The sequence below is a fragment of the Embiotoca jacksoni genome, unplaced genomic scaffold (assembly GCF_022577435.1).
Source record: "Embiotoca jacksoni isolate LCO1_2020_lvr unplaced genomic scaffold, fEmbJac1.0.p SCAF_32, whole genome shotgun sequence".
Classification (NCBI taxonomy): Eukaryota; Metazoa; Chordata; class Actinopteri; family Embiotocidae; genus Embiotoca; species Embiotoca jacksoni.
The window spans coordinates 2,346,426-2,489,997 of NW_027185384.1; the positions used below are offsets into that span (position 1 = coordinate 2,346,426).

The 143,572-nt window shown below is 42.2% G+C and overlaps 6 protein-coding genes and 1 long non-coding RNA gene across 15 annotated transcripts; 2 read left to right on the forward strand and 5 right to left on the reverse strand.

Annotated features, from left to right (window-relative positions):
- Window positions 1-11,689: 11,689 nt before the first annotated feature.
- Window positions 11,690-15,916, reverse strand: fam3c (FAM3 metabolism regulating signaling molecule C). 3 transcript variants are annotated; one of them, XM_069164906.1, is made up of 10 exons: window positions 15,814-15,916; window positions 15,276-15,325; window positions 15,058-15,162; window positions 14,715-14,741; window positions 14,197-14,320; window positions 13,911-13,969; window positions 13,677-13,727; window positions 13,138-13,222; window positions 12,885-13,011; window positions 11,690-12,546 (listed from the first exon to the last, which is right to left on the reverse strand). In XM_069164906.1, the coding sequence occupies exons 2-10, from the start codon at window positions 15,289-15,291 to the stop codon at window positions 12,457-12,459; spliced, it is 684 nt and encodes a 227-aa protein (XP_069021007.1). In that variant the 5' UTR covers window positions 15,292-15,325; window positions 15,814-15,916; the 3' UTR covers window positions 11,690-12,456. The 3 variants fall into 3 exon arrangements, with proteins under 3 accessions (XP_069021007.1, XP_069021008.1, XP_069021005.1); XM_069164907.1 differs by having other exon boundaries at window positions 15,846-15,864; XM_069164904.1 differs by lacking the exon at window positions 15,814-15,916 and having other exon boundaries at window positions 15,276-15,777.
- Window positions 15,917-16,809: 893 nt separating this feature from the next.
- LOC138207604 (sortilin) lies at window positions 16,810-27,111 on the reverse strand. Its single transcript, XM_069164955.1, has 21 exons — window positions 26,854-27,111; window positions 26,314-26,376; window positions 26,111-26,187; window positions 25,939-26,035; window positions 25,078-25,245; window positions 24,793-24,866; window positions 24,536-24,582; window positions 23,476-23,612; window positions 23,149-23,232; window positions 21,683-21,743; window positions 20,381-20,533; window positions 19,964-20,061; window positions 19,761-19,860; window positions 19,443-19,617; window positions 19,144-19,337; window positions 18,136-18,325; window positions 17,903-18,019; window positions 17,673-17,814; window positions 17,474-17,580; window positions 17,269-17,386; window positions 16,810-17,180 (listed from the first exon to the last, which is right to left on the reverse strand). Exons 1-21 carry the CDS (start codon window positions 27,109-27,111, stop codon window positions 17,166-17,168), a joined length of 2,475 nt encoding a protein of 824 aa, XP_069021056.1. The 3' UTR covers window positions 16,810-17,165.
- Window positions 27,112-30,298: 3,187 nt separating this feature from the next.
- Window positions 30,299-31,836, reverse strand: LOC138207548 (uncharacterized). Its single transcript, XR_011179030.1, has 2 exons — window positions 31,581-31,836; window positions 30,299-30,980 (listed from the first exon to the last, which is right to left on the reverse strand). It is a non-coding gene; the product is annotated as an uncharacterized lncRNA (long non-coding RNA).
- A 6,669-nt stretch (window positions 31,837-38,505) lies between these two features.
- Window positions 38,506-57,025, forward strand: impdh1b (IMP (inosine 5'-monophosphate) dehydrogenase 1b). Of its 7 annotated transcripts, none has more exons than XM_069164698.1 (16): window positions 38,506-38,999; window positions 45,032-45,130; window positions 45,301-45,381; window positions 48,629-48,677; window positions 50,181-50,282; window positions 50,390-50,464; window positions 50,927-51,133; window positions 51,228-51,315; window positions 51,414-51,613; window positions 52,067-52,157; window positions 52,374-52,469; window positions 53,017-53,160; window positions 53,365-53,509; window positions 53,602-53,745; window positions 53,861-53,944; window positions 54,641-57,025. In XM_069164698.1, the coding sequence occupies exons 1-16, from the start codon at window positions 38,779-38,781 to the stop codon at window positions 54,660-54,662; spliced, it is 1,848 nt and encodes a 615-aa protein (XP_069020799.1). In that variant the 5' UTR covers window positions 38,506-38,778; the 3' UTR covers window positions 54,663-57,025. The 7 variants fall into 7 exon arrangements, with proteins under 7 accessions (XP_069020799.1, XP_069020800.1, XP_069020801.1 ...); XM_069164699.1 differs by having other exon boundaries at window positions 45,304-45,381; XM_069164705.1 differs by lacking the exon at window positions 38,506-38,999 and adding an exon at window positions 42,639-42,762.
- Window positions 57,026-57,115: 90 nt separating this feature from the next.
- On the reverse strand, window positions 57,116-81,875 carry prrt4b (proline rich transmembrane protein 4b). The gene is made up of 4 exons (XM_069164697.1): window positions 81,782-81,875; window positions 74,872-76,010; window positions 69,150-69,287; window positions 57,116-59,905 (listed from the first exon to the last, which is right to left on the reverse strand). Exons 1-4 carry the CDS (start codon window positions 81,847-81,849, stop codon window positions 57,849-57,851), a joined length of 3,402 nt encoding a protein of 1,133 aa, XP_069020798.1. The 5' UTR covers window positions 81,850-81,875; the 3' UTR covers window positions 57,116-57,848.
- A 10,893-nt stretch (window positions 81,876-92,768) lies between these two features.
- Window positions 92,769-96,061, forward strand: LOC138207610 (transmembrane protein 53-like). The gene is made up of 3 exons (XM_069164963.1): window positions 92,769-92,946; window positions 93,859-94,481; window positions 95,382-96,061. The coding sequence occupies exons 1-3, from the start codon at window positions 92,921-92,923 to the stop codon at window positions 95,741-95,743; spliced, it is 1,011 nt and encodes a 336-aa protein (XP_069021064.1). The 5' UTR covers window positions 92,769-92,920; the 3' UTR covers window positions 95,744-96,061.
- A 1,568-nt stretch (window positions 96,062-97,629) lies between these two features.
- On the reverse strand, window positions 97,630-98,344 carry lepb (leptin b). The gene is made up of 2 exons (XM_069164939.1): window positions 98,189-98,344; window positions 97,630-97,947 (listed from the first exon to the last, which is right to left on the reverse strand). The coding sequence occupies exons 1-2, from the start codon at window positions 98,342-98,344 to the stop codon at window positions 97,630-97,632; spliced, it is 474 nt and encodes a 157-aa protein (XP_069021040.1).
- Window positions 98,345-143,572: the final 45,228 nt, after the last annotated feature.

The following is a 143,572-nucleotide window of genomic DNA, read 5'->3' on the forward strand; positions in this document are numbered from 1 at the left end:
CTAACAATACAGGTCAGAGGTCAGTCTGCTGTCACAGTGGTAAACAACAATTATACTGGACACGTTTGGTAGCGAATCCTACAGGTAAGACCACTGTGTTTTTCTATTTATGAGCGAGAAAGTGGATGATTGTATCTGCAGAGATCAACATTTCCCCAAAATTGCCAAAGAGCAAGAAACTGGACCACAAAATACTCAAAAGAGACACTTTTCGAAGGCTTGAATCCCATCTTTTTCTATTAATTCTACTCTCTAAAGTCACAAGATCCAAATGTTTGCAATGAAGCAATCAAGGATTAAGTGTCTTGTTCAAGTAGATTTTAAGATTATTTACCAAAGAACAAAACACAGTGCTCTGCTTTCTGCCCGTACTTCTTCCCAGCCCATCCTGGGACACCAGCCAGTATTTTTTTCAGCCATAATCTCCCTCATTAAAACCTCGAGGCTACCGCTGCACCCTTATGACAGAAGAACACTCTACATGAGTATTCTCAGTCTTGTGCAAATGAACAACAACAATGTACTTTTCTTCTTCTCTGGCAAGGGAGCTGAAAGTTATAAATAGGAGTATAAGGGGAAGTATGTAAAACTGCAACCAGAGAAACAAACTGCGCAAGACACTCCGAGGAGCACTTATTTTAATCCTTTTATATCCTTCACATCCTCTGCCTTTCCCCCTTATGGTTGAAGTGGATTTTGTGGTAGAAAATAATTAGAGATCATACTTGTCTAATGTAGTTTGAAAGGGAAAAGAAGTGGCTCTTAATAATTGTAAAATCAGCAATATGGCATCTGTTGAACATCAGTGGAGATACCGTATGTATAAAATCCACATGCCAATTGTTTTAAGTTGACAACATGTTCTTCTAAGATGAAGAGGAGGAGGTCAGGAAGATGTGAAGAGGGGAAAAAAAGGGGGTATTTTAAACTGCCAGAGCTTGTTAGGTGAAAGACACGTTATCTCTGTGATTAAATGGCCATCTTCGCAACAGCCCCTTGTCATGGAGCTGTGTCCCTTTGTTGCTTCATACAATTTATGTGCATATACACTGTGCAAGCATATGACATTCCCCTGCGCGAGTTGGTGTGTGCGTCTCATCCTTCCTTGTGTCACTCATCCGTCCCTGGTGAACTCTGTATGCCATTAAAGGAGGGGAAGACTGCAGCCATTAGTGTAACAGGATCAGACCACTGAGAGCTTTAGAAACCGACTGCACACATGCACATATGTGCTGCAAACATTCGCTCAGTATCAAGAGGGCAGACGCACGCTCTCCGAGACACACTAGAAACCATTACCACAGCTCCCCTTCACTGCACTTAAGTGGGCAGTTAGTTATTTTGTGCACGTGTGTGTGTGTGTGTGTGTGTGTGTGTGCGTTTGAGAGAGCGTTTGAGTTCTTGACTGTTTTAAGTAAGAAGGAAAAAAAAGGGGATAAAAAAAAATAAATCATGACAACAAGCGGGCATCCGCCCCTGCACCTCAGTGTTGGCAAGAAGTAAAACGGAGACGAGAAGCAGAGAAGAGTAGCAACAATCCTGTTTATCCCCCTTCGACCCCCTCCTCAATGTCACCCGCACAGCCCTGCGTTCTGTCTCCCATAGGAGAATGGAAAATGGAAGTCTCCTTGTTTTTCCTGCTCTTTTCCAACCCAGGAGGCAGCGCTCGCAGCCTGCCACATCTCTTCCAGTAAGCTATAATTATCAGCGAACTGGCGCAGATTACCAGAGGAGGGCGAGAGTGGGAGAAACAGCAGCGAGGATTTCAAACAATGGCGGAGAAAATGATAGGCTTGATATTGAGGTCACATAATAGAGGCAAATGGAGCCTAAATGAGTTGATTCTGTGGCTCGCAAAACATTCCCCGTGCCTGGCCAATAGAGACGGAGGGGGTTTTGTCCTTGGCTGCGATAAACATTTTGCACAAGATGTGCTGTTGGTAATCGCCATTGAAAAGCACGTGAATAGTTTGAACAGACAGTGCAGAGAAAACGAGAAGCGTCTTCATCCGTCTCTGTTGTGCTGTAGTAATGAAATTGCTGTTGATTGAATTAGGTGCATGATGAACGGTTTCTTGTGCTGGCCTTGGCCAAAGGCGTGGGCAGGCGTGACTAAATGGGCTGCGGGCCATATTTGGACAGCTTTGGGCCAAATGGTGTTGTGTTTCCGCACGGCTCGTGTGACATGGGAGGCCCTTTGCTGCGAAGGTCAGAGATCAGAGATGTTGTGAAAAGCGATCTGAGGAGGATTGCGTCGGTTCTGAAATGAAACACACGTGGTTCTGCGGTGGTGGATGTGCACGGGCGATCGTGCAGATAATGAAACCCAAACAGAGACTTACAGATTCAGGTCAAAAAACATAAACACACACACATGTGTGTGGCTCATGCGAAAACATTTGGAACCGGTCTGACGCGACAACACCCCCTTGTCTGTCCAATCGGCCTTTTAGTGTGTTTTTCTCAATCACCTTATCCATCCTGTTAAACACGTCAACCCCATCGACCCACTGTTCTTCCACACCCTTTGGCATTCTGTCACACACACACACACACACACACACACACACATCAACAAAAAGTTGTTATGCTGGAGAAAGCGTTGTGGCCACTCCCCTCACCTCCTATCCCCGGTCAGCTCTGGTTTCTGATTGGTCACCTGAGGGCAGCGATTGCAACACCTCCTGAGAGTTCAGCGACCTCTGCTCGCTGTGACACTATGAAAAATCAACATCTGATGGATGACTCAGAGAGAAGTCAGTTGCAGTGACTAACCATGTTTGTCTAAAAGATCGTTTTTAGTCAAACGTCAGCTGCAAATTACGTGCATAAATATCCACATATCTCGTCTTGTTGCGATGTAGTCAGCATGCAAAGTATTGTGCATGATCTGCACAACTTTCAGTTCTGTCTCAAACAATTATTCAGAATTAGAATTTGCATGAAGGAGACTCTATTCTATCTAGACCTACTTCATGAAAACATAAACTGTGGATGTGTGACACTCTGTTGACACTTTGGGTTGAGAACAGCCAGAAGTTATTTTTACCAAGATTCACCTGCAACACATAGGATCTGTGTGTGTGTGTGTGTGTGTATGTGTGTGTGTGTGTGTGTGTGTGTGTGTGTGTGTGTGTGTGTGTGTGTGTGTGTGTGTGTGTGTGTGTGTGTGTTGTGGCATGCCATGAGGTGAAGGTGTAGGTTAAGCCTACACACCTGCTTCTTTTTTTTTTTACCAACGCAAAAACACACAGCAGACAGCCGTGCGTTTGTACGGCAGAGGAAACCGTGAAATACCGTCACCTACAGCGTATACATTTGGCTTGGGCAGGATCTTAAAGTACACATGCACAAATGGTAAAGCAACATGGCTGCCATTAGCAGACTCTGTTTGCCCAGTCTGCTCCCAACTCAGAGGTCCTTCCTATCAAAACAGCCGTTGTATGGAAACCATTTCATTTTTCTGTTAGAAAACTGTTTTTCACACAGTAAAACTACCGTGGAAGTGATGCCGCATTAAAACATATACTGTAACTGTGTATAACACACACACACACACACACACAGACAATATACTTTAGTGTGTCTTTTAACATCTGAGTACATTTAGGGAACAAAAGAGAGTGTCAGAGATTCTTCAGAGCGATCTCAAATACCCGCGTGGTTTTACGTTTTACTCCCTGTATGTTCATGCGATGTCGTACATCCACCCAGAAAACAAACAATAGCAACATGTGTGTCGCTCTAAAAGAGGCAGGCGGTCGTACAATAAGAGGAAATCCTCAGGACATAGTGATCAGCTTGAAGTTGGGATGGTCACAAGGAGCAACTACACTTTGTTCCACTGTGGACAAAACATGTCCAAAGCATTGCAGTATGATTTTACAAGCTCTTGTATTAGTGCAGCGAGGAGAGTTTCTCATGATACACTTTACTATACAGAGGAGAACAGAAATTCAATTTCTGACAGATTTTTACTTTTTTACTTGAAAGAGAAAACCAGAGGTCAGATAGCTGGAGGGTTTTTTTTTTTTTTTTTGCGTTGTTAAACTGTTAAAGAAGACTCAATGAAGAGTTTGTTTTTTTTCTGCGGTATTTATTTAAGTGAACTGTCATGCGAGACTGATAATCTATGATGCTTTAAAGCGACCGCCGACAATACAATAAACCCGGGGAAACGGCCGCTGTGTTGATGTACGCACATGGACATCAGGCGACACAATATATTTTAATAACACTCTCACAGAGTCAGATAATTATAGAGTCGTAAATTGTCGCAGTGACTTGGCCAGGGCACGTGACAGATTACAAGTTGGCTCCTGATCATTTGTAGTTTTCCATCTTTCATAACCTGTGTGAAAGCAGGAATCCAAACAAAGGATGCGAAGCAGTGTTTCCGAAGGCTGAAAAAGAAAGAAGAAACAAGTGCAGGCCTGTGTATGCGTGCGGATGTTGAGTCGTTTTATTTATATAGCTAGATATCAGAAATCTAAAGGGCTTTTACAATCTGTTTAACATACATCTCCCTCCGTCGTTACTCTTTCGATTTGGATAAAGAAAAACTCCCCCCGGGATGATGGGAAAAAACGTTGAAATGGGTGTGTAGTCTGTATCTGACGTATCACATCAATTATAGGAAAACCGCAAAGCGCAGGCAGGGCCGACCCAGGGGGTGGTGGTGGCGGTGGTGGGGGTGGTGGTGGTGGCGGCGGTTGGTGTGTTGTTGTTGTGTTGTTGTTGTTGTTTTGTAGCTGCCACGGTTATGTCTCTGAAGTCGTTTGCAAGGCTGCTGATGCAGAAACTGGAAGAGAGTTGAACAATATCCAGCTCTGCCCGCCTGTTCCAGTAAGATTTCAACTTTTTACAGGACGGAGGCTTGTTCTGACAACTGCCTGTGATCTAGAGTTGAAATTCTGGTTATTTAGTATGACTACAGTAAACACATACACATGGTAGGCCTTTTAAGGTCATTCTGAAATATTAAGTAAAGTTTTGGAAAAAAAAAAAAAAAAAAAGGAGTGCCAACTAAAGCCTGCTGCAGTTGAAAGGCAATAAAATAATCTAAAATATCTGGAAAAATGTATTCCAATGGGAAAAAATGTGAAGTAAATTATAAACTCTTTAGCTTGCTTGTACCTGGGCTTTATCAAATCAACTTATAAGGACTGTTTGGCCTATGTACAACCTTTATCTTACCCACATTCATGTATTGATCATGTATAGTGATTTTGCTGTATTTGACTGTTTACTGTTGTTGTTCTGTCTACTTTTTCTTATTGAGTTGGTGTAATTTTAAAGGCCCATATAAGGAGGACTGGCAAGTCTCACCTCGTATCGGACCCTAAAAAGCTCGTGTTCGGCCCTGCTGCTCAGCAAGACAAATGCTTTTTCTTGGCTCCAAACACATCAAGGGGACACTGTGATGACACAAACTCGTTGATATGAACTCAGGTTTTATGGTATGTTGAACTCTCTCTAAGTATACGTTGTGAAGCGAAGGGCATGCAAGATGCAAAGTGATGCAGTCTATTTTATGAGGTGGCTATATTTATGAGAAAAGGCTGCATTAGCTTGCCAGGAGAATATAGTGTGATTTTCTGCTCTCATTGCTGTCTTAGTACCAGCTGGCATAGTTATGGCTCTGTTACGACTAAGCCTGTAATCATTCTCATACTTGGTATCTCACACATATATATATAGAGCAGTTAAAGTCATTGATTTGGCCGGCTACATATATCGACTTAAATGAGGTCAATAACATGCCAAAGGAACGTCCAGCTTTCAGAAAGCTCATCTCTCACCTGCCTTTTTAAAAAAAAAAAAAAATTGTATAGCTTTTAAAACAGGCAGCCCAAAAGAAATGTATACAATGAGTTCAGCCACTTAATACTCGCGATGCAAACAGCATAGTAAATGGAAAGGCGAGCAAACTGAATCCCTGAAGTAGCACGCATTACTTTTGGAAAGGCGTCCGAGCTTTAGGAGTGATAGTGCTCGATCTGGGAGAGTGGAGGGCAGTGTTGTCTAGACTGATGCATAATGAATGAGGTGGACTTTGTGGTCACGGGAGTGGAAGTCCACTTTAACAATATTCTTTCAAACGGCCTGCGTGAACTTGAAAACAGAGGGAGATGAAAACAAAAGGTGGGAAATTGCGACTGTGAATTTAGTTTGACCGCAGCAGGAGGCGCGAAGGCAAAAAAATCTGCAATCCAAACTTAACAAGCAGCGTAAAAAACACAAAACTGAATGTTGCTGTTACTTTCAGACAAAGTAAGACCAGCGAATAATTAAATATACAGTAAATAAGTCATATTTTCAGATGCTTTTTAAAGTTTTGTTGACATCTTTCATTTTTATAAACACAGGACTAAGACAGGACAGTTATAAATTGATGAGGGCCTGCTCTCTCCCACAGTACCCTCAATTACAATCCCACTTTGAACACTATGGACTGAGGGGTGAAAATATATTTGTAGAAATACTGTAAATCATGACATTAATGCGAATGCACACCTGTGTTTATGCATTGAGTCGATCTGTATGCTGAGTCATCAACAGATGCAGCATTAGAGGACAAACAAAAATCCCCTTGTGCAATAAATAACAACCGTGTCCAATTATTATCCATTTAAGAAAACTAAAGTGAATTTAGTGAATCAGAACTCAAACCATTTGTATTTATTTGTGTGAAGTCAGTCAAGTTATACAGCAACTTTTGTTGTTGTTGTTGTTGTTGTTGTTTGTTTGTTTATCTGATTCATTTCCTGGACTAAAATTCAAAAGGCTTTATTTTATTCCTCTGCCTGAACACCGACAGCATTTCTTTATCACTGCTAAAAACATGAATTATTAATGTCTGTATGCGCTTGTGTTCACATTGTAGTTACAACGTTGTGCAGCGTAAAGCCTCAGTAGAGCGTCATGTATCGTACACAGCTGCTCAGAAAGATGGTGTTTCCATACTTAGCGCCGGCTTCGACACAATCTGACAACACCACAAACAATCTTCTGAATACGTTCAACGAAACCTGCTAAACACAATGTTCACCTTTTAAAAATAAAATACCAGTTTCAGTGAGTCGGGGGCGACGCAGTCTTCTCGTACTAGTTTGTGGTTTGCGTTGGTGAAGCGCATCAAAAGTAGGATGTGTCTTTTTTTTTTTTTTTTGTTCACCGGCGTCGACTTCCCGACGCTGAGCTTCAAGTAGCGGAAAGTCAAAGCGACGGCCGTGAAAGACACCTTTGTTTCACAGGCATGACCAAAGAGACCATGTGTGAGCCGTGTGTGAGGGTGAAAAGGTGAACGCTGTTTCAGCGCTCGCCGTGTTTTTTCGCGTCAAGACTTGATTAACTTTCTGGGTTTCTCCGAAATTGTTGTGGCGTGATGAAACGAATGCATGAGAAGAGAACTCCCTTCCCACAATAACGACGCAAAAGTAGACTAGCACGCTTTTGACAAGCCCGGCCATGCAAAATCATTTTCTGTCTGTTGTGTAACTCGCATGCGTCTGGTGATCTGTGCGCATTTGACCCGTGTCAGTTCAGAACGTACAGATTGTGAGAAAAGATCCATATGATGAACTATCGATAGAGCCGGGTGTCTGCGGGCTGGCGTGGTGTTTGTCTGTCAGTGCTGAGGTCAGCAGGAAGTTCCCACAGACCGGCTGAGTGTAAACACAGCTGTCTGAATCAGTGTGCTTGCGTGCGTGTGCATACGCACATGCGTGTGTTGGAGAGGCAATTATAGGATTGGAGGTCAGGTTGAAGAAAGAGGGCAGTGAGGTCACTGCAGAGATGGGGGGGGGGGGGGGGGGGGGTGTTGAAGATCCTGAAAGAAATAATTGTGGAAAAAGAAGTTTGATGGCCGGGCTCTGTTTGGGGTTCGGTGTCAGATAAGATGTCTGGGAAACTATCAAAGGGAACCCGAACACTCTGATAAAACTCATAGGAAAGAAAACATTTGATGGAAAGGGAAGAATTTCTATTAAGTACTTCAGTTATACTGAAGGTTAGATTCATACAAAACTCAGGGCAGCGACATTTGCTGACTTTTTAGTGAGTGCAAGGAAGTTGCTCGGGCTCCTACCTTTTAAATATATCAAGACGCAGTGCAGCTGTCAGGCCACAAGAGGGCAGGAGGCTTTAACTATCAGTATTTAGTAGAAGCTGCAGAGTTTAGTAGATGCAGAAGTTGAGTGCACAGATTTGTAGCAGCGAGTTCATCGGTCACTCAACAGACAGCTTCAAACTTTGCAACACTGGTTGGCCAATAATAACAGGGGTTGGTGGTTCAATACCAGTTCTTCCTGTCCACATGTTGAGGTGTCTTTGAGCAAAACACTGAACTCCAAATTGCTCCTGTCCAGTGTACGAGAGAGAAAAATGTGGAAGGCACTTTGTTGTAATCCTGTTTAAGGTTGTAATGTTCCTATTTCAATCGCTGACAGTTAGTTTGGCACCATATGAAAGCAGCGTTAGAGGGCTGTTTACAGTGTCCAACTCTGGGTATGAGGCCGAGGCTATATAGCAGCGTGTCTGTTTTTTTTCAGCACTGCTTATAGTCAAAAAAACATAAATCCTAAAATGTCCACAATGCAACTTGACGGGATCTTTTGTTAACGCCATTACATATTCTTTCTATCTCCACACCATCCCGTGTGTGTCGCAGGATTTCTTTTGTAAATTTCTCATCTCCAAGCCCGACCTGACCCAAATGATCCCCGCGTGGGTATTTGCATTTGGTCAACTGCGGCTCAAGTGGCAGAGCAGATCGTCCATTAGTCATTAGCGGCTGGAGGTTGTGTTTTTTTTTTTTAATCACCAGCTCCTCCTGCCCACAAGTGAAAATGTCCTTCAGTAAAGCACTGAACCCGAATTGCTGAAAAGTGGAACGTACAGTAAAATGCTGTTTCCATAGACGTTACGTAGTCTCATCCACGGCCGCGGAAGGCAACAAGCATAGCCCGACGCCGCGTAGCAAAAATATTTACGCGGAAGCGTTGACTTCACCGATGGCGATTCTTTCCTCAAGCGGCCGCAATATATTTAACTTCTGACTGTGACTTTCAGAAAGCCGGGGCTTTTCCATTGAGGGATGTTTGGTCAGGAGACCCGCAGGGCAGAGATCAGAGGACGGTGCAGTACAGGAGGAAGAGGCGGGTGTAGATGGGAATACGGGCGGGTGCGTTTTGGTCGGTGGTCACATGTGGTCAGCAGGCGAGGGCGGAAGGGCTCCGCAGTCACTGTTGTTGTGATCGAGGCCATGAGTGTGTTTAAGTCACAGAAGGTGGACTGGAAAGGCATTTTTCATCACGAGGTTCGCGGTAAATAGAGGAATTTTTTTTTTTTTTTATAAAAACAGAATTATGAGAGTCACGGGGGGGTCAAAGGGCAAAGGTCAGGGGTCACAATGTGAAAGTTGAGCTGTTCAGAGTTTCTTGGAGAGGCGAGAACCTTTGTTCAGTGGACAGATTTATTCTGGGAAGCGTACAGAGGGGACGAAAGAAAGAAATTAGAGACTGTTAGAGTTGTTCTGTACGAGGACAATAATAATAACACACACCGTCCAGAAGAGTTTGTTGTCCTCGTAGTCCTTCTTTGCTCATGAAGCCCTGAGTCTCCCCGGGGAGGTCTCGCCATTAGAGGCTTACGCCACACGAGAGATGTTCATCCATAATGCATCATATAGCGCGTTTTATATAAGACGAGCTGCAGATGATTCACTCCTACACCTCATCTCTCGGAGCAGAAACGTGGAGCTCAGAGGAGGCTCAGCCCACGCCAACAGTTTTAAAGGCATCACGCACACACACATCTCTAACAGCACGAAGAAGACAAAACAATAACTTATTGATGTGCCCACGTAACAACATACTGTAGGCGCCCCAACAGCTGCCAAGCAAATGCCGTCCTGTATACCCTCATAAAAACAAATCGCGGTGTGGAGGGGGGGGGGGGATAAAATGTCAGAGGGTCGCTGGGTGCTGAGCTCAGATGAGATCAGTGGAAAAGCTCCACAGTGTGTTTTTCAATCAGTGGGGATAAGGATGAGCTCTGTGTGGAGGTCACTTCACCGGCGGGGGTTGGAAATGTGAAATTGTTTACAAGTGACGGAAAGAAGAAATGAAAGGGAACGTAGTGTGAGAGCGTGCACATAAGAGGGAGATGACAAGATGCTTTGAGTGGGTAGAATAGAAATTTTCCGACAACACTGCGTGAGGCTGATATGTACCGCAGGTCGAGTCGGTCCGATTGGACCAATGAAAAACTGCAAACACAAACACACCAGAGGGACATTTAGCGCACAAGGGACTCAGCGGGGCTCGGAAATCTCACATATCCCCACTCTGTCATGATGCACACAGTATGTACACTACTTTAGATAATTTCCCCCACGTCTGGCATGTCAGCTATTTAATGAGAGGAAAGCAAATGTTTGCTTTCTCCAAAGTGGTCCACAATTATGCTGAATTTGCATTAATGAGATGGTATTTACAGTAATTCTCATGAAATCTCCCACGGAGGAGATTATTGTTTAAAAAAAATAAATAAATAAAAAAAAAAGTTTTTATCCTTAATTAGAAGCTACTGATTGACATCTCTACTTTACTGTTCCACTGAAGCACAACAACAAACAAATACTGTGAAGGAAAGATGAAACACAGGATATGCAAGATGAATAAAATAAGGCAATGGCGCCTCCTGCAGGTCATTGTAAAGAGCAATTCTTGAACAGCACTTGTCACTAATTATTAAATGTTTGCACATTATAACAGTTTTTGGATTATGAGATGTGGAACACAGAGAATTATTTTAAAGCATTTTAAAGGTCCCTTTAAATGTGGACAATTTTTTATCAGAAAATACTCAAGGAATTTCAAACAACAATATTTCAAAGCTAAAATCGCACTTATAAAACAGAAAGGAAACTTAACCATTACTTTACGAACTCTCTCAGTCCATATCGGATTCACTGATCAAACATAAATTATCCAACAAAACAAAACAGCAACCATAATTTGTTCTTAGTAAAATACGGTCCTTCAGCGTTTGAGATCAAAGAGGCCGAGATCGGTGTTTCGCACTTGTTAAGGAGTTGAGTGAAATAAAAAGGGAAGTTGAAAAGTGTGATAATCACTATCACCTAAAATTAATAGAAAAGGGGATATACTAAAGTGTTGTACATATCCCGCTTCTTGCATTTCCGTTGCTTCACCGAGGGCTTGTTTCTGTTTCTTATCTTATGTCTTCAAAGACGAAGCTGAAGTTTGTATTCAAGTCACTTACAGGAACAAGTTGCACACGTTCATCGTTTTTCACCGTCCGTCTTCACATTTTGCAACGATAATGGCCTTATTACCAGTTAAGTTTTGTTTTTAGCCTCATTAAACTGCTTCTTTAATGCAATATACCGTAGTTAATGCGTACACAGGGTAATCATAGCAACTGTAAATACTGTGCGCGTTTGTCATTTCCTTTCAGTCAACCAGATGAAGACGCTAACAGGCTTCACTCACTCAGTAATAATTAAAACCTCGGTTGATACTGAAATTAATCTGCAGCTATCTGCTTAGAGAACGAGGTCTTGTGTAAGGACGGGGGAAAAAAAACACAAACCGTAAGCACAATGAAATCACTACCTATCACAGCTAGGCGTAAGAAAACACCTTTAATCCACACAAACACACAAGGCTGACAAAATCATTTATTTTAGGAAATTATATTATTATTACAACGTTCATTAAATTAGGATCTTTCCAATGTCAACCCTCCTCCAAACGGATATTTACAAATTTCACAGTGAATTTGGTACATTTGGTTACAATGAGAGGAAGCACCTTCCCATCCTGTTAATCCCCACAAATCAACAACTTTGAAAGAAACAAATGGTCTCTTGAAGGCTTGTTGATAGAAAATATGAGTAGGATAATTAAGGCAGGTTACAGGTAATGGAGAATGTAGCTCCCTCCCCCCCAATGTTTTTTTTTTTTTATTTTATTTTTTTAAATAAACCTGGGCTATGACGTCCATTTCCATCAACAACAGTGCAACTCTCTGTCACAACTCGGGGCCTTAAAGATAGAAAGTGGGATAGTAAGCCACAAAAAAAAAGACCCTTTAAATCAGTGCACTCTACTTACTGGCCGCTAATACAAGCATCTATGTAAAAGTACCCAAACACAGGGAGAAGAGCACGAAGGTCCGAGCTTCACTTTCCTGCTCCGACTGAAGTATGACGGCAGCACCTCTTTCCTGGTAACGGTTGTTCTGGTAAGCAAATAATTAAAAAAAGAAAAGAAAAAGAAAAAAAAAGAACAACCGGCGGAGTGAAACGTGTAAAACGACCTTCCTCGGCCCGGAGGAGTGCACAAAGTCTCACGAGAACAAAAAAATGCCGAGGCGGGCGAGGTGGACGGGCGAGATAAGAAACGGCCGCTCCGACGCGAGCTCGGGTCAGTCCTCCCTCCGCGGTATGCAGCCCTCCATCTCCAACACCTCAGGCCAGCCCTCGAATTTGTTGGTGTCCGCGCTGTTCTTTATATGCTGCCGAGACAAAAGCACAAAAGCTCACAGTGTGTTAAACAAGAAACCGGGGCAGAGGTCACGCTCCCAGCGGGGTTTTACTTTTTCCGGACCAAAGCAAAAAAAAATAAATAAATAAATACAAAATTAAAAAAAAAAAAAAAAGAGTCAGTCGTATTTATTTATAAGACGTATTTAATCACGAATAGCAAACTAAAATGCAGCTGAACATGTATATCACGACCGACAGTTAGAAACGTCGTCTTGACGAGGCTCCTGTGTCGCTCCCCTTAAGTTTGAGTATTTAGAAGGACGCTGCTGTTAAAAAGGAAGCGGGTGTACCAACAAAGTCGTCTTACCTGCTCAAATGGACTCTTGGTCTTGATGCCTTTCCCTCCTACAAAGATCCAGTTGTCCCGGAAGCCCAAATTACCGACTGCTGTGCTGCCAAGATCGGCGATTAACTTCCTGGCTTCGTCGTTGAGTCTGTAGAACAAAGCAGAGATCCGTGATTTAATATCCACCCCTGCAGCAACGCAGTCGGTATTACAGATCATTTAAATTGATCACGCGGATCTAAATTGTGAGAGATATTGCGGAAAAAGCTCTTACTTTGTTGCGGGATCGTCGTACGAGGCCATCATTACGATTGTCCCGTCTTCAATTTCCTTCAGGAATTTAATGAAGGGAGCCACATCTGTGCAGAGTTACACGTCGTTTACACAATGTCCTTGTGGGTTTTTTTGAATGTCCAAAACAAAGCGCAGGGTTTTTTTCCCCTGACATTATAAGATTAAGATGCGGCACCGAGCGGTATTTTGGGCACTACTACCCCAAAGCCGAACGGTTGTGAAGAACATCGAATCGACTGAATGCCTTTTCTCAGCTGTGAAGGTCGTATTTGTTCCCCGGCAGACTCCTGGAGGAAGTTTTGTCTTCAAGCTTTGAGGTTTTTGTTTTATTTATCTGCTCCAGATTTTCCAAATTTTTTTTTGGACGATTTTACAGACGTACGACAATACCCGAATAGTAGTTCAAAACATTTTTTTTAAACAGCATGTTGTCAGTTTAAAAATGTAAAATTCACACCGGGTAGGAGCGAACGAGTCTTCCACAAACCTGAACACTGATATAATTCTGAAAACACTCACCTCCTGCCCACATGTCATAAAAGTCTGTCTTCGTAAGTTCCCCCGTTCTCCCTGTGAGGGGGAGGAGGGGCTCAAAGTGAATCTGAAGGTCCGTCGGCGGCAGCATTTACAGTTTTTCTGCATTACAAACTTGGGTCGTGGCTTCTAGTTATTTACAAAATGATATTCAGGAACAGACACGGACGCCGGTTCATTTCTATTTGACTTGGAGGTGCGGAAACAAGATAACGCTACCATTAACCAGGGCGAGGTTGAGCCCTCTCCCCACGTTGTTCTTCACGCCGCTCATCAGCCTGCAACCAACAACAGGGAGACGGTGACGTGGACAGGACACTTTCACGGGTTAACAACCGCCCTTATCTATCATTAACAAACACATCTGCGACGCGGGAAAGATGTCGAGACACCGCAACCGCGTGTTGAATTTGCAACGAGAGAAAACAGAGGAAAGCAATAATTCCCCGCTTAAACACTCGCAATCGGGTTGTGGTGAAAATGAATTGTGACGGGGTCCACTTACAGCTTGTCCTCCAGGCAGATTTTGGGCCCCACCACGCTGGCCGCGCCACTCGCCATCTTAAAGGCGAAGTGTCCGCTCGGACACTCTTTGGACAGACCGCACTTGTGCCTGACCGGCTTTGTTGCTGCAAAACACAAACCTCCTTTTACACACCGAGTAAAGAGGCAGCGCCATATCGGGTGACGGGGGCATAAAGCCTCTTCACAAAACAGGTGCTGACACAGAAGAAAAAGCAGCGATTCAAACTTTGAACTCGAGGAATGTAGTTACACTCGAAATGCTTGGAAAAAAAAAAAAAAGGGGCCCGAGCTTAACGCAATTAGAAATTTCCAGTATCTACATGCAAACGACAGGATCTGCTACTGCAAGCTCATCTTTGCCGTTATCGTGTTGACTGGTATAAAGAGATTTATTAAAGAAATAATACCAAAAAAAAGAAGAAGGGGACGTACAACAAAACACATTAGTAACTGAGGAACAAATCAAAAGACATGCAATGATAGTTTGGGGATACTTACAGGCTTCGATCCCCGGCATAGATCTCGCTGTAAAGCAAAAACAAAAACAAATAAATATATACATATCTATTGGGGGAAATTCCCAGGGATCAACTGAATGTCATCACTTCCTTAAGCAAAGCGTGATTTGCATATTTGTTTTCAAAATCTACAGAGAAAAAAAAGGAAAGACTTAACATAATGTAATACCACACAACAACTGAACAAGTAGTTGTCAAAGGTTTTCTGTGCGGTTGATTCTCTCCCTTGTTGTGCTTTGCTTTGCTGTTCAGACTAATACCTCAGGATGATTTGTGTCTTACAACAACAACAACAACAACAACAAAAAGGAAAAGTTACTCACATATTACACTGCTAAATTTAAAGTCCGTGTTGATCTCCAGCAGTTGAAAAGTCAGAAAGACAGCCAGGAGGAAGGCGAAGACGACAGCTGCGAGCTTCAAAACACCTGAGACGGGAAGACACGTGGAATATATATTATATATATTATATATATATATATTATAGCTGACTATGTGTGATGTATTTTATAATATCGCATGAAGAAAACAGCTGACTTACCGCCGGCCCGGACCATCTTCGCGAGTCTCCAGACACCTTTTCTTGACAACCTGTAGCAACCCATTGAGTCAGTTTCACTTCCGTATTTATTTATTTTATTTTATTTTATTTCGGTGTATATTTATGATCCGTGTGAAAGTAGAGACGGCGTTAAATGTAGTCGGTTGCTAGGAGTCGAATTTATGCAGAAAGTTTGTTGTTTTGTTGTTATTGTTTTGCCGTAAATGACTTTAGTCTTTTCTGAATGAGCTCCGTCTTACGAGGCTGAGCACTCAGCTGGTTGACTTTTCTGACGCTGAACACAATTATCAATCCGCATTTTTTTGGACGCGCTGACTGGCGTCAACCGACCGCAGCAGCATTTTTTTTTTTTTTTTAAACCGACGCTAACCGACGTGCGCTTGGCGGACTTCCTTCTCTCCCGCCTCGTTTCTGGTATCTGGCACCGAAAAAAAAAAAAACAACCGCGGCAAGGAAGCTCGGCGGACCGGGGACGAGTTGAAGTTGACCCTTGGACGAATGTACGCGCACCGCTTACCTGTTGAAGGTCCACCGTGACCGCGCTTTTACCTGCAGAGCTGCTCGCGATACTCTCCGTTGACCGACGGTGACTCTTCTTGTCGTGACAGCTCAGATATGGATAAAGGACCACGGTGAGAGGAGTCACTCTGTCGTAAAAATCAAAGACTTTGACGTTGGTTAATTTTTCCTTTTTAGATATATATATATATTTTTTTTTTTTTATGCCGAGTCCAATAGATAAAGCTTAAAAAAAAAAAGTTAAACAATATTTTACTTTAAATTATATAAAAGTGATTAAAAAAATATATAATCTTAACATAAAATATAGCATCTATAAGGAGTAGGGTATTAATAAAGTAAGGAATAAAGTTAAAAAGTAATAACCCATTTTGTGTTAATATCAAATTAAAACACAATGATAAAATCAATAAATAAATCGGGACAATTTTATATTGCATTTAGTTAGTAAAGTAAACAACTTCCTCAGCATGGACATTATTGATGCTTGTCAAACCTTAATTAATTCATAATTATTCTGACCAAGAAAGGAGATTCGGTAAAACTGTGTGCATAAAATACATCCCTCACTTATGCCTTTGAAATGATGTCAACATTGTTAAAAACCTGTTTCTACGTTAGACTAACGTAAATCAGCCTCAATATAAATTACATCTGAGGATAAAGTATTTCTTCCAGGAATATTTGTTATTTTATTTCTTTACAATCAGGCACTATAAAAAAAAAATTAAAAAAATGTGTTTGTGATGAGTAAATCCCAATTTTCTATCAGGGGTACTTGTGTACTGAATCGTTGTGAAAGTTTTTTTTTTTAACGAGTGAGATATCTGTCATGCAAAATCTTTGTTCATGTCAGACCAACTTCCCGTCCTTTCTTCTTCTCTACTCATGAAGCAGAACAGATACGTTGCAGCGGCACCAGTGCCACCTGGTGGACAGGTTTAAAATCTTGGCACGTTTTAACTGTAACATACTCAGCAGAATGGACACACAATAAAATTAATAATTTAGTTTTGTCCCAAATGCACATTTTCAGGATTGTTTTGGGTTTCTTTTCACATCTAACAGAAGGTGGTGCAAAACAAAGTAAAATCAAACAAATAAAATACTGTACAAAACAAACAGAAAGCAAAGTAAAACAATAAAATGAAGTGAGCTCAATAAATTAAGACATTTAACAATTTCATACTTGTCATTCAAAACCACAAAACCTGGCACGAGGGGTGCTCCCATTAAAAAAAAAAAAAAAAAAGAACATCAAGGACAAGTCCAACAAATTGTAGCTGGCAGTCTTTTTCAGCAGCCGGTCTCCATCATGAATATCCATCATATTCATAAAAATGTGTCGTGTCATTCAATAAGATCCTGGCAAAATGAGAACACAAAAACTTTAATAAATGTGAGAAAATCACACCAGAGAAGACTTTATAAGATCTTTTTAAATAAGTCTTACATCGTCTGACTCCTGCTGGCAAGCCGTGCCATTGCTGCTGGTGCCACTTTCATGATCGACTGTGATGCAGTTATCATCATCCTGGATCCGCAGGTTGGAGAAACGATACACCGGTGCCCTGCAGAGGGCAACGGGAAGCCACGATAGTCAGCACCTCCCGGGTTCACGAAGGTGTACGTGCAGCAGAGGTGTGTGTCTAACTCACCTGTCTCTATAAACCACTCTCCTGGCAGCGAGGACTGCAGAGATGACAGCTACCAGGACGATGAGTCCCGCTCCCGCGCACACCAGGGTCAACACCAGCCTTTCTCGCTGGAAAATACATGCAACAGATGTGTTATTCCAAGAAACCGAACATGAAGAACTGAAGAGCAAGCACGGAGTAGAACGGCAAACCCACTGACCGGCGTGTCGAAGTATGTGACTGAAGATGTGGAATTGGCAGGCGGGGAAGGGTTTGGTTTGACACCACAGGGACTGACTGTCTGCACTGCGAGCAGAGGACTGAATCCCCCCTCACACCTGTCACTCGGGACCCTGCGGTACCTTCAAACATGCCAAGAGTACAGTCAGGCGTGTGCGAACGTGCGGAGGTGTCTTCTTTAGTTTAAAAAAAAAAGGGAGTGATCATTACCCTGCTGTCAGAAGCTCGTCCTCCTCTCCGTTCAGACAGGCCTCCAAGGTTTTATTGGAAGCACTGGGTTGCCTCACGCACTCTGAGGTGTTCACATGACGATAGTAACCGTAGTCACTGTTGTCAAGGAAAGAGAGTAGTTTTAAAACAAGACCAGAACATGAACATTTTCTCTTTGCAGCGATGCTTCGTTCTGAATTTAAGCTTTCTGAGTATCTTTACAGTGCCATTACCATAAGTAATCTTCTCTGGTGCACAAGCAGGGGCTTTGCTTCTTGCTCACCACGAAGCCTCGGCCATTTCTGCACACAGACTGCTTCTTTAACCTCCTGTAAGTCTCCTTGACACCCAGGACGCAGCCGTTTCTCTCCGAGTCCTCTTCTATAGAATGAGCCAACCACTCTTTGTAGTCCTGGTCATGACCTGATGAATTCAATGACAACGAATCACTATGTAACTGCCACCGAAAATAATTTCAAACGTGGCAGGTTAAATGAAAGAAAATGGTTTAATTAAGAATAAAGAAGTTTAATTTCACAAAATTAAATCGAATTTTTATTTAAGCAGTTTCCGGCAATGATAGCGGTGTTGTCAATTGAATTGACCAAGTAAATGTGTTGTCACCACACAGCAGATTACTGCTGCAAACACAGAACAGTAACTCCCATACAACAAAGCAAAACAGCACAGAGAAAATATTAAAGTTCTGGATAACTTGGCTTTAAAAAGTATTTCACAACCCCTTTAAACCACTAAAAAAGATTTAAGAGAAGAAGAAAAACTGCTTCAACCTTTAAATTAATAGTGTGTCTTCATGTAGGATCACATAGTAAGAAAAACATTTCAGGGCCTCTTTTAAAAACGAAAGAAGATCAGAGAGAAATCAAGAACCGAAATACAAACAGAAGAGGAAACAGCAAAATGGAGAGTGATTTGACACAGTGGAACTGTGTTTAGTCAGCTGTCTTGTTCTCAAAACCTGATGGGTTGAAAAATGTAAGAGAAATTAAAAAAAAAAAATAATAATAAATAAAAAATAAGAACACAGTGTCACATGTTCTCAGGTTATGGAAAGTCTCATGTCTGGAGTTTCAAGAGTTTCTGCAACAGGAAACTGATGTCATGCTCCCACTCACTGGAGAAACCTAGACGTACCTACCACCAGGGGGCAACATGCAGTCTGGGGAGGAGTATACAGTACATTTAATGTGGAAGGCAGTCATTATAGTATCTGGGCTTACACTCTCTGGTAATGAGGCTCTGGAAATCGATGGTGACGGCCACCCACATGGGCTGACCGTCCTCCTCGGGCCGGAAGCCCCACACGCTGACGTTCATGGCCTTAGTGCCGGGCTCAGACGACAGGCCCGCGAAGAAGAAGGGCTGCTCGGTGAAGTTATACGACTTCCAGCACTGGCCCTCGTCTGTGGAGAACCTGTTCACGAGAAACAGGAGCAAACATGTTATATTGATATCACTTTTCACTGCCAAATATTCCAATGTTTAATTGTGCATAAGGTAAAAGAGATGTCTCCAATACTTGATAGTTTTGACTTGTCCTTCCCGCCGGGCCTCCACAGCAACAATGAGACCCCCAGAGTTGAGTATACTGTAGTGGTGAGGACCCCTCAGTGTGCCCCTCCAGTTATAACCCCCGTTTGAGGAGACAAACACATCTGGGTGCTGCGATGACGACAGAGAATCACCAACAGCACCTGGTGGAGAGAAAATACATCTTTATTTATCATGACACTAGATTTAGGTAACTTAATAACAGAGGTGTGTATAGTATAGATAAACTTTAACATTATTTATTCTTGTATTGAAAATTAATATGGGTAAATTGCTGTTTAATTACCGTGGGCAATAACCAGACCAATAGCAGTGGGCTCAGACAGAGCCACCATGGGTACTACTTTGTTAATGCGGCTGTGTTCTCCGTGAATATGCAGGTTGCACTGGTGGAGAAAAAAACACATACAGTATATGTAAAAATTGACTCAAAGGACTAAAAGTGATAAAAAAAAATAAAAAAAAATTTAAATTCTGTATGTAACATACGCTTTTGACTTGGTCTCCACAATCCACATTTTCAGGTTTGTTAAGTTGTCTCCACGAACCTCCTCTGTTAAAGGAAATGACAGATCTGATACGCCCATCTGCAACAAAACAAAGGGTTCGGGTTACAATTCCGTTTTATATCAAGATGAAAATACATATTTTTATGTACATATTTTAAGATTTTAAGACCTTTGAAGATATTCAAATGAAAATGAGAAGAAAACAACAGTCTTTACAACTCCCATTCTGAAGTAGGTATTACTACATTGTGTGGAGTCACGCTTTACAAAAATAAAACCCAATTTATAATGAACCACAAAAATCCTTTAAGATTTAACCAAAAACTTCCAGGTCTGCAGAGTGGATGTATGACTACAGATGGATAAAAAGCTGAACAACACATATGGAGCAGCGTACCAACATCCAGTTTATTAGTGAGGTAGACTCCTCTCAGTGAAGTAATGTTGGTGAAGTCGCTCTTCCTCTGCCCATCAAACAAGTGGCGCTCCAGGGATTTGGAGAACAAGATCCCGCGGTCGTCTGAGGTGTACATGGTGCCAAAGAAGGTGTCTGGGATGAAGGAGGAAGAAACAAAGGAGCATTTCAGCCTCTCACAACAGCAAGATACTTTATAACTCCTTTAATGGCCTCTAATGGGGTTACATTTTGTTTTTGATATAATCTGGCTTGTCTCAGCGGAGTACACAACAGAATGTTTGACAGAGGTCCTTTAAAACTGGAGGTGTTCAGTTTGAAGCAATTAGTTTACTGAAAGACATAAACCGGTTGCATTGTTGGAAATTTAGGATCTCCTGTTCTCAGCACGTGGGAACAGGAGATGCCACAGCAGCACAAACCGTTCATATTTTATCTGTGTGAAGCTCACGCACGTGTTAGCTACAGGCATGAAGGGAGAGAAAGGAAAACATCTTTTTAAATTGTATTTTTCATATTGTGATCTGCATGAAGTAAAGGAATGGAAAGAGTGAGCAGTGGAGTACAAGAAGCATGAAGCCCAGTTGAGGGAGGGATTGGACGTCGTTGAGGGTTTGAGTGTGTGTGTGTGTGTGTGTGTGTGTGTGTGTGTGTGTGTGTGTGTGTGTGTGTGTGTGTGTGTGTGTGTGTGTACTTGTACTTATGTTACACCCTGATCCCAATATATGTTTGTCAGCTTTTGCAGTGTAACCTAAATCTCCCTCCCTTCAGCCAGCCAACAAAAGATAAAGCCCTTTTACCCCATATCTCCCCTATTTATCTCTGCAGCACAAAAGTCCCATCATCCAACTCATACAGTGCTAAGTGGAGCAGCTGCCAGAGGAAAAATAACATATATGATGATAATAATAATAATAATAATAATAATAATAATAATAATATGAGAGAAAACGGAGATAGAGGGGGAATGAACGAGAGCATGGGAGAGAAAGAGAAGTCAAGAACAAACCTGGAACTAAATGCATAAATACACACTAAGTATGATGAAGTGATTTGTCAGCAGCGCCGAGAACTTGTGGAACCGGTCGGGCCTATAACGTCCAAATTTTCCATTACAACAAAAAGAGGCTGCGGGCAGTATAAATTCTGTCATGTTGTGTATTTGCGAATGTGTGTCAGGTGTGTTGTTGAGTTTTTGTAGGTGTGGATAATATGGACAAAAAGATTAACTGTGCCTGTGTGTGTGCGTGTGTGTGTGTGTGTTGTGTTGTGTTTGTCTGATACCTCCCGGGTTATCCACGTGCATGAAGAGCATATCCTCATCCCCGTCCAGAATGGAGTAAAACTGCAAACACAAACACACACACACACACACACACACATGGAGGGAGGGAGGGAGAGAGCACATGTGGGTGAGAAAATATGGAATTGCAGTTTTAAAAAAATAATATTTTGATGAGTAATTTAATCTTTGCAAGAAGCCCTGTCTAATCGTCGTGAGAGAGAGTGTGTGTTTGTGCTGTCAACAAGATGTGTGGGTGGGTGTTTCACCAGAAAAGGTTGGTGGTCAGTCGCTGTTGAAAAAGGAAATGTTGCCACTGATGTTTTTAGTTCAAATGCACTAACATCTGTGATGTCGTAATCACTGAAAACATGTGTTTCTAAGTAACTGAGGCACTAACTGTGGGAATCTGCAAGTTTCCTACCGCATTACCCGATTCAGCTTTATCAAAGGAAGAACTAGTCTTTTGATTTTGCATGTGATGGAAGCAGTTGCCACGAAAATAAGTAAGAAAAAAAAAACATCCACCAAGTAGAAACAAATGAGATATCATAGAAAAAAATTTACCCTCAGGGATTAATAAAGTAAATACCTACCTACCTACCTACCTAGAAAAGAAAAATACATTCAATTGGGGTTGCAACTCAAAATGCTCCCGTTAAAATCCAGAATTTTGTTTTTTGGTGCTTTTTTTAAATAATGCAGCCCACTTGATCCGAGGAGGAGAATGATGGTGTAAAATGGTCTCTAGGTGTTTGAGGTAACTAACGTGCTCTACTTCCTGCCCATTGACTGTAATCAACTTTAATCGGGTGCTTGATGAGTGTTTTTTGTTGCCTTCAAGGCAAATGTCATTCATTAAAGCACTTTGTGAGTTCTGTAGCACAGTCAGTGACTCTGTATTGGTAATGTGTGCCACTGAGGCCGTGTCATTTGGATATACAATTTTTTGATACTGAGAAAATAGAATCATTAATACAATGCAACCCTATATGGACCACCTGTGTTAATAACAAGACTGTCAGACATAAAATAATTGACCTTGACTCTCTGAGGTCAGTTACATTTACTTGGACATATCCAGGCTGCAGTCTGAGAGGATGTTTAAACAAGATGTTAACAGTATTAAACGCAGAGGAAACGTGCGTGGATAAAAATCATGTAAAGGCTCTTGGATTGACCTGTAAGTGTGTCACTTAGTCTGGATCCAAAAGAAGCCAAACATATTTAAATACTGTCAAAACCCAAACAACTGAACAAAAAGTTTGGTTTTGTAAGTGTGCATCTAAGTGATCAGTAAACAAATTATATATTGATGGCCTGCTGCTACCGACACATTTTAAACCACCAGTTTAATACTCAGCCCCATTCTCGGGTGTAACAGACTTTAATATTAGATTTACTGCAATTTAAAGGCTTATTGTTGCTATAGTAACCAACACAAACGAGCCAAAAAAAATGTCCTCACCTGCTCAGTGGATGCCGAGGGAAGCAGAGCTCGACTGAAGGTCTCTCCTTGGTCTGATGAGAAGTACATGACCCGAGGGGATCTCTGGGAGCAAAACAGTGTCTCACTACATAGATATCATACTTATTCATGAATGAGCAGAAGGGGATGTAGGCTGTGATTATTAAATATGATCTAAAGAAGCAGATATTAAGACATTTCTATGCTGCTGCTGCTGCTGTGTGTGTGTGTGTGTGTGTGTGTGTGTGTGTGTGTGTGTGTGTGTGTGTGTGTGTGTGTGTGTGTGTGTGTGTGTGTGTGTGTGTGTGTGTGTGAAGAGCATCGTACCGGATCTTCCATCACAGAGAAGAAGAGAAAAGCTCCGATGTAGCCAAAGCTGTAGATGTCCTCATGGATGGTGGTGAAGGTCTTCCCCAGATCCTTCGTCCTCTTCAGCACTAGATCTCCTCTCTCGTCTGTCTCAACTATGATTGGTGAGAAAAATCGCCTTGATAGAAATCTGAACTTTTCTTGATCATATCTTAATTCACTATTGGACAATACATTTTGCTCATCTATATGTATCGAGCAGAAACCTTGACTTCCTTCAATATTCTGTCTGACAAAGTGCTACTATTGGAAATCTTGGTGCTTATTCTGAGATTGCTTTTGAGAAATCAAGCTTTGCTGTGCAAACTAAGGCAAAGCTCATGGAGATTTTACACAGAGCTGTCTCTGTCTTGGCCTTCTGACCTATGTGTTGGTATGGAAATGAGCAATATAGAAATGAACTGGATAACATTGTGAACATGGGCAGTGGAAACAACCCATTTTAGTAAATCTGCTACCAAAAGTAGTTTAGAGACGATAAAATCCTCTAATCTGGTCATAGTTACAGGTTTTATGACAATATTCTTACTTGTACATTTGTATTGTTTATGACTTAATTCACATTGTGTGTTCAGTGTCTCAATTTCTTCTGTTGTTTCATAGAGTTTTGTAGTTTTTATAGCCACTTTGTCATAAAAAGAATTTCCACTTATCAGACAATAAAGCTCTAAACTAAATTCTAGCCAAACCATAAAGATGAAAGATTAGACTTTGAAGCTACTTTTTTACTGAAATGTAACTCGCATCACAAAGTGGACGCTGCTTCACACGAAGTAAAAACATTCAACCAGACAATTGAACAACATTTCAATCTAATATATTTCAGAATTACAAATTGTCTCTGATATTTAAAAAGCAAACAGTGTGAGACGTCTGGATCACAGCAACTGACAAAATATAACCACATGTATAGATTATATTTAGACCTTTTTAATGTATTTTAATGGTGTCTGGGTAACACTGTAAAAACTTTTTGTTACTTTTAAATTGAGTATTTTAGAGTTGTTGTTTTTTTTACCTGTGTCTACTCGACTGCAACTGAAGAACAAATTGATGCCGGCCCCCCTAATGGAAAGAGGAAGTTACAAACATTTCATAAGCACCAAAAAAATGTTACAACAGAATTAATATGAACTGTTTTCAAAGATTGCTTTCTTTTCTCAACAATGGAATATACTGCATATCATACTGTGTATTTGAGTGCCGTGATGTGTTTTCCAATACTGTTACATTTGTGCCATATGGTGAGCAACTCCATTTCCTGTTTATCCTTACCATGAGAAAGAATACACGCCATCATAAACTTTTGTCCACTTGGCACCAAAGTCCAGAGAGAGCCAGAGACCGCCCTGAGAATCAGAAAACAGGAATGTTTATCTTTAGTTTAAGGTGTGTTCTGGATGTGTGCGCACATGCAGGACTGTGGGTCAACAAAGAGTATCAAGCAAAGCAGACCACGAAATCAACGAGAAACGTAGGAGACGATAATTAGGTTAGGCTAGGTTAGGTAGTTACTTTATTAATCCCCGAGGGGAAATTTTTTTAAATTAGCAGACTCACGTCAATGCTGACGGCCACGAGGTAGTCGGGGTTGAGAAAGTGGTACGTGATTGGCTGAGCCAGGTGAAAGGGCAGCTGGGTAAACTGGAAGGTCGCACCGGCATCCGTGGAGGTGAAGATAATCCCACCTGGATGGTCGACCACCGCTGTGTCTGCTGTCAGTATCACCTGTCGGTCAAAGTGAAATGAAAACAGACATGAGATGGAAAGTTGTTACGGCTGATGACAGGATGTTGAATTCAAGTACATAAACAGCACACGAATACCAAAATCTAATTCTTTCCTGCTGCAGATTTTAGCTTTACTAAAATCTTTTCGAAGATTGCTGCAGAAATGTTGGGTTAAAATTTGATGCATATCATAGAAAATGTCTTACATTTTTTTCTATTACGAGTCTTATTTATAATGTTTGCACCTAAAAACTCCCTGAGCGAGAATAAATTATGAAGAAAAAGCTAATGATATGAGACAAAGAGGAAAACTTATCTGCCACTCTTTTCATTCTATGCTGAATTTATCATCTTAAATATAAAACACTGAAGACCTTGATATTCCAGTGCTGCTTAACTCTTGCTGGACTTTTATATTCTGCTGGTTTTGGTGTTGAAGTGTCAACATGTCGACACATTTCTTTGAAAGTATTTTTGAACAACCACAACATTGTGAGGACAATGGTGGTTTGAAAGCTTAGATGTGGCTCGAGTTCATTGGAAGCCATATTAAGATGGGAGATATCTTCACACTTTTTGTGAGGCAACATCACGCACTCCTCAACCAAATGTGCAACACACTTCACCAACTGAAACTCTGAATAACTGAAATACGGGGCACCAAGAGCCCTGATAGTAGCTGATAACTTACAGAGCTCCCTGGTCCAACGCTGACTCCAAACTCCTCCCTGATGAAAGTGTGGTTGATGCGGTGGGAGATGTCGTGGAAGGACTTGCCATAATCCGTACTAATAACAGAGGGAGGATAGTTACGTTCTGAGAGGACAGAGTGGGATGGATGTGCTGATCTGACGCTAACTCACCTTCGGTAAAGTCGCGAGGAGCCTCCTTCTAGGAAAGATTTGAGAGGAGCGCTGATTGTTGACAGCACCAGGATCACCTTGGAAACGTAGCATTTGAGTTATCATTTCAGTTTGAGCTGGAAGTTATGAAACGGCATAGTACTGTAGTACAGAGTCTGAATATTTTCATGACTGTGCCTAGAGGGAGGACTAGAGATACTCACTCCTGTACCATCGCCCACCCATGTGAGGATCACATAGGAGCCATCATCGCCATTAAACCCTGTCTAGGAGGAAGCGAGAGGAGAAGGGCTCACACATGTGACCATAGTACGTCTAGAATAACAAAAAAAACTAACTAACTAAACCAAACTTATTCATGCAATCTCCACTTCCTGCCATGGTCAAATAACAATGTTTACTAAATGGGTGTTATGGTCTGATAAACATGATATGAGAAAATATATTCAGTGATAACTAGATCATCACTCGAAATGTCCGTTTTGGTGTCACCATTAGAGACTATTTCTCCTAAAACATGCTTAAGGAATCTTGAAAAACCTGAAAAAAAAAAAAAAAGCAAAAACTCAACTATCAACTTAAGAAAAATATAAATTTCTATCCTCAGACACGTGAAGTTTGTTGGGAAATTGTTTTTTTTTTCACGTTTCATAAAAGATCAGATTAATCGTTCGATGGACCTTCATATTCACCAAACCTTTTCCAGCTTCAGAACAATGTCCCATAACTCGAATCCACCTCACCTCGTGTGTGTTGTCATCCAGCACCTCGTGCTGGGCCGGGGTGAGGGGCAGCCGACATGGCGTGAAGGGGGGACCGTGAGAAGGGCTGGAGATGCCCGAGGAGCCGCTGGTATCCCTCCTGGGGCGTGCGCGCTCTCGCTCCTGGCTCTCATCCTGCTGACTCCGGCGGAAAGTCACCGTCCCCCTCCCGCGGCTTCTGCCCTCAGCACCCAGAAGAAGGACGCACACCCCACCGAGGACCACAAGTGTCCAGGTCATAGCGACAGTGACCCCGATGAAAAAACTAGCAGGAGTACGAGTGACCTGGATGTCTGTCAGTACTGCTTCGATGCATGGTGTTGCACTGTAAAAGCAGGCGGGGGTGGGACGTGCTTGGACGGGTCATTAACATAAAAAGTGCTGCGTTAAGTGGCGCTTCCACCGTCAGCAGGTGCTTCTGCCCGCATCCAGGTGACCTAGCTGCAGGGAGGATTTACATTTCAAGAGCATGTCGATGGACATACATCTTAGGGCCACTTGCAACAAACACAGAAAGGAAAACGTGCTACTAATTGCGACAGAATGATTGTTTGAGGCGTTCGTGTGACGTTAAAATAGTGGGATTGCGAACGACTGAGAAAAAATGTAGAAGTTCTGGTGAGCGTTGAAAGTATGAGTAGGCGTGAATGCAGTATTCGGAGTAGTAGTAGTAGTACGGACAACTCAACGCAAGAGGTCGACCTGTGTTCACCTCAGGTTTGCAGCTGCGAAGGTGAACTATGGTGCCAAATGTGCCTCAGGAGGGTTGGCACTTTTACGCACGCGAAACTGCGGCGATTATTCACACGAAGGAGCTGCTGCAGGTGAAGACCTGCACAAGCGAGTGTTTTCAGCCACTTGTCAACAGCAATATGAGCGGTATGAAGCTGCTTTTCCGCGTGTTGATATCCAGCTACGACAAGTTTTCTTCCATGAAAAATAATTAAACTTAATGTCGAGTTTATGCATTGACGTGGCGTGGATTTTAATGAGCTTTCCTTCCGTTGTGCCTTGACTGTTCTTCGGATGTGTGCGGGTGATAACATACAAGATAGTGCAAGAGATAGGAGCTCATTAAAATGTTTTATAGAGCAGGAGGATGACGACAAATCAGCAGGAAAGCCTCACCTCAGATTTATGTTTCACCCGTTGATGCGATAGCTGTAATTATAAATCCGCGCCAATAAGAGTTACAGTGAGTAATTATTGCCAATTATGGGTTTATGTGTGTTTATGGGAAACCACGTAAAGTGAGACACGGCCAAATCAGATCAAGTGGAAAATTAATCATTATGAGGAGGGACATCATGTCAAAACATGGGTGGTGGAAATAACCAAGTACATTTACTCCAGTACTGTACTTTAGAACAATTCTGAAGTACTTGTTTCTTATCGAGTCTTACCATTTGATGCTAAGTTAAACTTCCACTCCACTACATTTCAGAGGGAAATATTGTACAATATTGAAATATATTGAAACAATAGATAAAACAGGCTTTTAAAACACTGTCTAACATTAAACTAGTGATTTCCAACATTTTGGCTTCTGACATCTTAAAAATCTGTGTGTAATTGGGGACACATTTCAGATGTCTCTGAGTTTAACAGCTCCACTAAATAGGGATTTGTTTTTCCTCTAACCTTTTTACATGGTTTCATTTCAATAAAGGTTCAAATGATCCAATATCTCATCTAAAATCAAAGATAAGAGAAAAAGACCAAAAACTAAGAACAGATTTGCAGGTCAGAGCTTTGTTTTTTCTTCTTTCCTCTACTCATTTGACCACCCCTCACATTTATCTGCTGTCTCTGGATATAAAACTAGCTTCACCTGCAGCAGCTACAACAGTAACATGCAATACAATAATATTCTAGCCAGAGAGATCAAATCTGCACTTTTAATTTAATAATTGAACGACTGTGTGATGTATTTTTACTTTTACTGAAGAACTTGAAAAAATTATCATCAACATAAGGGCTTTGTAGTGACTCCTCTGATGACTAGTGATGAGTCACACTGTAGCCATCTGTTTAAACCCTGATCAGGAACACACTTTGAGGAAAAGTTGTACACCTCGCCCTCAGGGCAGAGGAAGGACTGAGAACTGAGGACAGAGTAATACACCTACTAATCCTACTGTGGAGTGAAACTGTCGAAGCTCCAGTGATCGTTTTTTTCCATTTGAGAGCACAAGAGCTCCTCAAGTTGTAAACCCAGAGCTCGACATATTGCCCTTTGAAACTTCCCATGATGTTGTGGTAAATTAAGTCGGTTGCAGGTTCAGATTATGTTGAATGTTACAAACCTGTGCCACCAAAAATTATTGTTTCCAAAATTAGTAGCCCAACATCCACCTCGTTGCAACATGATGACTGCGTTGGTGATTTTACAGCCTTTCAAGAGGTTTCTGAATCCATCACTGACTCACTGTGAGATCTGTAAGGGCCTGTTCCACTGAACACCTTCTGATGAAAGCACTCTGATATCGCCTTCTATTTCTGTTATTATCTCCTGGAGCTCGTGAGAAAATATCTGTGATACGATCTGTGACATAAAAAACAAAACAATCAGATTAAACAAGTTGCAAATGCAACCAGATAGAGCCAAATTCCCATGTGGCTTCATCTTTTTAAGTGAATGCTTTCATGCTAATCATAATGAAACTGTCTGTACCTAGAGGGCTACTGTTGCTCAACTACTCAGAAGGTTTTTTTTTTTTTCTGTGTCTGTTTTTCCTTTATCTTCTGCAGAACTCTGACATAGTCAGGATGTCTTGATTTTGTGCGCTGAGACATTGTGGTTTTGTTTGTACTGGGTCCTAATTCTGGTTAAATCGATTTAGGCAACTCGAAACAGACTCTTTGCTGTGGGCTATAAATGTTTGTTTCAAGGATTTCTATTTTTCTAGTTTTTGCAGCCCAGTCTGAGTGTGTAACAGCTTATTTGGACATGTTTTAAAGGAATGTTAATCTCATCAAAACATGATATTGCATGTTATTACTGGTGTTTTATCGGCTGCCCCTTTAATTTTTTTACACACTCCTTTATGCAAGATGGATATTTATGTGTGTATGTATACATTCTGGTAAACGCATTAGACATTCTGGTAAAACACTGACATCATTTGGACCAGTAATCCTCATGAGACAGTCGAAGCCCAGTCCTAATGAGGTAAAACATCATTTCTGAATTCCGGGTTATCGTTACAATCATGTTTATCATGAAATAAACATACTATTTTTATATTTTGTTGTAAAAGTATAAAGTGAGATAGGAGAACGAGACAGGAAATGGCACCGTGTTGTGCAATATTCAACCTAGCAATAAAGTTAATAACATTCGTTTGGGTGGGATCAAAAGAACAACCTGGCATTCAGGGTTTAATGATGAAACCGAGCACTTGAGGTCAAACCAATCCAGTGAGTGTTCTGCTCCAGCAGTTTTTTTTTTTTTTTTTTTTTTTTTTAAGTTATTTGAATGTGTGCTTCAGTCCGTTTCTGTAATTATTTATTGTGTATTCAGCAGATTTGAAACTTGGTCAGCCTGACCTGAAAAAATAATCATCTTTCCTTTGAGCATATGACTCATGTTCCTCAGGAGAGGCTGCAATAAGCATCTACTCACTGCTGCATGGTTTAGCTCATTTTATTTACAAAAAAACCCCAAAAGAGAATCCTTTCTATTTCCAGTGAAATTTAGTGTTCAGTAGTGTTAATACATCCGTTGTTGCTTTGACAGAGATTGGCTGCTACAACTTTCGACATCAGATGGAACGAAACACAAGAAACAGAAACATCCTGCAGGATCATGCGTCCATATCAAGAAACCGTCTTTAAAGTGCACAACGTGTCCAACAGGTTGATCCCTACGATTCCCTTAGGAGCCAATGTTTTTAGTCACAGACAGTCCTCTCCGGTGGTTGCTTGGGGAGAGCTGCCTCTGTGTCTGTTGGTCCAACTCCAGTACGTAGTGACGGTCCTGGACGTACATGAGGCCACCAAAGGAGTCCGCTATTCCGTAAAGCAGTGCCAGGACAGTGAGCGCCGTTCCAATTAAATAGAGCTTCAGGAGTGCTGCCACCATGGCTGCTGGTTAAAAGGACACGTACCTGCAAGAAATTAATAATCAGTTAGTTTCCAATTCAAGATGGAGAATTTATGTTTATTAGATAGATAGATAGATAAATAAAAAAGATAGATATTCACAATTTTAAAACTTGTTTTGGCCAATATTTTTGTCTATAACATTTATACCTCAAAATTAATTATTGCAGCACACAATGTTGTGAAAGGGCTTGTTTTTTAAGAAAGATGATCGAAAAGGAAGCTCGAGTCAGCAACAGGAAGAAATAGGGGTGCGTTTACAGATTACTGGAAATACCCCATTTACTAGGAAGAACAATCAGAAACGGACCGACTGGGGCTGTAAAGTTGAACCACCGCCGGTGTTACTGATGAACGCTACTGACATATACCGACGTGCTAATTTTGCATCGTTTTTTAATTACGTAGGGTAGACTGACTACACGAAACGTGAGCGTTTAAGAGACGACCGTGAAGGCAACGGCGACAAGAGCACATGGCTGACATAAGGAAACACGCAACACTACACAGTGAGAATAAGCCCTGCTTTTCAGTCTTTTATCAACAGGCGATAAAAAAAAAAAAAAAAAAACTAGAAGAAGAGTTTCGGTGGCACAATAACATACCAGAGGCTGAACTGGTCTGCAGCGTCTTTGCTTCCTTTTTCTTTCTTTCCTTCTCGTAGCCGTGCGCTGAAGCAACAAACCCGGCAGCCTCAAAGAAAAGACAACCTCAGGTATATTTATCGATCAGTAATCACAGACCCCTTTCTGTTTCTTTGGGCGCAGATAAACTCCTCATCCCACCGGAGCTGGAACCGTGAAGATGCTGTCTGCTTTTGTCTGCTCCGCTGTGCCCGGCGATGCTGCCATATGATCCTGAACTGGTGACGTAAAGTCAGCAGAGGCAGGCAGTTTCCGGTATCTTGAAAAGAGATGACGGCAGGAGACTTCTGGGGTTTCCAGACACCTGGCATTTTATTTTCGATGACACGTTTCAGATTTAAACAGCATTTCAATAAGTGGCGTTGTTTTAATATCTGTACACACAGTTCACGAGTCCGAGATGAATCTGACCAGATAATAAACTGCTTGAAGGCAACTAAAAGTAATATTGCCTACATAATGTATCAATTATACTCAGTGTACACGTTATTTCCCAAAGCCTATTTCCAAGCATATCATGCATAAAATAAAGGGTAATGGTGGGTCAGAAGTTAGTTTTTGTCAGCATTGTCCAGAGCAGATATAGATTTACAAGTGCATATAGAAGCATAGTATTCTTGGTAGACTGCCACCTGTTGGTAAAACACACTGACTTTATTGTTACCAACAGTAGATTTATGAGACATTATAATGTAAAAGTTGTGATCTACACTATAAAAATACAAACTGTCATTTTAGGGCCTGATATTTTTGATGGAGGGATAGATTTAGAGAGATTTAAGCATATTCTGTAGGCTGCTCCTTAATAATAATAATAATAATAATAATAATAATAATAATAATAATAATAATAATAATAATAATAACAATAATAATGAAAAAAGATGTCTGTGGTTCTGCTGCATCTATTTTGATACCTGATAAAAATAAAATTAAAAAAAAAAAAAAAACCTCTGTCCAGATGACAAACATTTTACTTGGAACCAAGCCGACCGATACGATGAAGAGTGGGATGATTTTACAGGAAATACATGTTTCCACTTCTTTATTTGTGATCTTGTCATTATACGCTACAGTTTCAACTGTTGGATCAACATGTGGAGACAAAAGGAAAGCGTGAAGCAACATATTTGCTGTATGTCCTCGCCTACTCACAACAAAAGAGAGAGCAAGATTCATGGACAGTATTCATACTGCCTTTTCATCTGACGCACATGCACACGCACACGCCTATTTTCAGTGAGCTCGCTCAGAGCTGTTTAAAATGTTGGGATTTCCACTTTATTCACATGGCAGATGGAGTCATGACTTTTACTCAAAAATTCCCCATTCAAGAGAATAAGCAGAGAAAAATGATATACTTTGTTCTTATATTATTATGTAACAGCTATGACATCCCTCCTCCTGAGGCACAATCTAATCAATTAAACAAGGGCTGGTTTATATTCCCTACTTCAAAGTTAACATCTTCTTGGATCCAAATTTTGTGCAATTTAAAGTTTTATGAGACAACTTTAAATTATGAGTCAAATAAAATGTAAAGTAAATAATAAAAACAAATCTCAGACTCAGACAAAAGACAATGTAAATCCTTTCCTTTGTGAGTTGGTACTTTGTAATGTTGCCTCAGTTGAGTTTCGAGTCTTATGATTTCCTGTGGTTAAAAAAAAGATGAGTTGCGTTTTACGGAGTCTGCACTGTAAAAATCACTGGATCAAAATGTGACCCGTTTGACCTTAAAATGGCCACATATTTATCTTTAGTTGTACAAGACAATGTGACATTTAAAACTGTAAAGGATTCCCACGTTACAGACAGGAGGAAATAGGAACATGTCCAATTAAATTGGATATAATATATATAGATATATACTCTACTGTATACACTGTGCATTTTATATTTTATATTTATATTTTATAATTGTACTGCTATTTTATTGCTTTCTATTGTTCTATTATTATCTTGTTGCTTCTGTATGCTGCTGTAGCTGAAAAAAAAACTTCCCCTCGGGGCTTAATAAAGTAACTACCTAACCTAACCTAACCTAACCTAAAAGGAGCTGCAGTTAATTATAAAAGATCACAAACATATTGTTAGAAAAATTACTCAGAGGCTTGGTTCAAAATCAAACATACCGGACATTTATTCTTACAAGAAGGAGCAAATACATGTACACCCTCAAAGAGAGGTGTCCAGCAGTGCTCCACGTCACTCCTCCAGTTGATCCTCTGTACTCTACCAAACTACCCGAATTTTGTTTGTCCTCAGCAGCAACTGAAAGTCAACCAATAGTTCAGATTACTCATCTAAATACACACAATAAATCTTTTTGGTTCTCGTTTCAGTGCCCAGATGTAAAACAGCTGGCTCACAAGGAGAGGGAATCATCCAGTATATTTCTTCCAATTTGGCATAAAGACAGAAAGGTTGGTGGAGCCTGTCAAAACAGTGCAGAGAGATAAGCAGACTGTGAATCAGTGGGAAGTCCTGAGTTATATGACACAGCAGCTGTCTAGTCATTGTGATGATTAAAACTGAAGAATTTACTACCCTATGGGGATTCATAGGAAATTCTAACATGTCTGATGCAACAAAATGTTACACTCACTAGATGGCAGTGCCTCACAGTTAGGAGCAAAGACAACAATCCTACACGACTTCTGGTTTGAAGGGCTTCTCACGTTACAACATTTTAATAAGAGGTAGAAGTCAACAGATTATCTTGAACACTTACTGTAGATTAGACTTTATCATATTTAGTCGGACATTATTATTCTTTATCACGGTTTGCCTTTCACAGCAGATTTTTGTGGAAAGAAAAGTAAAGGGGTCACTGATAGCATCAAAGACCTGAAACTGAAACAACTGAAGTGAATCCAGCCATCATTCATATTTACACTTGTGTTTTTATGCTTACATTTAAAAACAGAAAAGAAAAGGCCAACTGTCCAGACAGTCATGACTAACCAGGACACTTTAACAAACAGCAACCCTTCACAATAGAAGCTCTGCTCTGTAAAAACATCTATTAGAAAGGTTTAATTCTTGGTAAAGACTGTTGCACCTCACCCACAGCAACATGAGCAGTCTAAAATATTTCTTTCATTTAGTCTTTTCACTCATTTAGGCTCGCATTTACTGACAGGCAAGTTGTATGGTTGATTTTTGCTTTCATGTTAGGGTTCTGGCTTTTTGGGAGCTTTTTATACTTTTATGTTTTGGGGTTGTTCGTCCCATTGTCGCCAACGTGATGTCTCCAAAACGTTTTGAGGGAATTATCTTCAAACTTGGTATAAATGTTCGCTTCGTCCCAAAGATGAACTTATTAGGTGTTGTTGGTCAAAGGTTGAAGGTCACTGTGACCTCATCAAGAGACCGGGATGCCTTATTTGAGGACCGGAATAGGGAGATTGTTACTGTATTTGGTCAGATATTGAATAGGTGACACTAATCCTGGGCAGCCTCCTTGAAACTGTGGTGACTGTATAGATCCGTGCGGTCTAGTTATAGATGTGTGTGAAGCATCCGCATTGTAGAGTATACAGCTTACTTGCAGCAAAATCCATCCTTGAAACATTTGTCTACTTTCATGGCTACGACTCTGTGTTCTATCAGAATCATGAGTTTATTGGTCAAGCATGTGAACACATGAGTATTCATTCAACGTCTGCACTACAATACGAGTGTGGACAGACAGACTGTGTAGGAAAGGGAAAAGAAAATATTTTATAATTTTTTTATTTTTCTTAAGATGTGAGCTGTTGGACTTGGGCTCCTGCTAGTACAAAGCCAATATGTGTCAGCCCCCAGTCCTGCGTGTTCTTTAATGAGGCAATAGGAGAATATGTCAGGCTTCAAGATATTTATTTAACAGCAACAGAATAATCAGTTTACAGAGCTCTGGGTCCAGACTATGTTTCCCTGACCGCAACAGAGTATGTGTCAGTTCACGAAGTCTGACCTCCTGACTTTCCCTGACCCAGTCTTCTTATAGTCCAGACACCAAAAAGTCATGTGCATTGATGTATCCTTTGTTGGTTGGTGGAGGTGGTGGTTGTCTTCCTTCACACCCTGGAGTCCTCCAGACAGCCGTCTGTTCCTGTTTATGCCTCAAAGAACAACAGTATGTGACCCCACAGGTTGCAGACCTCCCCCTGTGACCTTTTGGTTTGGCACAGTACTTTCACTCTCATTCACACATTCACAACCACACCCTGTTGTCTACACCTTCATTCACAACCACACCCTGTTGTCTACACCTTCATTCACAACCTTTCTTCTACACCTTCATTCACAACCACACCCTGTTGTCTACACCTTCATTCACAAACACAGCCTTTCGTCTACCCCTTAGGATTAATAGTTGATAATACGACCTATATATAATTAATATGATATGGCATATATATATGTTGTATTATTGTAAACATAACCTAGCACAGAATCGCACAGAGCAGAAAAGAGGTAGAGTGGAGTTGATGAAAGGGAATTTGTAATTAAGTATCGTACAGAATATAACATTTGTTATATAAAGCCATTAAAGGATGGAAGAGAAGTAACATTTAATTAACTCTTCAGCTGTAGTTGTTTAAAAAAAAAAAAAAAAAAAAAAGGGCCTGTGCTCCATTTAAAGTTGTCGGATGTGAAATTAATTCGGATCATTTGAGAGATGATGTCCTCAGTGGCCACTCGCACGCACACACACACACACACACACACACACACACACACACACACACACACACACACACACACACACACACACACACACACACACACGTGCAGCACTCTTCTGTTGAGAATAGTTACTCGTGTGTTAAATCTTATGACTCTGATTTGTCTCAGCCTGTCAATGACTGTCCACGCTGCGCACATGACGTTCATTATGCTAAATGTAATTGAATGAGGAAGCACCACCTGAGGACATGCACATGTGAAATTAAGAGTGGGGTCTTCCAGTTCTTTTGCATGTGACTCGAACCCTTTAATGCCATATATTACATGATTTTAAGGCACTGCAGCAGCTAAGGTCCACACTCAAAGAGGCTTCCTTTCATATTTAAATCAATCTGTTTTAATAATACTTCCTTCTTGCTAAAGGTCAGCTTCCTGATTTGTTGTGTGCGTTTTGTGAGTGCGGGGTTCCTGCCAACATGTGTTAGAGATGTGTGTGAGTTGTAAGTAGGGAACTTACTAGAGCCTCCGACAGCAGGCTAAGAGGATTTTCCATCTTACCGTCACACAAACTGTCACAAACAGTCAGTCACCTGGAGGTGATCCTTTTGAGGAGAGTGAGTGCCTGGATGTATGTGTGTGTGTGAGAGAGTGTGTGTGTGTGAGTGTGAGTGTGAGTGTGTGTGTGTGTGTGTGTGTGTGTGTGTGTGTGTGTGTGTGTGTGTGTGGAGGGGAATCCTTTCAATTGTACAAGAAAGAGCACAACAACTAAAACAACATGTCCAATTTCATACATTTTATGTCCACATCCCACCACATGTATCGCAGACACCCTTGCAGCCATGTGAGATATTCTTTTGGGAACAAAATGCTTGAAATTATTTAGAGCGATTATGTAACTCTCACACTTTGGTGCAATCTTTACTCAGCAGTGCCAAAGTACAAATATGTGTTGTGTTAGACTGTACGTCTGGCCTCGGTCTCTGACTTTGACATCTTTTATTTTCCTAAAGTGGAAGGAAAAATAGGGAAACTATAAATAACTTCCTAAATTAAGAAAATCCTGGGGACCTTTTTTTTTTTTTTACATAAATTGAGGGATTGGTGTTTGCTGTTATTGAGTAATAGCTTTAATTACATGAAAGTACCTTAGGTGGGTTTGAAATAGAATTTTTTTTTTTATCCCTGTTCTAGATTATGTGAATTTATTTGTAATTTTCATATGATGACAAACATGTACGTTTTGTATTAGTTTTTGTTTTCTATTGCTGTTAGCTATGTCCTTTTATATTACACCATTTAAGTAATTATTCTGCGTTGAACATAATGGCTTTTTCTCTATGAATATAATACCTAACAATGTAGGAGTAATTTTTTTTTTTTTTTTTACATAAGTGTGTTGTCAAAAAAAACTTAATGAACGAAGTTGAGAAGAAGAGTGATTACACCAGAGCTGTTTACTAAATAGCAATACAAATCAAACCCACTGATCCTCATGTGAGGAGCTAAATTTAAGTCCGGATTGTGAAATAAAAAAACCAACAACACTGCTCTGTGTCACATACTTTCAGAAATGTGATGTTTTCTGGATGTATTTGGTGTTGGTCGAGCCCTCTGAGACAAATAACACACCGCAGAGATGATGTTGATGTTTGAGCTGTAGAAATGTGTTGCTCTCTTTGCAGAGCTCGTCCCCTCTAGTGCTGCTCACTCTAATTCTGAAATCCTCTTTGTGGAAATGTTGCGGTTCCCCTGATAGAAAGCAGGATTAACCCATACATCGAGAAACGTAAAGAGAGCCTCATGGAGCACTCAGCAGGACAGTACCACTCACTCCATTCAACTTGCATTCACCGGCTCAAGGCAATGACTGCTTTATCCCACACAGAGGCACAGTACGGTGGCTGTCCTGTGCTCTTCCACCCTTCTCGTTGCCCTCTGCCTTCACGACAGACAATTTCGAAGACATCAGCACAACAGCCTCTCCACAACAACGCTCTGCTGCTGGCATTATTTCCACGGTGACACCCTCTCAGTGGGAGAATCTCCTAGGTGACGCCCTCTACTGACACGCCTCGAGGTGGCTGGTGCCTTTTTGTAGGCAGGTGCATCCTGTGCTCGGGCAGACGGAGTAGACTGACAGACGTTTGGCTGTTTTTCTCTCTGTGGGAACACCTTTCATTGGAGTGCAGCAGCAGAGTAAACAGAGCAGACACTGGAATTCAGATAAGAGTGTTTGGAAACAAATGGAGGATTTGCATGTTTTGCAAATTGTAACTCCTCAGCTTTAAGTAAACTTGGGTGATGATGTTCATATAAATTCAGGGTTTTAAGAAATCAAGTCTTCCCTGTTTTGGCTCAAATGCGACCTTCAGCTGCTGGATATCTTCTCTGAAATTCAGTTTTATAAGCAAGAAAGTGTTGCTGATACTGGCTGCACCACGAGGCTAAAGGGCCACCGGATTCAGAGTCTGACCTTGGACAGATGATGGAGGGATTTGGGTATGAGCACTTTGGAGAGGGAGTGAGAGAGAGCCAGCAGGTGGACTGTCGGAGACTCCTAGGGGACACTCAGCCCTCACGTACCAGTGTTTCATCCTGGGAAGGGGAGCATTACGTCCGGCAAAGCTCACACGGCCATGGACATGAAACTGCAGCCCAGCGGTACAGCGCCACACGGATCCAGGCCGGTCTGGGCCCAGAGAGGTGAGTCACTGGAAAATGAAACACCTTCAATCAAACAGTATTTTGGTTGATATACATCTGTTTTTACTTTAAAGTGCCAGAATATGTCACAAAAGGTTTTTGTAGTCTGCTGCAGAATTACTTTCTTCACTGCAAGTGTGAGAATTCAGCAAAAAAATAAAGTGTAAATAGTCAAATGTTTGGACTTTTCACCAACAGTGCCACTTTAAACTAAAATGATGACGTGGGCTCAGTCCCCATTTCACTAAGTGTAAATGAACTTCATGGTATTGGATCCGTTTACATGTCCTCACACACTTGCATCAGATCAGTTTGCAAATGCCCTTGAGGTCAAATGCCTTGCTTTGAATGACAGACTTCATTTTTTTGAGGGGGGCGTTTGAAGGCCATGAACAGCCACGAACGGAACAAAAACAAAAAAGGCTTATCTTGAATCGTCAGGTGCTATTTTTAACCCGGCCCTTCTGCCCTTCGTACAAAATTCTGTGATGCACCATCAAGGCAGGAGTGAACGGCGTGCTGCAGGGAGCATAAACAAGGCTGAATCAAGCGCTCAGAATAGCTACAGTGCATAAAGGAACCACTGACCCACATCTGCCATGACCCACATTTAATTTGACATAGAGAGAGAGTGAGATACAGATCATCCTGAGTCATCTTGGCAGACATATTTAGCACCCTTCACCTAAGATTAATTTAGAACAAGCGCAGACTGTGAATCCAATTGGGTTCTCTATTTTTATTTAATATCTGAGATGCATCTCTCCAAGAATAATACACAAAAAGAGTTACATATTCTGTGGATCTGTTTAAAGTGATCACAGCTCAGTCTTCTGGACTTCTGGTTGTCTGGAATACATTTAATAATACATGTTGTTAAAATCATGAACATGTAACAAATTACTGACCATGTGATGAAACGTTTATTGGTAGTAAAACAATCCCTTCTGCCCTTTCTGAGCCATGAAGCTGAGGCAATAATAGATACTGACAGTCTACATTTATATTTAGTTGTGCGAAAGCGACAGGGATTTTTGTTGTTGTTGTCAGCAACTCACGCCAGACAATCAGGCTGCCAGCAGCTTGACGATGAGATCGACATGCTGACCCACCGTGAAGTGATGTGAATGTGCACATCCTGCATGCCGCAGACGGACAGTACGTAGCTGTATGTGCACTTCAGTGTTCGACTCTCTCTGTCCTGTCTCCTGCAGCCATAAAAGAGACGTGTCTATTTTTGAGTAGATTTCTTCCAACCACTAATTAAATCAGCATGAAAAAATATAACTCTTTTCCTCTTCTACTGGTTGAAATTGCTTTTATTTCCTTAACAGATTTTTGTCTTTGCAACTACGAATTAGAACAAAGAAGGAAAGTGAATTTGATCCACATTTGCGTTCCTTGATATGAGAAAAGGGAAGTGTTCGATCTCAAGTAAGTCGCAGACATCACTTCCTTATGTCATCTTAGCCAGCCTGAGCTACAGTCTGTTGTAGGACAGGATATGTGTTTATCATATGAATAAAATATGGCAGTCATTCGATTTTCAGTGGACTTAATTCAGTTTACATCATTAACATGTTACTACAATTGAAACTGTTAAAAGTCATGCACAGACACTATCTCGGTTCACCAACTAGGCCTCTATGTCTACCTAACTCTGCCAAGCACTGTATCTGCACCATCATGTTAAGCAAAAAACATGTGAGGGCAGATTACAATAAACACTGCTGATGAGAAAAAAAAAAGAAGAACTGAACCTATTCTTGTTTCAACATATATTTGTTACAGCATTAAAGGTCAAATTCATCACTTTTTCTGTAAATGACCAAGTTGTTGATGGTAAATGAGGTCAATTTAAGTGACAAATTCCCGAGTAAATGTCTGTGTGAAGCAGCTGGGAAATCTGTGGTTCTTTCGGCACCTGCTTCGTTATTTAACGTGCACAGTGACGTAGTCGATGGCCGGAGAAACCACAGATATTACGTCAGGGAGTGCTGTGGATGTTGCACCAAAACCAAACCTTGTTGTCGTCGCTACGTTTCCAACAGTGAAAATAATTTCCCAAAGGAGGGTGTTAAAACACAATTTTGAGTGTTTTGGCTGACTCAAATATTCAGCCGTTTGGATTCTGACTGCGGGAGTGGGGACAATGCAGAAAATGGACCTGCTGAGAGCAAACAGCGGCCTGTGGTACCTTTGCTCAAACTGTCCACCAATACCAACAGAAACAGCATTTTTTTTTTTTTTTGCTGCAATGACATTAAAGCAGGGGTGTCAAACATGCGGCCCGCGGGCCGGATGCGGCCCCCCAGGGGGACAAGCTCGGCCCGCCGGATGACTTTGCTAAGTGTGAAAATTACAGAAAGACATGAAATTGCATTTCTATGAGAATATGGAGGTTTATGAGTACAAACGTTTTGTAATTATTATTATTTTTTTTTAAATCGATCCAGTAATTGCTTCAAAAACAGCGTAAATGCGACGTCTGCTCCGGAGGCAGCAGCGCTCGCTGCTCGCTTTGTGATGCGTTTCACGTGAAACGCGTCACAAAGAGATCCCAGGCAGATAAACAGTGGGCTGATGTCTTGAGTTTTTGCTCTTCAGGTTTCTAGTTTATTGTAGAAAGTACCTTAAAATAGGGTTTATCATCCAAAAACCTTCACCAATGATTTAAACATAGAGAAAAATTGTCGTTATGTATGCGTTATTGTGAAGAGAAATTACTCATGAGGCTTGGTTCAAAATCAAAACACATCGGACATCTTATTCTTGCAAGAAGGAGCAACTACATGCACCCTCAAAGAGAGGTGTGCAGCAACGCTCCCAGATCTCCTCCGTAGGGCAGCTTTCATACAGTGTGACAAAACAGTTGACAGTCACCCCCTTATTCCCTTTGTATCTGCTTTCGTATGGTAATTCACAAGATAAGGACACAGGGGAGTCAATTAGATGCGGAAAGTAAAACAAAAAGGAATCACTTGCAAATAAGAGAGAAAACAGAAGAGACTTTCCGGAGCCACAATGCAAACGAGAGGAAGAGACAAATCTTTTTTTTTTTTCTCCATCAGTTATTATGCTATGATTTTACTGGTCTGGCCCACTTGAGATCAAAGTGGGCCTTAACTAAAATGAGTTTGACACCCCTGCCTTAAAGTGTGGCCCGAGAGAGCCTCGCTTGCTTTACCATGCTTGAAAGTTTTAGTCGTCCCACCTTATGCAAACAATATTGCCTGGCTTCTTCTTATTTTATTTTTTTGTGGTTGTGGAGTGGGTGCAATTTAAGGACCGGATCTTTTGAGGCTTGCAATGCAATGCATCCTGGTACATGCAGGCGCTTACTGCTTCAACTCACATTTACCATCAACAACTAAGTGGACATCCACACCAAAAAAAAAAAAAAAAAAAAAAAAAAAAAAAGTGGTGAATCTTCCCTTTAAAAGTCCATATCATCATCATCATCATCATTGGCATCTTTACCTACGGGCCTGTTTTCTGAGAGCCCACCGGTCCGGCAGCATTTTTTTTTTTTTTTTTTATATGCACGTAAACGTCATTGTGAGCCACACGTGGCTGCACACGTCATCACCCTGCCGGGTCCCTGATTTCACGCCAAGCAGGATGCAGCGGGTTAAATCTCGCCTCGAGGTCGTGAGGGGATGTGACGCCGCCGCCGCCGCTCGCACATAACACCAAACACGCACCGTCTGCAGACAGCGACAAGGGCGATCACTTCTCCTGAGTCACTTCACTGCCGAGACCGGTACTTTTTTTTTTTTTTTTTTTTTTTAATTTTTTTAAATTTATTTTTTTTAAAAACAAAAAACAAAAAAAAGAGCCTTGGAGCCGAGGACGACCGGCGTGTTTCCGTCTCGAGGTAAACGGCGACGTCGCTTTCGGACCCGATTTGTTTTTGCGCCGCAGCTGGAAAGTTGCTTCCTTTCGGCCAACGTGGGCACAAAGCTAACGAACCCAGGAAAAGATGTTTGGGGAGGGGAGGGAGGGGGAGAGAGCAGCCACGCAGCCTAAAAACGCTTGCTTGCTCGCTCGTAGACGGATTTTTTTTAATTTATTTTAAACGCCTTCAAATCTTAAAGAGCCTTTTTGTTTGTTTGTTTCGGTGACGCCGGACAATTGTGAAACTGCTAATGCTAAATGCTAACGGTTGCGCCCACATGTCTGCAAGTAACGTAAGTGTGGTCGCAGCTCGTGTCTGCGATTCGGTTGCATGTGCATTTATTATTCTTATTATTCATAATTATATTTACGCACCAGCTGGAATTATTTGCGGCCATTATTATACGACACGTATAATAACAAGAGGGACGAGGTCTGAGTGAATGTAGAGTTTTAATGCATCACTGGATGTTGGTTGGTTTAGTGCTCGTCGTCAGCTGTTTGTGAAAACACTATCTTGTGTTATTACTTCAAGCTGATGGTGATCCTGATTGAACAACCTAAGTTATTGTGGTGGCTATGTAAACGGATGTTTATTTAACGTGTCGTCTGCTGAAATAACTGCAGTCGATTGCTTTTGTCTTGAACTGCGCTGTTGGGTTATTAACTTTTAATTATTAATTTAAGATGGAGTAAACCACCTTTCTTATTGTGTGTGGGTGGAGATGATAAGATATGGTCTCTATTAATCTGCATGCACTCGTGTGCTTCTGGTAGGAAGCCCGACCTGTGAACGCAACACCATTAAACTAGCTTTAAAACGATGCCAAAAAAAAAAAAATTAAAAATTAAAAAAAAAAAAAGCATTGCCTCTGCTTCCAGAAAGGTGTAATATGGGATAGAGCATTTTTCTAGATGATTTATTATTATTAAAAAAAAAAAAGCACCGCACCTTTAAATCGGCACGGTTTTAAGCACTGACAACACGTGGTAAGATAACAGGTTTTTTGTTTTTTTTACTGCTGCTTCGCCTGTTATTCCCACATTAATCCTCTAAACATACTATTTGGCAAATGGGTGGTGACTTTAACACAAATAGTGCCGACGTGCGTAGGTGTTGAGATGACGGTATAAACGCAGTTAACCGGGGATTTCGGTATTTTTTTTTTAATTATTTAATTATTTTTTTTTGGGGGGGGGGGGGGAGGGAGGAGGAGGAGGCGGCTAACATGGATGGAGCTATCGCGGATATTATTACACCACGGATGAGCGGCAGCGCGGATGCTGCGTCGCCGCATCTCTCCAGAAACAACAAAGACGGGTCTGAAACATTACGTCATGATTTATATTCTGTTAAGTGCAGCGCGAGCAGCTAAATGTTTTGCCAGCTGCTCATAACGTAATGTAGGTCACCGGGCCAGTCGACGTGGACGAGGAGAGACTTTCATTTGAGCGTTACGGTGTTCTCGGGGCAATTTAATGCGCTTTTAATGGCATCCATCCATTTATTTAAAACAAATAATAATAATAAATAAAGTAGGATTTTTCTGGAGAGGTTCAGTTTGATGTTAGTGGGTCAGCCGGCCATGTTTTTGTTCCTCACGCGGTCGTGTGTGGGCCGTTTCATGTTGTCATCTGCCGCCCGTCATATCCTGATGCAAATTTCGGCAATAAATAATTCAAATGCAGCGATTTATCCGTCTCCGCGTTATAAATAATATCTCTCGCAAAAATCGTGCACGAAATCACGGTCGGATTTCTACCGTGGCGTGTTTGTGGTTCGTGATTGTGACGTTGTGTTGATCTTTTATTATAACAGTGGTCGATTTCGTCGTGATTAGTGTGCGGTTGTTGCTTAAAAAAAAAAAAAAAAATGGACAGAAAGTTTATTGCAGGATTATTTATGGCGGAAACGGATGCATTTTGCACCTGACACGCAGGCGCACTGGCCTGAAGGCTGGCGGGGGATGTTGATGTTGCTATGGTTATGTCTTCCTGTGAGAAGGTCACCAAAGCCCTGCCTGCAAAGTGGATGTCTAGTGCTCTTGCAGAGCATCATTATGCCATCTGTCGATAAGCATCTTTATGTTGAGTGCTGGGTTGATTGCAGCTGCCTCTCTCTTATCATTTTGCAGCATGGCGGATTACTTAATCAGCGGTGGCACGGGCTACGTCCCTGAAGATGGACTCTCTGCTCAGCAGCTCTTCTCCATTGGAGATGGCCTCACGTACAAGTAAGTTTCCCTCCAACACAAACTTAGATTTCTCTTTTCTTTTTGTTGCTTTAAAGTAATGAAGTAATTTCAAAGTAAGGTTTCCTTATTTTTAAAACCTCACCTGTGCGAAATGGTGAGTGAAGTGTTACGCACCAGTGCTTTGTAATGGCCAACGCATTTTGAACCAGCAGATCTGACCAACAGTGTGTTGTCTCCGATGGTCAAACGGCTGAAGAGCTGTGCTCTAAAGGAGATGGGTTGACTTACAAGTGAGTAAAACAGTCGTTTTCAAATTGTTAAAAATCCTCTGTCTCTCCAAATAGTGAATTCATACGGGGGAAGCAAATGATTGTCCTTCTAAAGCAGCCTTACTTGAACTTGAACAACCGACAAAATCTCAATCTGTTGTCATGAACTAAAGCGCATGAGTGCAAAGAGCTTGTTTGAACACTTAACTTGATCTCGTTCATGGGGGATGAAATTTGCTTCCAGTGGACATAACTTGCATTATAAACTTCCACTAATCATAAAAGTGCACGACCTGTCCTGTAAATGCAGGAGGCATGACGGAACAGCTCGTGCCCTTTTCTCACAAATACTTTGCTTTGATAAAAGCACTAATTAATCACAAATTTCTCACCTCCTCCATAACCTCACTCTCCTCTGCTGAGCACTCTGACACCCACTTTTATAGATCAACTCACCGTGCATTATGAGCGAAAGGATTTAAAAAAAATTTTTTTTTTTATTAACGCCCGTAATCACCCTCTTATTTCCATAACCAGAAGTTGAAGGATTGTGGTTGTTTAGCTCCGAGAAGCGTGCAGTTTCTTGCTATTTATTTACTCTTCAAAAAAATGTCTCCTAAATCCCTCGCAAGACTCTACCTCTTAAATACATCTACCACAGGTCCTAACAACCACTACAATCGATGCTTAAAATGCCTTCTCAGCATTCCCCAAAGAACCATTAGTTAATGTATTAGCGTGTGGTTGGAAGGTTTCATCAGCTGAAAGTCCTTACGTTTCCTTTTTTTTTTTTCTTTCTTTCTTTTCTAACTCCTGCTTTGCAGAGACTAATTTAGCAGAGCACACCAAGATGTTTGTGTGCATTGTAATCAAGTGCATCACGTCTGAAGGAAAGGTCGCACACATGATCGCCTAAACTGACATCATGTGAATTTCAGGAGGATATAGCGGGAACAGGGGGCGGACGGGGCTGGTCTGAGGATGAAGAACTCTCCTTCAGCCCTCAGTTTCAACTTCCTTTTACCTTAAGTGTGACAAATGCAGCAGCAGAAGAGTTTATCGTGACATTTGATTGAGGTAGATTGAAGTTATCTTTGCCAGTTTTCTCTCGGTAGCGGAAAAAGAACGCGAGACACAAACACAGGCAGACAGCAACAGCCCTGAGAGAAACAACTTCCTCCACTATTGTGACCTACAAGCAGGCACAGAAATGTTTTGATCAAATCTACTGTCGCACTCCGTATCTGTCTACTTCCCTGAAATGACCTTGAAAGTGCAGGTGTACAAGGGCTGTTTTCCTGAATATAGACTGTCTATCGATGGCACTTTCAACAGGTCATCATAAGACTTGTGTGTGGACACTATAAAAATAATCTAGAGAAGATCCCTGTAATCCAATGCCACTTTCTCACACAAACCCTAGGGTGTTGGCAAATATGGGTAATGTGGGTAAATATGAGGTCGCTGCCATTCACAACAAGACTGAGGGCCTGAACTGAACAGTATGATTTAAAGCTATGCGGTCTTATCACACAACTGTACAGTTAGCCTGTGGGGTTTGTGCGAGTCCACACTGTCTGAAGCTGTAACGCCCCTCATGAATTGTAATCGTGCCTTTTAATTACCACAAAATCCAATCACGCTTATTTTAAAAGCCTTACGGGTAAATTACTTCACGTTGCAGTAGATTATGACCTCAGGTGAAGGGTTGGCATGTTACAAAACATGACTTCATGATTTGTTATACGTACGACAGAGAGGCAAGCAGTGGCAAATGCATTCCTGCTGCGAAGTGTAGTGAAATAAGGTGTTACCCACAGAGATTCACCTTGGTAAACTTGATGCTGCATTTCTAACGCTCCGGGTGCCCCGCTCTCCGATGGGTTTGATGTTCGTCAGGTGTGGGCACACAATGCTGTGGAGTCTCTTTTCATGTCGAGGACATGAAGCGGCAGGTGAAGGCCAGTTGGTTTTTACTTTGAAACACTCCCACTTAGCATCGTGCATTTGTCTACATTTAACATTCAAATGAAAACCATAATGAGGGTACGACCAAGCCGGTGTTTTCTTTAGTATTCAAAACCATCGCAGCGAGCTCCGGCTCACTGCTGACCCTGAGTCAGTAGGTGCAGTCTTGTGTGCTGCAGCTGAGGTTTGCGGCTCCGGCTAAATGCTGGCAGATGTGCGTCCCTGCTTGATGTTTTTTGGGTGTTTGCGCTCCAAAGCGAGGGGATACAAACGGGACTCCTCCCTTTCGGTGTCCCGTCTCTATTTCAGACCTTTCTCAGCCCCCCCCCCCCCCCCCCCCCCCCTCTCTCTCTCTCTCTCTCTCTCACACCGAAACAGAGGAGATGAGTGTGATCGGTCAGCAGATCGGACCTTCACCTCCTCCCTCCTCCCCCATTCACATTTTAACACGTTATGTCCACCAGTGGTGCTCACCGTTTACCTGTTTTCACTTATTCCTTCTCCACAGTTTCCTCCGAATTCTTATTTGCCACATAAAGCTTCTCTGTTTTTCTCCCCCCCCCCTCCCTGTTTTCACACCCATCTGCAAAAACCCACAAAATACATACAGTCTGGCTGGAAACAAAACACACCATTCCTGTGTGGAGCTCTGGCTGAGCCACACATCTCCTCCTACCTCTTATTGGTTTTTTTTTTTTACAGCCCAAGAGCTTAAAAAACCCCAAAAGACGTCAACTGAAGCTTTTTACCAAGTACAAGATTGACCCAGCTGCACTTAGTGCACTTTTTACTGAGCCACTGTCCCACTTTGTAGTTTTCTGGGAACCATAAAGACACACAGAAGAGCATCCAACAATAGGATTTAAAGTTTAAACTATGGTATTGTCCTTGATAAAAATGTTACACAAAAGAAAGTAATCCTGATTCATCAACTAAAAAACGGACAAATATTTAACTAAGCTTTGATCCTGGCTCATGAGTCCAATCAGAAGTTCATTCACACCCTTGAATAATTTAAGCTCAGACATTTTTACATTCACATCTGTGTTGTTTGCCCATCTTTTCCAATAGTACTCTCGTGTTCACTTTTCAGTTCACCCTGTTTTCTTTGAGCCAATCAAACACCTGTGAAATATCTTCAGTCCTGTGCTTTTTCTTGATTTTTTTTTTTTTTTTTTCTATGTTGGTTTAAACATAATGAACTCTACATCCTGAAGTGTGGTGATGATTTAGACCTCACAGGGTCACTAAGTTGCAGCCGTTCCCGGCCCTCACTTTGCATTTTGTTTATGTCTTTCAGTGACTTCCTGATCTTACCTGGCTTCATTGACTTTACCTCGGATGAAGTGGTGAGTACTCGCACACACACCCGGGCGTGTTTGAGAGTACAAAAGGGTACGCAGGGTCTGTTGTTTCAGAAGCCCGTCACGATTAAGTGTGATATTTGCATTGGGCGAGCCAATCATTTCTCCAGTCTCTTCTCCACCCATTGTGATGATAAACATACAAGTGACACCGTCAGCAGAAGGACCATTTTAGGCAGAGCCATTTCCTACACCATCAACTTTATTACAGTGGAGTCTCTCTTTTTTTTTTTTTTTCTTTAAATAAACCTCTCCACTCCAGACCTCAGCTCTGTTTTTGTAATTGCAGCTCTTACATAAATAGTGTTGTTTTTGCCCATTTGAAAGCCTCTGCATGATTTCTTCTCCCTTGCCCGCCTGCTATTTTTGGTTGCCCACTGGCCGCCGCCTCACCCTCGTGTTTACATTTGTGTCTGCTTGGTTGCCTATCCGTCTCTCTCGGCAGATGATGGCGGATTTAATCTCGGGGCTTTAGATGAAATCCCTCACCTCTGCTTTGTCCGTCTCGAGGGTTTTAATTTAATGTATCTATAATCGTGCTCTGTTTCGTTTGGAATTAAAGCGGGTGTGTCACTCTCGCCTTCCTGCCATGTTGTTATGAGTTAGTTGTCTCCGCAGACTCTCCGTCTGCCCTACTTTTTTCACCGGATAGTGGGCCTATTCAAGCTTGAATAACACAAACGCTTACTCATCTGGCCCTCGTCACAAATCTGAATCCTTGTTGATTTGCCTGCGCTGAGTGAGGTTTTGGAAAGCCGACGAGGGGGCAGCATCTGTTGTGGGACATGTCTGGGGTCGTGATGTTCCCGACACGCTCCTTTAACTCCCATTTGAATTTAGCAGGTTAGTGCAGTTGTTCTCTCCAAATGGAGAAGCAGTGTTAGGTAAATTTTCTTTTGCCTTTGCCATGAACCCCTGAGAAATCCCAGCAGGCAGCCGCCGTAGTTTACGTCTGTCTTAGATAAAGAGCGATGCTTGGACACCGTTTGTTGGTTTCCCATGTGCGAGGAATGTCATTATTTTCACTCTCCCAAGTGGAGGAAAACAAAATGTGCAAGCTGTTGTGAGGATCAGTGATAAGTGAAAGTAAATTTGGCTGTTAGAGATACTGTAGTGTGTGTCATTACCATTTTTCCAGACGGTGTCAGGTTTCTGGGCCTGAGTGAGAGGAAGGACAGCTTTGTCGATGAACCGTGTATTTAATTTAATTTCACAGATGAACTCTTGGTGACACACCCAAAGCTAAAATTGTGTACTGTTTTCGCTTAAAAGGAGCTCTTGTAACGTACACCAATCATACAAAAGTCTCCTTAAATTGACCCCATTGGCTTCCCGAAAGTTGAGCTTGTTTGGTGTCAGATTTAAAAGCATTGGCAGCATGCAGAAAGAACAGTGGAGTGCTTGGCAGTACAACCCCCGAGTTCACTCTGCCCCCCGGTGGATCGTGTGCAAAATGTCAACACTTCGTCTCTTAATTTTGTCTCTCAGGACCTGACATCAGCACTGACCAGGAAGATCACATTGAAAACCCCTCTCATCTCCTCCCCCATGGACACGGTCACAGAGTCGGCCATGGCTATTGCAATGGCGGTAAGAAGCTCCAGAAATTTAAAGGAAAAGCACAGGTTTCTTTGAATTACTTAATTGTAAAGTCTAATTGTCATTTTTTTTTTTTTTTTTTTTTTTTTATATGGCAGCTAATGGGAGGCATTGGCATCATTCACCACAACTGCACACCAGAATTTCAGGCCAACGAGGTCCGCAAGGTTAAGGTAAATTATGATTAATGTTTACTAAATGTTCAGTGTATTTTACGTTAAACAAAATCAGTGTTTTGTGTTATATTTAGCAGCAGTAGGGTTGCCATTGTTGTTGTCTTGTTGCTGTCATCATCATCCCTCTCTCATGCCTGTACAAATCTAAGGGACTGAAGTAACTAACCTTAACCAGGTTCATTTAACTCTCACTTGAATCAAACCTGTGACTTTTCTTGTTATTTTGTCCCTGTATAGGATATGGTAACTGTCTCGCTTCTGCGTGTGTTGTTGTTTTTTTTATGTCACTTTTATTGATGATTTGTCGTGTTTTGTGTATTGCTGTTCATTTGCTGTTGTATTTCATGTGTGCATGTGGTGTTTTGAGTTTTTTGCTGCTTTACACAGATACAGTAATAATTAAAAAAAAATTACAATGATAATAATTGTGATTTTTGTTCTTGTTGTTTGGTTTTCCAGAGATTTGAACAGGGTTTTATCACGGACCCAGTTGTTATGAGTCCACGCCACACAGTCGGGGATGTGTTTGAGGCCAAAGTAAGACACGGTTTCTCTGGTATTCCCGTCACAGAGACGGGAAAAATGGGCAGCAAACTGGTGGGCATTGTCACCTCCAGAGACATTGACTTCCTTTCCGAGAAAGACCATGACAAACCTCTGGAGGAGGTGTGTATGTTTTTTTTTTTTTTTTTTTTAAATCCATCAGTTTAAAAGTGTCTGCACTGCCATCAGTCACTGAAATCATGCTGTGATCTCTCAGGCTATGACTAAGAGGGAGGAGCTGGTTGTGGCTCCAGCAGGTGTCACTCTGAAAGAAGCCAATGATATTCTGCAGCGCAGCAAAAAAGGTAAATAAAAAGTGCGCATGTGACAGCAGTGGTTTCTATATCGAGTCTAATCTGTCGTTGCAATTGAATAACCTGACTTTCACTCTCTTCGTAACCAGGCAAGCTGCCCATTGTAAATGATAATGACGAGCTGGTGGCCATCATCGCCAGGACGGATCTGAAGAAGAACAGGGACTACCCCCTCGCCTCCAAAGACTCGCGCAAACAGCTGCTGTGCGGCGCCGCCATCGGCACCAGGGACGACGACAAATACAGACTGGACCTGCTGGTGCAGGCTGGAGTGGATGTCGTCGTTCTGGTGGGTGGTTTTAATGTTCTGAAAAAGATGAAACTTTGGGGAAAGTGTCAAATATTTGAATATGACAAGACGTTCAAGAACATACTTTTACTTTGTGCTTTTACGTTCCACCACTATGGTCGATAGTTTTGCATGACATTGTCATAAAGCTACTGTGTGTTAGTTTGTGACTCGGAGACATGTTGTTTTATAACCGTAACTTCTTACTTACACCACAGGACCCTACATATGACAATCAAAGTGCTTCTTGTTGATTATATAAGTTTAAATATACTTCAATCCTAAAATGAGGGTGTTTCAAATTTAAATTGTCTCAAATAAACTTCCTAGAAATACAACTTTTTTTTCTTCCTATATGTACTCTGCATGAGATTGTGTTAGTTTTTTGAGATGACTGTACTTTATGCTTCATTATGATTGTAATTATAACAGTAATGTTTTTTGTATTTCTAGGACTCTTCACAAGGAAACTCTGTGTATCAGATCAACATGATAAACTACATTAAACAGAAGTATCAAGACTTACAAGTGGCGGGAGGAAATGGTGAGTTTGTAGAAAAAGGAAACGCTTTGGTAAACTGATGTTGTGGTTCATTAATGAGTATGTGTCAGGAAATATAAAAGATCAAAGGATATTCATTACACAGAACTCTCCGTGCTGTTTTTTTGGGAAGCTTTTGTGTTAACAGAGTGTAATTAAAATTTGCATAGAACTGACCTTTTTTATTCTTATTCCTCCCCCCCTCCTCCCTTCCTACAGTGGTGACGGCAGCACAGGCCAAGAACCTGATCGATGCTGGTGTGGATGCTCTGAGGGTTGGCATGGGCTGCGGCTCCATCTGCATCACACAGGAAGGTACAGGACCCCCCCCTTCTTACTCACAACCGTATCCTGAACGCACAGTGCCAGAAATACTGAATTTAAATGTTGAATTCATACCTGTGGGTTGAAAAAAAAAAAAAAATAGTATTACAATCATGTATCTCCAATTCGAGAACTTCAATTTAAGTAAAAGAATAAATCTTCATCAGTGCTTGCTGTATCTGTTCTTTACTTGGCTACGAACTACAGTCTCGTCAAATATCGGTGGCTAGCGAGAACACGTACCCCGAGACCACTCCTTGTTGTCATGGTGATTTGCCAAGGCCTCCGTCCTGTGTTGCCATGGGGACCCGTCTCTCGTGTTCAGACTGGGTCCCATTTACCAAAAAGGAATAGAAGAGACGTTTTGCAGTGTAAAAAACACAAAGTAGCTCTGTCGGTGAATCGTTTTGGCCGATCACTTCTGTCACACGGTCTGCTCTGCATCACCTGCATTTTTTTTTAATATATTTTTTTTAATTTATTTAAATTTTTTTCCCCCCCACGGCAGTCGTGTCACATATTTGTTCTCACCTTCTAGTCATGGCATGTGGGCGGCCCCAGGGGACCTCCGTGTACAAGGTAGCAGAGTACGCCAGGCGCTTCGGGGTGCCAGTCATCGCTGACGGTGGCATTCAGACTGTGGGCCATGTGGTGAAGGCTCTGTCCCTCGGAGCATCGACTGGTGAGATTGGAGCGATTGTGACACCGAATGTTGTAGCATTGTGATGGGGAGGGGTGCTTATCTTCTTCTTAGGGTTTCATACGGCTTGTTACCCTCAGAGATATCCAAACATCACAACAAAAGCTCCTTATCACAGCAGTGCGGAGGTCAGGTTGGGAAATACAAGAACACAAGAGTTTAATTCACTCCCATCTCCCTCTCCAGTTATGATGGGCTCGTTGCTAGCGGCAACCACCGAAGCTCCCGGAGAGTACTTCTTCTCAGACGGCGTGCGGCTGAAGAAATACCGTGGCATGGGCTCCCTGGACGCCATGGAGAAAAGCACGAGCAGCCAGAAGCGCTATTTTAGGTACGTGGGAGTCCGTGAAAAGCCGCATGCAGCTATTACAATGCTGTGATCGAGTTTGGTTGAATATTAACGGGGCGATGTCTTATCCGCAGTGAGGGCGACAAGGTGAAGGTAGCCCAGGGAGTGTCGGGCTCGGTCCAGGACAAAGGCTCCATCCACAAGTTTGTACCTTACCTGATAGCAGGTATCCAACATGGCTGCCAGGACATCGGGGCAAAGAGTCTCTCTGTCCTCCGGTGAGTGGTGTGCGTGTGTGTGTGCGTGTGTGTGTGTGTGTGTGTATCACTGATTATAATCCAGATGTTAACTTTTACGCGCACCGTATTTTGACAGCGTGTCTGTGATTCTCAGATCCATGATGTACTCCGGAGAGCTCAAGTTTGAGAAGCGGACCATGTCCGCACAGGTGGAGGGAGGCGTTCATGGACTCCACTCGTACGTACACTCGTCACACAGCAGCAGTTTGCTTCCTTTTGTTGACTCGCAGATGTTTTGTTTTTGTTAATCGTCACGCTGCGAGAATCAGCTCGGCTCCAGTGTATTACTGCACTCCCCGTTTATGTGCCGACATTAGCAAGCCAGACCGTGCAGTGAAAATGCTTCCAGCTTTAGAGCCGCAACACAGAAGAGGACAACGCAGCAATAAATACCGGCTCATTCAATTTCCACCCGCGTTAGCCCAGCTCGCAGCGAGAGTGGAATATCTGTCAAGTTTTATTAAAAAAAAAAAAGTCGAACTGTTATTTTGCCGTCTACAGAATCTCTGCCGCTACCTGAGGCAGCACCGATGCAGTAGCTGTTTGCTGCCAGCGTTGTCATGACAATAACGTCCAAAACTTGTGGAGCACCTGTAAATGGGTTTAGGATTAGATAAGTCTACTTAATAAGTCTATTTAATTCAAGATAAGTCTCCTTTTCTTGTTTCATACTTCGGGCTCATTTTAGATTCTTAACATTTGATGAGACCTGCCGGTTGGTTTCAGCTGGGTGACGAGTGGAAACGTTGAGACCAGTTGAGAAACGTCCTCATTTAAAACTGAATTAGTGACGTTTTAGCATCAAGCTTGCGTCATATTCGACCAACTGGTGATTTCGCTTTTCATATATTTTTTTTTTTTTTTGCCTCCACAGTTACGAGAAGCGGCTTTACTGAAAAGGTGGGTGGAGTTCGGCAGACCGGCGGTGCCCGCGACATTACCCAATCTAACAGTGACCAAATGTTCAATCGACACTTCTGCTAAAGCACGCACCACCCTCTACACCCTCTCTGCCCTCCCCCCTGTGTCGTATCCACGGTTTGCTCTCGCTCTGATTTTGTGGAGGACGGGGGGCATCGTAGCGAAGTGAGAACCTTCAAACTTGACACCCGACTCTCTGAACACCTTGGATTTTTTTTGCACTCAAGATGTGGCGCATCAGGGTTTTTGGAATGACATACACACCTGTATCTTTAGTATGCAGCCCAATCCCGCCTGTGTGTGTGTGTGTGCGCGCGCGTTGATAGTAGTGTGTGTGTGTGTGTGTGCGCGCGCGCAAGTTGATAGTAGTGAGAGTGTGTGTGCGCGCTGATAGTAGTGAGAGTGTGCACGTGTTGGTAATAGTGAGTGAGTGTGTGTGCGTGTTGATAGTAGTGAGTGTGTGCACGTGTTGGTAGTAGTGAGTGTGTGAATGTGTGTGCGTGTTGATAGTCGTGAGTGAGTGTGTGTGCGTGTCCAAGTGTGTGACGTAGGTTAATATGTGCATTGGGACAAAGTGAAGGTGCGCTGTGTTTATTTGCCCTGTTAATATTAGAGAGTCCAAATCAGCCAGGGTCCAGATCCCATCAGTATCTTTTTGTTTTTTTTGTTGGGGGAGGGGGGGAATCCACGCTTACCAGCAAGATCGCTGTCGGAAGTCTCACACAACCCAGTTGTTACACACACTAGTACAAACATGAACTTGTTTCTCTATGTGCAGTGTGCCAGTCAATCACAGCAACCCCTTTTTTTTTTTTAATTTAATGTCTTTTATTTCTTATTTCTTTTTTTGTTTGTTTGCATTACCTACTCAACACCGATATATGCTACTTGGAAGAGTAGCTGCTTCCGTTATAGTACATCACGTTTACTCGGTGTATCGTGGAATCTGACGTACGAGTTATTGGCCACGGCAGTTATCCCGTCAGCTTCGGATCCTCCAGTGTCGCCTGCAATCAGTGCACATTCATTTACCCCCTCGAAGACATACTGAGCCAAATATCCAGAGTCCCATCGTGGCGCGTATTGATCCGATGTTGATGGTGAGCATGCAAGGGACCAAACGATGAAGATCAGGTATGTTTCGAAGAGAAACCAACTCAAATGTCTCAAATGAAAAAGAATTCCTAATTATGAGAATGACCTTTTATTTGCCCGTAATTTGAATAGTTTTAGATAAAACAAACTTTATAATAATAAACCTGTATAGTCTTGGGTGCTTTAAATGGAGCATGAAGGTTTTTTTTTTTTATATGCATGTTTGTTTTTTCACTAAGCCAGACACGGCTGTATTTATATTCTGCTTTAATTGCATACATACTGCCAGGTGTATTTACACTTCCTTTTGACTCTCTTCTTTTGTAACTTACAAACCAAAATTGGTGCAACAGGTTGCTTGTTACTTTTTCACTTGTTCCTTCCTGCGCTTTCTTATTGTGGCATAGGTTCTCTGTAATGAGTTTATTTTGTTTCGGACTTCTTTTTTTTTTTTTTTTATGGTTCACCAGAGGTATGCCTTGAAACAGGGATAGATGAAGGCTGCACATGACAGCTCAGTGAAAATACATTCAAATACTGCTACACACCTCCTCGCCTCCTTTTTCTTACTTTGTATCACTGTGTTTGTTATCATTCAGCTTATGTAGGAGTAGGTTTTTCCAACATTTTCATACTGGATGTCCTTTTTGCCAGATGTTTTTTTTTTTTCCTTTATTTTTTAAATAAAATGTCCCAGATTGTAAGAGTTCGGTTGCTTTCTCTAACACGCTATCATACATTACCCGGCACAGGGTTCACTTGACTGATGAATATTTTTGCAACTTGACTGAAATTGCAAGAAAAAAATGTACATGAAATTATATGGAGAAATATATACCTATATTCAGTTGGAAGTGATTGATGCTTGCCGTCAGTTTTCCACCTTTAAAGGTAATTCAGGTTTTTAAAATGTCTTGCTTGTCAAGTACTGAGTCCTGTTAGTCCATCTAAGAAGCACAAATATATTGATACATGACTTTTATTTTTTTTAAGTGTTGCTCTTTTGTATAATTTCAGCTTCACTGCAGTTGCCATAACGCAGCGGTAACTTCTGCAACCCAACAACCAAAACGGTGAGAAAGGCCTTTTTAGATGGACAGAAAAGACTCAGTATTTAGTGAATCCATGAGGGGATTTTGAGGAATATCACTTCAGAACATGTTTACAGTTAAACACTCAACAGAGGAACATTGCTTTTGCTGTTCAATATGGTAAAGAAGAAGAATAAATAAATAAAACTGTACGGACTACTGTTTGTTTGTTTTTTTGACCACGAGTTGCAGAGTCATATCGTCGCACGTCACTTTGAACCTCAAGAAAAAGAAGCCAAATATTATAAAACAAACTTTATTAAACATTTTGTTGATCAAAGTTATATTTAACCATAAATAAATTAGTAAGCGGGTCATAGAAGATGCTGTCTGGATCTTGTGTATATATATATATATATATATATAGAAGCACGTGATAAATGTAGTGTGCTTTTTCACCAGAGGAGGGCACTGCTGCACCATAATTGCAAGTAAAGACGTGTGGCATATTGACATGGAGAGTTTATAGTTTGACAAACTGCATTTGAATCCCAGTCAGTCAATGTGAGATTTAATAATGATATTCAGCATTTAAAAGGGTACGACTTCAGTAGTGTTTAATAAGTGCTTAAGTAGGTCACAGTACTAGCTATTGGAATGTTGGAATGCAATAAAAAAAACAAAAACATTTGTACAAATCAGTTTTTGTTAAGTCACCACTCAGTAAAATGTTACTATTAATCTGACTGTATCAAACCTCACCAGCCGTTATCAAACATGTAAAAGTTACAAATTACCTTTTGGCTTTTGACATTCTTGGCACTTAGACCTCACCGACATTCACTAATGACCACATAAGAAAGCTCATGAAACTTCCAAAAACTTGACATTGGCAGCTATTAGTCCTGTATGGTGTATGCAAAGCTACCATGCACTATCAAATAGTCCGTAAAAATCCTCGACGGTCAACTCGCCGCGTGAAGCGGACGACCTTCTCAAGTCCTCAGCATACCGCTCGTCTGACCAGACTCCCCTTTATAGATCAATAGTCTCGCTGCAGATGCTCAAAGCATCGATTTGTCTGCAAACACTGATGAATTCGTCCTGCACGGATCGGTCTGTCTCGGTTGACATGTCCAGGCTCTCCTGTGAGGCCGCCCCCAGTGTTTGATAGTGCCTGTGTGGGTCGCTGTGGCCAGAAGACGCCGCGTAGCCCGCGCTCCCTTGGAGCTGCCTCGCGTGTCTCTCTGGGCTCGGGCAGAGGACCAACGACGAGCTTCCGAGAGAGGTTCGGTAGAGGGAGCAGGAGGAAGAGCTTTCTCGCCACTGTTCGGGTGACGAACAGCTGGAGGAAGAGCACGGGGAGGGAGATCGCGGCGCACCTTCAGCAACGTCTCCTTGAGGCTGGGCGCACGGCGGCTGGGGTTGGGAGGCCATCTCCACGCAGGAAGAGGTTCGATAAAGGCCGGGGTCAGCTGAGAGAGGATCACAGTGGCCGGTGATGGGAAGAGTCCAGTGGTTGTTTACGGATATGTCACTGCAGCGAACAAGCCTGGCGGGGCTGAAGAGGCTCATGGGAAAGAGGGCGTCGCTGAAGAGCGCCTCGTCGATGCTGCGACGCAGGTTAATGGGCGACGGCGGTCGTAGGTCTGCGGTGGAGTCGCTGGTAAACGAGGATCCACCCGACTGCTCTCTGTCTCCTGCATCCTCGGGTTTTTCGGAACCCCGTAAGTCCAAATCTAAGTCCAGGTCTCGGTACGCCAGGGCCCGGTTGCTGTGGTAGAGGAGGTCCAGGCCGTTCAGGCTGCTGCCGAGCCTCTCGTCCATCAGGGTGTAGAGAGGGAGGCTCTCTGTCTCTCCGAGCCCGACGGTGTCAACGATGGCGAGCTTCTCGTGCTGGCTCAGCGTCCACTGGTAGCTCCCCGGCAGGATGGGCGACTTGGACGCCAACAGCTCAGTCCAGCAGCTTCCAGCGGCTGGAAGGTGGTCAGAACAGTAGACTGGTTGTGCAACCACCAAGGCCAAGGTGAGACAAACCCCGAGCTCACAAAGCCTGCAGCTAAACTGAAAAATCCACCACGGCCACGGGTGGAACACCTCCTCTCCACCTGCGACACCCAGAGCATTCAGCATTGCATACAACTGAAGTCCTGCGCACGCTAAACAAAACAGTGCTGAAACACAAACGGTGACGGCTGCGCGGTCCCAGTCCCGGCTCTCGGCAAAAGGGCAGCGGTTGTAGCGCTCAGCAGGTGTTGGAGACGTGTTGTTCAGGTGGTAGATGTGCTTTGAGTCTGCCCGCACGTAGATGTAGAACACAAAGTAGGCAGAGGAGAGAAAGGTTGCCAGGGCGACAAAGGCTCCGCGGGAGATCAGCGAAAGAGAGAGGCACAGGGGAGGCTTTCGCTGATAGGACTTCAGTAATGTCACCGGACCGAACGCGGCAGCAAAGTGCAGGACAACCAGGCAGGCCAGGAAACACGGTCTCTGGAAGGCCGAGTAGGACAGCTGCATCCGGGAGCGCATGGAGAGGAGAAGGAAGACCAGACCGAACGCTGCGGTGAGGCACGGAAAAGGTGCTTCGTAGAGCATCAGCGAGGCCTCCGTGGAGGGTAGGAGGTCCTGGTGGCCGTAGGCATCGTACAGGAGTGAGAAGGATCTGGTACCACCAGCGGCAAGAAGAAACAGGCTGACCAGAGCGAAGTAGCCACAACCAGACGGGCATCGCAGGGGCAAGCAGAGCAGGTTGAGCGCCGAGGCTATTGTCAGCATGGCGAAGACGCAGCCAGCGCCGTAAACATGCGCCTCCCAGGCCAGGCCCCAGGCTGCCATGGCACTGTTCCAGTCCGTGTACAGGGGCACCAGCATGGGTGGAGCCGGGTTCAGGAAGAGGTCGTTTGACTGGTTCGCGACAGTGGTGTTTTGCGTGGTCTTGACGACCGAGGACATCGGGGAGTCCCAGGTGTCGGAGAGGTTGCAGATCCCGGTGCGTTCTTTGTTGCAGTCTGGCAGGAAGGTGCCCTCGCTGTCCTCCGGGTTGGACATCCAGTCCTCGGTGTACGGAGGAATGTGTGAAGTTTCTGGGGGGACGTCTGGAAAGAAAGTAGAACATAATTTTTGATCAAATTGGCTTTGAATAGCTGGTGGGATAAACAAGATTAATAATGAATGAGTCATTGTAAAGGAATAGAACAAGAACAGCCTGGAGATGGCAACAGATTTACTTTTATATTACTTAAGAGCATGCTCATCTTCCACTCATGAGAATAGACAGAAGAATTAAATCAATGTTCAAACTATCCGAGCTGGAAAACACATTTTCTCTGATCCAGGATGGGGAGAGAGTGCTGTTCTCTCTCTAATGGGCAAATCCTTATTTAAAAAACTTGTAAGAAGGCAACTTCAAACTGAGCTAGGACTAAAAGAGGCTTTTGTGTGTGTGTGTGTGTGTGTGTGGTGTGTGTGTGTGTGTGGTGTGTGATGTGTGTGTGTGCGTGTGCGTGGGTGAGATCAGCCCACTCACAACCACAGAGTTTCTCTTGCATTACGTAAGCCATCTGGAGTTTCCATGCAAGTGTAGTTAATTATGATTGTGTCAGACATGTTTTAGCACTACAAAGGAAGTGAGTTCAGCTTCGGATATTAAGGAGTAACCGTGTGTATATGCGTCTGTGTGAAATTCACAGACACGCCTGCAAAGCCCATCAACGCCGTGCGTGTTCATGTGGTTAAGTTACTGGAGAACGACTTGAATGAGACGTTCGCAGTTCACTGAAAATAGCGTAACGCCTCACAGATGGGCAAGAAGACAAAACACTTTTCAATCTCCCGGTCTCCGCATCTCGAAACTTCTCGTCCTGGAGCGTCTGTCTTTTTGAATAAAACGTCAACGTCACCTCGTGCACGCTGGCTTTTCACCGCAGAAAACACCAGAGCGAGACCTTCACTGACAACGGCAGCTTAAGCGGCCTTACAAAGAAAAGGTATTCCAGTGCAACAGAGGAGACGCAGCTTCTCACTGCATCTCAGTGATTTACATACACACAGGCTCATCAGTCACTTCGCTGCAGGCTTATCAGAGACAATAACTCGTCCATAAAGAGCCAGGTGCTATAAAGGACCGCAGGGACCGGGACAGACAAGCGGGATGAACTGACAGCGCACTAAATCACATGGCAGGCAGGTTTAGTGAAGTGTACACGTGGAAATACATTTTACAATCATTTTAATGACACCTTTATTGATTGGAAATTTGTTTTTGTGCAGACGCAAAGCGCTGCCGTAACTTTTGTCTTAAAACAGTGAAGCACGGAGGTTAAAATGCACCCAGCGATACCCGGACAATACTTTATATCTGGTGGTCATGTTATGTGCCAGTTTAAAAACATAAACGTGCACACATCAGCGCCACAAAACCCCTAAATCTTCTACATTAAAGACGTCGAGTTTGTGTCCGAAATAAAACTAAAAGCGGAGTTTGTGTGGTTTAGCGTTTTTTGTTTCAAGACGTTCCCGCGTGTCTTTTGTAGGTTGTGTTCTTGTGTTTCCCATCCCACCCTGTCCTGGTCCCCTAATTCGCTCTTTTGTTTATGATGTCCCTCCAACAGCTGCCTTCAAAAACGATGGAAACTCCCATAGGTGGGTTTGTTATTTTTAAACTGGGACAGTTTTCTTGAGCGGACGCTGCTGTTCTCTTTGGCTGCCCTGAATTTTACAAGTCTCTTCCCGTGTCTTAAGGTTCCTGCTTTTGCTGGTCTTTTTCAACTTCATGTTTCCAGCTGATATTTCTATCACATTTAATACCGTATGTCCAGTTTTTTTTTGGGGGGGGGGAGAATGATTTTACAGCTCCGATATTATTGTAATGACGCCGAGATGTCTAAACCCTCTCACTCAGATCGGTTTGATTGTGTTTCTCGTACAGTCGGTGTCTGTGTGCCCATTTTGGAGCGCGTATTTGTGCGTTTACTCGCGTTTTTAAAGTTTCCCTCGTGAAGAAAGCCACGCTCTCTTTCTGCCCCAGATCCTCACCAGCTGGAAAAGGTTTCCACGAGTGCTTTAACATCAGCTTCAGCTCCTCTCTGCCTTCAACTTGCTGTTGGTCTTCATCATTTCGCTCACTTGTCCTCTGACCTCAGAGCTGAATCACAGTCCCAGGTTGTAATGAAAACGTCGAGCTCGAGGAAATACGGCCTCCGCCTGCCGCCCGTGCATTTGTCGGCGTGATGCAGCGGTTTTACACGAAGCTTAATCATTTCCTCAACAGGACTAAAAAAAAAAACAAACGAGAATCGATATTTTGTCAGGCTTTGTTTTTGCGCTGATGCACTGTTTTTTAATTCAGGCCCGATGACTCTCAAATAGCAAATGCTGCCGAGACGGCTCCCTTGTGCCTCTTTCCTCATAATGAACCTGTCAGCTTTTTATTGTACTGTATTGTTACGTGCAGATGTGGCATAGAAGAGAAGTTAGATAGACGTGTGAGCATCAGATAGGTGCCACGCGCTCATCCAACCATTCTGCTCTGCCAGGAAAGAACACGCTGTGCAGCCATTTAGTCAGTTAAGCAAATGGACTAAACATCCTGTTCCACGCTGACATTTAATTTGCCAGAAAGGAGAGACCGAACTGCAGCGTCCAGTATATTGTTTTTAATTGAAATACTCCCCAAACAATATTAAACAAGTGGATAAACGAGAGAAAATGAACCGCTTAAGTCACGAGTGAAAGAAAAATGATTACGTATTTATTAGCTCCACAGTTTCTACCGTGACAATTTAACACTTGTCTTTATTTTATACTTCATTTTATATGATTGTAAATTTAGGACCTGTGACTTGTGGTCTGACAAAACAAAGCAACTTCAAGATAGTGAAGCTCGAGCTTGTGACAGATATTTGTCATTTTGACCTGTTATGAACTAACTAATAAATCAGTTGATCTAACTGTTGTTAATTAATATAAAATAATAGTCCACAGCGACATCACAGACTCTTCGAGGCAGTAGCTAAATGCTAACACCACGTGGCAAACACCAAGCAGGGGCAACGTGCTCACAGCGACCATTGCTAACATGCTGACGTTCAGCAGTGAACTTTGAGCGTGGTCAGCGTTTTATTTACATTTAAGCATCGTAGCACGTTATTTAGCGTCAAACAGGAAGGAAAACTGAGGCTGATGGGGGATTTTGCATATTTGGTCATAAACCAAAGACATTTACTCAGGGCTCATTCAGATTCACTGCCTGAGAGCCTTTGATGTCTAACACAGAGGTGCCAAAAATAAATGTTTCTTTTACGTAAAATTACTTTTAATTTAAATGCAGCCCCAATATATTTTACAGAAAATTATCTTTCTCAATCAAAAAAAAAAAAACATTGCATAATAATTACAACAATAATTGTATTATTTTGCAGAAATTATTGTCAAAAACAGTCATCTTGCCAATTTGTTTATCGTAAGTTGCCTCTTGTCGGTGTGCCGCTGCGTTTATCTCTCATCTTGACCGGCAGCGCAGCAGATGAACATAAGCAGGAGAGAGAGAGCGAGAACACCCTTAATGAGGCCAAAGTAATTTAATAGGGAAGCTTAACAGCACTATGCTTCACATTTATCGTAAAACTCATAGGATGTACTTTTTAGCTGCACGGAGTTAGCGCTTCGTGGTCATTACCTTTATGATTTTACAGCACTTCAAGGAGAGTGAGCACGAGCTTGTTGAAAGTCACGGTGGGCCAGAACAAAGAAGGTGCAAGCCAACAGGCCCCGAATAGGGCTGCCACAACACATTTCATGGAAATCCATCCAAGAGTCATTTCAGTCTGGGCCAAAGTGGTAGACGGACCTCCTGACCTTCGTTACAATCCCTCGCTACACGGCGAAAAAAAATGTACAGATAAATCAATGACAACAATAATCATTACTTGCAGCACTGTACTGATAATGATGGAGCCTTTGTTTGTTCAAACTTCAAACTGAATCAGTACAAAATGCGTGAAATCCTCTTATCATAACAGACAGCAGCTGCATGGGAAATGTGGCTCGAGTGTAAAACAAACACACAGCAGCAGGCATTTTAAATGTGGGGGCCACTGATAAAGTAGGTGGGGTTCAGGATGGCGTTACGTTGATGACTTGTCTGTCCATTTGCGGACTTTCCAGGGCGATGGACTTGGATGCCAAAGAGTCAGTGGCGAGTGGAAAACGTGACCTGTGTTGGATTAGTGCCATATGTATTGTGGCCTCGCTCATGTCAATAAGCGTCACATTTGAGCTGCCGGGCCCGCTGAGCGGCCTGCACGGGGTTCGGTATGTGGTGGCGGCTGCAGTGCAAGGAAGGATCAGAGCGTTACGTTCCACTGCGTGCTGCTCGGTCATCTGACGCATTCCCGTGGGAAGGAGTCTCTCGTGTTAGGGACAGTTGACACATCTGCTGCAGACCGACACAGACTGAGAAAGATATTCTGTGGACACCAACGGAGAGGTCATAACTAACAAAGACTACAAAATATTATCTTTAAAATAAATTTCGGTTTGAATTTAACATTGAACAAAGATGAGAACGGTTGCTGTCTGTTGAAATGACATGTTGAAACAAGCCAGTAGCTCTGAGACTGTACTAACTGGAGCTGGAGGGGGCTGGGAGGGGGGGGGGGGGTGACGCGATGTGAGCTGAATGCTACACTACAATGTGGTGGCGCTAGATTGGATCATCTGAAGGGACTATAATTTTGCTCTGATTGCTTGATCTGCAGCTAAGTGGAAAACGTCATGAGATCAAGGAAAGATGAGAGGGAGAATTCATAAAGGATTTAGGAGAAGAGAACCGCCGTGCTCAGACAATCCGACTCCATTTACACTAGGCTACCTAATTATGCCACGGCGGATGTTAATGACCGGTGAAACTACAACTTTCAGAAGATGAATTGCAAAAAGCGCATCTTGGACACTTTGTCCAGTGTGTATCACCGTGTTGTTTCAAACATGGACATCTTCACTCATAAAGTCACGGAGCACAATATCACAATAACATGTTTTTTATTGTTGCTGTGATACTTATTTCCACATTTTGGGTGGTTAGTCTACCTCATTGATCAGATAGGTCACGTTAGTTACGGGAGCGCATCTATACGCACAATAATACTGCAAATCTCCCGCTGTGAGACTGAAACCGGAATCTCTACGTAATAAAACATTTGACGTGACTGGAAAATATGTCGGAGTTTAGTAAACAGATCCGACTTTTACAAACGGTAACAAAAATATTCCCGACAGCTGTTATTAATACTCAGCCTCGCTGAGGATCAATAATTTACCTGCAGCTGATAAACTGAGTCTGCGAGACAGCTCACCTGTCCGACGTGAAGAAAGTTGGTTCATATTGTCATTAAGCCTCCTTTTAGATCCGTCTGCTCTCCGTGTCGGGCAGATTCATGAATACAATTACATTAGACAAGAACGACCTAAAACTGCATAGCTTCAGCAGCAGGATCCATACAAGCGAGTCCGCAGCCAGAGTTGTGCGCATTTACGCACGGGGCACAACAGCGGATCTCAGAGGAAAGACTCCTACCAATGGCTGGACGCAACAAATTAAACTTCGTAAAGTTTTGTTTTTATGGAGATTTCTGTTAGTAAAAATGTAAAATTGTAGAGCAACAAAGCGCCAAGAGAGCGACGTGAAACAGGCTAAACTATACATGAAATGTGTTCCGTGATTTCAGGATGATCTGCGTGAACCTTCCACAACTGAAGGAAGCAAACTGATATATATATATATATTTTTTGCTCTTGGTCAGCTTTATGAACCAAGCTGGTGCTGAAATGTGTGAATATCCTGATGTTCAGTCCTGGAATCGTGGGACCCCGCGGTCTCCTATCCTTTCATGTAGGACGGCCCGGTATATCCTACGTCAAAAGGAGATAGGAAAGGAAGCGTTGGAGCTCCTTTCCTAAGCACTTCGAGAATTCAAACAGCTCTTATAATAATATGGCTGCCACTTATTTACTTCCGGGTCACGTCACTCACTTTAGGAACCTTCCTGAGCAAATTGGACTATTCAGACGGGCCAATTGTTGGCTTGCTCCAGTAGGTGCCGGTGAGGCGTTTTGACTGCAGTCGGCTGGATGGTTTGACACCTCATTAGCATGCAAGGCTCCACGCGTTCACTGAAAGATGACCGGCCAACGTGGATAACAAACATCACGGGTAAGATGCTGTTTACACGCGTGGTCCCGACTGTGCTGCCTGTTTTTGTGCACTTAAGTTGTTTGCTGCTGTTTGCGCAGCTTTCTGCAGGTGCGTGGTTTCTTCAGGCTGTTTTTACGACTTTGCCTTGTTGCTTGTGAATCGTTTTTCACGGTGGATATATATATATATATATATATATATATTTAAATTGTGACAGTAGGAAAAGCGAAGGTTTGGAAAGGTGCTCCAAGTTGACCGAGAGAACACGAGACTTGTGCGCTTCCTCTTTTGCTCCGTGTTAAGAAAATCTAGCCCGTGATGGAGATTTTTTTTTTTATAGGATTCATTCTCTGTGGACTCCGGATGTATTTGTCAGATGTCATCCTGTAGTTTTTGGGGATATTTAAGTCTGAACTAAAGTGGTGGGATATCCCACACACGACTGACTCTGTAGCCAAATCACACCTGCACAGCTGGAAAAAGAAAAAGCGCATCAGGGCTTCATTTGATCGACACATTAAAACTCTCCCGTAATGGGTTTTAAATGTCCTTTTCTTTTGCCTGATGTTTTGACGCTTTTAGTGGTTTTATGTGAAGCACTTTGAATGGCCTTGTTGTTGAAATGTGCTATAAAAAAAAAAAAACTTGCCTGGCCTGGCCTTGCGTGGCGGCAGATAATATGTAAGCCTAATTATTAACATTACTTTAAGAGAAATCAAGATCTCAGAGCTGCCTTAAGACATTACAGTCAGGTGATAAGTGCCGACAGCCAAAAAGAAATCGGTAAGCAAACGCTGTTAATGCACATATATGTCCTCATTTCTGTCAGTCATGCAAGTAAATCTTGAAAGGTCTCACCTAGAGACACCTAACGTGGTGAACCGGCCGAGGTGATGAGGCTGAATGATTTGTCTGATGTTACGTTGACTAAAACAACCTCGCCCTCGTCTTTAATTGGCTGCAGGTTGTTTCTGCATCGCGAAACCGAGGAGCTCCGTGTCGTTTTCATCTGATTGCCTTCATTTTCTGTTTGGCTCAGCTCAGAAAAAGCAATTTAGTGAGCGCCCTTGGAGAAGTGAGATTGCGCAAACTGATGAGGAGGAGCCCGTTGTGTGTGTGTGTGTGTGTGTGTGTGTGTGTGTGTGTGTGTTGGGAGGTTTTTACCTACTTCTTGAACAGTTTGATAGGACACCTGCTCTGGATCCATTAAAGCAACTGCTATAGTTTGTATGATATCTGTAAATGTGTTTATGTGCAGCCTTTATGTTCAGCGACAGATTTTTGCTTTTGGGAGATCACACACACACACACACACACGCACGCGCACACACACACACGCACACACACACACGCACACACACACGCACACACATGCGCGCTAGTAACATTATTGTTTGACTTACTTACTCGTGACACGCCAAACTAAACTGCCCCGTAGCGTCCCACCATCAGCGCGTGGCACATTTTGACGGGTCTATTTTTGAAAACCACTTGAAAACATCTGCTATTCTGGGCGAGGCAATGTGGGTTACATCTGCCCCTGTGAACTGGGCCGAGCGTGGATCTGTTAAAACGCGTTTGACCAGATTCAGCTTCTTCATGATGGACTCGTACACATCGTAGAGGATTTTATATTTATTTTTCGTACCATATTTATCCGTTGGATTATGAGAGTCTTTAGTGATTTAATCAAAACGTAAGACCTGTGATATCGTGTATATATATATATATATTTTTAATCTTGTCAACAGTTGCCATAAAACGATCAACAGTAAATAGATGCCACTAACGTGTATTCTTCTCCTTTTCTTCTGTGCCGTAAAGTACTTCAAAGACCAACACTGTTGCCTTGGGTGACATGTTCTTTCCTCGCAGGGATGATGAGCACTAAAATAAATTTTGAGCCTGTTCCACATACTCCTTCCTGTTGCCGTGAACGATCACTAGACCATAATCCAGTGCTGAAAATAGCCCCCCCCCACAGACAGGATGGGTTTGAAGTTAGGCGGTGTTGTCGTCTCATCGGATTTGACAGAAGGTTTCCAAACGTAGCAAAATATAATGACTGAATTCCCGCAAAAGAAAATGGAAGTTAAAGCGTATTTTTATGTACCATAAGGTGTTGATTCGTCAGGATAAACAGCTGGTGGTATACATTTTCCAGCACGGTGCCAATAAACCGCTGCAGAAGACGAGGCACGTAATTTAAAGAGCAACTTAAAACGATGTAACGGTTTAATTTTTCATCTGCTGCATTTTCTTTTTCTTTTTTTCTTTTTTTTTTTTTTTATCCCGTATTAAAGCAGAAGCCTCAGTGAACGTTTCATCACACGCTTCTACATCATGATTTATTCGCAGAGTCTGATTGAATTGACATCGATGACGCCAACCTTTCTATCTCATCAAGCCTAAGCACGTATACAAGGTCTTTATTTAATTTTCACTGTTTCCACAAACTGAAAAAGTGCATTAAAAAAAAAACAACAACTGGTGGATGGGACGAAAAAATATAAAATATTGCTGGTCTTGATTACTTTTCATTTTACTATCTACATTCTTTTTTACTCGATGCGTTTGTTTGTTTCATTTCTAACTAGGAAATAAGTCCCATGGATAATAAGACCCGTATGACACCCAGGCGTGAATAGATGGCTAAACAGAATAAATAAAGATACTCTTTAGTTACTAAAGCAGCAGCATCTCTTCATGTTTGAGTGCTCTGCAGTCACTGGCAACCAGAATCAGTGCTTCTGTGTGTTTTCAGTTTTGTTTGGTGAGAGCTGTTGTTATTATATCTGTGATTATTTGTCTGAGAGTCAGCACAGAGAAATATTTGTTTAATGTGTGGGCATTGTTCCCCGTCTTCTGTTCTCAGGAGTTCTCTAAAATCACAGCTTTGAAAGAGCAGTTTTTCTCCTCCCATTGGAAGCAATTAGCAGCTTCAGGCAAAGGATGCAGGGTAATTGTTTCTCTGACAGATTTACAGATATTGAAACGGCTACAGGACGGCTTATGAAACAAACAGCACGTAGTCTTTTTTTTCGTTATCACTAGCAGCGTGGCAGTGCAAACGGATGCTTAAAAGGGATTGGATTTTGAAGTAAGTTGCGGCGTTTGCTTACACCTGGAGGGATGTGTTTGCTCACCTGTGCTATGTGGCAGGGGTGTTGTTAGCAGCTCGGCGGGTGGCGTGGAAATGTCTGCCGGACTCGTGTCGGAGTCCCCGTCTGCAGACGAAGGGGCCGCACCTTCCTCATCTTCGCGATCCTCTATTCCTGGCAGCTCTGAAAAGACGCACGCAGTTTAACCTCCGAGTGATCTCAAAGCGTTCAGGATAACAATTTAATTTTGCGCAACGCCGTAGCTCCGCAGTGGTCCGAGGAAAAAAAACAGATTAGGAAATCTGGAACTGGCCAAAAGAAAGTTTGACCCTGGCTGTTCTCTGTTCACAGCTCACGGCGCATCTGGGGCTCAACAGTGTCGTAAACGGAAGGACTATATTTCTTAACCCAGTTCTGTCATTGAGTGTCCCATCATCCACTTAGTTGTAGCCAGTCATCCATAGAACAGTAGACCGGACCTCTGTGGTCTAATTACATTGGCATCCTTATGTGTATGTGCATGGGTGTGGACATCCTGCTCCATCGCATATACAGATGACTTCTTAGTGGAGTTAAAAAAAAGAAAAAAAAAAGAAAACATTTCATAAAGAGCTCAAAGAGAGAAAAAAGCGATGCAACACAGATGGCAAGAGATGGAGAGAATAATGAATTAATAGCTACATGACAGGAGCGTCTCATTCTCTTTTCCCTTCGGCTTAGTTCACTCACAAAATATGTTTTCACTGTCAGCCACCACACAGGAATTCTGTTTACAACACAGTACAGAAGTCGTTAATGACAGGGTTGTCTAAATGAATCTGTTGGAGGGGGGGGGGGCACTGATGAGTTGAGTCTGTGATGGAGCGAGAGACACCAGGTACTGCTTGAGATTGTGACTTCAGAATTAATATTAATAAAGATACCAAGACGTAAGAATAGTGAGGAGGGTAGTAATGAGTGGGGTAAAAAAAATTCATAAAGGCCACGAGGCAATGTTAGCTACTATCTCAGAAAATAATCTAGGTCATGTTCACAGCACTTGAGTCAATTGTAGGTTTTAACAGCCTCCAAAGACAAGTCTGCTCTCTTCACTTTGTTGAACTGTTGACTTGCGCACAGCGAGAGCGCTCTTAGCCAAAGGAGACGGAGAGTAATGAGGAGCGGGGATTAACGTACCTGCACATCCAGTGTGACGCGCCGCAAATGTTATTTGGAGCACGTCTTGAGTCCATTCAAAGTCGAGTCAAGTCTTCCACTTGAACGTCAGATCTCTTGGTAAATCAAAAATGAAGTCCGCTGTTTTGGGGAGTAATATTTTGCTTTCAATTGTTTCTGATGGCATGAACACGAGAATGCACATCTGCAGTGACTGACTGTTGATACTCTGCTGTCCATCTGTATCGGAACAATTTCATTTAAAATATTGACGTGTGACTAAACTTTCTTCCGTGTGTTACTTCAGCCATTGCCATAATGGAAACGACAGCATTACTTGATTGCTGGAGGGTGTTAAAACGACCTGTATTTATGTTTATTGTGACGTCTTGTGTTTGTAGTAATAATGACGGTAGCAATGGATGAAGTCAGGTGACGGGAGTATGAAGCGTGAAAAACTCCAGGCAGGGCACTTAAAATAAAATATAAAAACAACTGAGTTTACAGCACTGATATATTTGACCTTCATGAGCTTCTATCTTAACGTGTTCTTCTTAGTACCCCTCTTTCCAGCGTGGGTTCTTTCAATGGTGCAATATCCCAATGTATCCCAATGCTGATCTGACTAGGTGTAATTTTTGCTTATTATTCCTTTTATCCTGGAACTTTCTATAGTTTAGTTAAAAATGTGGCTTAAGGTCAGCTGTTTATAAGGAGAAACTTTCAGCCTGTTTGTACACAGATCACTGCACACAGCACTGAAGGTGCCTGGAGCAAAAGATCAAATTACAACACTTAATATGATCTTCTGCAAATGAGATAAGGAGGGAAAACGCTCACTCGCTCGCTCGCTCACTCACTCACTCGCTCACTCACTCACTCACTCATTGGAACTCATCACTTCAGCAAAATTACTGATGACGAGTTACTTACAGAGACCGCTGAAAGAGCAAAATACACACGAAAGGATGAGAGAGAGGAAGGCGAGCGATAAATAGACTCCATCCACGTTTGCAGCTCGGCCTTCTACATTAATGCTGAATTATTATTTTAGCATCTACCTAATTAGTACATGTATAATTTACTTTGGTGTTCGTGACCTTCAAGTCTGATCAATCGTTCCAAAGCCGGAGAAAAGACAAGAACTTGTCTTCTTAACCACAAGCTGTGAATTGATCGTTATCTTTACGTGCACCCGGATCATAGAACTTAGATTTCACCCAGAGATGAATTGCCGCCCCCCTACTGATGTGGCTTTTATCACGCAGTGTATGGTTTTTCAGAAGCCTCCCATTATCTTCAGCTTCCAGAAATGATAAACAAAAGATGACGTTGGGTTTCATGACACCGCTAATCTGTGTCAGTCCTTAGTGAGTTTATGAAAAGAATATCCGCGTGGGGTTTGTAACAAATACACTGAGCTGAGCGTGATAGCGAGAATGGGGTTGGGACGGAGTTGCAGTGCAGAGGCGCATCAGATACTCATAATTAGATGTGTAGGAATATCATGACTGAAATCCAGTCGCTCATATTTCATTTTGCCTCTACTTGCAGAAAATTGCATCATGTTGTTGCCAATTTGGTCCATGTTCGAGATCGTTACTAAGGACGTCAGAGCTTTTATTTTATTTGACAGACCTACTTTTAAAGTCAGTCTGAATTACGGTATGAAATAATCCTCATTGTTGTATGATATTTCCATATATCAGTTTATTTTTCTGCAAACAAACCAGTCTGGTAAAAGGACTTATGATGAGAAGTTTAGCATAATATTAAAGCAACAGCAGTGTCCTCTATTTGCATTAAAGCCCATTTTCCATGTAAAATCGATAAAGAGGCATCAGATATTCACGTCACATGCTCTGTGTGTGTGTGTGTGTGTGTGTAAATCCATTTCCATAATCGATTAATCTGTCGCTGGCCACGCTTTAGCTGTTTGGCACAGTGCTCGGGTCACAGAGACAATATATCCTTGCAGGTATTAATGGAGTGTGCTCAGGGTCTCGTCTCGCCGCTGCCTATTAGTGCTGCATACAGTAATGGAGGCGGTGGGAGGAGGGGAAGGAATGAGAAGGATAAAGGAAAGCTTTTTGGAAGAAAATGTACAGCTGGTTGAAGAAAAGCTACGTTTCCTCTCCCTTTTTTTTCTACTCCCTCTTTCCATAACTGCCCTTGCAGTCGCGTGTTGGCGTGTCTCTCGGTAGAAGATTCGACGCGGATGCAAAGCATCGCTGCGTCATTTATTTTTTATTTTTTTTACACCTGACAGTTTCCTCAAGGGCAATGCTACGTAGCAAATGCTGTTTCGATCAATGAAGACCCACCCACTTTTCTTTTTTTTTGTTCCTCTCGGTGGTGATGTTCCACACCTCCAGCAGTGAAATGATTCACGCCGTGTGGCTTTAAAATAAAATCACGGCACACGGATAGAGTGTTCACATCGGGATAATGCATGATAATGCTGGGGTGCCGCGCTTTTCATTTTCATGTCGTGCTCCACCTGTGTCCTTTGGCAAGGTGTGACCGATCAAACACGGCAAGACTCCAGTTCGACACGACACCAAGCGGACTACTAGGGGGCATAAACGCAACGTTTCTATTGGTTTCCATTCCTCCACCAGTGACCAGAAGCTCCTCTCATCCCTGTCGGGACACTTTCAGGCTTCATGGCAGCCGTAGTTGAGGTGTCTGTCAATGGGAACAAAGTGACAGGGATTTGTGTTTGGACATAGACGAAAAGATTGCAAAAGGGGGAGGGAGGGAGGGAGGAGGCTAAATGGCAAGAAGCATGTTCAGCATCCACGAGCAGCAGCGGCTGGCGAGCGGCCGGTCCCACAGGAGAGGCGGTGTTTCGCTGAGTGTGCGCTCAGAATACTGATACATGAACACTCCCCCCACCCCCTCCATATCTCTCTCCCCCTCCCTCCCCCCCGCCGCCTCCTCCACTCAGCAGAAACCCCCCCCTTTCTTTTCTGTATGCCAGCACACAGTGCACAGCTGAAAACAAGTGCAGACACAATACTGATCGCTGCAGACAAAACATAACAACCACCGGTTTCGGAGATACGAGATTCAAGAGTAAGAACGGTTGCCTTCCAACGTGAAAAAAATAAACTGTCAAACTCGCGAAATAACTGTAATTTCAACATATTGTCAGAATATATTGCTCCTATATAGCTTCTGAACGTGGACGAAGAGTCCTTGAATTTCGCAGTTACACATGGTCACAATTCTGTGACAACCCGGCGAATGTCTGCAGCAGAATATTGTGCTATATGTTCAGAAAGCTGCAGAAAGGATACTGCAGAAGGCCTCGACATGTGATTGAAAAAAAAAAAAAAATTCAATAAGAATATCAATTAACAGGGTTTTGTTTTGATTATTTGCTTTAATATCCCTTTGCCTTATTGTCGGTGTATCATTTACGGCCTAAAATACATTTTCATTTCTTGGTTAAAAACTGTCATCAATATGCTCCAGCAGAATATTATTATGACCGATACATGCTTGCACACCAGTGCGTGCATACGTCCACCGAACGGTGATGGTTTTAGCAGATGGATGCTGAATCTCCCTGGTCGAGAGTAATCGACCCATCATTTGCCGGGCAAACCTTTGACCCGAGATGATGAATGTGTCTGTACATGGAGGAGGAGCTCCCCCTGAACACTCATCAAGCATACAGACACCAAACCGCCACCAGTGTTGGGGGAAGGGTTCGGGATGTGAAGGTATCGCCTCAATGTCGTATCGGGGTCTTTTGAAACTTACTGGCTACCAGTAGCTGCTTTAGCTCTTCTTTATCTTGTCGGGCTGACGGAGAACAAAACGCCCGTCGAGTAGATTTCAATGAAATACTCTTTCCTTCCATTCTCTGAGGTAATGACTAAAGTTGAAGTGGAACTGCTGATTGGAAACTCATCATAGATGGTTAAAGGCAAAGCTGGTGGGATATAAAGATTTCTTTTAAATAGGGTGGTACAAATTGCTTATTAGTAGCAACTGTGAAACTCATAATTAACTTATGGTATGAATCGGACCAGTAAATAACAACACTGGAAAACTCATTTTAACCACCCACAACATCTTGCTCAACAGATGCTTGTGATTTATTCTCCTTTCTTTGAAGCCACCTTAGAAATACAATAAAGATTTGTCATTCTGTTGTAGATGGTTCCATTTTTTTTATTTTTTCCTGACAGCGGCCGAGTTGCTCGATTTATGTGTCTATGGATTCATCTTCCTGAGGCACTTAGACTCCTGAATAATGCCATGTAAGTTTAGAAAATATCAACTGCACCTTTAACATCTTCACTCCAAGCTCGGTAAACTAAATTTTGATCGTAAAACCCATCAGTGTAATTATTTTAATGTTGATTCCAGACTTGTACTTTGTGACTGTTTGACAGGGTTTAGACAGGATGAGGATTTTATGCAAATCATCGACCTTTGACTGCTTACCGTGTCAGAAATGTCATTGATCAAGCCAGACTGTCTGCACCCCTTTGACAACCGTCTATTGAGCACTAAAGACCTGCCTACACATGATTGATCACATCTATTGATCTATTGATTGAACTCAGGCATTATTGATTTGTTTAACTTTGCTTACCTCCTGCTATTGGGAAGTTAACCCTTTGGCGCTGAGTTGTGCTCGTTATGGATTCCAGGACTAGTTTATGATCGATCCCTTGGGCAGTGGAGTGCACCCACGGCTGCTCCTCCACGGCCGCCGACCTGGCCTCCGAGAAGCCCAGGTCAGCCTCGCTCTGAGTGGGATGAGCTTCTGACGTTGTGGCCTCTCCAGCATGGAGGGTAGTGCTAACAAAGTCTTGTGGTCCTCTAACAAATGTGGTTTCAAAGGAGGTAGGATTAGGAACAGGCCCTGGGGGAAGCCCGCCGGTCATTGTGGTCTCTACTAGTCCTGGGTTTGTTGTCGTGGTTTGGGCTGATGCCCATGTCAAGGCAGTGGGAACTGTAGTTTCTGGTGCTATCGTAGAGGAGATCATTTCTGAAAAAGCTTCAGCCTCCTGATAAACGCTGTGTTCCTCTGGGAGGTGTCGTGCGGTGGCACCCGTCGTGGATTCATCCGCTCGCGTGGTGCCCCGTGGTGGGTGGGTATGTGTTGCATTTTGTTCCGGAGCACCAGTGCTGGTGAACACAGTGTTTCTGATAGAGCTGCTTGTGGGAGAGTAGGAGTCTGACACAAGAGTATCATTGTCGCTCTGGACTTCGCTGCTGTGTGGAGAATCTGATGTCCCTGTGGGAAGTGATTCAGTTCTTATCTTTGTCACGCTGCTTAGGGTCCCCTGAGTCGAAGCGGTGGGTGGTTGAGATGCTTCAGAAACGCTCCCTTCTCCTGATCCCGAGTGATCTTGCAAGTGATCGATTGGTTCTACCAGGCCTTTGGCAGCTGTGGTCAACGCAGCCTCCTCTTTACTCTCCGAACCCCAATAAAAAGGGATATGGAACGGCAGCGAGGGAAGGGAAGGGAGCTTTGGCAGAGAAGGGGTCCACCGATAAAAGCTGGCTTTATTTTCAGGTGACTTTTCACTCAGCTGCGTCACTCCCCAGAGGGCCTCCTCATCAGCCAGAGCCTGCCTGTTAAGTAGCAGAAAATACCAGAAGAACAGAGCCAAGGTCCGGTGAAGGCGAAGCATGCTGTCGACAGTGGTGCATGGATCAGTCACATGTTTTTCTCCATTCTCCTGCTCCCCGAGGCGGGTTTGGCCGGCTCGCCTGCTAAATGGCCTAGAAGACAAGAACAAACAGGACACTTGGTGACACTTTTCATCCACCCTCGGACAGCTAAATTTGAGTCGATGAAAACTTGATTGAATTTACATCTGTTTAATTTTTCTTTTCGCCGAAACATTTTTGGAAGGCCGAGCTTCAGTTTCTCGGAGCGCGACCTGCTTTTCAGCTGTGAAGTAAATCAAGTATAGAAATTTTGCCACCCATCACAAGTGACTGCTGAAGTTAGCAGGCTAAAAAAAATGGCAGCCACCACAAATCACAACAAGAACTTAAGTATTATGGACACCCCACAATTAGTGGTGTTCTGTTAGATGTGGTGGTCAGTATTTATGTCATGCTGTTGCTCACATGCATACTGTGTCGCTGCGGTTGGGCTGCTGCACAGACTGACCAATTAGAGAAAGAGCTTCCGTCCATATGTATCCTATTCAGCAAGGAGTGGTCAAGAAATAATGTGAGAGTTGGGTTGGGGGAGGTTGGTGAAGAATTAGGGTCCGGCTTGCCAGCCTAAGAATAGAGGGACCTCTTATTCTTTTGTTGAGCGCCGAATGGTTCAAAGTCAGTAGCCTGTTGCCTCAGTGAAAAGGCTGGAGCACCAAAGGAATTTTCCCCTGTGAGAACAACAACCTGTATGCTTTAGCTGTACTTAACCCCACCCCCCCTCCCACCCTCCTCCCCTCAAACAACTCCCAGCTTTGGCCTTGCTCTCTTTCAATCTCAGATTTATTTGTTCTTTAAAGCGGATGGAGAAGAATCTGTTTGTGTGGGAGTCAGAAAAAAAAAAAAAAAGGAATCAATATTCACAGAAAAACTGCCACCACAGTGAAGCTCTCTCCAGCTTCTCTATCGTGCCCTCATTCTGTTCTTTCACTCTTCATCTTCATTGTCAGCATCTCTTCTCGTCTCCGACAAGTTAATTTACAAGTCACTTTCTTCCTAGTCTGTGCCAGCTCTCTCTTTACTTTCTCAAGTTCTTGCTATTTAGTTTTGCACACTCACACTTGAGATCAATAATGAACTGCTATGAGAGTCTCAGGCTTGTTTTCCCTAATCAGGAGATCCGAGACTCGACCAGCCATCTCCCAATATGTTCCCGCCTGCAGGGATGAAACCTTCCCGGATACACAGTTCAGATGCTCACATAATATGAAGACTGACTTCCAGGGGGTCGAACATAGCGCTTCCCACACACTCCCCAGTTTTAGCATTTTGACTGAACACCATAAAAATCAGCTTCTAAAGAGGTTGTTTTTAGATGCCTGTTTGCTCGAGCTCGCACCGTCCAACCAGCACACAGTCGCATTTCACGTGTGCAGAGATATGATGTGTAGATGAGTTTGGACCCTACTCTGCATGTTAGCGCAGCTCTGTACTTGTTCGCCTACATGTAGTTTTCTGTCGGAGATACACACACCCACGCATACACACTCTCTTGGGTTCTTCAAGACATTGTGCCAGGAGAATCTTTCAGATAGGCCTGTAATCATAAATGCAAAAGGGAAACATGTTTTGTTGAAGCTTGGGGCAATTTTTGTTTTAACCCTGTTTGCCCTTTTGTTGAGTTGATGCATAAATGATCAATTATTTAGGCAGCAGGGGATATGCATAATTTAGTTTGGTTAACATTCTCACATTTCACTTCAGTATCACTTTCATTTAGTACCATGTCATGTGGTAAGAGGAAGCTCATGGAGGGCAAAATGATTACTTAATTAATCCTCATTCTTCCACTTGCAGAAAACTAGTTGAAGTGACTGCGACTCTGATTTGATTGTAATATTACATTCCCCTATGAATGGATTTTTCTTTAGCCGATCATTTGTTGAACCATACATGTACACTCTGCAAGGTAAAGACCATTATAGAATAAGTGATATTCCTCAATCCCCACTGCATCTCCCAACGAACATAAATATTGATCCACTTTTGTTTAACCCAAGTTACTGACTTTATTTTTGGCTCAATCACATGACTGTGTCATCGCCTTTCAAGTGAATGCGATGAAGTTGTTGTCGATCCCTCGCCTTTTTGCACATGCAGCAGCGACCGAGCGACATTAGCATACATTTGGGGTTATAAATAAATGTATAATCTAACGTTGACTTCCCTTTTAGCCCTCTTTTGTTATCTTTTAATTCCTGAAAGAAATAACCAACTTTCAAGCTGCTAAATGCTCCGCCATGTCCAACTGCTAGTTACTGACCTTGTCCATCTACAATTTAGTGCTGAGTATCATACAGTGGGTTTATCATAACTGCAGAGCTGCAGCCAAAAACATCGCTGATGAGAGAGTGAATAGAAACATCAAATTTATAGACTGGAAAACCAAAACAATAAACGATTCTCCATATCTCTCTTTTTAAAGCCGAGGGGAACTGCACAGTCAGGTCGTAATTCTTTATAGGTTCATCACTACGAGCGACACCCTACACGTACACAAAGATGCGCGATCAATTATTGATTCAAATATATCAATAATAGCGGCTTTAACATGTTGACAAAACGGTTTGTAAGTTACGTAGAATCACAAATACATGAATCAATTTCAATAATAACAAACTAACAATCAAGCTGACTTCCTGATTCGCTACGAGTCTCTAATTAATTACACACAGTTTGTACTTTACTGTCATTGCAGATCAGGCCTTCAACTTTCTTGTCACCACATCAAATACCCGCTGAAGGAATTGTCTGGTTTGACAGGCAGTAGAGCAAGCAACTATAAAAAGTGTCTGTGGGGAATTTACAAGTCCCTCCTATTATTTCTGCTGCCGTTTTTGTCTCACTGCCTCTGACAAAGACAAGAGGTGGGGGGGGGCTGGGACTATAGTGTGCTCAATGGAGCACAGATGGAGGGAGAGGAGAAGGGCAGAGAGGAAAAGACAAGGGCAGCAGAGACAAAACCACCATATTGACGTTCAGTTGTGGCATTGTTAGTCCAGGAGAGTAAACTCTGCGGCAGTCTCCTCGATGCTCATTTTAGTTTGTTGCCAGAGCCTCTTTCATTAACTCTGTAAACAGACTCCTGTCTTTCAATTTAGTGTGTGTGTGTGTGTGTGTGTGTGTGTGTGTGTGTGCGCGTGCGCGCGTGTGTGTGTGTTCTCACAAGAAGCACCCACTTAATCTCTCCTCTCAGGACCATCAGCCATCTTGTTCTCAATCTGCTGGACCATATTTCTCTGTGGATGATCATTATAAGGACTCGGTGGTAAAGCTAATGACAGAAAAAGAGGGAAGTAAAGTCTCTGAGAATGGAGGTGTCAGGAGAGGGAGAGCAGAGAGAAGGCTAATAAAAGAAGAGGTGAAATAGAAACATAGACTGAATTAGAGACGTGTGTCTCCCGAGTGATTGAAATGGAGAAGCTGTACACTGAGAGGAGTACCAAATGGAGACGAATTGACTGTGGCCAAAGTCATTACTATTTAACAAACCCGCTGTAACCACGGCGAGGTCTGAGGATCAATGACACCATCTACGACAACGGAGTCATATACCTCCCTGCAAATGGCGACTCTTGTTTGTGATAGTTCTTTTCTTTTTGTTGTTTCTGTGTGGGTGTGCGTATTTACAAGCAGTAGTTTTTGCTGGAGTATTATTTCCATAATTATATGTGGCTGCGCTCGCATGGGAGTACATGTGCATCCTCCTATATGCTGTTTGGGTCGTTGTATTTGTGACACCGGCTCTTTAACACAAGGAGCAAACTCGTGACTTTTTTCTCGTTATCCTCTCCTGACTTTGATGCTCCGCACAGACGTCAATACTGCACACATTCATTCTGACTGGCCAGCAGAGATTTATTCTCCATTTTAATGGCTTTACAAAGTGTAAGTGAGCGTAATGTACCCAGCAGGCACCCATATATCAATCTAGGTAGTTCTTTAATTTGTCAGAGAAGGTTAAAAAGGAACAACTAAGGTGAAAATAACAATCTGAATGTATTTGTGTCAAGTCAAACTAACTGTATTAATCTAGCACAACATCACTAATAACAAATTTGCCTCATGGGGGCTTTAGACCCTCAATAATTAAACATTCTCATTTCCTGTTTGAGATCGTATTTACTGTCCTCCAGCACTGCAATATGTTCTATGTCCAGATGTTACTGTGAATATTGATTAGATATTACATGCCACATAAGTATTGCTATTAAAAAGAATCAATGGGCTAATTGGTGAGTGAAATCATTTCGAAAGGATCGTGTTTTCGTATCACACGCACGTTAACATACGATGTGCAGTAATATTGATTTCCCCACTGTGTTAGGTTGAATTTGAACAAACTTTACAGTGTCGACGAGACCGCAGAAACTAGTCTGGTGCCTAAATAATACATAAAAAAAAAAAAATAAATGCAATATAATGTGGTAATTAGTGAGCTTGGGAGGAGCTGCTAAGCAGGTTTTGGACAGAGACACTTTCTCTCTGTTTCCAGGCTGCGCTAAGCTCGGCTAACTGCCTGCCAGCCGTTGTGTTTTCGAAAACTGCACTTAAGTGACTGATTCTTCACCCGTGCATTCACTGCTTTACGTTTAATCCACACCTGTTCAAATGTATTATTCCAGTGTTTGGATCATTCTCAAGTTTATCTTCTGCATCCGATGTGCCGTAACTAACTTGTGAGCTAACTTGTGAGCTGCAGCGTATCCACAGATAGATTTGTGCAACCAGCTCCAGTCAATAGTCCCCGCTCATTATTGACCGCAGTGAGAGCTGCTCTCTGTCCAAGAGTAGCTAAACCAGTGGTCGTGTGTCTGAATGAGCAGAATGAGGAGGCTACGTTTGTCCTGGTGGCTTTACGACCATCCCGAGTCATTCTATTTCCAGACGAGATGAATTCCCTGCTGCTGTGATCTGCAGCGTTTCCTCAGGTCATTTTATTGATCCAACTCTCGCATGCAGAATCCTTCTCAGAACATCAGCGGGGGCCGTTATTGACGTCTTCTCGCATTGCATTTTTGTGGGAAAACTTCTTGAGCGTATCATTTTTTTCCCCCCCGTTTCTCATTTATTCTCCTTAGTTTGGTCCTGGAGCATCCTCACACGCCGCCTCTTTAAAACCCCACTTTGACCACTCCTGAAACATTTTCCCCGCGCGTGAGACTGACTCTTAATTGTGCCGGGTTAATACTCGTGTTATCCTGAGAGCTGATGAATGCGGTGAACCTGCTTATTACGACGGACGCTCTCAAACGCAGGCGTTCCGCCGGCTGCGTTCTGCCGGCTGCCTTCGCCATGGTGACAGCTGAAGCCAAAGACGTCTCGCTAATCCCGGGGATTTGAGCACCTTTTGGATTCTGCTGTTCCGCTTGTTCGGAGTGTGTGCTGCTCTCACATGCAAATGGGCAGACACGCGCACACACACACACACACACACACACACACACACACACACACACACACACACACACACACACACACACACACGCACGATCCATCCCTGCAAGAGCATTTGCTGCTGTGTTAACACCAAAACAGACGCACATGCATGCATATATTCTGTACACCCTGATGCAAAAAACGGACCCAGTAAACAGGGATACATGCATAATTATGTAATCGAAGCTGGATATGAATGACAATTACAGACGTTAACGTCTTTAAACGTCGGGTTTATCCAGATGACACACTCTCTCCGCTATGTAAGAAGATTTAGCCCCGGAATTGTTCCCCTCTGATCTCCTTAACCCTGATGTTAATTAGTATGAATACACCAACATCAACCACAAATCTGTTTGTGCGTTTGCGGCTGTCAGCGTGTTTACCTATAACTGGAGCTCCAGCGCGTGTCTCGGCGCGTAACAGCATGAATATGGGAATCAGACCCTCGCATCCCTTCTTTCTAGACGGACACCAGCTGATTAAAACACACGCCCAGAGAAAGACTGGCGAAAACATGTCAGCTGCTTACCTGCGGATGGAATAAGATGGAGAATCCACAGCCAGTGGTGTGTGTGAGTGAGTGTGTGTGAGTGAGTGTGTGTGAGTGAGTGTGTGAGTGCTGCAGGCGAGACCGTTTTTCTGAGCCTGTGTGGAATAGAGTTCCAGTCCTCCCTCCTCCCACTGCTCTCTCTCTCTCTCTCTCTCTCTCTCTCCCCCTCCCTCCCTCTCCCTCTCCCTTCCTCAGTTGCTCTCTATCTCGCTCGCTCATTGCATCAGTAGTGCACTGCGCGGCTAACCATCACAATGCCTGTGGTCACACCTCACTGAACAAATTGTTCATTAGCGGAGATCACCCACAGCCGCGGACACCGGGAAACAAGAGTCAGGCTGCTGACAGCGGCTTATGCAAACACACATGTTGAAAATGAAACGCAAAGCTTTTACATGCATGTGCGCGCGCACGCGCACGCACACGCACACAGACTGGCTGAAAGCTGGTCAAATTTGAATGCAGCTGTTTTTAAGCACTAGATTTAGACCTTGATGGAGCTCACACGCTGATGTTGACTTTTTGACTGTGGAATCGAAGCATATGTTGAAATCGTGAAGTTGTCAGTGCCCTCAAAAACGACACAAACTGAACCATCATCCGATCCGACTTCAATACGACTGGAGCGTGATCACGTTGCAGCAGCAAAAGACTGACGCGAAGCAAACAGCAGCTTCTGTCAAAGTTTGACGTTTAGTTGACCCGTCCGACCACCCTGACCTCCTCCGTAACAACATACCACTTATTCCTCCTTCGCTTCCAACTGACAAGACACTTTAATGGAGCTTTACCTGATGCCGTGCCTTTTCTCGGCCGGACAGTCTCATTTCGGTATACAGCGACTTTGCTTTAACAAAGTCCAACTGGACGAGAAACATGAGTAGAAGATAAAACAGACTATAACAAACACAAGGATTGGCCAGATTGTAACTTTTTGTGCAAGATACTTCGTTTTGGTGACACTATTATATTTGCCTTTATTCCCGCCTCCAAATTATTAACTGAGAATTTCATTTAAAATATTTTATCCCTGTGTTGCGTTTCTTGCTGTTGGACTTTTTTTTTTTTCCCGATTTTGCCACATTTCCAAACCTCAACAGTTAATTTGATGTTTACAACTTTAGCTTATACAATAAAAAAAAAAATAACTAGCCAGAATTCAGCCCAATCACCAGAGAAGAACACAAAATTTGTACATTCAACATTTCTATGTCCAATGCTTTTAAAACTTTTGCAATATGTACACATGGTAACAGTGGAAGAAAAGGAATCGTAACGATTGTGTTTATGGAAACTAAACAACTAAAATACCTCTGCTGTCTTACTGCTAATTCAAATTCATTGCAGGTCTTTGTCGGGACTTGAACTGTGATCTGCTACTTTTAAAGTGGCTAAATATCCATCCGCCACACCAACTTGTGAACCCTCACAATCTGCCATGCTACATATCATGCACATTTCCTGTGATGGCACTGTATGCTGCGATTGGACATTAATTGTCCGATACGAAAAATACAAGGCTGCCAAAACTACAAAATTCAAATCCATGTTGTTTTCAAGTTTAAGTCTTCCTTTCAACCATCTGTCTTGAGTTTGTATCCCGGCCTAAATATAGAACACCAAACATCATGTCCAGGCTCCAACCGAGTTTCCGCCAGGAGAAGCTCACCTTTAGCCCAGTTTGGAGCATTGTTTTGAAAACTGACGTCGCTTACTTACTGTATCTCTGAAAACATCCAAGGTGTCCAGGGTGTTACTGTTGTGCTTCAACCTTTGCCTCGATGATCCCCAGGGATCTGCCAAATATAGAAACAATCAGCGAAGTCCCAGAGTAAGGAAGCATAATTTCCTGAACGGCGGCTCAGCTGAGCGGTCCCACCTGTGATGAAGCCCCGCCGCTCGCCTCAGTCCCGCCGGCTCGCACGAGATCGTCTTAATAGCATATTTGACCTTGACTCTCCTTGCTATTCTTTCCACCTTTGAGATGAAAGACTGGTTTTCTTACATAGCTGCTTCTTTTCTTCTTTGAATGTATTGCACTGTGTTTTCATATAAAATAATTGGATTTACACGTAGTCTATCATTCTGACCTTCAAAAGTAGTCAGGAGGGTCATGTGCTAATACTGTCATGTGTAAGGAATTAGATGAGTATCTTCCACACTAAATGGGACTCAAAATGAACAATCTCAGGCTTTGCAGGATACTTAACTGAACAAAATGTACTGTTGTGTAATAAAAGCAGCACATTTTAGAGACAGTGGACAGAAGGTTTTAAAGCCAAGCTTTGTGCCAGACACTGTGTACTAAAGACATGAGCACTTCTTTCCAGCCTTTAGGCTTTTCTTCACAGCAGTGAGATTTAAATATGTCAGCCTTAAGACGTTGTGGATGTTGGACAGGGTAAGCTGATCTTTAAACTGTGCCCGAGGACAGCTTCAACAGCAGATGTCTCTCTTTTAATGAAAGAGTCTCTGCTTTGTCTTTATTTATTCATATATAAATAAAGACATAACTGAGGGAAGACAACAGGGATTTTGCAGCGAATGTTTTCCCTCGTACGCCTCAGACTGTCACAGTAGAACTGGGCGTGGACATTCTGACTCTGGGGGGACAAATTTCCGGCACCTCACCCCATAAATGTCAAAGAAAACCCGCCTGGTTGCGCGGCTGACACGATGCACCTTTTTCAGTCTTGAACGGTGATGTTCTGCCCCCCTTGAAAGGAGAATGCGACTCTCTGCTCAAGTCCATGCTGAAATCCAAATGCGCACGTACCAGTTTTCACCAAAACAAGTGATGTAATTTGGAATACTTACTCGTGAGGTAACAGCTTCCCACTGCTGTACGTCACGGTGCGAGTCTGTTGGCGCGCAACATGAGCAGTCTCTGAACTTTTTGGCTGCTCCTTGTACATATGCAGTTCTTTAAGAAAATGCTAAATATCTCCTCAAATGAAACTTTTTGTTGAAACTATTATGGATCTTGTTGAAAACACAAGTGTATGGCAATTAGAGCTAAAGTGATTCGTCGGTTATTCACAGTCAAGCATTCTCTGAAACATAATGATGTCCTACTGTCCTGTTTTATACAATAGTAAATTAAAAATGTTTTGGCTTGGCTTTGACAAGAAAAATAAAAACAAGATGTGAAAATGTTATTTTTGCAGCCTGGAATTTTTTTTAATGTTTTATTTAACCTCTCTCCAACTTGTAGTGAAAACAAATCAGTTTTATTCATAGAGCAAATAATCATTAGTTCTGATTAAAACGGGTTATCTCTTTCCAAGGGATTCAGCTACTACAGGTCATTAAAGCAGTCTGCTGCAATACTGAAAACACTTCCACTTTCAATTTAAGACAACCTCTGTCAACACCGTCATGCCCTTTCACACATACATATTCCTGTGTTATCAGTGCGACCAATGGCAGTGGACTTCAGTGTGTTCCCAGTTCTGGCTGGCGACACTGTAAAGGAGATCGGCATCCCCAGAGAACACCAAGAATTCAGTGTGTCGGTGTATGTGTGCGACTCCAGACTGATGTCCTCTCCTTGAAATAGTCCGCTGGCTCCGTCTCACGGAAAGTGCCAGACAATGGTTAATTGTGAGGGTCAAAGAAAGTTTCTTTGTCTGGGAAAAATAAAAGGAAAAAACAATGGTCACACTCAATACTTTATTGGCTCTGCCATCTATATGGACCCTGCCCAGGCCCCTTTCACTGTATTTTCATGGTAATACCAAGGTCAAGGCCCCATATTTCCTCAAAAGAAGACATTATTGACAGCATGTTTTCATATGCACGTGTCTGTCTGCAGGGTGTAGCTTCATGCCTTCCTGCCACCATATGTTGACACACTATGGATATTTGTTAATTATGTTTCACAGTTTTCATACTGCAGGCTGTAATTCATACACGCGTGTGTGTGTATATATGTATTTATAGGTATAATATATATAAAAGGGCGATAGACATGTTGTGAATATGATCTTAAAAAAAAAAAAATCCATAATGACTATCTGACGGGGGAAAAATCTTAACATGCAACACAACGTTTCGAGTCTCACGCTAGAGGAAGGATCTATTGCTTGTGCGCGTGCAGGTTCTCGTGTGTGTTCCTATGAATGTGCTCTCGGACAGTTTCCCCTCCAGATTTGATACGGTTGATTAGTGCTGTTAGATGAGGATCAGAGATGACCTTGGTGGACAGATCATCTGGATTTACTTGACATGCAGGGGGAGGCCTTCGGTATAAATAATGTGCCGTATTCACCTTCACGGGCCTGTGTAGCGTGCTTTTTATGAAGCATTTGTGAACCGTGAGTGCTCGGTTTAAAAGATGCATTCGGACTTATTGTGATGCGGCTCACCAGCTGACTTTATTAGAGTGAATTTGATAGCGGCAGGCTGTGGTCATCTGCTGCAAAGCTGCTATGTGTGTCTTCTCTTGTTTATGCTTTTAGCCGCCACACACTTTCTTTGTTCCTTCCTGTATATGTGCATTCATGAAATGGAGTCTTACGCCTTTCGTCTCACATCTGTTCACTATTTTTCCATCTTTTTGACTTTGTGGCTATTTTCATATTAGATCCAAATTCACTGGGTGAATATATATTTATATATATGGGTCTGGCTACGATCCATTGGGGATTGTTTCCATTTGTTGCATCCTAGTGGATGTAGACGTCGGGTTAATTTTGAAACGGTTCTGGCAGCCTTTAACCAATCAGCATTTACCACAGTATAATGTAATAATGTCAACCGAAACAATAAAGTTTAAAAATGTGGCCTCAGTCATATGAACCAATATACTGTCACTATAAAAAAAAAAAAATAAAATAATATATATATATTTAAGGTTAGAGCTGCTTTAAGTAAGGCAAAATATACAACAGGGTGCCTAATTGTCAAAAAGTGATAAACCAGGCAAAGACAAAGAATGCCGGAGTGAAGTTTCCAACACACCTCATGAGCACACCTCATGGTGTTTTGTAACTTATTCCATGGCCATTTATTTGTTCAAATTGTGACTTTTTTTTTTTTTTTTTTTTTTTTTTCAAAGTTTGTTGTCAGATCAACCCTTTTACCATACTTACCTGCAGTTTAATGTACCTTGCATACCCTATTGGAAAAACAAATCTCATACTTGCCAACCAATCAGCAGTAAATATTCTCTGTGCCCGTGGTTCACCACCTGTAAGTTAATAATACGGCAGACTGTTTCAAACTTGAAATGACACCTCGAAGCTTCAAATGGGATTTTGGTACTCGTGTGTGTGGGTCCGGTGAGATGTGGGCTGCCATCTGTAATCAATGATGGCATGTTTAATACATCAGTGCTGTGCACCTGCTGGGGATTTCACATGGTTTCCATACCCATTAGGAAGATTGATGGGATAAAAAAAACAAAAAACCTCCTCCCTCAGACGACAGGTGTTACACATCCACTACAACAGCCTTTAAGCTGGTTATGAATGCAAATCACACCTCTAAAGACGGGTGGAAGTTTTGAAGCTAATGGAAGAGAGAGAGAGAGAGAAGAAATGATCAGTGAATATGCTTCAGTGTTGCTGCTTCCTTGCTTTTGGAAAGATGTATGTCGTAAAAGGTTTAAAGAATTTTGTGATCGATATGTTATAGAAACCTTGAGTTATGTAACGCAACTAGAAATGGAAAGTAGTGACATAGTAATTAATAAGAAAATAAAGTAAGTATGCTGTTCCCCTCAGGCTTATGGAGTATTTTAGCTTCTTTAAGCATATTGTTTTGGTTCTACAGCCCACAGCTTTAATGGTTTGGGTCACTCGCATCCCTCATCAACCTATAGCTTCCAGCACCACCAAATGTAAGACAAAATTGGTGGAGACCAAAACGGAGTTAAATGTTTCAAAACGCTCTGATGAATGCTGATGGTTCTCAGTTTTTTTTTATAATGTGCAGTTACTACGAGACCAAATCAGGGACTCATAAGTAACTCATGTTTAAGTTCACAGTTTTACAGCTAAAGACACACTGATGAAACCTTTTAGACTTAATCTAAACATGTTAATGCCACTAAAGAAAAAACTGATAGATAAAACCACAACTCCTGACAGTTTTGCTTGTTATGATTTGCTTTGCCTTCCACGCACGAGTACAACTTCCACATAGTTCCTGTCCTTGGTTCTGGTTATATTTCCCCTCCTAACTCTGTAGTTTGGATTTTTATTACGCTTTTATTATTTAGCCTCATACAAACCCAAGAGGAAATTCAGGCCTGAAGTGGACGGTGTTTTCATTCCTCGGATAGTGCTCGGTGTAATTTCATTCTAAGCACAAAAAGTCTGGAAAGGCACATGATGCGAGGGAGGAGAAAATATAACCGATGACTGAGTGAGAGGACTGAAAGGGGAAAGGCTTGAAGAGAAGGCAGGAAGCTGCAGCGGAATTTCCACACCCTGATGTGGGTGGACGCCTCCTGCTCAAAGAACAGAGAGGGCACATTCTCCCCTCTTTTCCCTCTTTTCCCTCTTTTTCTTCTCTGCTCTCCCTCCCCTCCCAACTTTCTCTCTTTGCTCGGACAATAGAGGCCACGATGAAACAATGCTAAAAGGGAAAGGCTGGGGGCTTGTACGGCAGCTGTAGGGGGCTGGTCCCTGCAGCCTCTTTTTTCCTGGGAGGGAGACTTTTGAGAAGGGAAGATGTATAGAAAATCAGCAGGGACGAGGGGGGCTGTTTAACAGGATGACATAAGACTGTAATAAGAGGTGCAGGGTGGAAAGGGGGGAGCTAACGTTGACGGTGCCACAGACACAGTCATGTTTTTGTGGGACCCATTTTTCTGCCTGACTGAGCCTGAAAGTGACCGTGCTGAGCCAGGGAAAGCAACTCGGGCTTTTTCTGTTGCACGCAGACACATGTTTGTACACAAAGAAGGAATTAAAGCTGCAGTCATCAATATTTTTTATATTAACAATGGATCAAATCACTATCTGTACTGTGAAAGGAGTCTCTGCAGTAGAGAATTATTAACCAATTCTGCAGTTCTTTCAGCTCATTTGTTTTGTTTTTATGGCCTGTATAACTTTTTGGTTTTGGTTCACCTTCGCCGTTCTCATCAACCTCCTTGTTTTGAGCCACAGCAGGTACATTTATTTTCAACAAACAAGCTGCTAATAAAGCCACTGTATGCTACTAAACGGTGAACTGACAAAGTTAGTGACTTTTGTGAACGTGGTTGAACGTTTAACCGTTAAACAGGGCCAGAAGAGAGTAAATCTTGGACATGACTCGACATAACGGCCAATGGTGCTCCATGTCTGCTGAATGTGTAAATAGGAAACTGTTTTCTCACTTGTTTGACGAAAATCAAAGAGCTGTGACCAAAAGTGGCCAAAAGCAAATAATGTTATTCTTCCACCAGATGATTTTCACATTATTTTGGTGTTTGTATGCAGGATTTTAATAGTATCCAGGTTTCTCATCATCAGCATCACTGCATGCATAATGTGTCAAATATAAATCTGTCATTTCTGTCATTCGGATTTTGCTTTCTATTTACTTGTATTTCCCACTCCGCTGCATTTGACTTACTCCCTTATTACCAGTAAAATAAAAATCACAAAAGTGACAAAAAAAGAAACACCACAAATGTTTCAAAGCTGACAGTTTCCGAGATTTTCATTGCTTTGTTTTGATATATTTATTATCACAGCTTTTCTCTTATTGACTACCTGCTGCTTTTTAGATTTGTGGAGACGCTTCCACAGATAGCAGGTGTTCAGATGGATCAGCTGTTTTATTATGTCACAGGATCCCAGTTTCTATCTGAGTACAGAGCAGTTTTGTAAAAGACAGTTTAAAGGCTTAAACAGGTTTTTGAAGGATATTATATTTAAAACGTCACCAGGTTTTGTTTTTTTATAATAGCATATTTCTGTGTGTGTGTGTGTGTGTGTGTGTGTGTGTGTGTGTGTGTGTGTGTGTGTTGGGGGAAGGTGTTGGGGGAATGACTGCGGAAAATAGATCCAGGGTAAGAGAGAAAAAAAAAAAAGGCAGGAGAGGATGTGATGACCTAAAACTGCCTCGGCTGCCTTTATGGGCAAGAATGGAAAGATCGGATCACAAATGTGACAGCCATTTTACAGTTGCCTACACACGACACTGTCACGACAACCACGGCTCCCTTTTACTGCAAGCTACATTTAACTTGAACACAACTTAATGCAGAAAACATAAATCCGATTTAAGTTTATATTGTGTCTTAAAAGGCGTTGAACCACGAGCTGGACAGTCTTGGGAGCTTGTGTAGCCAAACCTTATTCCCAAAAAGGTTATTTTAAATTCTTGTAAACAAAGTTTCTCAGAATCAGGCTGAATTACAATCCAGACAAAGAGCAAGTGGATACGTAAGACATGTGTGATGATTTCAGACAGTGTGGGATGAGAAGATTTCTATCCAAATGCTTCTAAAGGGAAATTCAAAGGGGAAAATTGGAGGTTAAAGGAGGATAAAATACTTCAGCGGTCTTGAAAAGGATTACGATGCACCTTGCATTTCTGTGCCAGATTGGTAGATGTTTCTTGTTCTTGTTTCTTGTGTTGTTGTCAGTGTAGACAACGTGACACAGGTGGTAGTTTCCAGCAGCTAAGGTGAAATGTCATGGTTAGCATTTCTCAGCTTTCTAAACCAGCTGTAAACAATCTGATATCAGCTTATATGATATCAGTCACTACTGATAATGTTGAAATAAATAACTCAAATAGAAGAATGTAATGTGATAATAATGCAATAAACTTTATTTATATAGCTGTCTCAAAAAAAAACCCACAAAAAAAACCTGAAGCTAGTTTACAGTATTAAAAACAAACAAATAAAGACTTTGTACATTTACTCAAGTACCGTATTTAATTACAAATCTGATGCATTTTCATTTTACTTAAGTATTTTATTTTGACACTACTTCAAGTTCACAACATTTCCAAGGGAAATATGTCACGTGCTACTCTGATAATATTGCATGTTAAGCCTATAAAGTGCGAGGTATTGTAATGCAGTAAGTTGAGCCAAATGAAAGTATATAAAATGAGTAGAATTAGCTGTACTGTAGTTGGCTACAATATTAAGATGGTCCTTAAATGTTAACGTATCAATAACAATCCAGTATCATAACAGATGAGAATGTAACACGGACTGAGCCCTTTTTACCTTTTACTTTTATTGTCACAAGTAGCCGTCAGAAGATGGGTACACGGTGGTCGTAAAGGGGTGGACATGGTCAGCGACAATACTCGGGTAGACTGCGGTGTTTAAGTGGCCCAGTGTGAGCAGGACTGAGCCATGCTTTCATGTTGTCGCCTTATTATGACCCCCCCCCCTGAATGGCGAGAATCCAGACTCACGAGACCAGGACATAAATTTCCAGTCTTCCATTGTCCGGTTGCGGTGAGCCTGTGTCCTCTGTAGCCTCGGTGTCCTGTACGTAGCCGACAGAAGTGACACCAGGTGTGTTCGCCTGCTGCTGCAGCCCGTCGGCGTCAAGGTTTGACGTGTTGGGCGTTCAGAAGTGCGAGTAAGGTGTGGTTGCTGAGTTCCTGTTGCCTTTCTGTCTATCAGCACGAACCAGTCGGGCCATTACTCTCTCACCTCCGCTGCCAACAAGGCATTTGTGGTTTTTTTTATTTTTCAGAACATGCTGTAAACATTAGAGATGGTTGTGAGTGGAAAATCTCAGTCGTTCCATAGTTTGTGAAATACTCAAAACCAGCCCGTCTGGCCCCAACAAAGTCCCCAGAAAGACGAGTGCTTCTTTGACTTTTGGATTAAAGTGTGTTTGGATGAGCAGTTTCCAGGTAGATGGACAAGGTCCCGTCTTTGAAATATAAGATGCAGTAAACAGACTTGAACAGATTTGATGTCTGTCTGAGCTGCTGCCGTCTTCAAGGATTTCAATAATGTGGGGTTACAGAAGGAGACAGTGCCCCCGGACGATTTGATAGGATTTGTGCTGTTGACACTTCGGTCTGATGAAATTGGATGAAATTTGAAGACCCACGTGTGTCATGAAGTAAATTTGGTTCCATTTTCTGCAAATGGTCCACAGGGTCACAACTTGGATAGATTTGTTTGGTTTGAGGAGAAGTAAAGCTTAAAAAAAACCCCCAAAAAACCAACAACTGCTGCTGTATTCAATTTTCAAAATTATTATAGCCTATCTAATAAAATGTATTTCTTTTGAATTAAAATGTAGAGTTACAAACACAGACATCAGAGCCTCTGAAATGCATTAAAATAACTACTTTTTTTTTTTTTTTTTTTTTTTTAAAGTAATACCTCAATCAGACAAGTTGTATTGACCACATTCAAAGTGCTCCACACCTTGAAGTAATGCAGGCGTGTGGCTCCCTCTTGTGGCACTGAAATGTCTTGCAGTTTGTTTGATGAGAGGGTCGGAAGAACATGACTTAATGACCTTTTTAATGTTGCTTAATTTAGCTCCATGGTGTGGTGGATCCTGTGACGGCATTATCGCCACTGCAACACTCATGTGAGCTGTACTGATCTATAAATAACTCATCCAGAGGAGGGTTTTGCAGAGGTCAGTCCAAAATACAATGTTGAATACATAATAGTCTTACAGTTAATCATTTTAATCGTACATTTCCTGGCTTTCACATTTCGGATGCACCATTGGTTTTTATGAGCGATCTCCGCCGGCGGTATTTCAATTTCACGTGACGGGAGCGAGCGTCGTATCACGTGTGCGCGTTCACGGGGAACTGCGGGATTTAAAGGGACTGCGGGATTTAAAGGGGCCGCGAGAGCTGGTGGAGCAGGGGCGGTCTCTCTCGGTCGTCACTTCATCCAACATCCAGGTTTATCCTTTTGCCTGAGTCGGCACCGCGGCAGATCTGAGCGACCGGCTGCAGTCCTTTCTTCACACAACCGGGAGGACAACAAGGGCACATTTTTTTTTTTTTTTTTTAGCCTGTCGGCATGGGGAACCTGGGCCTCTTCACCGGGTAACACGATATGACAACGTTGCTTTGAAATGCCTTGCGTGTGACCTGCTTTGCATTAGGAATGTAAAAAAAAAAAAAAAAAAAAAATTTAAAATACACGTAGGCTTGATGGTTTGCGGTGTCCTCATGAGACCCGGTAATGTATTGAAATATCTCCACCTTTCAGTGCGACGGGTGAAAGCGACGCATTAAAGCGCCTCACAGGTCCGCTCCAGTCTGAATTTTCCCCCGAATACACGCACAAGAATATTGAAGAAATCAGACTTCCATTTTGTCAGTATGCAGCCTGCAGCCTGCGTGAACACCTGTAAAGTACACAAAACAAAAATCGAGTTAAATGAAGACATTAAATGATGACAAAGACCGAGATCAGAAAGTCTAAAGTTAATAAAACATACAGTATAGAATTATTATTATTATTTTTTTTTTGCAATGCCTAAAATAGAAGATGCTCTCATCTAAGCACCCTTTCCTGCAGGAAACCTTTGTGTGAGGTTGGAACAGAGTTGGCATTTGGTTCAGAGACCCTACAGGTTTTTAGCCATTTATTTTCTTGTAACATTAATTAAAAAAAAAACAACAACAACTTTTCTTTTGTAAAGTGTAGTAGAAAGAGAGAGTTATAGATTAAGAGCTCACGCACACAATTTCAGAAATGGGGTTTCCTAGAAATGTATAATAAGAATCCGTTTGATTCTTCAGAGAACCCGCAATGCAATACTCTTTACGGATACAATGACTTGTCGACAACAGTAAACATGACTCGTAGAAAAATAACTGCAATATCCATCCTTTAATGGGTCTCGGGAGGACGTCTTCAGTTACAAAAACGTCGTCTCACAACTTTGATGTAATTTCACTTTTCTCTTGGGAATAATTCATTTTTAAAATCCGACTTGTCTTTTGTTTCAGTTTCTTCAGGGCTGCAAAAGCCACACCCACAAAAGTCAGCAGTGGGAAGTTTATATTCAAAACGATCAGCAGTGGCATCATTTATTATTACACCCCAGTGTATCCTGCCAAAGACTCTCAAACCTCCGACTCGTCGCTTCCCCCCTCAGCCCTGCCGCCCGGCGACCCGTCTCCTGCAGAGGTTTCCTCCTCTCCACTGCTCTCGGTGTCGCCTTCACACACACCCGTCTCCTCCCAAAACCAACCATACTCTGCCTCCACTTCCCGTCCGCTCCTTCTTTTCTTTGCCTGCCTCGGCGCCCATCTGGGGTCAGTGGCCAAGTACAGGGACCTTTACCTGGACCGTGGCATGGATGTGCTCGTCATCCAGAGCAGCGTAATGCACTTTCTGTGGCCTCGATGGGGGCTCGACTACGGGCTGGAAATTTTGAATATTCTGGAGGAGCCTCCGTTCTCAGGGAGGCCGTTGCTGGTCCATGCCTCCTCCATCGGCGGCTACACTTTCACCCAGATACTCACCCACATTGCACAGGCACCAAATGCACATGCAGAGGTGGCCCGCAGGGTGATTGGGCAAATCTACGACAGCTTGGTGGTCGGCACACTGGAGGAAATGGCAATAGGTGAGTGAGAGTGATCCACGGTGGTCCAACTGGGGCTCAGGTTACCTTTGTGCTGAACATGCAAGTCAGATCTTTAAATAACTCACGGGCCAGCTGACCTACTGCTCCAGATTGTCAGTCCAGGAAAACTTTGTGGCAGCTCGTTTGTCAGCTGCCTCAGAACAACAAGCAGTCTTTACATTAATACAGTCACATTTACAGTTTAAAAAAAAAACAACAAAAAAACATTTAAGATGTGTTGGTCTAAAAAAATGGCACAAAATAGTGTTCAAATTCTTACAGTTTATCTGATGTTCACAAAGGTAGTTTTATCTGACCAAATGCAGAACACAAACAAAATCACGCGAAAGTTATCAAGTATTCAGATTCTTCCACCGGAGGACAACCTGTCAGGGTCGTGGTTTTACCTCGCCTGTCTGTGAAAACCCTTGTGGTTAGTAAATACTAGAACAACTTGTTTCTGGGAAGAAAAAAAATGTATAGTAATTTGATTAAAAAAAAAATAATAATTTATTATGCATTTCAAATAATGAAGATAGCATTTTGACATATGGAGCCCCTCTTTCAGACAAACACTGCGGAGCAGGTCATAGAGGTTGAAGGTTATTGTCATTGATGTTTAATATAGTGGCGTTCTGGGGGCCCCTGTATGTCTGGGGCCCAATGGCAGCTGCCCACTTTGTCCATACAGTATTCCTAGACCGGCTGCTCTAAAGACATTTTTTTTTCTCTCTGCCCTTATTAACTACTGATGTTTAATATCCTGTACAGAGCTGCATTGTATGTATACTGTACACATGTAATTCTACTCCCGATCATAGAATACTAAACCTCCTCGTTGTATTATAAAGTATATGAAAGCGTTATAAAGTAACTACCGAACCTTTTGTCGTTATTCAGGCCTCGGCAAGACTCTGGTGCCACGTTTAGAAGGCGTCGTCAAAACCACCGCCATGCTTTACTTCTGGCTTTTCAAAACCCACACGGCCGACTTCTACGAGAGAGGCGTTCAAGTGTTCCGCAACAACCCTGTTACTGTACCGGCCCTCTTCTTTTCCTGTGAGAACGACGCATTGTCTGACCCTGCTGCCTTGGAAAAAATGTGTGACTTCTGGGAGGAGAGGGGCATGTCCGTCGAGAGCAGGAGGTGGAAGGAGTCGATTCATGCGGCCCACATGCGATGCCACCCAGAAGAATACATCTCCACGCTGCAGCGTTTCTTGAACTCGATGCCTATTTCCTCCCTGAAAGCAAACAAATAAATTCTTGCAAAGAATGCATGATCTGTTATTATTATAAAGAGAATGCATTGTGATTATTTTATCTTGTAGGCTGTGGAGTTATCAATAGTATTGTTTGACAACTGCTTTTTTTTTTTTTTTTTCTCTCCTCTTAACTATGGTCTATTTCAGCAAAAGCTACGTTTAATATTATTGCGGCACCTTTGTGATGTTATGACTTCTTTGCACATGAATAAGTTTATTAACCAGTTTTGGGTTAATAAACTGGTTAAACTTACCAGAGTTCTGTTTTTTTTTTCACAATTTGTGAAATAAAGCAAATACAAAATTGAGCTGAAATGTGAATTGCATTCTTTTCAACAGCACATCTATTATAATCCTTTTTCTATTTATTTAAGCGGAAAACCGCTAAGGTTTATAGATTGTATATATCAGATTTACATAGTGAATGGTGGGATATTGTTTGTTTATGAGGGTGCAAAGGTCGGGCAGCAACAATTTTGAACAGACACGATGCGACACCATGATGTAGAGACCGGTCAGAACATAAAGGTGGAATTTAAAGTGAAGAACTCGAGAAACCGACAAATGACAACATCAACAATACAACTGAATACAAGAATCTGTGAGAATTGAATTCCAAAGGAGCATTAGAAGCAACGCAAAAGCGGCACAGGATAGAACAGAAGCAGAAAAATAACGTCACATTACACATACAATGACCCACTGAAAAAAAGGACTTTACAACAAAACAAAACAAATCTTTTTTTTTTTTTTTTTTTTTTTTACCAAATCAAAACAAACAAAAAAAAACAATTTACAACTCATTTTATGGATTTTGGATGGTCCAAGATAAAATGAGTGTCCTCAAGATGAAAAAGATTACTTGGGGAATGTGAATTTGATTTGTTTTTATACATTTGGTTTACATGTGTTAATAAAGGCCTGGTTGTGTATCAACTTTATAGTTTTTTTTAAAGTTTCAATTTAAGTTTGTTAAAGAATGTGAATATTATAGTTTTAATTCAAATATACTGTTTTAATTTCTTTGAGGAGCGTAGTTTTATGTGGCAGAAAGTTTAATTTTCAAAGAAAGATTTCTTTTCAAAGTAACACACCCATGGTAAAAATCAAATGTTCTCGTATAATTGAAGAAAACCACTTTGACACAACACATATTTACGAAAATATTTATTGCACAGTTTATTATAAAAAAAAGTTGAAATACTATATAATAATATTTTTCTTAACAAATCTTGCACGCCCTAGAATGCTCATGCTAAACTATTGCATTCCCATGCAAAAAGTTTAGCCTTACCTTGTAAGAAATTTAGTTAAAATTTGTATCTGCCAGCTGCAGCACAACCATGTCGGCTTACTACAGACACCCAACTCCTGAATCTTGCTAGTGTTAACCAATCAGAGGAAGCCTGTCTCCCTCAGTTTTCCCACCGTGACCTCTGATGGAGTCCGCACCACATCAAAACACAATTTAAACTGTAAACTATTCTGGAAGAAACATTTCTTGTTATATCTATTTAGCTTTTCTTTTTTTTTTTTTGGTATTAAAGATATTGAAATATACTTCCGGTTATAATCAGTATAACTCTTTTCTCTTCATTTCAAATATTTTTTAAACCTTTATAAAATCTTTGTCATGCAAACAGTAAAATATATGCTTCAAAAGCCAGTTGCATTACATATAAAAATGCTCAAGTGTTGCAAATGAATGTAAAACCTTTTGCGAGCTTTTTTTAAATTTTTTTTATCAGTGACAGAAGTCCATTGAAAATATGTGCAAAGACAAATAATAAACCATGACTGCACCGAGCTATTTGCGCAAATAAGCCTCTGTATATCTGCCTTTAATGACGAGACTTGGCATAGATGTGATTAGTGTGGATTTGTCAGCAGACCTTGAGTTTGTCGTTGTTGAGAAGAAGGTTCTCCAGGTAGCGCTGCACCTTCGTCAGCGTCAGGTAAAGGTTACTGTGGGGGAACACGTTGTCCCCGGTCTCTGCTCTTGGTCTGGCCTGGACGAGACAGTCCATTGTTAGGGCGAGGAAGCGCACCCTTCCCTCCAAGCTGGAGACGTCGGCTTGGATCTGGCTGAGAAGCTCCGTAAAAGGGCTCTGCAGTTCATTAGCCAAAAGTCCAAGGTCATGGCTGATGCCAGTTAGTCCCTCGATGGAAGGAGTGGTAACTTCTATCTGCTGAGCCGGCAGCTGAGGAAAAGTGCATCATGTTAGCTGTATATCAGGATGATGTGGGATGAATTATTCTTGAAGAAAGAAGCCTTTGGATGCTTTATTTTAAAAATATTTTTACATTACAACATACATGTTCTGGGAAAAAAAAATTCTGAAGTTAAACTTGTTCTTGGAAAGCAAAAAAAAAAAAAAAAAAAAAAAAAAAAAAAAAAAAAAAAAATTGGCAAACTATGTTTAACATAAGTATTGTGCATACCGTTGTCCTGAGTTTCTCAATGTGGATCAGGGTGATCTTAGCAATGTTTAATATGTTGTGTGTGGTACTTCTGATGGAGTCTCCCTTTGTGGGTAGACTTGTGCACTCAGGAGCTGCAATAAGGGAGACATAAAGAAGGGCCAAAAGGACGTGCATCCTAAAAAAAATTAAAAATACGTTATTAATTTATGAAAAGACAAACAAACGTACAAAAAAAAATCTGCACAATTTCCAACAGCATTACCTTAAAGCTCTTGCATATATTTATAAAGGTATAATTTTTTGCTTAAATATTTTCTGCTTGATTTTAAAAAGAAAAGTATAACCTGAATTATTTCTTCCTCTCGCCTAATTGTTTCTGTTAGTGTAAAATTTCATATCTCTTACCTGTGTTTTTGGACTTGTGGCTGTGCTCCTGTAACACTGAATGACAGAGATGACACATTTCTCTTAAATAGTCTGCCCTGAACTTGAGTCTGGGTCTATTTCCCTTCTCTCTCCTCCCCCGGCTCAAACCTGAGCCTGACCTTTGGGAGGTGGGGTGGGTAGCGGGGTGGGGGTGGGTGGGGGGGGCAACTTCTCAACATGCTTGGATTATGGAAGAAATTCACAGTAAATTCCAATAAAGAGACGGATCACACTGACTCAGAGTGGTGAAATACAGTATATCTAAATAATTGCTATTTTATGCACAGGTTGAATTTATTGCGACATTTTATGAGTAGGCCATCTGGAATTTGCCATCTTGTAATTCAAAGTGAAGCCTGTGAGTCATCTTTAGCAGTTCTCTCTGGATTCTCTTGTTATTTCTGAAACATAAATGAAGACTCTGGGAATCACAATATTTGAATTGTTGCTGTTGAAGGCGATGACCAAAAAAAAAAAATTGAAACATAATGGTTGTGCATTTTTTTGCATTTTCCTACCATGAAGCTTTTGACAGTTTGAGCGCGTGACTTGTGTTGTTATTGTGGGTGTGGAGGAGAGTACATTCTCCATTTTGCTGCGTACAGCAGGAATGTCTGTCTGTCTATCTTAAGTCGATGTTTCGCCTAATGTGAATTCCCTCTTTGTGCATGACAACAGGATCTCCAATCATACCAGTGACACCGTGACAGTAAAATCAAACTGCCTGTGCGCAGGCACCTTGAAATAATCCAGGTTGATCACCACAGGCCTTCGACACACCCAGACAGGAAACATCCCAAAGCTCCTTCGGCCTATCCACAGAAAAAACTGTTTCAGGAATGTGTTTACACTGTCCTTTGTTGTGAGTCATAAAGTATTCCAGTAAATTGGTTTGTTAATTCTTGTTCCTCTCACAAACTGTTTGTTTTCTCTGCTGTTATGCATCAGTCTCTTTAAAAGCAGTATCTGGCTTTAAGTCTTCCTCAGTTCTTCTTTACAAAGTGCTGTCAAATAGAGACGTATTCTTATACTTAGCACATTTTGCGAACACTCTCTTACAGAAGAGCATTTTTGCTGTCGGCTCAGCCTAGAATTTGACCACATTTAAATGAGCTTGGAGTAGCCTACCCTTTTTCTTTTTTTTACTGGCGTAGCTAAGCTTACATTGTTGATGTTGTTGTTAATGATAGCAATAATAGTAATATTATTGTAACTAATACAATATCATTTTAGGCTGATGTTCTTTTTTCGGTTTGCTTCTGAAAACAACTACAACAACTTCTGAGCTAGCAGAAGGCATATATATATGTGCTAAAAATAGTTCAACAAAAGTTTGGATTATGCAATAAGACTTGATGGAACTGAGCCATCATTAAATGAAATTAGCTCTGATATAGTGACATTAATTTTGACAGCGTGAAAATGCTGGAATTTAAAAGCCAGGACATTTGTGAATTATAATCAGAGGCAAGAACTTAAATTGATCAGGAAGAAGCATGAAGGCAAACACGAGCCACACAGATGCAAACACTCGAATTTATAAGCTGGTCTGGACTTTTAGAGATGATATATGATAACAAAGAAAAGTGCATGCTTTGCAGAAATTCCAAAACACTCATATATATATTTGGAAGAGTTGACATGACATGTCAATGACGTGACATGCTTGCTGGAGGTTTGAAGGGAATCCCTGCTGTGGTTATGTGCTTGTTGTTATTGTGCAGAAGGAGTTGCAAAACTCATTCTTAGTTGGATTGCAAGTTTAAACCTGGCAGACAAGTTGACCTTCAGGTTGGATCTCTTTCAGTCAGACGTAGATACATAAAGTTGTTAAAAATTATACTTAACACTGATCTATTTCTAGGCTGGCTTTTTAAGCTCTAATTAAAAATAATGTCTTAGTTATCTAACTTATTTACTGATAAATATCAAGCTAACTTAACAAAGGAAAGTGTGAATAATTTTTTTTTTTATGGTGATTGAAAAAAAAAAAAAAGTATTTACACTTTCCTTTGTTGTGAGTCATAAAGTGTTCCAGTAAATTGGTTTGTTAATTCTTGTTCCTCTCACAAACTCTTTGTTTTCTCTGCTGTTATGCATCAGTCTCTTTAAAATCAGTGGGAATTGTGGCCCAGTTCTGTAGTTGGCGACTCGTTGGCACAAGATTCCCAGAACTTGAATTATTGTCAAGAGTTTTGTTGACACAATAATAATCACAATGTAGATTGCCAAGAAAACGTGTTTTGGCCTTCATGTTGGGATTCCTGCACACAAAAACGTCACTCCTTTATTTTGTAGGAACTGCGTAACGCAGATGGAAATACTTTGTTACTGAAGTAGATGATATGGGGAGGTAAAAAAATGGGAACTGGGGTTTATTGGAAAGTCTGCTTTGGTCAATTCCAGTAAGCTGACACGGCCCACGTACTTCGACTCCTGTCCACCCCTTTTTTTTTTCTCGACCAACTGACTCATGCGCACAGGAAATAGTTGTGGTTTTAATGAGAATGATTGTGTCCGGTCTGGTATATATCTTGTATGTGTGTAACTAGCCAAATTTCAACCTGTGAGAATACTGCTCTTTATGAATCACTTTTCCCCCACAATTTCAAACCGAAGTAGATTCACTCGCCTACGTTAGCCATACTACCAGAATGGCTCAGACGCCTGACTGTTGATCGGCCGGTCTACCACTTAGGTCCAATATCTCCAAAGCAATGGATAGATTGCTGTGCGATTATGTACAGACAGGCTAACAAACCCCAAGGATTTCGTCTAGTTTAGGGATCTATTCATCTGCATAACTACTGACCTCTCTTTGAATGATAGATATATTTTCAGAAGGCCCACCAGAACACTGATCAAAAGGTCTGAATTAGGGGAATGACACCATCATAACTTGTGGAAAAACTTTATTGACTTTATGGTGCAGATAGAGAGCTGAAGCAAAGCTACATAGTCATAATCCATGACAGTTGTGTAATTTTCTCTTGTCACTGTGACCACGTTCTTGTGCTGTACCTGCACATGTTATTATTGACTTAACCCTACTGGATAATGTATATTTGACTTTACTCTATATGGGCGCAATGATATCAGACAAATGCCTACAACGGCAAAGAGCTGATGATGATGTTTTAAATATATTGTTGATATAAGGACACAGATTATCTTTGAAGTAATGAAACCCACCAACTAGAACTAATAGATGTGCTTTATTCCCTTTTTTGCGTCATCTCCAGCAGTCTGAATAAAAACAACAATATCGTTGGCAGTCTTACCAGCAGCACAAATGACTGTAATAACGTTTTTGTTTTTTTTCTGCTGAGTCAACTCAAATTCGTTGAAATCTCTTTCATGATGGCTTTTGGCAATTAAGTTCAATGACATCATTGGGTTGAAAAAATACACATGTCAGTGCTTGGCAAAAACAATGAGACTGAAAATGTAAATAGGGACCAGATCTTTGAAAGGCCAAAAACTAAGAATAGCAAACTTCTCCTCAGAGGGCATATTATGTAACACCAAATAAGTCCCTGAATTATTCACGTCCACTGCTTTTTACCGTAATTTTGACATTGAATACATCATAGGGAGGAGACTACCTGTATGGATTTGATAATGTAACTGAAAAAAAACTGTTATAAACCAAGTCTGTTTCCAGCTGGGACTAGTTAAAACCTAACACGAACATTCTTTAAATTTGATTCAGAGCTTTTTTTTTTAACCGTATTTTGCTTATTCTTTGTGATGGAGGTGCACAGTGTGTTCTTGTTTGCAGTTCTCAAGACATCCTCTGGAGGGCTATACTCACCCACAGATTTATATAGTGGCGCATTTGTGTCTCGGCGATGTATGGCATGCTTCCTTTCTTATTCATTTCCTTTTAAATGTTAAGGAATCTTTGGCACCAGATGCATTTAAGACCTTGAATTATTAGGGAATTTTATTTAGAATTTTCCTCCATTTCTAACAAGTATACGGTGTTTCTCAGAGGTTTCTCATGGTTTCTTTGAATACATTCTCCTTTAGCCTTTTTAATCAGTTCTCTTCTGCTTTTTGAGTTTTCAGTGTATATCTTGTAGCAACTTGGCCGATTTTGCTCATCCTCTTTTACTGCTTAATGTGCTTATTTTCCTACTCATTAGTAATAATCATTAACTCATCCGTTGGCTGATATGCTCCTTAATGGCCCAAATTTAAATTCATACACACCACTTGTGGTTTTTATTAATGAATATGTATCGCTAAAAGAATATTAGACAAAATTGTTGTATCTTTCCACAATGAAGGCATGAAAAAAGCCCCATATTCACTGCCCAAACATTTGAATTTGTATCAAATGATAGGAAGCAACTGGTATTGGAGATAGATATTGTACAATAAAAAAAAAGCCCCTCTTTACTGCCTTTTGTCTTTGGTCACCAATTTAATTGACTTTATTACATGTGGAAGAGGAGCAAAAGTGCATCCACCAACCCACATTCCTGTCTGATGACATGGATGAGGCACTGCCCTATTTCCCAGGGCGGTGTGTGACACACAAATTGCGGGCCACGGCCGTGATTTCACTGGGAACTCTAGCTCCTATCTGAAGGTCAGTCTGAGGTTTGTTAGGTCAATTAATGGATGCAGGGACCCAGTCGACTGAAAAACATGTCACTCCTATGAGTCTGTGTCAAACTGTAGCCACCCACAAGGCAGGAAGAGTCGATGATTGAGTGTGGGAATAGTTGTCTGTGATCTTTTAGGATTAAAAATAGACAGAAAAAAACAAAAGGTGTTTTTGTGTTTAATATTTAAGGAGCTGAATTTTAACCTTCAGTGATAAATCTAGCGAAGTTAAAAATCACAGTGTCTTCATTTGTTCACATATTGATAGTTTTAATATTTAGAAATATTTAGTTTATGAATCTCACAAAAGCGTACACAAAGTACTGAAATAAGCAGTCAGTGCCCTAAAAACAACAATTCATTTTATTTCAGTTTTATTCAACAACGCACAATACTTGAGTAGAAATGTCCACCTTAAAACAAAAATCCTGTAAATGGCAGCAGGTGCTTTGAAGGGGAGAGAAGAGAGTGAATTTAAATACAACATAATAAAACTGAACATGTACGACTGCGGAAGCACAGAAGTAGTCAGGGGAACAGATGAAAAAGAGTAAAAGGATGCTGCGAAGGAAAGAGATGGCCAGTGTCGTTGCAATGAGGGACAAACCCATCTGCAATAATATCACTTAACATGTGCTCCTAATAGTATTTGACCACAATACTGGCAAGAGTGTCCCATATTAAACACACACAGCAGAAACACTCCCTGAGCGACGCAGTCACATGGTTAGTGTAAGTGAAGTGGCCTCGTCAGTGCACCAAAAGTGCCTCGGGTTTTGACGCACAAAAACGACATTGTGAAGGCTCATTGGTTTGGATAAATAATCAAATTTATGTAACACACAGTACGTCAAAGGCTTCAAGCTCCGTGTCCGTTTCCCTTCAGCTTATTTATTCGCTGCGTACGTAGATCCTGTTCATGTAGTTTCGAGGGCTACTTCTATAAATGTCTGGCCTGCTGGTAAAAAAAACAAAAATATGAATAATTATGCTTTTTGTTTTTAACCACTTTATGAAACAGAAACTCCTGTAACATCTATTGCGTATTGAATTTGAGTCCTGTGTATAACACTCAATACATTAGCATTGCAAGCTACAGTAACTTGAGTGCACAGATTGATGAACGCAGAGCATAGAATCTTTACTTGGGGTGTGAAGAGCATCCTTCACATTGAGCCACGTTATTACTGCAATTCACAACCTAATTTTAAAATTATAATATCAGAGATGATGCAAAATCACTGAATATGTATACAAATGTATGACAACAGTCTTGTAATAGCACATTTTTAGAATAATCTCAATTCGTAAAGCAAAGAAAGAAATATTTGCATCATATGACACGAGTATCTGACTTGCATTTTGACCAGTTAAACCTCTCTCCAAAGTGTGCTTTTGAATTGTCTCAAATCTAAAGAGTAACATGGCTTTTACCCGGATTTGCCCCAATTTCTTTATGTATTCAGTTGAGCAACATTTCCCTTGCGGTGCACAGAGCAAAACGTATCTCCAGTGGTTTGTATTTTAAAACGGGCAAAGGTATATATTTTAAGTGTTTTCTTCAATGGAAAATTTGACATTAGGTTAAGTTCAGGAAGTGTAGCTTTTCACTTTTCAATCTGGACTTGAGGTGAGTAAAGCTGCCGGCTGTTTCTCACTGTAACAAGACTCGTTCCAATCTGATTTCTCTCAGGTTACCCGTTCGGATTAAGACATCTGTTCTGCCACATCCTGTATTACGCCTCTCAAATGCTTCCATTTAAAAATCACGTTCTTGTATTTCACAACTGATCAAAAGCCACACCTAACTTTGGCCAAACCTTTGACCACCTCGGTTTAGTAAGGATCTCAAAGCTACAAATGAACAGTGTCCTCACTCTGAAACACCGACAGAGCTGAGAGACGTACGCTCCTCCGTCAGGGAGAAAGAAACGTGGCGTCTGCTTCAGATGCCTGAATCCAGTGCAGATACTTTTTGGGGTAAGGGCTTCCTGGCTACTGCCTTAGGAACAGCAAGCCCAGACCGCAAAAAGACCCACAAAGGACAATATTTTGATCTGGTGATCTTGTGGTGACGTCCTCAGCACCTGTAGAGAAAGAGAAAAAGAGACGTCAGCACATCTGATGCAAGCAACGACTTTCTAAAGCACGCAGTTTGAAATGTGAGCGACAAGTACGAGTCACACCTTTCTTGAAAAGTACAATTTCTGCATGGCAACAGAAAATACGTGTTTAGTCCTTTGTTATACTTTTTTTTTTTTTTACAGGACTTCTAAATCTGATGAAGTATATTTAATCAAACAGCATTTTCAGTCATCATGACACAGTCAGGAAGAGCTGAAACTTCCTGCACATCTGCAAACAGCATGAGCGTGTTTGACAATGCTGAACAGTCGAAGTGTAGAAAGACAAAAGACGTGACAAAATGTACAGATGTTGTCAACACTGCTACATCAGTAAAACACACATAGGACAACTTTGGAATGAAAAAAATAGTACAAGAATTGCGTCTCAATTTTGGATACCAGTTAAATTATGGTAAACTGAGACTTTGAGTTGGATAACAAAATGTTGATTTTGACTGCTGGTCTTGGCAGTAGCTTCTTGCCTGCAGCGTCCAAACACACCCATCTGATTTTCAGCATACACACAATATGCTGTGATCTGTGGCGGTGCGATTGTCTCATACTGCCTTTAAATGTCTGAAGTGTCTTATATCTGATCAGTGGTTTGATTTGCTTTGAGATCTGTATCAGACCTTGACCGAAGGACCTGCGTTAAACCAACCTCCACTTCATTCAGTACACCAGCACGTTCAGTACACGCAAAACTCCACAAGGAGGTTTAGATTAGTTTCACTGGATAACTGAACATTGAATATGTGATTAGCATTTTGAATAGATTGTTGTAGGTAGAGGGCCCTTGCTCCACTGCAGAATATGAGGAATTGATAGACTGCAAAATGTTCCAATACCTTAAGAATTCCATTATGTAGAATTGATGGTGTCAGTAGGTTTAGAGATTAAATGAAATATATATTAGTGAGGTTTTGTTGTTGTTGTCCTTAAAATAGAATCAGCAAGTACTAAAATTGTTTCTTGAACTGTTCACAGCAGTCTTAAAAACATCTTTTACGCCAATGAGATTCAGCCTAAAATCTGATCATGAACATGTTTGTGAATGAGACCCACCATCTCCAGGAATCTGATCCCATTTTTTGCCATATTTGGCATTCCTGTATAAACTCAAGCGTCCCTCGATGTGACTTTCCCAAGCTCTTTCATACGTGTATTCAATTTTGTCTCTGTCTACAACCAAAATCCTGTTGAGGGTGCTTGATAACATTTGGAAAGCGGCACAAGGCTTCGAGAATCTCCTCCAATGGAGCACGTGCCGTCTTTCCATTGTTGCATCACCAAAATAACAAAAAGAGAAAGCTGTTGTTTTCCTTCAGAAGGAGATGATGAGTGCAGGAGGCTCAACATCTTGAAGGGTTTCTCCTGAAGACATGCAGACACCCCTCTGCCTTCACTTCAATACAGGAACATGGAGCCCCAACAGACGTGATGCAGGGCAGTACCGGCCACAGCGGACCCGCCTTGGTCTTTGATGTTTTCGGCACATTTTCAAAGAGCAACATTGTCGCAGCTTTGTGATGATGATGAAACAGGTGTGCAACCATCTTGCACTCCGCCGTGTCTTTAGCCATCAGGCACGAGGATACAACAGACAGGTTGGCATCTTCACTTGGTCCGTTCACCTGATGAGACAACACCAGTCGTACCACAGAGCCTTGGCACATCGCTGAGCTGGTACAGTGCAGTCCTCTTTTCCTTGGGTGACAAACCGCATGATGGAATACGAACTGACCCCACCATCACATCTTTCAAAATCTTCAGCTTTCTGTCAGATGTTGATTTTGAGGTTAAATTGAATTAAAGGTGAACATCATATTCTTGTGAATTTGGTTTCTCAGAAGGAAGGTCAGGGCTTTTGGAGCTACCCACTGACAGGATGTCTGAGCTGAACCTTGTAATGTAGCTAATGTAGCTGATTTTAAAGGCCACATTCCAGTTGTGTAAAACGTATGTGACTGTTGTGGTGAAGTACAAATGCATGCCTCGGCCTGAAAAACATTGCAAATGTTTTTTTTCACGTATCTCTAGTTAAGCAATAATATTGCGTTAAAGCACCAAATCCTACCAAAACTGTTGTTTTACTTTGAAATGTATTAGTTATTATCACAATTGTGATGATGCTGAGCTTCACCTTGCACACTTGTGTAATGTGCCATAAGATCTGTATGAATTTTCACAAACCCCAGCTTTTCATTTTAATCCCATATTTAAAAAAAAGAAGCCTTAAATCATTGTTTCCACTATTTGTCCCCCCTCACTCACAGAAATCAGCTCCACTGTGAGCGGCAGTAACAAATATCTGACATTCAAGATGATTCAAAACTCCTCTTCATCATCTTCAAAACATGTCTACGCTCTAAAACCATGTTAAAATCAGTGATCAACATAAAAGCACAAAAACGTTCTATAAGGCAATTTAAGCACAGACATAAAATAATGTCCCTAAACACACCACTTTGAATCCTGTGATTCTTTAACTAGATTTAATTCTGTACATGGTGTAGTACCGGTATTCCAGTATAATATGTCATCAGAAATATATTCCTACCTACTAATTACCTCTGTCTCACTCAAAATGCTTTAAATGGCCTCAGTCAGTACCCCCATCAGGAGCCAGGCACCGTATACACCAGTGCACCACGCTGCATGAAGAAGACACTAGAAAACAGGAAATATGTCGCTGCATCTTTCATACCGTGAGTTCAATGATACAGGTAGTTGCTGTAAATGCCACACCCTTATCCAAACAAAGTAAATGCCTGCAAAGCCACCACCTGCTGAAGCTCTGAATTACTGCTGCCGCAGGCTACATGGTGTACCTGGCCAGGTCATTCGCATAAGGCTTTCATACTCGGCCAAGGTGTGATTTTGATCATCTAATTTATTGACAGCACAATACAATAACTCGCTCTGTTGCGACATTTTCTGTCTGTGTTTAGTTATTGTTATAATCGTTTCCCTTATTTTACACTCCATCTTTACATGTCTGAGTTTTTAACCACTGACTTCTTTTCTAACAACAAATGCATTTCTGGCATTTTATTGTCATTTAAAAGATGATACTTTAAAAGATGTTTTAGAAAGGAATATAACAAAGGGGCTATTGGAATAATCCACAAAAGGGATTGCCTCACCTTGTGCTATGTTCCACGCTTTGTTCTTTCAGTTTTCATGAATTTAAATATAGTTAGCATAAAATAATCCCTATTTTGATCATTTATTTAATCTAAGTTTGACCCTCTATTTGACCTTTTATAACATGCGACACATACAATTTTGAATTGTTTCAACCTGCGGCAGTCATCATTTAACGAATGATTATGTTTTTAAGTGTTTTTTCTTCTTCTTACAAAACAAATCTAAAAAAATTGCTTCTGAATTAAAAGATCCAGCTGAACACTTTTACGTAAATCTAGAAAAGAGGAAGAAAATAAATCCTGCAACATAGGACGAAACACAAGCTAAACTACGAGTGTAAATCCATTCAACGTGCAGGCCTACATCATACAATTTCATGCTCCGGTAAAGAACAAGTTCATAAAAAGGGGTTTAAAAAGGGCTTTTGTGGTGGTTTGAGGAGGCGTGCGCAGCACACGACCACATCTGGATGATGGGGCCTCTGCCTGTATATGGGTGTTACGTCAAGCCCAGGGCGGATAGGGACCAGCAGACTGGACCATCTGCACACGTAGGCATCTGCCACACTTACCTCACCACATGCGTCATATGTAGGGGAAAAAAAAGTGTTCCTGCTCCTCTCTAAATGTGCCCTACATTGCCCCATATTCAGCTAACCTTGTTAGACGTTGAAGGAAGATGGTGTGTTTTCAGTATATATTTACTTAGTATTTACATGGCTCTAACAGGCTCCAAATCATCTCATTTTCACAGAGTCAGTTGTGCAGGCCCTCCGCCACTTTAAGCTCATGCAGAAGTTGCAGAGGAAGGTTCAAAGACGATTGCATGGCGCCGTAAAACGACGGCTGCACGGAGAGCGGTCTCCATGGTCCTGAAATGCACTGAGCTGTCCCTGGTGCTGAAAGCAGCTCTCTGCGTGGTGAACGCCCTGCACTGGAGCCCAATTTGTAGAAAGAGGGAAAAGTGGAGTTGATTAAAAAAACAAAAAAAAAAAAAACGGTTGAATTGAGGATGACAGAAACACCAAAAAAAAAAAAAAAAAAATCAAAGATTAAAAAAAGGGAACCAAAAATAGAATAAAAACAGCTGACATATCCATTTTAAATCTGTCGTTTTTTTCTGGAGGAGGGAGGGGCGGGGGGGGGCATCACGATGGGGTATGCAGGCTGTAGAAGAATTGATCGTGCATGAATTGGCACTTGTTGCCATCGAAAGCCTGTCGAGTGGGCAAATATGTGTTTGCGCGCGTGTGCGCGCGTGGAACGGTCTAATCTTCGCTATTCCACACTAAAAGAAGTAACGTTACTTCTTGTAGGTTCCACGCGCACGACTGCCCCCCCCCTCCCACACACACACACACACACACACACACACACTGCCCGACTGTGAAAAGTAGCCCAATTGGCAAACGGTGATATATCAGATATCGATATCGTAATGAAATTCACCAGAATCGTTTACATGTTACTATCTATCCACACATGACGCAAGATGTTGGGTGACTGGCATTGCAATTAGACGACCCTGCTTGCAAGTATTTGCATTGATTATTTTAATGATGTTTCCAGCGTGTCAAAGATTACAGCCAGCCCTCAGAATTGTAATTATAGATAGTAAAATGTATTTCCTTTCCGCGCGCGCGCGCGCGCGCACACACACACACACACACACACACACACACACACACACACACACACACACACACTCTCTGTCAGCGGTGAATGTGTATCGATGGATGCAGAATTGGTGTTGCATCGGAAGAGCAGGGCTGTGGACGGAGCACGTCCTCCGCTGCGGTTAATGATAAAGAATTGCAATCAACTCGGTGGAAGTCAACGCGGAGACACTTTTTTAGTGGAATCCGCTCCTTTCCTCTCTCCTATCATCACACATCAACACGTCTCTCCGGAGAAAGCACCGGCCACTCACGCTTCACCGTCAAACTCGGGGATAAATTTCTCAATGGCTCCGTATACGGCAACACTGTCTATAAGCACGAAAACAGAATGGCAGGTTGTTGTTTTACTCACTTCAACAATAAGCAAAGAGGATATAATAAAAAATTGAAATGGGCTCACCCAGTCATCACCGATCCGAGGAAGCGTGCATCATTTTTCTCTTCCCCCCCTTTTTTCCCTCCAATAATCCCTGGGAATTTGAACGGCACCCATTGATATGCAGCAGTAGGGTCCCCCCCCACCAACACCACCACCACCACCCCTCCACCTCCACCCGCTCACCCTCCCTCCATCAGTTCTCTTCCCAGACGTCAGTCGCATTGCCTCCCGTTCTTTTCGGTCTATATTTATTTTATTTCTGTGCATTTTCTTCATCTTAATCCATTTTGTCCTCCTCCCTCCTCTCTGGAAAATGCTGCAAAACCTCTAATGGAAGCCACTCAATTCCTCCAGTCTGCTTCTTGCTGGTGACCTGCATTGACGTCATTGCGTCATTAGGTTTCCCCTGGAAACACGGGAGAGCCAAAAATAGAAACGCATTAATTCAAACCCCAGGCTGGGGGGAAGGGGGTTGGGGTATAAGGGCTAGTTGGGGGCTGTTTTTGGCGACTATTTCTTTCTTTCAATCCATATTCTGCCCCCCACACCCCCACCGGACACACACGCACACACCTTTTCCATCGGTTTCCCTTCAGTGCTCACTGATCTCCATCTCAACACACTCACAGCCCTAAAATATGATAACAAATTATTTCAGAATTTTTCTTTCTAGTTAAACTTATTATCCTTTCGCTCTTCAAGCAGCAGTATTGTTTACAATTGTTCTTGTGTTTCTGTGGTGCTAAAATATGTGTGATATTTTTGGGACATTATTGGTTCTTTTACTCCATCTCCAATATTCCTCTGAATTATCCTATGAGTCTCAGAATATGTAGTAGATTGTATAGAGCCCAAGGAGTATAGGAGTCCATATTATTAACATATTGGACTTAAAGACTGCTGTGCAACTATTAGACATTTAGGCATATAATTCATTATTTCTGTAATATTCTTTGTGGAGCATATGGAGTGGTGTTTTCCCCCTATAGAACAATACTTAAAATTGTATCTGATCTATGAGGGTTTTTTTTCCACCATACTTTTGATTGTTCATTTACATAATAATATTATTGACACCTACAATCTTAAATTGTTGTTATTGTGGTATTTTGCTGTCATTTATTAACCTTTATAGTACGGACTCTCAATAGACTTTGAGTTAAAAAAGGAAAGAAAAATGAACTTGGAGGTCCCCATTTCTGCCACACAAATGGATTACTTGAATGTGCATGCACAAAACTGAAGTAGCCTATGTCGAAACCAATAATCACAGGGTGGTTTCGGGATTAGGAAATAAATAAGACCTAGTGTACGTCAAGGCGACCAATGGCGGTGTGCTTTAATTGTGCAGCAGTTGACATTAAGTCCGGCTGGAGCTTTCAGGGCGTTGTGACTTGTGAGCCCTGTTGGTCATCGAAGTTCAGGTGAATACTTCCGCGGTGTGCTCACACGGAGCAACCTGAAGTTTGACCATCTAAATCAGGAGCTTTTTGATGCCTGCATGGGACATTTGGTGCAGATTGAATCAAACTCAAGGATGTGACTATCTGTAACCAAACCATTGGGAGAATGCCAACCAACAATATCACAACAAAACTACAAAACAAAACAACGAATGTAACTGCCAATATTATAAGACAATATTATATATAGTATTTTGTAGATGTGTTTTTCTTTATCTTATTATTATGCAAATGTTAGAAAAACGTGGATAAATTAAAAGTGCAATCAAAAGATGGTAAATGACGAATAATCTGTAACATTTTCCAGTCAGCTATGTATTAAGGCATGCTGTCATCACAGCAAGCTCTAAACTCGTTGTTATGGAAAACATCGCAAACGTAAATCAACTGAGATTTCAGAACGTTTATATATATATATATATGTATATATATATATATATGTATTTTAATTTTTCTCCTGTCCCTTCAAAGCATTCATTTAAAACAAGGACATCGCTTTGATACCGACGCTATACCATGTGCTAAATGCTTGTTATGCATAATATCCCAACCTCAAACTCGTGATTACAGTAAAGCAAACCCATTTACATGCGGAAACGGAACCTCCTCAAAATGTCCCTCGCATCGTTTACATCGGTTTGAGGCTACTTTATGCAAAAATATTCAACTTCGGAACTGAACTTGGGTCTTTCGAGAGGTTTGGAGGGGAGGGCAAATGAAAACGCAGGAATCGGTTTCACGGTACTCATTCATTGTTCTGCCATTCATGCCGTCATTCATTTAGCTCCCTTCTTAATCCATTCACATATCCAGGGCAGCCACCTTTTCTCGTGACGCAAAGCCCTCCTCCCATTTAATCGCTTTAGCTTCATCTATCTGCTCTGATGTTCGAGATCAAGTGACATGCGGCGCCACCACGCTCCCCCTCCCCTCCTTCCCCCCCCCCCTTTCCGACGCCCCCCCCCCCCCCCCCCCCCGCCGTGCACCACCGCTCACACAGGGCAACGTGCTCGCGTGCACGCGCTCCAGCCTCGTGACATCGCGGCTGGAGGCACGCGCACCGGCACATGAGCGGTGATGCTGCATTCACGCTGGCGCCTTAAAGAAAGAAGAAGAAGAAGAAGAAGAAGAAGAAGAAGAAAAAAAGAAAAGAGAGGAAGAAACAGTCAGGCAGCATCAGGCATCGCGAGATGATAGTGGATGGCAATGACAAAACCGCCTGCGGGTTGCTAAGGTGATTACCCTAAACCATTCATTATGATGCCTGCAAACTGCAGCCTGTGACTTTTTTTTAATTTTTTTTTTTTATTCACAATATATTGGATTAGCCTACCGTTAGCTTCAGGTTTCTATTGTGGCTGAAATTCACAGTGGAGCAGTTACTATCAAACTAAAACAGCCAAGAAGTTATACGTCAAAGAGCTGTGACAGAATCTGTCATTGGCAGGTGTCTCCTTTTATCATCACTTGCGTGAAATCAACAGGATTCGTATTATTGCTGGCTTCAATGCACTCGCCCTTTAACACTGTGTGATGTTCAGCAAATACAGGTGTAAAAGCGACCCCCTCTATCCCCCTCATGGACCATTACCATGCGCCCTCATCAGTAATATCCATTTATATACATATATATATATATATATATATATATATATATATATATATATATATATATATATTCCAAATATGAGGTTAAGTCCCCACAAAGACTGAGAGTCAGACAGAGAGTTTATTTTCTGGTTGGCAAATAATTGAATCCTGCAACTGCTTTACCCTCGTAGACTTTAAAGTCACTTCTACGCCCGTGTGGCTTCAGAGGTAACGTGTCCACTCGCAGACTTCCCTTTGACTACTTTTGCCTCGTCCACTTTCTCGCCTTCCTTTACCAAGATGACCTCACCGTGTTCTGCCCTGTCGGGATTCACGTGAACTGGAGCTCTCCAGTTCCCTCAGCAGCCACTTTTCCCTCCTCACTGTTTCTCAGATTTGTAGTCAATAAGCCAGACTGTCCGAAGAACCCCAGTGTGCGGATGCACGGTTGTTTTCTCCCGTGTTGGTGTATTGCTGAACGGAGAGGCGCCGACATGACAGAAAACAATCGCTATTGTGCCGCTGACGCGTGCATTTGAACACCGGAGGCCACGTCTGACGTATGCGTCGTGTTATCGTTTCTTTTATTGGCATTGGTGATGCAATGATACTGTGCAACATGTGCGGTGTGCACAGATGTGCGGTGCATGCAGATGCACTGATGTGGTAGTTACAACTCAAGTGTACACGGGGGGAGGGGGGGGGGGGGGCAACACATGTGCCAGTGCAGCATTACAGTCTTTTAGTACATGCAGTGTTGTGCGAGAGAGCACGACCTGTGCACAATAAAGCAGCTCTAAAGTGTAGACGACGGCAGCCTACAGACGATCGTCATAGATAATCATCATCATCACGTAAAACTGACCGTATGGGCACTAAATGATGATTGTACAGAACTTAATTGGATGTTAACATAAATAGTGTAAGCCAGCACACCTGCATGAAAGCATAACATTTGTAAGTTGTTCCAATCTCCAGTAGCATTTCAATTTTTTTTTTTTTTTTAATGTTATGTTCAATGATTGGCACAAATGAAGGTAAACAACTTATGGTTGAGTTAATAAACAAGGTGGTTCAGGTTCAGGTTCATACGCTGTCATGGTCTTTTGTTTACGCTTGTTTATCGTTTGTAAACCTATTGAGGTGACAGTGAATGCTAGCTGTTTGGGAACTGTTATCTAAAATGCACTTTGTTGTGCAGATATTGTCTTGAGAGTAATCATCGAGCTAGAAAATTTGTGCTTTGTAAAGGTCCCATTTTTTTTTTTTTTTTTTTTGCAGAGCAACGTCATTTTGAACATTAGCTAACTGAAATGGTAATTTGTTTGTTTCAGGTGACAGCATGTGTTGTATTTGGCTTCAAGAAGACAAACACCGGGATGAAGTGGACAGATTCTCTGGGAAGACTGCACTTTGGACTCACTGGTGTCGGGAGTGCATTAGAAGCAGAGACAATAACCTTGAAAATATGCTTCCTTGCATAACTGGCCATGAACTCATCCATTAAATACTAGTAAAATGTGAATAATCTCTTATTTCTTAATGCAAAAGTATCGAATTTATCAATAAAAAAAAAGAAGAACTAAGCATGTTCATGTCTGCTCCAAAGTGGTCAGATCAGAATTGAACCAAAAACCTTTTAACCTGATTTAACACTTAGGTGTTAAACGTTTTAAAGTGTATAAACCCCTTTTAAAGAAAACGTTTACAGCTTTTCTATCTTCTCTAGTAGTGGTAGTTTGGTCACACTATTTTAATGCTCCTCACACTACTGATTCCTGTGATGATACTGTCGGATACATTTTACACATCAAAGCATACATCTACGCTTCTCACCCATTCAGACTGGTCATATTAGAGCTGCTAGATGAAAACACCATTTAGCTAAATGCAATTTTTTTCTCACCTCACCCCATTACCTCAGTCAATATCTAATCTTCCTCTTCCTCCTTCTGATGTTTCTATTGATTCCCCAGACAAGTTTAACCATGCTCCTTAGCATGTGTATTAATGATCTATCGCCTTCTCTGGCTTTGTTTCACACACACACACACGCACACACACACACACACACACACGCACGCACACGCAGCTGCTGTGCTGCCAGGTCAAAGACACTTTGACGGCAATGTGTGTGTGTTAAAGAGGCTGAAACATCGAGCACAGGCTGGAAGAAATTAATCCAGTGATGCAAACATGCTTGGAAATATAACGTTTTTGAGAAATACGGAGCCAAGGGTGAGGGTCAGAAAAAAACCCCCACATGATATTTGACTCAAGCAGATTGCCGAATTGGCGTTGCCTCGCCAAAGGGACTGATTTAGAGGACAGGCAACATCGGGGTAGTTGCACTGCACCACAGTACTGCACTAACTGCTGATGCCATCTGCTGGCGAACAGTGTAAACTACAGACACGGTTCAGTCACGTTCATCAGATCATATACCTTTGTGCAGGCTTTTCAAGCATTTCTAATACAATCATAATCCTTTCCCTGCTGTCTCCACTTCATTTTGGTTTTCAAGAATCGGCCATCTTCTTGCGCCAATTTTCTGTGCTTACAATTTGAATTGTGCAGTGGTTTCAATGAGATTAAACAAATTGATGTGCTTAAAATGCCACTTATAGGACTGGTGTATCTGTATAGTTCAAATTTGTACTAAATTATCACTGCTGTTGGCAATTCATCACTGCGACGGCAGTATTCAAAGTCAGACATCAAGCATTTGAAATATCTGGCAAATGAAACACAATTTGCTGGAAGAGTATTATGAAATGATGTCTGCTCTGTCTGTAATTCAAGATCTAATCCCAGCTGCTGCATTTATGAATGAATGAGCTTTATCACCCTTTGGTGTTTTTTTTTTTTTGTGGTTTTTTTTGCGTCTTTAGAATTTAAATGTATGCAAGGATCAAAGCCACCCTTCAGGAGGCAGAGGTGGTGCAATAAGCAGAAACCCCCAGACTAGTCTCACAGCAGTCCCTCTTCCACTGTAACTCAGCTGCAGCCGTCTACGCACAGTACAGCAGGGTGCTACTGCAAATCTCCACCAGGGGGCAGAAGTGCTCAGGAATGTTTTTTTTTTTCTCCCTCCCATCCTCTCGCCCTAATCACTTTCTCTTCATCGGTTTGTCCGTCTTCTCGGAGTATCTGTAGATTTGTACATACAATGATACGCACACACACTGCTGCACACATACATTGAACCACATATGAATATCAATTGCCTTTGGGAAACTCTAGATGTTCAAATGCAGTTGTACATGTTTAAAAAAGTGGCATCACATGACAGTTGCTCCCGAGCCTGGGATGACACTGCAGTTTCCCTGTGATCACAAGCCCCCATTATGCTCGCGTGTAGCCCCGAAGTGACTTCACAAGGTCACGACCTCCCCATCCCCCCACCACTCAAAGCTCCACTGCTGCACTGCATGATCAAGGTTCAGCTGCACCACCCGTCCCCTTTACAGCCACACATCGACCGACTTCCTATTTATACCAGATTGTTAATGGCTATTCTTATTAATTTCACGGGGAGGCAATCAAACAAAGTCTTATCTAGGGGGTGCAGCAGATGTCTGGTGTAACCTTCGAAATATTTTTAAATGGACTCTAAGCAGGGAAGCCACAACCTTGGTTGTGGGAGGGTGAACTCATGGGGGGGGGAGAGAGGAAAATAAGACAAGAGTAAGTAAGTTGTAAGCAGAGAAAGTCAAGCAAACAGGAAAAAAAAACAAATTCAAGAGTGTCAAATTGAGAGGGGGAGGGCAGGCTGGTTTCAAAGAGGCCTTTGTTCAAGTCTCCCCCCAGTAGCTGTGTGAGGATCAGAGCCAGAGAGCAGTGGACCTTGAGGACCTTGAGAGGGGGAATTGAATGCTTACGGTGCAGAACTCTATCTTCAAGGCTTTCTGCCCTCAACTTTTTCATTTTTTATCATTAATTATTTCTCGCTAATTGCCAGGATTAGAAAAAGAGGGAGAGAGAAAGGGCACTCTGGGTCTCTGGAGTCTTCAACCAGTGTGTCAGTGTGCGTGTGCTCGTGTGGTGTGTGCCTATGTATTATGCCTCCATATACACTTCTTGTAAAGAAAAGAAGAAGAAGAAGAAGAAGCACAAATTGGACATTCTTGGTCAGTAATGTTGTTAACACTCTGTAATTGATTGTGCTTGTTGAACCATCAAACTATTTCCATTAAATTTAAGAAGATGGTCATAGCCCAGCAACGTTCTTGTACAGTGTTTAACACTGAAGGTGATTGGCTTTGATTTTATTTTCCTCGCCTGCTCTGTGAGACTGTTCTAACTTATTTAAAAGCCACATAGCGATGATTTGTCCAATCTGTTTGATAAAAATGGAGTTCACTTATGAAACTGTATTGAGTTGAGATTACATATAGTGTCATAAAGTCTGTGTTTCCTGGTAAAATCCAGTGTTAAATACGTACTCTCAGTCACATTTATGCAGTTTCGCAATTCATCGACATTGTCGACATTTACATTGCCCAAGATTTAGTAATCAGAAGAATAGGATCAAGAGTTGAAGGACCAAAGATGAGATGGATGTTTCAAATAACGGATTAATTACAACTTGTGCATTTAAAAAAAAAAAAAAAAATCAAAAAAATCAACATAGTTTCACATCAAAATATGTAATACACTCGTCAGTCCATGAGAGCATACTGCTTCAGGGTCACCTTTAGCCTTCCATAGACGTGAAAAGCACAAGCATGAGTGACCAGCACCTTCTCTTTCCCAGGGGTACAAAGAGGGATAAAGTCCATTCAGAAAGGCGGTAGGCTGTGGATGGAAAAAAAAGTTATAGCTATAAAATAACGTATTTAAATGATGTAACATATGTTAAGTAACTGACGCAATGTACATAATGCTGCTTACGTAAAATGACTGACCGTGATCTTTTTCTTCAGCCTAACCACACGGTTTTTGATGCCTAAACCAAAACTCTTTTAAGTATGCTAGAAAGACTAACTTGAAATAGACTTTAAACTTTTTATTTTTTTATTTATAATGATGAATTTAAAAGTACAGATTAATTGGTAAAACTCTGATCTGAGACATATGAGTCTGTTGATGAACAGCAGTAGCATTTGGAAGAGTTGTTTGTTGGAAAGACACAATAAACAAAAAGGAGCACCATGAAGAGTTTCATGCAAATTTGGCTGCCCCGTGGAGCAAAAATGCTGCAGCTCCTACTGCTATTAGACTGTTTGTAGCAGACAGGATTCAAGGGGTGCAGCTTCTCCTTTCCCTTCCCTTTTTGGACAGAAGGCTTCAATCTATTTAGCTGAATCATCCTCCGCCTAATGAGTTCTTAATGTTCTTGGACAAGAAGGACATTTTGGTGGATTTTGATGGACTTACAAGCAGAAAGCTGTTGCTCGAAATGGCAAACAGATCACACGCTTGCTGCCAAGATCAAAGCAAAACAGCAGAGCTTCCTCCGGAAAACAATTCTTCCCGGCTCTCTGTCAAATAACAAGTCAGGATGTACAGTGTGAAACCGTAGTTCGCACTCGTGGATATTTGATAATGTGCGGTTCATTCACTTACTATTCCACACCCATCGCTCTGTCCTTCTCGGGGGCAGAACACTGAGAGGCTGGACCAGACTGGGCATCGTGCCTGCAGGTCTACTTGTCAGCAACAGTGGTCCCCTATATGGAGGAAGTTTCCCAGGCTGTGCTGAAAATACATTACGTTACCGATAAATAATTTCTCCACAACACAATGCTGTCACTGACATATCAGTCTCACCAGCTGCGATGCGATAAAAAGTTAGACCACTGCTTGGCTCCAGAACAAACACAGTTTGCCTTTTTAATGTTCAGATCAGACCGGTGAAGAAATAGCCCAGCACATACAATAACATCCTGTGCCATCTTTTATTCTCCCTTTTTGTGTGAAATGTTTTTAAGATGTAATGTGTTAGTAAATAAGCGGTGCTGGTAGGTTTCCAGTCTTTGGTATCAGTCTTGTAAGTCAGCTCATGTGCTTCCCAAAATGTCAAACTAATTCTCCAATTCTTAACCGCCGCTTTTTGTCTTGTGCATGTCATGAAGAGCTGCTTCGCTGCACTGTTAAACCATTTTTAAAGTCAATTTCCAATAGTGAAAGACACTCCGCAGCTTTGCAGAGTGAAGCTGAATTCCCAAATACAATGTCTGATGAGCTGGTATTCATTCAGAGGAACTTAACTTGGTTACTTGGATCACACCTGCTGCTAAGAAGGAGCACAACGTATTTATTTTACTGCTGGTGAAAGAACCGCAGAGCCCCATAAAGAAGAATGGGCTTAACCCAATATAGGTCTATGCTATTACTTATTTTTAGGGGGCAGGGGTGCCTGCAAATGCAAAATAATTAATGCTACAGACAAAGATTAAAGTATGCAGACAAGAGATAACATGAATGCATCCGTTTTTACTCATTAGAATCACAGTATCCATATTACGCACAGACGAATGACTTAACTAGGAGATTACTAAAGAATTTTGATTGGGACCTAACAAAGGACAAAGGCATTGCGTCTAATCATAATCGTAATCCTTTCAAACTTCTTTGTGAACCAGTTTATCTTTAACATTCAGCTTTTGAAAGTTTCTAAAACTATGATTAATGACTAAAACTCAAACTGCAGGTTGAGAAAATGGGCACAGTTTTGAGAGGCAGCTAGAGGGCACGAATGAAATTTGAATTGGGAAATTTGACTCTCGAAATTGATGCGCCGTGGTTTTACGAGAGAAGACTCCTCACTCCGTCGAAGATGTTGGAACTACAAACGCACAGGATTGCATAGTGGTGTAACCTCTGGTTTGGGTGCAAACACAAGTCCAGGATATGAGACTGCTGGCAAAGCAGTTAAAACATTGCTTTCCTGCAACATTGTGCTTATTGAACAAGTGTTTATTTGTGATGGATCATTTTGCACATACGGTAACGAGCATTGTTGTTTATCCTCTTTAGCCTCTTCCTCGGCCTCTGTGCTCTGCACTCGGTGCCTGTGTGTGTGTGTGTGTGTGTGTGTGTGTGTGTGTGTGTGTGTGTGTGCGCGTGTGTGTGCGTGTGTGTGCGTGCGTGTGTGTGTGCGTGCGTGTGTGTGTGGTGGAGGAGCAGCTCAGCCCCGCCTTCGGGCAAACACCGACACACTGAGCATTGGGAATACAATTACACCAAAATCACGTTTTCCACTCTGCTAATCTTACTCCTTTGTCTCTTCAAGTACTGATAAAGGAACTGTCTTAAAAAACAAAAACAGTTTCTTAAAATTTTAGAACCAGTTTCCATTCAGAACCAGGTCTATCCCGACAGAACTCAATTGCTCTGGTGTGGCAAAATATAAAGTCTCCTCTTTACATAAGGGTGCAAAACCTATTTGAAACGAAACCTTCTTATCAACGTATAGCCTGTTGTCACGGTAACGTCATTTCTCATACTGAGATCAAATCAACTCGCGCATTATCCGTCTTCCAATGAGCTACTGTCGACTTTATTTCTCATCAGCTGATAATAAAAGCTTGTGTTGACGGCACAGCACATCCGTCTGGCTCCTGACCAGGTCCCGTGGCTTCTGTTATTTTTGTTGTGATGGATGAACCTGCCTCGTTGCCTCTCGTCGTGCTGTTCACCTGACGCCTTCATTGTACGTTCCAGTTCAGGGGTGCCCTCAAAAGAGCAGCTTAAGCAGCAGAAATGCTAATGTGCCTTGACTGGCACCTACTGACTGACACTAATGCCACAGTTTCCAATATTAACGTCACCGTGGTTAATTGGTTAGATTAGCTTTGGAAACTGAAGTACAGTACCTTAAAACATGCATCGAACTTGGGGACAGATTTTGTAGTAAAAAAACAGTCGGGGCAGTTACTCTACTCGCGAGGTAAACTGAGGTGAACTGGAGTAGATATTATATTCCACGTAGGAGAGGTTGAGAAAAAAAAAAAACTTTTTCTCACTGTATTAATTTCTGGAAGTTTCAGGTCAGCAGCTATGCAGGCAGTTTGTTTACTACCAATGTGGGCAAAAGGTATCAAATTAAGCCCAACCTGTGCTTGGAAGAGTGGTGGCATGTTAACCCCACAATCTCCTTCTCTTTGTGTCTCTTGCAGACTCTTGTTTGCCTGCACCCCCCACCCCTCCCCCCGACAGTGTGCTGACATTTTAGCATTAGTGCTTCTGTCAAAGTGTGAAAGAATCAACACCCCCCCCCCCCCTCCACACACACACACACACACACACACACTTCGTAGCACCCTGACCCAGACTGTATAATCGGTGTGTGTTTTTTTGTGAATTCTTGCACAAAACCACGTTTTGTTTTTCAGTCAGCACTGCAGCCTGCTGTTCTTCACTGGGAATGAAATCACCTTGTAGCCTTTCAGCCCCTCTAAATCCACCCAAGATGATTCTATAAGAGGGTGTCAAAGTTCAAAACATACAATATTCTCACTCAATCCCTCCACCAAAAAAACTCTGTCCCATCCAATCTCATCACTTTGCTGCCTTTCATACTCTATCACCCAGATTCATGTGCCAGACTGGTCTGAGACCTTGTGGCTCATATGCAGAACACTTGGGAGCTGGCTGTGCTTATAGCACAAAGCCTTCATTATGTGGTGTCTCAGCAAATTGAGTTCAAATCCCGAACCCCCAGATGGACGACCAGAGGGCACGAAGGCCCACGTTTGTGTGATCTTCCGGCGCCGCAGGTGAAGGTGTGTGTTCGTGCGCGCATTCTCCAGTTAGATCATCAGAGGGTATTGTATTTGTGTCAGGTATGATCAAATTAATGTGTTTTTGTTTGAGTGTTAGATCGGGGCAGAGTATAATGTGTTTGGGCGCGTGGCCTGGGCTGCCTGTTGTGCTTAGTGTCACGATACAGTGTGACTGCGCGGAGTAGGCTGGCATGGCTGGGCATGCCCCTTGCACCCCCACAGGGCTTTTGGAAAGTGCACATCTCAACAAAATGTCACTTTAACTCCAGCGAGCCACCCTAAACACAAGCAAGTGCTCTTACTTACTGTTTTGGACTCTCCTTCCTCTTTCGCCCTTATTTGACTCATTTGGTCTTTCTCATGTACGAACACACCTGAATAATCCTCTCTGGGAAGAAGAGGCGAATGGAAACGCCAAGCAGATATGTTCTGTAATTAACAGTACAGTACAAACAGACTCTGTGTGTGTGTGTGTGTGTGTGTGTGTGTGTGTGGACACTTCAGTACCGCATCCTGTATATGCAGCTGTACTAGTCATTATTGAAAATGTGTCCACTTGAGAAGATGATTTTTGTGCACGAGTGGAATTCAGTAATCTCCTTGTATGTTAACGATGAGAAAAGGCATATATTGCCTCAATTCAACATCTCAAATGCTATATGCGTAGTTATGCAATTATGATAATAAGCATTTTACAAGCTGCAAAAGAGGCGCCGGGGGCCAAATGGGGAGATGAGGGAAAAGTTACTTAGTCCCTGAAAATAATTTGACGGTAGTTATTACAGGCTTATTGCTGTGGATGACATCTATTTCTCTGGCTCCTGACAGCACATCATCCTGACTTTCCTATAATAGCTTTGGCTGGCAGATCAGGCCTGGTGAGAATAAATTAGAAATGATTCTTAGTCGCAGCATTAGGAGCTTTTTTTTAAATAGTGGCACTTTCATGAAAAAAGGGGGCCATGTAATCACTCAGGCTAGACTTTGATTAAGCGGTAAAGTGAGCTGGGGAAAGTGTGGATGTCACAGTGACAGAGCTTATGCGGTTGTGACAGTTCATCCTCCATGTCTTTCCCTAATTCCAACCTTTCCTCATCCTCCGTTATGCCAGACCCCTTTCATGTTACTTCCTATTCTTCAACTCTGTTCCTGTGTCATTTCTGCCCGTCCTCTTCATGTTATCGCATCCGTCCATTTCCAATATCCTTTTTACTGTCTTTTTTTTTTTTCTCTCTCAAACATTACAATAGCTATTACAGCAGGTCCTGGTTTTCGAATGTGATACCGTCATTCCTTTGCAGAATAGTGGTTGTCATTGTTTATGGGTTTGCTTCATTACTCCATGTACGTTGTTGCACCATGGAAATGGCAGTCAGGAACATGCAGTACTTTCTGTGTGCAGTATAATACAGAATGTGACGTACCCTAAGGTTCATAAGCTTTTTTTTAAATATGGGTACTGATTCCACATTGTCACCCCTGATTCAAAAATTCCAAATGTCTGAATATGTAAATATATTGGAAACAAGATGGCTTTAGGGCTGTCACGATCATGAAATTTTAGTTAACTTTAGTTTACTTGTCTTTTTCTGGTTGTTTTTTTTCCACTATTGCAGTAAAAGTCAAATCATAGTTTAATATTTTGAAGAAGAAGAAGAGACATTTATCGGCTGTGGTGTTTTGCAACTAAATCTGAGGATGCGTCTCAAGATAAACAGTTGGTGGTGCTCCACTCGAATGGGGCGTGACGAGATGATGTCATTAAAAGAGCTCCAGTCAAACCTCAAATGGTAAAAAATTACGTGAAAACAATGTTGGAAATTTTCTGTTAGTTTCACCCAGCTGTTTTTGTACAAATGAATGGAAACGATTGCAAAGATCGCACACAATTATTGCGTTCAGCTTATGTAATCGTTATCAGGCGATTATATAATAATTGTGACAGGTCCAGATGTCTCACTTTACTTGAAAAAGCAGGTTTCTTCACTGTGATTACAGTCTGGAAACCCTGTTCACATTAACGTTGACACAGCCACACTGATTGGTTTGCTCCAATAGTTTTAAAACTAACCTGAAGTCTATGTCCAGTAGGATACAACAGCTGGAAACTATTCCTTATTTTTTGGTGGCTGATAGCGGCGCTCATCTCGGGATATATGGACGAGAGGGGCAGTAAGGTTTTCCCTTGCAGAGAGTCGAGACTGCATCAGCAAAAAAATATGGGGTTCATGAAACTGTGCATGAATGCACATCATATAACGGGTGATAGAAGCTAACTGCCTGTAAATATAACTTAATGAAAGTGACCTATACAGTTGTAAATAAGTGGAAATTATAAGACGGGATCGTTTTAATAAATCATCTTTGGTCAACATTTTGCTATAAGTGAGATAGAAACTTTGAATTATACATGAATGTATAGCCATAGTGTAAAGCCTTTTGCTAACTCAGCTGAAACTACCAGTATAAAGTGTGAGCGTGATAAGAAAATATCTCTTCAGGGTCACACAGGATCGGAGTGCTTTGACGTGGTTGCGGATCAGGAGATATTGAGTTGTTAAAGAGCAAAGTTCTCCATTTCTTTATTGAAGAGCTGAGGTATGTGATGGTGGTGGTGGTGCTGTAGCGGGCTCTAACTGTTCCCAGTAGAATTACTGAACTGTGGCGTAGTGTGAAGTGTGTTCAAGGGCGTATTGGCTGCTGTCAGAGTGCTTAACATTTTCCACCAGTCTTGGCTCAAAGCGTGTGAGTGAAATGATAATCTTAGCTTGAAGTGATTGATCGCTTGTTTTCAAATTCAAATTGGCCCCCAGTGTTGCCTTTAAGTGGTACTATCTCTTCCTTCCATGCGTGTGTCTGTGCACCGTGGAAAAGTTTACAAATGCTTCACCTAAATTTGTATGTCTTTATGGCAGTGCAGGTCTATGTATGTGTCAGTGAAGCCTTTCATCTTGACTTCTGTCAGTCTTTACATGAATTGTCTAACTTTAACGCCGCGTGCTCATCTTGAGTGGATATCTGCGAGTGTGTGGTGCATGTGACCTCCGAGCATAAATCCCTGTGCTAGACTGTGTTTGATCTTTAATCTCCAAAACACAGCCATTGAATAGTACTGCACGTGTGGACTATGAAGAGATTAGCGCAGAGCTCAGAACATATTGATCAAGATTATATTCGGAGTGCAGGCCTGCAAGAACAGGCAAAGCACATTTATCAGTCGAGAGGGAGGCATTTAAATTGTAATTACTCCACAACGTCAACTCTTGTTCCACCGCTCAACTCTGCTCCCTGCTGTCCTGGTCTTACACACTGCTATCCATATTCATAAGCAAAGATTGATGCGCACCCACAATATTTTTGGTTGTTCTTAGTAGAGGGAAAAAAAGTACAGAGATGTCCGTGGGCCATGAACATATCGACTGTATATAAAAGTGCCTTAAACTGCAATACTAGACAGTACCACTAGGGGTTGGCTCCAAAAAGACTGTGGCTCCATAGACTCCCATTCAACTTCGCTCATGAAATTCAAAGTCAATATTTCTAGTTTAGTTTTCACGAAGCCCATCTTAAAATAATCCCGTCATGAATTCATTTTGGGGGCGTGTCTGTTTGATTGACAGGCCTGTGGTGCCGTCGGGTTACGGCTATCGGTGGGTAGCTCGTCCAAATATGGTCACTTCTGGCTCCAAACTGCTCTGAACCAGCAAGATGGCGACGGCCAAAATCCGGATGCGAGGCTTCACAATGGCTCTTCCCAAACAAATGTGTGACGTCGCTGTTGATTGCCCCTTGGCTATGAAACAAACATACAAAATTAAACACACATCCCACATGAACATCAGCACACAGTCTGTGTGTAATAGCATTTCAAACCGCAGCATGGGGTCTAAGCGGCTCATTCATAATATGGGACATACATTAAAACATACTTACCATTATTACCACTGTGGCTCCGCGCATTTGCCGCCCTGTGGATTAAATCCCATTTATGCATATTTAACCACTGAAGGATTAGAATTATCACACTTGTCCAATTACTCTTTCCCCAGTTCCATTTGCATTTTTTCCACCCCCCCCTTTCTACGTCCTCTTTTTCTCCTTCCCTCTTTCCCTCTCCACCTCATTTACAAGGTTATAGAATGGTAATTAATTGAATTGTAGGATAGAGCGTAATCACATGTTTCTTGGAACTGTATGATCAAAACGCTTTACTGATGACACCACAGTCAAAATCAAAGGAAAAATGTCCACTACTTCTATCTCCTCTGTTTGTCCTTCTCTCTCTCTCTCTCTCTCTCCCTCCCCCTCTCCCTCTCCATTGATCGATATGTCCGAATGTTTTTAGACTCCCCCTAAGTCCCTCTTATCTCTTTTCTATTGATATGCAAACAAAATTACACGCAGTAGTAGGGCCGCAGTAAGAGAGGAGACAGTTCATTTTCATCTAGCCGCGGGCAAGCATCTGGAACCGGCGCAACGAAAACATGCAGCGAGAAAGGGAAAAAAAGAAAAACAAAGAGAGCAAACGAGAGGAAGTTCGAAGGGGTAGAGATGGTGAAAGAAAACAGCTGGTGAGGTCTAGCAGTGCTGTGTTTGCAGAAAACGTAGGCAGCTGGTGACCCAGAAACATCCTCTCCTCTTCCCAGCACCCAAGCATTGCTGCAATCACTGCAGTGAGAGAGAGCGAGTCGCTATACGTTCAACTCCAGCTCATAAGATAGGGGTTAATTACCATAATGAAGCAGATAACAAACGGAGAATGTGGGCAAAGAACACAGAGTTAAACTTACACTGTGCTTATGATGCAACTTCTTACTTCTGTTCTCAGCATCCACAAAATTATAGGAGACGCAGGAAAAATCTAGTCGACTGTGCAGTCTCGGCACGTGTGGAGTTTAGACCCTTGAGTTGTTTATCTATTGTAGTATTTTATTTATGCGTGCGTTTTTATATAACAACAATGCAAGACTTTGCATTTTTCTTTTTAATATGCTGCTTAATTGCCAAATCGAGGTAAATAGAGGGATAAATTCTACGTCTAAGCCTGTGAGGGATTTAAGTTGTATCATCTCGGCATCAGAAGATTATATGCCAGGATTGTTTACTTTGCGACTTATGCTTTATCTCATTTCAACACAACCTAAGGTGAACGTAGCTGATGTGATTTGTGGAAGAAGAAAAAAAAAGTCACACTTATTGCGCTGTTGTGCGGGCATTGAAAATTTGTCATCTTCACCTCACTTTTTAGTCCAGAATAATTCTGCACGAGTGTGTGCACTGATTATGTTATTAGTGCAAATTTGGATGATTATATTGTCCACTGTACAGTGAACAATTACTTGCCTGATTGCCTGCCCCAAAACAGCATTAGCTGAAGCTTTTGATTTCTTGAATAATCAACACAAATGAAGAGGCTAAGTGGTTAATTGGGAGCTTTATTGCATGATTTAATAAGGTTTTCATAGATCCCCTATGGATTTGCTTACAGTCGAGCTCTATCATGAATAATGTTTTGCAATCTTTCTCTGTTTAGTCACAGCTAGATATCATAGCAATTCAGTTCGATGCAAGTATTATCTCAGAGTGGTGTTCCATCTCTTATTAATGAGTCCTACCCAAAGACTCTGTTGAGCTTCATGAATCCGAAGAGAAACTTTGACTCGATTCATTTTCTGTGAAAGCACACACTCCATTTAGCAATTAGATTGCCTTGATGCCGTCTGGGACGCCCGCACACGTAATAAACTGCATGAATGTGGTTGAAAGGTGGCGGTTATGATGACAGGCCCTGACATTAAAAGTGCGATAAATGAGAAAATTCAATTGAAATATTTATTTGGGGATAAATTGCAGAAATTCACATCAGTTTATATGCACACTTTCACACTCAGCCACTAGTGTATCTATTACCATGGCAACACTCTGTTTCTCTCCACGCTCTCCACAAGCGATTTGCAAATGTCCTCTGTCTTTTCCCCTCCCTTCTCCTCCGTTCTCCATCCATTCCTTCCTGTGACACTGTTATTCTTTTGCCTTTCTCTCAATCCTCCTCTGTAGCCAGCGGTGCAGCAGCAGCTCCGGACGTAGACACACTGCGATACGCTGGTTAATAATAAAAAAGGCTGATAGGTGGGATTAAATTATTATGCACATAAAAGAAGATGGAGCATATACTTTATATACATGCCCGTGCCTTCAGCTGCACCGCTGCCTCTTTTCCCACACCTTTTCTACCTAATTTACCTGCTCCTTTGTGCCCATTTCTTCACTCCCTCATAGATGCTTTCATCTTTTTGTTCTTCTTCTGCATTGACCCGCCTTTTTCTCCAAACTTTTTGTTTTTCTCTTCCAGCTTCTTTTGTTTATGGGTTTGTATCTCTACCATAAAAAGAGAAGTATATTTCTCTGTTATTCTGTTTTGTACGCTCTTCTTTTCTCACTCCCCGTGTGTAGGAAGAGCACACTGTTTTTCAGCTCAAGTCCTTATCAAGTATGACTCACAATTCAACTATTTCTACAGTGGAGCTCGTCCTCACGAGCCTTACTCTTTTTCTGTCTTCTTACATATTTTATCTCTTTTCAGCATTTCCTCCAATTTTCTCGCCCTGGCTTTTCATTCTACCTAATCTTACCTCTCGTATTATCTTCCCCCGCCTCCCCCCAACTCCATACCACACAGTCTCACTCTCTCTTCTTCTTCTTTCTCCCTCGCTCACTCCCACACCGCTGTCCCTTTTCCACTTTCCCCTCGAGTTCTGTAAACATAAACATTTTGGGTGTCTGCCATCGGAGATATCAGGGGCGAGTCTGTCACCAGAATCATTTCAATGCTAATTTCCTTGGCATCTGTGATAAATAAATTCACTCTGACAAACACACAGTCATCAGCTTCAGAGGATTGGACCCGCGCGTTTTTTTTTTTTTTTTTTTTTTTTATCCTTGCCTCCCTGACTCCCCACGCTGTCTTTTCCCAGAGCTGGGCCGTCAGGATCTGAAGCCAGCCGCAGTCAGTAAACACACATGGGCACGTGTACACACAAACACAGCCACGCACACACATATTTATCCTCGGCAGAGCAAACATGCAAATAGTGTATGCGTACACAATGCAGCATATACTGTACACAAGCCCAGACTGTACAACAAAACTGAAGCACAGATGGAAACACAGGCTAATACATACAAACATAGCGGTAGATGCACACGACATATATATACACAACGTGACTGCACACAACTACACACACACACACACACGCGTATTTTCACATTCAGTACACGTTTTTTTTGTTTTTTTGTTACGTGAGTGCAGAGGCCACCTGTATTTATATTCATTGTAATTACACCAGCTCATATTACTCAGTTACAAACACATTTTCAAGAGCACAAGGTCATACGGAGTGATTCAGTCAGACATACAGATCCCTCTCTGTGCACAGCTTAACGTCCATGTGTCTGCGCACCCGGGAAAGGGAGGGAGTGTTTGTGAGAAGCAGAGGCACTAATGTCTGTGTGAACTCGGCACAGAGTAGAGGGATTCCAGGGGAATCCTCCGCAATGCAGCATTGAATTGGGGAGTGAGCCCCCATAGCCCTCAGACGCAAGCTCGTATAGATATTCAAATGTAAGGCAGTTATGTATTCCTACTGCAGCCGCACTGCACTTCTCGTATCACACAGATACAAGGCACAAAGCACGAGACGCTGGGAGACACTCACTCAGCAGCATGTGCAATATGCACACTGTTTAACGTTCCGTTTTAAGATGAACTCCTCCGTATATCTGTCAGCGCATGAATCTAAATGCGCTGCATGCACACACAGAATCAAACTAAAAAAAAAAACACTTTAAATTCTACAATGCGTGCTTGATCACGGTTTCACGTACTTTACATCAGTCAACTCCTTTCAGCGCTCAATGTCTTGCGTGATCTGTGAAAAATATGCAACAGCAAAGCAAACAAAAACACCACAGAAGGGACTTGTGACGAGTGAAGCAGGGGTGCGATGGCTGATGCGGGAGATATTCTTGCTTTTGAGCCGCGTGTTTTGTGGTGACAACCGTTTGCGTCATGAACGTTACTGCGCACATACTTTCCCTCTGTACTCTGCGTGTAACCGAAAGACTCCACTAGACGGGATAGAAACGTGGGTGTAATTATAACATCTGGATTTGCCTGATGTAAACAATAATCACGGTGACAGTCGAGGGGATCGGCGCTTTGTTGATTCTGAGATCGCAGGGAGGACAAAACACGCCACCGGCAGCTTCCTCGCTCTGCGCGGCGGCAACGGTGTCATGCTTCGCCCAAATGGAATTTGCGGCCTCGTGGTTACAACGTGGTGGGCGCCGCGTGTTTGGCATCCAGGTGGGGAAGTCGCACCGACGCCTTTGCCGAGCAACGGCGACGTACACGGCGTCTAGGATCCACGGAGGCTAACAATTTAACAAGCTATAATGATGAACTTCCATGGCTGCTGATATGTCCCGTGAACGTCAGCGAACACATCACGACTCGTGAACTCCTGAGGCCTGTGGAAAGTTCTTTGTTCCGACATCGTTAATACCACATGAGGGGGCCGTTCATGTGGACCCCTCCTCACATAGGACCCCGTTTGAATGCAGCAGCAAACTCCTTCCCATTTAGTTTCGCTGGTGCCCGACACTGTCGGATCTTCATGCTGCCCCAGCACCGCCCGGACCGATCACGTGTTTATTCGATCTTGTGTCGCGTTCGTTTCTGAGGAAGTGCACAACCGAAGCTCGAAACGGACGCGGGAGGCGCGAGGCAGTCACCATCGCACGCACAAACACGTGGTTTAAAGCAAGTATATCTTCGGCTTATAGCTGCAGTATTGTTTGCATGTATTTATGTCATAATTTTGGACGTGGCCGTGCGGTTGAACTATATTTATCAAACGCACTGGCAACGTGTTTTATGTCTTGTCTTTATGATAGCTTTGTGATGTCAATACGATTTACGTTGACATTTTAACATCTGAAAAGACACTGAGAGCATGAACGCACGCACACACACACACACACACACACACACACACACACACACACACACACGCGCACGCACGAACGCACGCACACCCACCCTCCCTCCCTCATACAGTACTGTTAATCTACCTTTCCCTCCCCTCTTGGCTGTCTCCCTCCTCCCCTCCTCTGCATCTGACACTGTGACACTGTGTCTCTTTCTTTTCCCATCATTACTCTCCTTCTCTATACTTTTTGCCATTCTTGTTTTTTTTTTTTTTTTTTTTTCAAGCTCTCTTGTCTCTCCATCTCCTTGCTTCCGTTTTCTTTCCCCCTCCCCGGAGGGTCTGTCTCCACCGCTGGGATCAGAGGCCAGGCACTCAATATCTTCCAGCTTGTCGTGCCGCGAGGAGGCCACCACCCTGGCTTTGTTGTGTTGACACATTGATCCTCTCCACCTTGCCACATAGAATTGGGAGTATGCGGCTAGCCGACGTGTGGGTGTGTTGTTTGATAAGCATGTGTCCGTGTTGTTCGATTTATAGTACAGTGAGAACCGGTTTCAACTTTAGTCATAAGGGCAGAGGGTATTTTTCTGGGACAAGTTCAATCTGAAATCCGTGAATCTGTTTTTAGTAAAAAAAAAATAAAAAATAAAAAGAAATTAAGAAAATGAAATTATTATTATTGTTCTGATAATGGAATTTCAGATGATAGTTACATCTGATGGTGCAGAGCGTGCTGCGAACTACAATAAGGACCCTGCTTAGTTGTGAGGTTTTTTTTTTCTCTCTTTTTTTCTCTCCACCACTCTCCGTGTCACTGACTGTTGCTATGAGGGCTAAGCTTAGCCCTATGCACACACACACGCACGCACACACACACACACACACACACACACACACACGCGCACACGCACACACACGCACACGCACACACACACACACACACACACGCACAGAGCAGACAGAGCGTGACTTCAGAGCAGGGGGACGGAACAGATTTATGGTTATATCTCACTCGAGCGGAAGACGACAACGCTCGTTATCCATAAGTGCAACAAAATCCGCCAGTATAGGAGACAGTATGAGTGATTTCTCTAGCACCTGTTGAACAAGCCAACAAGTCCTCCAACACATGTGAGCATATGGTTGCTTGTTTCGACCCTCAAATACAAACCGACCACTTGTTTAGGGTTTGTCGGATTTCAAAGGCTACAGCTGTTATTTCAATGTGTCAGATACATGTTTAATCAATATTTAGGTAAATGTGAGACCCACATTTGGTATCAGGGATGCCCAACATTAAAGGACTTGGGTATGGATGGGTCCCAAAAAAACATGACTGGGACATGCCTTGTAGGCACGGCTTTATGATTATGGGAATGTGTGAAGTCTGTAGAAGTGTAACAACAAAGAAGCACTGCTTTGTGCGTATTATTTACAACAGTTGCACCCTGGCTGCTGATAACAGCTGGACTCGTGCAGTTAGAGTAAATCAGCACACACTGGGAGGCTTGTCTTAGTTTTCTTTATAGTTATTTATTCAGTCACAAGTGCAGCAGCGTGAAGAATGTGCCTCATCAGGTTTGCTTGTCTTAAAAGTATATTTAGACTTCAGTGTGTGTAATTTTCAGTGGCTTTGACCAGGGCCTGTTTTTTGCTGCCACGGTCTGCAGCTCCAGACTGTTAATTTAGGATACTGACTGTGAGGGGAGCTCCACTGGGGAATATGCTAGCGAAGGAGAAGAGTGTGTCTGGACTCCTATAACAGGGCAATGAATCCTCCACCTACTTCTCACCCAATCCTCACCCCTTAAACCTCTCCTGCCCCTCAGAGAAATCCAGGAACTTGGTGTCTGCTCAGCTCCACACTGCCAAGATCCCACCACAGGGAATGGCAGTCTGAACAGGAGTGAGTATGTAAGGATACAGAAGGCATAGTAGCCCTTCTCCTCGCCAAGTGTCCCTCATCGCACAGTTAGACTAAGAGCATAACGGACAAAACACCTTGATAGAGAGGATAAAGGTGAGAACATGACTAAGAGGAAAAAGAGAAAAATGGACAGGCTGCTGTGGATATAATCGATGCCATTGAACGCGTCTGTGGTTGAGATGAGTCAGTGTAGTGTGTGCACAATGGACACGAAGGCCACGGAGTCAATACATACCGGCTGCGGCAAAGCCAGTTGTGTGAACACTGACAGAACAGGCCGTGTTGTCCCTTCCTGCTGAAAGCACACTGGAGAGTACAGCGTGAGCTAGACTCTGTGAACTTTATCGCTCCTCACAGATTTGCAGTTTGCCGTGCAGCACTTGAAAAGGGTACATTTTGCCCCTCTTTGCAAACAGGCCATTTAATGGAAAAAGGGGAGGAATGCTCTGATAGTACTGAAAGTGATCGACTCGAGGGAGCAGAGTGTGAAGAGAAGTTTATATCTGAAATATCAGCACGAATCCAGAATTAATGGACTGCTTGCTTGCGTATTAAAATCGTGTTGGGAGATATTCAGCAAATAGAGTGTTGACGAGGAGCTGGACATTTGTTTTTGGTAAATACTTGGATTGGATAATTAAGGTTAAAGGCATCCAATGCAGAACCAGTCTCATGTTTTGTTAGATATTAAGTTAGAAATACTTAATTTCTTTCATATTATTCAGAAATGAAAAAAAAAAAATGAAGTGGGAATCAGATGTGAAAAATTAATATCACTTTCCTCTTCATTGCAATGTAACTCTACCTTACTGAGCAAATATGGTGACAGATGTATATTTGGGGAAACATTCACACACGGACATCCATCTACCGCCAAACACCTGCCCTGTCCTTCTCCAAGGTCATTACAGATCACTTCTTCTTCCTTCCTCCCCCTCACTCTTTTTCCCAACCTAATTTCTTAATCAACCATAAATTAATATTACATCATTTTATATTACATCTCTTAGCAAACAAAGCATTGAAGGCTGTCTGACTTTCTCTCCTGCTGTAGCTCAGATTTGTTGTTGTTGTTGTTGTTGTCGTCGTCGTCGTTGTCGTCATATTTTCTGGCATGATTGGCTTTCAAGTGGAACTTTAGTGACACAGCCTCAAGGTTGAAGTTCATGTTTGTGCTTTGTTTGGATTTTGCTACTTGATGTACTTGCCATTAGCTGTCCATTTTGTTTCTTTCCTGTTTCTGTCTTACTCACTCTCGCTGTGACACTAGTGTTCGGTGTGCCCTTCGATGCTTTTAGCTTCGCTCGGCTCTCCCCAGCTGAGTATGCATCTGTCCTCTACACTTTTAGCACAACTTCCTGTGACAGTGTTTGTACAGTGTGTGTGTGGGGGGGCTGTGTCCTCTAACTGTGCTCTCCATGTAGAAAGTAGAGTGAAGCAGGATGCCGCTCTAGCAGGGATGTGGCTGCAGGCTTTCAGTGCCATACACTGTAATTGTCAAGATGCCTCAGTGGGTGTACACACAAACAAACTACTGTCACACACACGTACACAAAAAGCGTGATGACTTTCTCCTCTGCAGCCAGAACTTTGACCATTTCACTTTTCTCTTTCTCTGACTCGTACTTTCAAGCTTTAAGAGTATCAAAAACCTGACTCGACACACGTGAGGGATTTAACCTCGACTCACTCTGGAGAACCTTCATTCCATTGACCTGCTCCGTCTAATAATTTCGACACTCCTCTGGTAGACTGTGGCGATAAAACACGAGGATGCAAACATTTATTACAGTTTTCTTTCCATCTGTGAAGCTTCACATGCTCACGTCAAATATCAAATATGTGCTCTCTTGCTTGCAAGTGTAATAAATCTACTGTTAAGGTCAGACGAATTTGTGCTTCATTTGACGTTTTACAGATTTCCGGGACACCTGAGGACCTTAATCACCTGTCTGGAGCCCAAAGATTGAGTGATGAGTGGTCCACTGATAATTCAAAATAATTCATCACGCTCTGTGCTGTTTGAAAACCCCAGCTGATCTGCCCTAATTGACCCTGGAGCGGTCTGGCAGGGTGCCAGCAGACCTCACTGCCACTCTGCCGTCAGTCGTCAACGCACACCACCGCAGGAACGATCCGTTCGTCATAAAGTATTAAACTAACAGCACGTTCCAAGGTCTTCTCACCATAAATAATATAATTCTCACATCTTTAGATGGTAGAATCCCTGGGCCGGCGCACTTTATTACCGTATGAAGTGATTTTCCTCCTCATGTACTTAAGTTGGTTGATCACTCATTTACTCACCCACTTTTATATCAGCCTTCAGTCACTAAGAGTGTGCAGAGCTCGGGAAAAACCAACACGGATATAACGGAGAATAGCCTCACTATAATTTTTTTTTTATCTTATCCCAATAGACACGGTTATTGTTGTCGTAATCCAATTTGACTTTCCATATATTTATGTCTGCAGTGTCAATTTTGTAAGTGAGCCTCCGTCTTAAAAGTCGCAGACTGCCAATTTATTGTCTTGAAATACATTTCTACAGCACAATGACTTGAACAGATTAGATTTTACATGATTTATAGGTTCATTTATGTTCCATCAAAAACAGATTTTTAAAATTTTTTTTAGGTCACCTCCTCAGTGCACTGTGCTGAAATAAAGCAGCGTCCTGTTTATTCTTCCTGTCCAACATTTCTCATGTTTTCTGCATTTCACTTTCCTCATCCAGTCTAATCTAGCAGGAGAAGGAGAGGTGAGATAAAGAGCAGCAGGAGCTCACTTACTTAGACATGGAGAAACCATTTTAAGACCAGGTGGTGGTGGTTGGTGTGAAGGTTATGGGTTTCAACTTCAATGCTCAAAAGATCAATACGGTCCCCTGATGATGGGAGGTGAGAAGAGCAATATGTAGCAGTAAAGTGTCAGCATCACTTACCATCTGATTACAACCTCTGTTGTTGCCAATAAACATCGTCACTTTTTCAATTATTCATGACACTGGCAGATTGTCTTCCTCATTCTCTGGGAGAGCAAAAGGAAAATGCCTTTTCTCTTCAGCAGGGCCTCGTTATGATGAGATTTTTGAATTGCCGTGCCATAGATTAAGGGCTGAAAGTCGACAAGTGGAATCATCAGTCGGAGGCTGACGTCAAGTTGAGCAGTTGAGTTTTTTATTTTTTTATTTTTTTATTTAATTTATTGTGACTGGGATTGTGATTTAAACTCCTTTAATATTACTAAAATGGTGTCTAAAAATATCGACACGAGCAAATATATATATGTAATATTATAATGCTAGAGCGCGACAGATTTATCGGCTGGCTGATTTTATTGGACGATATTAGCGTTTATGTTGGCTGATTATGAAAACTCTAATTTACAGAACATAAGCAAAAAAAGATGCTTTGAGTAATTTAGAAATTATTCTGTTTGTGTTTTTTTTTTAAGTAGTTATTTATAATTATCTCATTCCCAGTGAAATTCACTGTTTCAGTGCACTGATGGCATTTTGGTCAAGAGTTTTAACTGTAAAATATCCTGCATCCATCACAGAAGTGTTTAATAAGTATATTTCGGTTGATATATTGATATTACTTTTTTTTTTTTTCCTTCCTTCATTTTTTTCCCTTTCATATCAGTCGGGCTCTAATTAAAGCTGACGTAAAGAATTTTCCTCCTAACCCAACACAACATTTTCTACCATGAATATTTATCATTCCTGAGTGTTTTTCATTCACATTTAAATATTTAAAGAAAAAAAGTTGACTATCGGATGACGTTATGTGTAGCTGACACTGAAGATTTACTGTCATTGACTCGCTCATGCAAGCACCAAACCGCCTCCCCACTTCTTTCATGTCCTTTTTCTTGTATGCCCTGCTTCAACACTTCATTTTAATTTCGTTTACACACTCGTGTGTCAGCCTCAATCCTTCCTGACCTTGGTATGTCCCTCTCCGCTGCGTGAAAGCCTAGAGTGTCTTTAGGCCCTCAAGGATGGCAAACAGTCAAAACCTTGCCCATCATTACATTATAGAGCTAATGCAATAACAGTTAGGTGGAGGAAGAGTGCCAGCTAGGTCACTGTAGGCGACAAGGGTTCGTATGCATTTGTGCTTTAGGTGTTTGTGCACCTGCACATTTACAGCGGATGAAGCAGGGAGGGTGTTTGTATGTGTGCGTCTATATATATTTGTGTGAGAGTGTTTAATGAAGCACTATTAACTCACAGCACATTTTCCCCAGGCAGGGGTGACCCAGGGACGAGGCTGTCAGAGTTTGCATGAGTACGCTGCCAAAAGATTTCTGTAGTTCCACCCTGAAATGTTGAACCGAAGACAGCGGAATCACTGTACTCACCAATCCTATTTCCATAATCCCAGTTTTATTGGATAGCCTCGTACGGTGTGCCGTGGTGTGGGGGATCACTATACTTTTCGCCGAACTGCACGTGTGCACTCACACAGTCTCACATACGCACACACACACACACACACACACACACACCGTGACTTGCCAGAGTTCGATTGGCGGGCTCAACCAAGTGTGGCTGGATGCGTAGTTGATATTTCACGAGGGCAGCTCAATGCCCTTCGCGTCTGACTTCAGAACTGCCTTTTCATTGTTATAGATCAAAAGGAAAGAGCCCACAGTTGAGCATGCTTTGACGAAGAGGACTCTGCAATGTCTCCGTTATGTTTAACTTTGCTATCATCTACTTTGTTAGTGCAGAGTCCCTACAAGGGTAGAAAGACAAGTGCGTGCGTGTTTCTACTTTGATTTCTGCCTGTATGCAAGTGCATGTAGCCACTCATTATGTAGAAATCCTATTCAAACACTGGCGAGCTCTGACCACCTGCACCCAGTTGTCAGCCAGCCGGCATCATTTGTGCGTCTGCCAGCATCTCTTGAAAAGAAATAATTTGATCACAAGTGCAATTCTGCTCTGCGTTTAATGTGTAATTTAACGGCAGCTTCTATCCAAAGTGATTTACAAAACATAAAGTGCACCAAAAAGCAACCTTACAAACTCGGCGAGTGCAGCTTGGCAACAGCCTGAATCGAATCCACGCAAAGCACAGTGCTCCGAGTTTTCTTATTAATCTGTTTATTTTTTCTGTCATCTCGGGAGAGGAGTTGGCAAAGTGAAAATCCTCATTAAATTAAAATCACACAAATCAACATTTATACTATTTTCTGCAATATGTCAGAAGTGTCTGGGAGAATTTACCTTCCAGACTGGCTTGTAGGAGAAACACTGAAGTGTTCCACTTGCTTAACAGTGACATTTTGTCACCACTTTGGCACATTTTGTCATGTTTGCTTTAGCCACTGGCAGCTAGAACCCAACTTCAGCGTTTCATACCTTCTGTTGAGCCAAGTGAGCGACAGCCATGTTGCAACCTGCAGCACAGTCCTGGCAAGGTCTAGTTAGCTTAGTAAACATCAGTGGTGTGGAAGCGGGTCCGTCAGATATAATTGGACTCTTCAGAGGGAGAGAATGATTCATTAGAGTCAAAGAGTGGGAAGAGGAATCCATTCTGAGATGAGTGAAAGAACAAGGTAGAGGGTGTTCCATGTGTTGTCAGAAACAATGGTGAGACAGGGGGGGGTTGGGGATGTGGAGTAAAGGGGAGGGAGAGAACAGAGACAAGGAGAAAGGGCACAAAATGAGAAACGTGTGAATGTTAAATGGAGAGAGGGCTAGTTCTGGAGAGCAAGGGATACAGGGACGGTGTTTGTAACATTTATCCACGCGTGTATGTGTATGGGAATGTGGATGCAGGCACATATCAACCAGGAAATATCTGGGGAACCTGTTTGTGTATGTGTGTGTGTGTCCTAATCGTTTTTCTCTGTACCATCTTCAAGCCCTCCCTCCACCCCAGCCTCAGGGATATTTGTGTTTGCCCGCAGTGTGCTACTTAAAAGCAGCTGTGAGAAAAAGAAGAAGAAGAAAATACATTTGCAGGAGACACACGCAGGCAGGCAGCGCACCTCACACAGAATAGAAAATCGGTAGCATTTCTCACATCTATCACTCTTCCCTCTCTCCATCTCTCTCGCCTTCTTCAAGGGATGTTCCTCTCAGCAGCCAAAGCGCAGCGAGTACCAACCTACTTAGGAGGAGCCTTAGTTTGGCAGTATTGTGGCCCCGAGGCTACACTGTGTCACTGCATTGTCCACTTTACTTTGAGAGATCCAGTTAAAATCATGGCTCTCCACTTGTGGAGAAAACAGAAATTGGAATTTGGCTGGCCGGGGCACAAAGTGCAGACTTTACCTGTTACCTAAAACCAGTGGTTCCTAAACTGGGGTTTGGGATCCACTGAAGGATCCAAAGAAAAATTGGAGATGATTAAAGAGTTGAGGAAAAATAAATAAATCTGTTGATTAAATTTTTTCATTTTTGTGTCAATTTTTGGCAACATACTTCTACCTCTTCAGGCATCTAAAAATTGCTTTAAATGAAATTGAAAACAAGTTATATGTGTACTTTTTCAACTTTATTCCTAACATAAAATAATCTATTATATTTGTTGTTTTCAAATATATAGCTGAAACACTCGATCAATAGAATATTCACTTGGAACAATTTACTAATTGAAGTGTTAATTTAGATGTTGTTCAGACAAAGAAAAGCCCAAAAATTGTGGTTTGAACTTCTAAAATATTAATATTTATTTTTCTGTGACGATAAACTAAATATTTCTGGTTTTAGACTCGTAATACAACAAAACAAGCACTTTAAATAGGTCGGTTTGGATTATCTGAAGTTGTGATTTGCATTTTCGTTTATTGTAAAATACATACTGACTGACGCTAATGACAGTAACAGAGCAATGTCCAGCTGAAGTTAGTAAAAACTGATCACACCCTAACAAGTAGGACTGTACTGGAAATATGTTGAATTGAGAGTATTTGAATACTTTTACTTACAAATTCAACTTATTATTTTCAAAGCAAAGAATATATTTTGTTTAGGCGTTAAATAGGCATATAATACATTTTTTTTTGCAACAATCCCTTTCATCAAATTGCTAAAGAGTAATCAACAAAAATGTGTACTTGGTTGTTTGTTTATGCTTCTCAATGCACGAAAAAATGTTGAAAAAGTGCAAAATAGAGATTTTGAACTATCAAATATGTCAGGAACAGCACACATAAAATAACATTGTATTTTGAGTAATAAACTCCTCATGTTGCAGATTGAGTAACTATAACTCTGAACTGCATATATTAGTTTGTACCGTTAGTTTGTAAGTGTGTACATGTAGAAGGTAGTTTCACCACCAGCCCAGAGCGGTCGCTCTCAGTATTAAGCGCTGCTGTGGGATGTTTCTGTGGTTTTGTGGTGAAATGGTGTCATTGCATTGCCCCAAGGCATTTGAGGGGCTCATCAAAGTTAAGCCTGTTATCTGTCTGTGACGTCAGGCTAGCGCGCAGAACAGATACCGCAGGTTCGCACGCACGCACACGCACACACACACACACACACACACACACACACACACACACACACACACACACACACACACACACACACACACACACACACACACACAAGACCAAAACGGGTGTTATATAACCACAAAACCGTGACATGGCACTTGTCCCGCAGAAATCCCCCTCTGGAGAGAGAAGGAAGGAGCAGAGATGGGAGCGGTAGCAAAAAGAAGAAATGGAGGCAGAGACTGTGGGGAAATAGGGTGAGAGAGGGGGGAAACAAAATTAGCAACAACAGTGTGTGTTTGTGTGCGTCGAAGTTGCGAGGGGGAGTGAAAAAAAAAAAAGAAAAAAAAAGAGAGAGAGGCAGCTGAACTGCAAGCTGTCAGAGCTGAAGGTATTGACTGACTGATGATGACTCTAAAGCCTTATTCACTGCACCGAACACACATAAACAAATGCATATGTCAGTCTCTCTTTTGCTCTCCCACACGCAGCGTATTCACATCCTCCTCCCGCAGACCTGCGACACCCTTCTCCTTGCTGATGCCACTTCTTAAACCTGAAAAAAAAACCAAAAAACACCTTCTGTCCCCAGCTGTTCCGACTCCTTTAAGCGTGCTTTACCCAAATCTTCCTCCAGACTCTGTTTTGTCAACACTTGAAGACAAGGTGCCTCGGATTGCAGCAGCATCTCCTCTCAGCATCAAAGTTTCAAGAAAAGGGCATTTTGTGCTTTTCTGCCGCCGTTGCTGCTGCAGCTGGTGGCGGTGAGGGTATTGGAGATATACAGTCTGCCCCCTAGCGCTCTCTCTCTCGCCCCCCCCCCCCCCCCCCCCCTCAATCCTCCCCTCTCCCCTCACTCCCGCTCTCTCTCCGTCTCTGTGCTGTGCCCAGCGGATGTTTATCCAGGCTCTGAGCTCGCAGCTCTCAGTGGACTGGGCCTTCCACCAATCATTCGCAGCTTGAATACCAACACGTAAACAGACAGCCGCTGCCAAGCTGCTTGTGCTAAACCGCGCAAGGGAGAGAGAACGGGAAAGCGAGTGGGTGTGGGTGTCTGCGTTTTATGGGAGTTTGTGGTTATGTACAGTACGTTGGATCAAAAAAAAACAACAGAATAACAGTGGAGATACACTTCTGTCGGTGTGTTTTCAGCATCACCCCAGCAGCTTTTTGTCAGTTTTCTCCTTTGTTAGTTGTCCTCATCATGATGCCCCCCACACTCCCCCCCCCCCCGCTGTGGCCGAGAAACGAGTGCTGCTGTAGCTTAATTTAAACTGCTCATCGTTGCCTCTGAGATATTTTGCCTGCTGATTCAACTCCTGTTGCGGTGTTTCATTTGATAAAGAAGGCAGCTTCGTAGCCAAATCAAGCAGGGTTTGTTTACTAACCGCTCGTTGCACTGCAGAATGTGCATAAGGAATTAAAAGAAGAGTCGGCCCATGTGGTATAGTGTCTTGATACTCCGTTTGATTCTCACAAGGGGGAAGTTGAGACATGGTTGATTGACAGCTTCCTCTGTTGTGCAGTTTCCGGTTCCGTTTGATGTGTCAGACGCGCTACATCAGTGTTATCTGACGTGTCTTTCCCCGACATTGTTCGGGGTCTGTGATGCAAGGTTGCTGTTTTCCTAATCTGTGTTCAGTACACAGGGAGATCGGTATTTGCATGTGAATTGCTTTTCTGTTGCCTCTGATGTCGAGCACGATAGCATGCTCTATGAGCGCCCTATAGGAAAAAAAATAAAATATTTTTTTTCTTTTTTCCTCTTTCATATCTCATTTAAGGCAAAAAAAAAAAAAAAAAAAAAAAAAAAAAAATAGGTGGAACAGAGGCTCTTCTGCTGCATTGCTGCAGTGGAAATTGAGTAAGTGTGCAGAGAAAAGGGTAAAACTGTGTGTACGATTGAGGTGTGTTATTGGTGTTTGAGTTAGATGCTCTCCTGGGAGAGTTGGAATAGACCTCCTGGAGGTCCCACGGCTCATGGCAGCCTAGCATCCTCCCTTTTTCATCCCACACTCCCTTCTCTATCTTTAGCTATCTCTCCACTCCAACCCTGCACATACCTGCTCTGCCCCGGTCTCAACTTTCCTAGTCACGCTGTTCTTTCCTATTCTCCTTGCCTCCCCTCCACTTTATCTCTCCGTCTCCCTCGCTCCTCCCCCTATTTTGGAGCCAGCTGTGTAACGCTGCTAATGACGCTGCGAAAGCTTGCTGTCAGCACATCCTCCGAGCCGCCAGGGCACGGTTACATAAGCTGGTTAACAGAGCAGGCCCTCTGCCATGTCAACCCCTCATCAGCATTAGGAGAAAAAAAAAAAAAAAAATGAGAAAAGAAGATGAAGAAAAGGGAGAGGAGAGGGACGAAAGTGAAAGCTCACCCGCTTCAACTCATCCTCTGTCTCTCGGTCGTCATCTCTTCCCAATACCTGTCATACTATTTCGTTTTTCAACCCCCCACTAATTTTGATCATCTTCCCATTTCTCTTTGGTCCATAATATACACAGACACACAACTATACAACCGCATAGAGACATACACACTCCTGAGAGGGCTTTAGCCAGACAGGGGTCTTTTTTATGACTCTCTCAGGGCGATCAGGAGGGTCGTTCCTCTTATACTATTAAGGGCCCTAATTAGAGTCATCAGGTAATTAAGGACAATTAGGGGATTAACATATGTTGGAGTAAAAACCAAAGACCTCCCACCAGTTCTAGCCGAAGGCGTACAAAGAAGCAAGCGTGCACACACACCAGGCCCTTGCCTCTTCCTTTTTTCTCATCTCCCAATACTGCTGTGGCTCAGCTTTAATGTCTCTTTGAAGACCCTTCTTTTCTCTTTGGCATCCCTGCTTAAAACTGCAGATTC

What these genes read in the sequence shown, in the direction of transcription:
- fam3c (XM_069164904.1), bottom strand. Translation starts at nt 15,339, where the DNA reads ATGGGTTGCTACAGGTTGTCAAGAAAAGGTGTCTGGAGACTCGCGAAG. An exon ending in TATGCCGGGGATCGAAGCCT is followed by an intron (nt 14,321 to 14,714) that starts GTAAGTATCCCC and finishes TGTGTTTTGCAG; the next exon opens with CAACAAAGCCGGTCAGGCAC. An exon ending in ATCTGCCTGGAGGACAAGCT is followed by an intron (nt 13,970 to 14,196) that starts GTAAGTGGACCC and finishes TGTTGGTTGCAG; the next exon opens with GCTGATGAGCGGCGTGAAGA.
- LOC138207604 (XM_069164955.1), bottom strand. Translation starts at nt 27,111, where the DNA reads ATGACCTGGACACTTGTGGTCCTCGGTGGGGTGTGCGTCCTTCTTCTG. An exon ending in GGGTGGGCGATGGTACAGGA is followed by an intron (nt 26,188 to 26,313) that starts GTGAGTATCTCT and finishes TACGTTTCCAAG; the next exon opens with GTGATCCTGGTGCTGTCAAC. An exon ending in CCTCGGCATCCACTGAGCAG is followed by an intron (nt 21,744 to 23,148) that starts GTGAGGACATTT and finishes TTGTGTTTGCAG; the next exon opens with TTTTACTCCATTCTGGACGG.
- impdh1b (XM_069164698.1), top strand. Translation starts at nt 38,779, where the DNA reads ATGATGGAGGGATTTGGGTATGAGCACTTTGGAGAGGGAGTGAGAGAG. An exon ending in GGAGATGGCCTCACGTACAA is followed by an intron (nt 45,131 to 45,300) that starts GTAAGTTTCCCT and finishes ATTTTGAACCAG; the next exon opens with CAGATCTGACCAACAGTGTG. An exon ending in ATGACAAACCTCTGGAGGAG is followed by an intron (nt 51,134 to 51,227) that starts GTGTGTATGTTT and finishes GTGATCTCTCAG; the next exon opens with GCTATGACTAAGAGGGAGGA.
- prrt4b (XM_069164697.1), bottom strand. Translation starts at nt 81,849, where the DNA reads ATGCGAGGGTCTGATTCCCATATTCATGCTGTTACGCGCCGAGACACG. An exon ending in TAACTTCCCAATAGCAGGAG is followed by an intron (nt 69,288 to 74,871) that starts GTAAGCAAAGTT and finishes GCGTCTTTTCAG; the next exon opens with AGCTGCCAGGAATAGAGGAT. An exon ending in ACCCCTGCCACATAGCACAG is followed by an intron (nt 59,906 to 69,149) that starts GTGAGCAAACAC and finishes CTTTCTTTCCAG; the next exon opens with ACGTCCCCCCAGAAACTTCA.
- LOC138207610 (XM_069164963.1), top strand. Translation starts at nt 92,921, where the DNA reads ATGGGGAACCTGGGCCTCTTCACCGG. An exon ending in AACCTGGGCCTCTTCACCGG is followed by an intron (nt 92,947 to 93,858) that starts GTAACACGATAT and finishes CTTTTGTTTCAG; the next exon opens with TTTCTTCAGGGCTGCAAAAG. An exon ending in ACTGGAGGAAATGGCAATAG is followed by an intron (nt 94,482 to 95,381) that starts GTGAGTGAGAGT and finishes GTCGTTATTCAG; the next exon opens with GCCTCGGCAAGACTCTGGTG.
- lepb (XM_069164939.1), bottom strand. Translation starts at nt 98,344, where the DNA reads ATGCACGTCCTTTTGGCCCTTCTTTATGTCTCCCTTATTGCAGCTCCT. An exon ending in TTGAGAAACTCAGGACAACG is followed by an intron (nt 97,948 to 98,188) that starts GTATGCACAATA and finishes ACTTTTCCTCAG; the next exon opens with CTGCCGGCTCAGCAGATAGA.